Genomic DNA, 107,882 nt, shown 5'->3' on the forward strand with positions numbered 1-107,882 from the left:
AGAACCGAATGTTTCGCATTGCGTAGGCTGATCGGCGTGAACATGATTTAATGGCAAAAACGGGGGGAAATATTTATGCACACACACAATGTATTGACTTGTGGCAACTACTTAGTTGTCGAACATGAGCTCTTTGGCCGCTATCGTGACAGCATCGGGCTTTAAAATACAGCTTACAAAACAGCAGGCAAAGCAGCCAAAACATTCCAACAACATTCAAGCGGCTCCGACGACTTTTAATTAAAAGCAACATTTTCACAGGCCGCGGAACAAGCTTATTAACAGTTATCCGACCCAAACTAAAAACAAAAAGCAAAATACACAAAAAAAAAAAGGAAAAGGAAAAAGGAAAACAACGTCTGTCAATTGATAAACAAGTCAACTGTCACTTAGGCCCAGCATTGATAGCGACTCTGCGAAGCGGCCAACGTTAATCAGGCAAAGTGTCCGGCTCCGAGTTCGAATCCAGGAGTGGAGGGCAGTGGAGTGCAGTGGATGGCATTGGAGTCCTGCTCGAGGACCGGATCCAAGGCCCCGACTCCTGCTGAAAACTCCACTTGTTGCTGGCGGCTGATGGCGATAAGCAGCGACACATGTCACAAGATTTTTCTGCCTTTCTGCCCCGTCTCTTTCGATATTCGTTTTTCCTTATTTTTATTTTAATCAAAAGTGGAAATTAAACGCGGCTAATGAAGATTTTAATTGCGTGCAACGGCGGAGTTGTAGTTGCATGTGGGCTTCGTGGCCGTCTGGGCAGCATTACTCCGATATCTATAAAAATACATATGCAGAGAGTGCATGCAACACATAAACTTGCAACTTAGGATTTACATGATCAGCGTTTGTTGCAACACGCAATCAATGTGCGAAAGAGAGAGCTCCTAATCAACTTCAGCTAAGCCGCTTATGACAGTTCGTAATGGACAGTGGGTTTAAAGCAGAGACTAGCTGTGAAAAAGGCAGATACAGTGGGCAGTGTGATGTCAATACCGAACATAAAGTGATTGCAGATATTCAGTCGATTATGGGACTATAAGTCTGCCATTTGACAAAAATAACTCACTATTTCGACTGGTTGCTTACCCATCAAATATACATTTTGTGAGGATTGGGCTTCTAGTTTATTTTTTGTAATAATTTGAAAGAATTTTTTTTTTTAATAAAATAGGAAATATATTTTAACAAAATGTTTTTTAAACTCTAAGTCTTTTTAACTTCAGTCAAATCAACTAATAGTTTTTTTTTTCGATATGACGGAGGTAATTGAAGACCCCCCTTAGAAAAACTTATAAAAATATTTCAAAATTACTGCATAACAGAAAAGTACGACCCAGTCATCTTTATCAACTATTTGTACACTTTCACCGTTCACAGTTACATTCTGGCCACTTAACCCTATACACCACGACCAATCTGTTGATGCACATGCTATCAGCCAGTTAAAGAGCAATTGATTGCTCAGAAAACATACCCATCAAAATCCTTTGTCATGAACCCAATTTACATACACAGAGCGCTGACCTCCCGGCAATTTCCGCCCCCAACCAGAAAAAAGAAAAGAAAATGTGAAAAATGTCACGCTTCATTTGCTTTAACCGTTCAAACGGACACCTGACTAACAAGTAACCCCCTAAGGAGACCGAAAAAGAGATGGCAAGAAGCAAATGAAAGAGGTAGCTAGAAGCTATGGAAAAAGTCAACAGGGCACACAAATTCCATGAGAGACGTGAAAACAAATCGAATCGGACAGATCGATTAGGCATACAAATGTGCAATTAGAAGAGGAAAGTTCACTTTGTCCACTCGAGATGGATATGTGTGCTCCGATATATATATATATATATATAAACGGTGGATGTATGTGGGCTATATAGGTAGCTAGTAGCTACCCTTTGCCCAATTAGGCGTCACAAATTGTTAGATAGATGACAGGAATAGAAACAGGAAGCGGAAGCAAACAGCTAACGAGCCATGTAAAAGAGATGACAGCCAGGTTATCTATATCGCATTCCCTCAAAAGCCAAACTGACTCCAATTAATTGAATTAAATTTTGTGAGTAATTTTTTGTAATTTACGCGCCATTCGGTTAACCAATGTCTGACGCTGGCCACAAATTTCAATAATTACCGACAGTTTTTAATTATCCCACAGAACGGGAAATTCAGCAGAGTGAGGGCGGTTCATTGCCCAAAATAGTTTGAGCAGCATTTAATTATTATTTATGATTGTTTAGCGCATTTTTACTCAAATTGATTTATGCGGTTTTCTCGTGTCTGGTCAAGTTTATTAATTTGTTAAGGCCGGCAGCGATTTGACACATAAGCCCATGCAACACCCACTTTTGGACACATATGTGGGCCCATGTCATGTCGCCTGCCCATTACAATTACATATTAATTAATAACAATTTTCCATTCGGAGGCGGGTGTTAAACCATTTAAAGATGTAATCAACAAAAATTCGATTTCGTTTGGGCACATGAATTTATGGCATTTTACTTGTGGAAAGTGTTGAGTATAACAAGTACTAAGAAGACTTTTATAAATATTATTATTTAAATTTTATCAAGTATTATATTTGGAATTTTTAGACATTTTAAAGAAATTTAAAAACATTTTTCGAGCTCGAAATAGATTTGGAAAACTTACTAAGTAGTTTTTAATACAAAAAGTACAAAGCTTTGAACTTAAAAAAAAACTTGAAAGTCAAATCTGGTATATTCTATTAAGTGTTTAATAGACATTTGGGAAACACATAAAATCTTTAAAATATGTGCTATTTGTATTTTAGTGAGAAATTAGTCAACCAATTTAACATAAACAATTTTTGTATATTATTGTTTTTGTTTTTTATGTTGGCAATAAAATAAACTTTAAAAGTGCCCCGTTAACCTTTAAATATGTTGTTAAGCTATTAAAATATATAAAAACCGACGCATATCCGATATAATTTGAATATGTATCCCTCTTAATTTAAGTTAATTTAACTGGCCAGCCCCAAATGCAAACATTTCCTGCTTTCGCCAGTGCTTTTCTCCTTTCCCGTATTTATTCACTGACGGCAGTGCAAACAGCCAGACAGCAGAGCCAGGCCAATGAGCAACGCCTGCGTGAAAAATGCAAATCAATTCAATTAAAAAAGAACAAGAGCAACGATCAACGAGCAACAAGCAATGCAGCAACAATAGCCAGGACGCATAGCCGCAAGGTACAACATACGATCCGATACTATGGTCTCCCTCAGCTGAAGAAAAACCCCGACCATCGGGGTAAAAAGAAAAAAAACGAAACAAAACACGCTCCATAAAGATCCCAGACAACAACAACAAATACAGCAACGGCAACTACAACACATGCCACAAAAGTGTTGCAGTTACAAGAATTTTAATCAAGCGTTTAACACTAAACGCGCCACAAGTCGCAGAAGGCAAAAGGCGAAGGCGACTTTTGCGGCTGCGCAGACGCATAAACAATTTCAAATTGTTGTTGCTGCTGCTGTTGTTTTTGTTTTTTTTGCTGTTGTTGTGTCTGCCTTGCAGCCTTCATTGGCATTGTGTTGTTGCCGTGCCGCCGCCTGTTGTTGCTGTTGTGCATAAATTAACTTGCCGCTTGTCTAGGCCCGGCAGCAACATCAACATCTCCTGGCACAGCAAAAAAATATTTTTTAATTTTTGGGTACACGAATAGGATAGAGTTTCACTTATAAGAGGGAATACATAAGGAAAATAAGTAAAATGTAGCTATGTACACTAAAATGCCTGTCAAGTCGCAAGCTATATAAAAACTTCCATTTATTAAATAATAAGTAATATACCTTAGTAGACTTACTCATAGACAGTTTTCACTTTGTGTGTAGAATTATATTCGCAATTGTAAATTACATTGAATTAAAAGGAATAAATTGGCATTATTAGTTTGAAAATAATATGTATTGCTTTTGTCTAAATTTGCTGTAGATTCTTAAGACTTCCAAAAACACATTTACAAATATATTTCCCTTTTTAACATTCACTCTTTAATTATCAAAATATTATTCAGAGTTAAGAATACATTCCAGTCGGCTTAGAAAGCTGAAAATTATAGGTTTTTTCCCTGTGTGACGGCTTTAGTTTATCTTTGGTTTTTCTCCTTCTTATTCCTCTCCTTTCGTTTTGGACAAATTTAAATTTGCATGACAGACGCACATTGATCATATTGGCGGTTTAAGGGGGCAGCACGAGGGGGTTAAACATGCCACAACGAGCTCCAACTGTGCCAAAAGGAGTCTTTCAATTTCATTCGATTCAATGCGGTCTCTCTTGCTTTTTCAATTAACCAAACATGCGGAGCACTCAAAATGTCATTTGGTTTTGTCAAATGTTTTGTGTGCGTCTGTCTGCCTCTTTTTTCCCTCATGTCTGGGCAACAGACAAAAATTTAGGCCAGCAGCATGCGTGAAACTCCCATAAAAAATCATTCAATAAATCACAACAAATTAACATAAATCTTGTTCTGTCGTCGGCGCTTTTCAGCTAGAGCATTTCAGTGTCTGGAGCGGGGCAGCTCAAGTGTGGTTCCCTCCCATTTCCCCTTCCGAAAGCTCTGGTGCTACTCCTGATGTTGATGATGATGTCGATCGTAAATCGTGAAAATTTTGACAAATGCCCAAAAGCTTCCACGCACTCAAATGGGCAATAAAAAATTAAAAAGTAAATATACTGAAGCGGCGTTGCCATCGTCGGGCCACATAGATGTAGAAAAAAATCTTTATTGCATCTTTAACAGCAGCAAAAACACAAGGCAGAGCAACGAGATGAGTGTCAAAAATTTTTCTTATCGAAGATGGGAATACGCTAGTGATGATATAATAAATTTCTTCAGTGAATAAAGCTTATAATTTAAATATCCATTTTGTAATAGTACTAAATATTTAATTTCTAAAATTGATAGTGATTAAATCGCAACAAAATTTTGAATTTATCCAATAAGCTTATAATGCGTATATATATTTATGGATAATGTTTGATTCTATCAGAAAGTTTGTAAAATTTTTGTAATTGTTTTCTTTAAAAATAGTTTTAAAGTTTTAAACATTTAATGACAGTATAAAATTAATAAGAAACAAATTCTATGCCAGATGGGTTGTCTATTTACTAACCAAGTTAGTAATACACCATGGAAAAGGGTATTCGAGTCGTGTGTAACCTCATCTAAAATCTAACCAAAACAGATGCACAAATTCTTCGAGTCCCGCATCGCACACGCGTGCACTTCACATAGATGACACAAATGGCACACAAAATGTATCTTTTAAAACGCAAAATGAGCGCCATAAATGCGAAGCACACAACAATGTGCTGGGGATCGGAGGAGGAAGATTTAGAGTGGGACCCTAAGGGACCCACATGTCTGCAAAGTGTTAATGTGAATTTATGATGCATTACGCGCCATCGCCACTGGAGAGCCTCATATTCAAACTCATTCTACAACTCGTACACCTAAGTGTCGTCTGGCTGCAGTTTCGGCCAAGATAGATAGCTTCTTTCGCTTCGAGGTTCAATTTTTCTAGTGGCGTAATGAAAAACAGATTTGGGAAAGTTTTTACGATTTTTTTTTTTCATCCGTCTTTTTCGCTTTTTCGGTAGTTTTTATGATGGAAATTTTGGAGTGCAGTTTTATTATTGTAATAAACAGATGAGTGCTGAAAGATCAAAGTTTTGATATTTTGGCTATAATTGAAAAACATAAAATTGTTGAAAGGATGGTTGTATAGAATGATGTAAAGAAAATGTGTAAATGCTAATAAGATTTTTAAGCTCTTGGCCATTATTGTTTAATTAATTTCCTCTCAAACTCATTTGGCCTCAAACTTATTTTCCCATTTCCAAAAATTCACTCCACAGCTGACACTTATTGAACATCCAGCCCCTGACTAATTGAAACCAGAAATGGTTAACCCCAAAATCTCGCGGTTTTCCGCGTTCCCCTGAAAAAACCTCACACCTGAAGCCCATAACAAAGTTAATTAAATGCCTCTAATAAACTTTCAATTAAGACAAATACCCAAAAATACACCACACCACATATCAGGGTTGGATATGGGCCCAAAAATAGGAGGCGTCTTTGCGTGCGTGTGTGCAACAATGCCCATTAAAATGCAGTATTGTGGGGTGCGGCAGGTCGGTCATTTTTGAAGTCTCGGCGAAGACAATTTGCTCCAGTTCACAATTGTGGGCGGAAAAATTGGGAAAGGGATCGGAAAGGGATCGGAAAGGGGCGGACGGGCGTTGACAGCTGCGCCTGGTGGCCGCAAACTGTACGAAAGTCGTATAATTTATGCAGTTCCACAAGTTTAGACAACCATTTCACTCGGAATCGAAGAAGCGGGCGGAGGACTCACAGCAATGAGCATGACAAATTTTTGTACGGGGCGCTGGCTCCTTTTGAAGTTCCCTTTCGCGAAAAACTCCCCGAGTCACCTTCGCAGATGGATGTGGGATCTGGGATCTGGGATCCATGACTCTGCTAGCTGCTTAACCCATTCCACATTTCTGTTGGCGGCAGCTCGTAAATAAAATCGTAAATTGCCATTTTGTTTTATTGTCGTCCAGCCCGGTCGACAGACAGTTTTTATTTTTATTGAGCTCGTTTTGTTGCTGGAGGAGGCTACTCCGGGTTTTCGTTGGCTGGCTGCCTGGCTGCCTTTGCCTTGTGGGATGCAAAAGTTATCGTGGTTGCCACGACATGTCGTTAATGAGCCATAAAGGTGTGCGGCAGACCGGCCGCCAGGTATTGAAATCGAAAAAGCGGGGAGGTAGCTTCCCGACGGGCGAGATGAGGTGGTAAATGGGAATTGGGAAATGGAAATTGGGCACTGGGCACTGGGCACTGAAAGTGTTTCTCGATTTCCTCTTCTTGGGGATTTATGATCGGTGAAGTTCTTTATTTTGATCTGGCCATTCGGGAATGATTTATAGATAGGGGAATTGGTATAAACATTTCACTTCGTTTGTTCATGAACATTTATTGTGAGTGGTTAATGTCATTCAGAGAAGTGCTTTGCGTTAAAAAAAGCTTTGAGCAAGTGGCTTAGGAAATTCAGATAAGCTCTGCTAATTTTCAGTCCTTTACCTCTGAAAACGTGTTTCCTAGGAATGCATTGCGACACCCTCGTCCATTTGTTGATGTGTTAATGCTAATTCTGGTTCTTCCAGTTGAGATCTATGATATATGAAGTCCCAGCCAGATGCTTTATAGAGAATTACAAATTGCACGCACAGACAGCTCCACAAAGGGATCGGGAGGAGGGCAGTGCTTCACTTAATGATTAATGTAAGTCGCGTACAAGAGTCGGAGAGAAGATGACGATGGCACTGTGACGGAGCTTTTCTTTCCTGGAACGCAGCACAATGGCCATTGGCAATGTCATTGCCTGACTAGCTGACTGACTGACTGGCTGTCTGACGGACTGACTGCCCGACTCACTGGCTGAATGACAGTAAATAATCTATCAATAATTGAGAATGCCTCTTGGGTTGGCCCTGCCTTCATTGGCATCATCGCCAGTCCAAAGGGAGATGCTCGGTCTCGGGCTCGTGCTCGTCGTGCTATCGGATCCTCAAATGGAGCCCTTGGACCACACTTGGCGTCGTTGAAGGATTCCGCTCCGCGCCTTCTCCGATTATTCTCTTTATGGAGCCAAAGTCGCGGATAGGATGCCCTCTAGGCATGCGCCCCTGGGCACCGATTTCCTGCCATATCTCCTGGACCCTCTCGACTCCTCCGAAAGCATCGCTTTCATGGCTGACTGAGTTTGCGCTCGATTCGATTATTTATGTCATTTGCTTTGACATTTATCATTCCACGATTTCACGATTTTTTCTGCCCCACTCCCTATCTGTCTATAAATACACTGGAAAAAAGCATTATTCAAATTAACAAAATCTAACCACTTTTGGTCATTTTCTGGGAAATTAATTATTTTTGTTAAGCAGAGGGTTTTAAATATTCTGTTAAAACCTACTCTTAGCATACCAAATATACCAGAAAGGACTATATAAGGACTTTTAGCTTGAGAAATCAGAATCCTAGTTAGCTAAGTTATTCTTAATAAAAGTCTTATCCCTTTTTTCAGTGTTAATGCTCTTAAACTAAGTACGTCTTTTGTTGGGAAAAGTAAGATGACAATATTACAATTAAAATACTAAATAACAAAAAACAAATTTTAGATTATAAAGTCAAGTTATATAAATCTTTTTACAGTTTTAAAAACAACATCCAGAGGATACTAAGTAGATCTAATATTTGTTTTCAGTAACAACTATATTTTATTTATTGTAAATTTAATTTGATTCGATTTTCTGAGCGATTTTGCCAGTGTTTTCTGAGTTTTTCCTTCTATTGTCAAGGCCAGAAGATGATGACGGCGCTGTCCGATAGCCACTCACTCCATCGCCGCTTTTGGCTATTTATGGCCGCGCTACTTAACATAAATTTTATTGCTTTTGCTTTTTGCTCATTTGGGGCTAGGCTGTAGGACCTCAGAGCTCGGAACTCGGACCTATCTGTGGCTTACTCACCGGGACAACGGCCACGATAAATGCTCTAATCGAAAGCGAGCTCCTGCTGTCTATGAATTGATGAGGATTCATTTATTGTATGATTAGTTTTGCTTTTATGGAGTGTGTGTGCTCCTCTTTATTTATTTTTCTTTTTGTATTTTTTTGCTCCTTTTTAATGGAACTCAGTCGCCAGTTGCATTAGCTGGCAATATATAGAGCTTGCACACTTAAATGAAATTATTATTCATCGCTGCCTGCCCTACCCTGCCCTTCATATACGTGTAGTTAATTGAAAATTATTCAACAGCCAGGCAAATTTCAGCCACAGGCCATGAGCAGAAAACAGGTTAACTCGTTTACTTCGATGCCATGACTCATGGCGACCAGAAAATAAGGTCAGAGGTGCGGGAGGCACAGATGTCAATCACTCTGAATGCAGTTTGCAGCGATTTACCAGGAAATTATTGATGAAGGAGTCTTTTTGCCGAGGACTGGGACTCATGATGATGCCTCAAAACAAAACTAATGACTTCGATTCTGTCCCTTGAGCCTGCTGCCACTAAGCAATTTCCGAAAGTTGCCAAGTCAGACGAGGAGAGGCAACAATTAAGTGGGTCCACGTCCACTGTCAAATGCAAATGTTACTGCCCATCAGGCGGTTCTGGATTGGGTTTGGGTTTTGGGTTTGGGTTTGAGCCTTATGCGAAAACCTGCCGAGTCACAAATCGATGCGTAATTAATTGGCTTGAGCAAGTTTCGCATGCCGCATGCAATTAAAAATTCATATTCAAGTTCAATGTCTGGAAACTTAGACAACCGCTCTCTAAGTTGCTTTCAACAGAACGCCGCATGTGGTGAGGATAGCATATGGAGTGGATCGAAGCAAGGAGTATGTGGCCTGAGAGGAGTCACGGCACAAATTTTTGCCCATTCAGCAACATACACTGGAAAGAATATATATTATTTATTAACTTACATTTTTAATTAGATTTTAAGTGTACATACTTTTCAATTTCTCGATAAAACGTATCTCTCTTTGTACATATGAACTTGCAACCACCACAAAAAAGCATGCTTACTAGAACTGCAAACTATATAAGGTATTGCCAACATATACAATTTTACATGCAACTCTAGCACTAAAAATAGTGAAAACTATTTTTTATACAACTTTTTTAACTGTGTTTTATTTTTTGCTAGTAATTGTTTTAAAAAATTATATTGTTTTTTCGGAACAAAAAGGTTTAGCTATATATTTTTGTTTAGTTATTCCGAGGTCAATCATCAAAGGGTTTCAAAAAAAAAATATTTTATGTTTTCAAAGACTTTTTGGTGACTTAGAACTTAAGTTGGAGTTGGTACGGATTACACTCTCTTTAATTATACCTTATACCTAATGATGTTCATAACTTTGTTTAATTTTTTTCGATGTACATGAGTATGCATCCTTCGAATCTGGGGGACTTGTTTTGACCATTGCCATCCGTGTGGCTGGCCTGCCTTACATAGTTGCTGTGTGTGGGCTCCTCAAGGAGGAGGTTGTCGGTCGAAGGGGGTTAGGCATCTTGAAAATATATGGTCCGTTGATTACCGCTTGCTGTGATTTTTGATTATGCAGTTTCCGTTTCGTTTTTACTGGTTTTTCTTTCACCCATTCATTCTTTGCAGTTTTTTTCGTTTTGCATATGTAATTTTGTGGGCAACGCATTTCAAGGACTGTTAAATGAAGAGTTCTTGCAGTGCATAATTAGTTTGAAACGCAACTCGTAAAGAAAAGCTATTAATATAACCATTTCGTTAAGATTGAAAAACCAGTCAAGGAATTTTTGAGAACCAACTTTATATGCTTTGTAATTAGCAAATAAAACCCAACAAACTTAAGCGCTTCAAGTGTTAAGCCAAACCGTAACAACTTCATTTACGTTCTACATTAGCTCAAGGCAAACTTAATGAGTTAATCTGAACACAAAAATTTCAAAGGAATTCACGATTTAAAAAGCTATTCAAGTTCAATCAATTCAAAGCCGGTTCAGCAGATGTCCGGAATAAATAAAGATTAACTCCATAACAAACCAATCTCTTTCTTTAATAATCCGCCATGACTAAACAAAAATGCTTTTTAAAAAAAACTGGAACCTTGTTAGGCGATTAACCCCAAATAATGAAGTCAATTAACCAAAGTAGACAACTCAATGGGCACCCCAAAAGTCAAAGAAAAGAAGTATCGGAATAAATAAATTACAAGAGGGAAACTCTTTTTGGAGAGCAACAGGTTCGAACCATTTCCAACGCAAAAGTTTGAAACTCCGGCAATGACATCATTTGGCATCAGTGTCAACTTCATTGTTTTCCCCCTTTTATTTTCCCCTCCTAAGATGAAAACCCACCGTGTCCACAATCCCAGCAGAGTCCCATCAATTATGTGCCACATAGAATGGTCGAAAAAGGTAGCCAAATGAAATGAGCATTCGTTTGATAGATTTTGATGTATTGCCTGCAATTTGTTAGGCCCGGCAGAATGCTTTCGGATACGGGAAATTACCGACACGCTGTGAGCGGATCATACAAATTAATTAAGTACCGGGGAGATCGATTCAAAAAACTTTAGGGAGTCCATGTCAAAGATCGAAACCAAACACGATTCGGTTATTTAGGCCCGAACTGCTGTTTGTCTTTCGTTTTACACGGTTCGCCAGGCGTAAAATAAATATAAAAGAGCTAAGGTTGGTGTGTAATAAATAGTTTAGCTCGTGGACCGCATGTGGTTTGCCTTTAACCTTTTGTTACTTGTTTTTCTGTGAGTGGGTGTGTTTTTTGAGTTATTTGACCCACCGAACTGTGTACGTATTTGCATATAAAAGCTTTGGCAGTACTAATGGAACCGACACTAAAGGTGAATGCGTTGGGAAACTTATCAGAGGTTACACCGTACTAATTTGTCACACTCATTTTTTAAAATTCTGTAGTGAAAAAAAAATTCTGTTTGTCAATCGGGAAATCATACTCAGCAAGAAGCTCAAAAATAGGATGAGCAAACGTTAACCTTTTATTTGACAGAAAATGTTAATTAATTCAGCACAGTTTAAATTATAAATTATAAATTTTTATTAACGAATTATGTGTACTGCACTTGTGGACTGCAATTAATAGTGTTATTTGTTTTATTGCTAGCATTACTAAAGCGGCAAAGATTTATATTAAAAAGAAAATAAAAGTTTATATTGTTCCTCGTCAGATTTGCATTTTGTCGCTCAGTATTTACTTTTAATGATGTCTGTTTCGCTATCAATGCTTGTGTGCCAGCCATGACAAATCAAATTAGTTGTTGACTGAACCCAACGAAATATATAATTTCTTAATAAATAGTTGCTTAGCTGACCCAATTTGATAAGCGAGAAAACAAAGATTTCCATATTTTTGTTTTCTAAAGCGTGGCGTGGCTGGCGCTGGTTCTATTTATAGAGGTTGGAGTACAGAAGAGAGAAAAGGGGTGAGTCATATACATAGGGGTCCAAATTCCTTACGTTTTTAAGGGGCGTCGGTGGTGTAATGGTCAGCATAGTTGCCTTCCAAGCAGTTGATCCGGGTTCGATTCCCGGCCGACGCACAATTAAATTTTTTTTATAATATTTGTTTTTAATTTTTTTTAACGTAGTGACAATTTCTATACTCTTGCACAGGTTATTTCAATTTCAATCAGAAGTTTGCAACTCAGTGGAAGAGACAATTCCGACCCTATAACGTATATATTTACTCTTGATGAAAGTCAATTGTTTGTTGTTGTCTTTAAAACGTGGCTCTGATGGCCTTGTGGCTTCTGTGCTATCTTGCATTACGTTTTCTAAAACAGATTTTGTAAGCTCTAATTAACCCTATGCAAATGACTGTCTACGGTGTTCACTTTTGGTCATTAAAGTCGATTACACCCTAAGCTTATTTATTAATTTGCCTGGACAATTAAATACAACACCTGTTAGAATTTAAAGTCTTTTAATTAAGTAGTAGCTGTTTGTGTAGATTCCTTGGTCAAATGTTGGAAATCAAATATTTGCACTGAAAATTTAATTATGCTGACGTTGCTCCAGACCTCAACATGTACATATTTAAGCCTGTAATTTGGAGTCTACATTTAATATGAACGTCTTTGGCCAGGTCCAAGGTCAATGAACGTTGGCCTGAGTGGGGGCTTAAATGTACTAGAACATGGAGTAATTAGTATGCCGTTTGCGTATGGCAAAGCGTTTTGTTTGCACTAAATTCTCAATAACAGATTTTGGGAGTACTAAACACCTAATCAAAAATGTTAGTCGTTTGATAAATGCATTTACTTAGATCCTAATTTTTGTTTGTAATTAGCAAAGCTACTTAAACAATGTTTAAAAAAACGGGAAGCCAAGAAAGAACAAGATAACTATCCTTTAAAATGATGTTTATGGTGTTCGGATCCTTTTAAGACTTGCGTAACATATACTTTATTTTACATTTTTAGTGGCTTATTAATGATTTTATAAATTTTTTTCAAAACAAATATACAAACCTCCAAAAAATCCAAGAAATATTTTAAATTGATCATTCTATTGTATCGATTTATTTTTCTGTTCTTACTTTTTGGTAAAATATTAACAATACAAGTATAAAATGCAATTGATATAATTGTTAGTTTTAACAAATAATGAAAGCACACTATAATATTATTTCGCCCTACTATTATTTTTCGTTGGGGCACTATCTCCTTTTTATCCTCTTCCTTGGCAACTCATTTACTATTCATTTCGCTGCTGTCCTGTTCTTGACTTATGCGTATTACTGCAAATATCAATTAATGCTGAAAACGTGCGTGAAATATTCAATCCGATTTTTGCCTTGGACACGCACTGACCTTGGATTATAATCAAGCCCCATGCGGAGTAGTGTGGCAGATAAGAACTTGTAGACGGCTAACATAATTGATTTGCAGTCCGATTTATGTGTCTGCCAGCGGAAGGGAAAAGGGTCAAAAACACGCACACAATCTGAAAATTGTAGTTGCCCTCAGATAACCCTCAAGTATGGTGTATGTTGCTGGCTGACATACTTGCAACATTTGAATATGCAAAATGTGCGTCAGAGAATTGGTAAACACTTGAGGAATCATTACGTAAATAGCAAGCTGCCACAATTACTTAGAACACCCTCGTAAATCACGGTTCACCGAGATAACAATATTTGCAACACAGTATTTAATGTGGTAAGGCCATTATGGAGATTCCAGGACACTAAACTAATGATAATGCTCTTAATAAATATTTCTATACTAACTGGCAATCTATTCAATGAATTCTATCAAAAATTAATGGAATAAATAATAATAAGAAGTATCCAGAAAAACAATACATAAAAATACTTTTTCTTACCTGTATTAGGGAAAATTATTAAGTTCTTAGTAATATTTTTAAGTCTTTCATACACTAATGAATTGTTTCAAATCAGAATGTGTAGTCTTTTTCTATAGTCAGAATACTTTTTGCATTATATTGAATAAAAAAATATTATTCTACTGTTGCTGGCCTCCTTTTCCCTACCACTTAAAACAATATTTGGTTTGGTTCTCTCAGCTGCGCTTTACGTTTTTGGCATTTCAATGGCTGCCACGCCCCCGTTTCATTTGGCTCCCAGCACGTTTTGTTCCGTTTTGTTTATTTGGCATTCGCATATTTATGGCAGTTACTGTCTGTCCCTCCGCATTATGATGACCGTTCAGCTGCCGTTGTTATGCTTTTGCTGCTCAGTGTGGCTGATGTGCCTCTGAGTTCTGTTTGTGTTTGCTCTGCGGCATCTTCACAGCTGAGTGATTGCGGTCCAATATTTGTCTTTGTGCACCGCTGTGCCACCGGCAGCCAAGGGTTAAACGAGGTCAGGGGGCAATCGGTAGGTAGGCGCGACGGGTCTGTCAAAAAACGGTTTGAAAAACCGACCATTTGTAATTGTAATTTTTGCCACATATGCATAAACAAATTCTCGAAACAAAAGGGTTTCAAATAAAATACCAATTTATTGACTGCTCCAGAGAAAGGTTATTCTGGGAAATAATATTTTTATTGAGGTGAAACAAACTAAGGTTAAAATCATTGACAAAAGTGTAATTTTGTCTGTACCACACTATTAATCTTTGATCTATTGATTAATAAAACAAAATTAAGATGTATTTTAATATCAAAAGAAAACTAACTAACTAGCTAACTATAAGATAGTATCTTCTTTCCTTGCCAGCAATTACCTGATCCCATATTGTACCGACCCCACACACACTCCCCTAGATGATTCCCCCAGATCAATCGCTGTCATCTCATTCTATTTCCACATCCATTTAGCATCTGCTTCAATCTGCCGCTCAATCGCCGGCCAGCTCTCGCCGTATTAATGTCTCTGTTAAATTGCCAGCTAAAAGCCAACGAGCCGTGGAGTTTAATTAAAAAAGAACCTAGGCTCCCGCCTTCCAACAAACACACACACACAGCCGCATATCAATTACGCAGGCGATTAAGCCAAACAAACTGCCAACTGATTGGCGATGCATGCCAATGCCAAAACCAAAGACCTGAAAGGAGCCCACAAAGATGAGACTCTCAGACGTGCACTGATAAAAACAAAGGTCACTCGAGTATGTTTATGAAATAAATCCCAAAGTTTAAGTAATATTATTCAAACGGCTCCAAGAAACTTTAAATAGCATTTTGATATATTTTATTAAGATTTTCTAAAACCTAATTGATTAGCAAAATAAATCACCTCGAAATCACGATTACTGATCAGTACCAGAATTAAATAATCTTATGAGTTCTAAGAATTAGTCAATTTTAATACTACAGTGTACACCATCTGAAGCCTTGGATATTTTATTTGTTTTATTTTGCTTTGAACAAGCGTTAAATTTCTCTGTAAGATTGATTTTCTTCAAACTATTTAACCATTGATCATTATAGAGTCCTTCCTCACACTTTTCTGTGTACGAGGCGTTTGGTTTTCGTAACACACAAGTCGTGTCCGTCGATAGAAAAATGACCAGAACCCAAGCGACGGGGTCTAGACCGCGTTACGCACATGAATTGTCAACTGGTTAAAGGTAACTGGTTAAGAAAATTGCAGCCTTGATTGCATGCGACCGGCAGCAACACGCACATACATCCGATGGCCAGAAAGACGTCGAGGAGACAGAGTTTTAGGCCAAGTAGAGCCTCCAACGGGGCCTTAATTTGGCTTAAATGGCCGGCCAAATTGCATGGCTACCTCAACACTATGCAAATGCATTTTCCTCTTTCTGTGTCCGCGTGTAATAATTTTCCAATTTCATGCAATTTAATTTCCGTTGTCAGCGGCAGACCAAGTATTCTTCGTTATTTAGGCTTGAAATTTCACAGCGTCGCTAAATTGTCGGTGTTTTTTTGGCCGGTCATGGTGCTTGGTAATTGCATTTTGTTGTTAAATTCAAATTCTATAGTTAACCCGTTATTTGCTAGAGCCGTTATGGCGACAATTGGGTGAAGATACTAAGTATAGCTAAGACGAAAATATTAAAATTTCTAAACAGTTTACCATTAAGAAATCAGTTTTGAACCAATTAAAAAAAAAGATTTGACCAAAAAATAATGTCAAATTATTTTTTTAACTTATTATTTCTTAGAGTTACAAGTTTTGTAACTTATACATTTTCATAGTCATCATTGTATCTATAAATTTATCTGTTACTGCTAGATTTGGGTAAAAAAAAACAATACATTTTCACATTTTAATTTATTCACTAAATTTCTTTAAGTCTATATAAATAAATAAACTTAAAAGTTTTGTTATCCAACAAATTCTTTTATCCAATTAAGAGCCTAGAACAAGTCTAGCTTAAATAACTCTTGTAAAAAAATCAACACACCAGTCTCTTGAACAATGCCGAAAACACGACTAAAGAAATTGTTGTCAGCAAAGTAAAAAAAGAACTTGCATTGGACCAGGGAACATCCCATTGAATTCCGCACCTCCAAACTCACCCACCATAAAGTGGACATTTCATGGCTCCGCAACGGCGGCAACAACTTCGTTCTCACCTTGATCCCAATCAACCTTTGGTGACATCCGCAACCTCCTTGCAACTCCTTCGATCCGAACATGGTCTCCACATAGCGCTGAGTTTCTTGTCGCTTATTTTTATTCGGCCTGCTCCAGCGTCTTGGTCAACTAATTAGCGTGGATAGAGCACGAGGCGGCGATCCTCTTGGCCCGACTCTGCAATAGCTGCAAAATGTATGCGAACCGAGCGACAAATTTGCAGAAAATTGCTCATGTGGTGCACATTCTAATTCTATTAGCCCAAGCACCGCAAGGCAATTATGAAGGCCAAGTGGATGTTGCCGGTTGCAAGTTGCAAGTTGCAAGTTGCTCATAGCTTGATGCCTTTAATTTCCGCACGCACAGCTTGCAAATATTTTAGAGGTGCAGTGGACAAAAGGGGAGGGAACTGCAACGATTCCATGGACACTGGCCAGTGCGGTAAGCAACTGTCCGCTTTCGTTATTTACTACCCGAGAGACCCCCTTGGGGTCCCACAATTTTCCCCGTCCAACTTTGGCTTACGCGCGTATAAATAAATGAAAAAATAAAGATAGCCTCCCGTGTGGAGTAAACTACCCAATACCTATTACTCACAGTACCCACACAAAATATGTGACTTGTTTTTGGACCCCTAAAAGTATGCCAAAGCATCGACATAAATTTATCAAACAAATAAAAAATGTTCCAAGAATTTAATGCAAAACAATTAAAGCCGCTAGACTACATACCTTTCTTCAACTTAATCCACAGTAAACAAGAAAGAAAGCAAACTTCGGCAAGCCGAAGTTCATATACCCTTGCAGCTATTGCATGAATTAAATACTTTTGAAAACATTTAAATTATGATTTACTTCAGTATATACTGAAAAACAGTGAAGCTATGATGATTTGCAGCTCAATTATTAGATAGTTATTTTATATATTTTTATTAGTTCTATGGGAGCTATATGATATAGACGTCCGATTTTGATAAAATTTAAACCATAATTCTGAAATAATTAAACATTGCCATATGTCGAAGAACTAAACAAAAAATTAAAAAACAGAAAAGTTATAATTTTTTTTCATTTATTTTTCCGATTGTTCCTATGGGAGCTATATGCTATAGTCGTCCGATTTTGATGAAATTTAAAACGTAAATCGGAAATATTTAACCATTACTAAATGTCGAAGAACTAAACAAAAAATTAAAAAACAGAAAAGTTATAATTTTTTTTCATTTATTTCTCCGATTGTTCCTATGGGAGCTATATGATATAGTCGTCCGACTTTGATGAAATTTAAACCGTAAATCGAAAATATTTAACCATTACTAAATGTCGAAGAACTAAACAAAACATTAAAAAACAGAAAAATTATAATTTTTTTTCATTTATTTTTCCGATTGTTCCTATGGGAGCTATATGCTATAGTCGTCCGATTTTGATGAAATTTAAAACGTAAATCGGAAATATTTAACCATTACTAAATGTCGAAGAACTAAACAAAAAATTAAAAAACAGCAAAGTTATAATTTTTTTTCCTTTATTTTTCCGATTGTTCCTATGGGAGCTATATGCTATAGTCGTCCGATCCGGCTCGTTCCGACTTATATACTACCTGCAATAGACAACTTTTGGGAAAGTTTCATGCAGATAGCTTTAAAACTGAGAGACTAGTTTGCATATAAACGGACGGACAGACGGACAGACGGACAGACGGACGGACAGACGGACAGACGGACATGGCTAGATCGACTCGCCTAGTGATGCTGATCAAGAATATATATACTTTATAGGGTCGGAGATGTCTCCTTCACTGCGTTGCAAACTTCTGACTGAAATTATAATACCCTCTGCAAGGGTATAAAAACAGCTATGAGGGAAAAATTTGCATGCTTTATAAAGAACTGTTTCGCCTTGGCTACGACAAAAAAAATGGAATTCCACCAGCAATCAAAATGTGTGGGCAATATTAATATAAATATACATTTTGGGAAAATTTTAATTAAAATTGTTTATAAAGGCCAGCAACGTTGGAAGTTTTATGCACATATTAACTTTGGCATGCAATAACAAATATGCAGATTTTAATATAATGGCTCAACTTTGTCATCACTTTTTATTTAACTTGTTTAATATGAAAAGCATAATCAGTTGATAAAACTATTTGCATATCCATCATCTCAATTACAAATTCACATAGACGTACATCACATTGTTTGACAATTAATTGAGAGTGGGTAGAATTGTAGGTAATATTTGAATACCCTTAAAAAACTATTTGCAATTAATGTATATTTAAATTAAACAGATAAATTAAAATCTATAAAAACAATTTAAGATTTAAAAAAGAGAGACTATAAATTTTATAACTTTAATGAACAAAACTTATAAAGAATCGTTTATTCAGGAATATTTTTTTTAAACCTCTAAGTTAATTCACATCAATTTTAAAAACTATCTATTTAAGATTTGTAATTGTGAAATTTTGAGATATTTGTTGGTTTTTATTTGAAATATATTAATCTCAGATAATCGTGAGAATGTGAGAATTTAATTTTTTCGATTGAAAAAATGTCCTCTTTTTAACTCTTTTCGAAATGAACACCATTATGCAGATTTTATCATTTATTTAATCGAATCTAAAATGCTAATATTCTTCTTTGTGATTATTTAAATTAATGGTTCCAAGACAAATTCATAAGCTCTTTGAAAGAGTATTAAGTACATATACCATCAGTGGTTAACTTTGCGAACAAACTGTCTGTAAATGACGAGCTCAAGTCGGAGGGCATAGGCCAAACATAGCCTTTGCTGAATATGGGGGAATGGATGAGCCACGGAAAAGAGGCAGGGAAAATAACTCCGTACTATCTGAAATGCAGATGATTACGATATTTGCCAACTGGCAGAAACTTTTTTAATAAGTTTGTCAAAAGCAAAGTCTGGCTGGCAGAGGCTTTTTTCGCACAGAAAACTCGTCGTTTTCCGCCTGCTCGCTTGGCATTTGAAGCCGTTGAGCAAGTTTGTCTACAGGCGGTCTGTGTCGAACAGAAAACCCATTGACCTTTGACACCTACGCAACACCTACATGGAGGATGAAGAGGTTTCCACACAGTGTGGAAACACTGTCGGCGGTGCTGGGCAAACAAATTTAACCAATTACTCTCAAAGCAAATAAGCAATCATCATAAATATCATTTTATTTATCTTACGGCAGCCCATAAATGTTTAAGATTTTTGCAATTTATAGTAAGATAGCAGAGAATGTCTAATATATGGAAAGAAAGCAGTATGTAAATAAATACCATAAATGTGATAAGATAATAGTTGTTTACTTGTTCTATTTTTAGGCTTAACATTTATTTATTATTGCATAAGCTAAAATTCGGCTGGCGCTCTTTATAATCTCTTATCTTTTCTCTCTCTCTCTTCCCACTTTATTCCCCTTTCTCTGATTCTGTTGTGCTTCTCTTTGTTTTACTCGAGATATTTTCTCACGTGTTTCAAGCGGCGTCGGTGGTGTAATGGTCAGCATAGTTGCCTTCCAAGCAGTTGATCCGGGTTCGATTCCCGGCCGACGCACAAGTAATTTTTTTTCTAAGCACTCAATCTTTTATTTTCTAAACTTGCTAGGTTTGTTTTTTTTCAGACTATTCACTTTATTAGTTTTAAAAATGTATTATAAATTTTGACAAACTAATATTTTACATTCTAAAGATCACTTAATTTGAGAAACTTGAAACTCTAATTCGAAGATTTTCCACTCCCACGGCCTTTTCATAATTTCCCAATAAATTTATGGAAATTGCTCAAATCATTGGGAATCAAGGAATCACAACTTTTTGGTCTTCATTTCCGCTGCGATTTGACGTTTTGCATTCGAAATGTGATTGAGCGGCCAAATCAAAAGTTGGTCGCAACACAAATTGTCCATTAGACGGGACATCAGCGCGGTCATAATGGGCAGTTGGCTATTATCAATTCAAGGCGATTAAACGTTTATCGATTGACACAACATGGCTGGTGGTCCCCCAGCCGTTCTATGGCGTATATATGTATATCCCCATTCTCAATCCCAATCGCGATCCCCAGCGCGCTGTCAATGCTGTCAACATAATTAACGGCAAATGTCTGCGTCCGACTGGCAGCCAAAGTCTCAGGGCCATGACAAGAAGTTATGCGATGGATTGTGAGGATGATGATGATTTCGACGATGATGGTTGGTGGCCCATCGCTCCCGTTGTAATTTCCCCGCATAATTACACGAAATATGCAAATGAGCGAAGGCGTCGCCAGCGCTTGACTTTGACTTTGGGCACGGCTGCCTTCTTGGGAGTTATGCACAGTAGAAAAGCATGGTTACTTTTAGGAATAAGTCACACTGGACACTGTTTTAAAAAATTTCTTAAACGTTGGGCACAAAAGATCTGAAACTGTGAGCGCCCAATAAGTTACATTCAGAAATCTTAAATAAAAAGTCATGTCAATAAGCTCTATAACATATATTCTTTCATTCGTTTGGTTCTCAAATAAAGTAAATTTCTAGTATCATAAGCAGCATACGTTTTTCTTGTGTGAGAGTTATGTTCCAAGGTACTGCCACCACCATTGTTCGACTATTAATATGAAAGGTGATTACGCGCAATTAATGCATCAATGCAATGATAGTGAATATTGAATATATTGAATACTAATGATGTACACACACACACACTCCAGATAATTGCGGGCCATAAATTGCAAAGTCAGGGATGCGCAAGATGCCAAAAGGAGCAAGATTCAATGACTCGGGCTCCAGGGCAGCAAGCCCCAACTACTCGTGCGTCTAGTCGATGTCATTGGCTGCAGACATTCTCCAGACAGACATCCCGCCCTGTGGCCATATCTCATTGTCATAACGGACAGTGCTGACAGTAAATAATCCATCAATAATTGCATCCTCCAGTTGGCCGGGCTGACCAAGTTGGCTGCCACTCAGCTTCGAGTTTTTCCAGTTGGCCCGGCTGGCCCTCGGCGATTTCCACTCTCGGCCATGGCCAATGCTTTATGTCAATTGTGCTGACATTAATCATGGCAGTTTTGATTGCTCGATGTCGCGTTCTGCTTAAAATTGCCCACCCAAAGGTTTGACAACTAGAAAAATCTGCCACTAACTCTCTTTGGGTGTCCGCTGAAACTGGTTTCCTCCGTGGTGGATCTCATCTTGATTACAAGTAGTTGTCTATTCGATTTGAATTGATTAGAGACTGTGTGGAATGTTGCTTTATTAATCCAGTTCAGTAACCGCCTGGTAGAGTTCCGCAATTTCCATACTTTATGATATATCCTTATTAAAAATAGGTGAAAAGACCCAAAAATACGGCAAATAATATTTATATAGTTTCGCATATAATTAAAAAACAATGTAATAAATACTAAAGAACACATAATTGATGAAGGTATTCTTGCCTGAAAAACGAAAGTTATAATTATAAATTATAATCAACTAATATAAGTTATTCTCATAAGAAATTGTAAAATCGTTTAGAAAAAAATATTTTATATTTTATTTGCTTAGTTGTATACCTTTAAATCTCCTTAGGACACCACTAACTGTTGATATTGTTGGTATATTTAGCCCCATGTTCCCCGACTGGATTGAGATATACCCACAGAGACAGCCGCTGAAGTGGTTCGTTTATATTTGTTTATGTTAAATATTGGAGTGCATGTGGAAGCCACTAAAGGAGAAGAGTTGAGCGCCACTTCAAGCCATTTTCAGGTCAACTAATGGTGGCATTTTGGCCAAAAGCAAAGGTAACGGGTAGGTAAATGGTAAATGGCAAGAGGTAACAGGTAACAGAGGAGCAGTACATGCATCAGTGGCAGCAACAACAACAGCAAATAATGTGAAGAACTTTTTACTGGAAAAGTGGATTTTCTTTTGCGCCATTTTGCGGCATTTTACGTTTCTTTGGCTCGGTTTTCTGCTGCTTCTGCTCCGGCGTCTCCTTTAGCCTTCTGCTTCTACTCCTCCTGGCAGTTTGTTTGTTTGCTTTTGGCTTTGGCTTTGGCGAGTTATTTACGTTTTGCTTCACACAGCAACTTAACCCATGCCACCCCACCGCCAAACCGCTCGACTCAAAGTGGTGCTCGTGGCTGCGTCCAGGCGCAAAAGTGTTTGTAGCCGCCAGCAAGCTTATTTAGCCGCTCAAGAGCCTCTGCAGACTGTGGTGGTTCTTGGGATGGTTCTAGGAGGGCGGAGGTAAGAGGGGGCTTTAGGGGGGAATCTGGGTCAGGGTTCAGACTCAAAGATTGTACCTGACATAGAAATGTGGCGCCGGGGGTTAAGTGAAGGAAGCGAAGGAAGTGAAAGGATGTGGCGCTGTCAATCTGCTAATTTTTGAAAGTAGTTTGCGGTAACTGAAACCAAATCAAAGGTATACCATTCAAATGAAGTGGGTGAATAAAATTGGTTACTTACTGCCAGGCATAAGGCATCTGTTGTGAAAAAGAGCGGAAAGAAAGACTATATATAACTTTTACTTCTTTGAAGTTTTTTTATATTTAATATACATTGGATAATAATATTTACCTTTTAATTAATGTTTAGATTTTTAAATACATATGTATTCTACAAAAGAACACACCATAGATTTTATTTTTAAGTTCAAACAATTCAGCAAATATTTTTTATTTTATGTATTTTCTGAACTATGAATACATTGCTTTACTTTTAGAGGAATTCCCTAACATTCACTTCAAGCCAGGGGATTCCCACAATTCCCAAATGCCAAATCGCAGTAAGAATAGCGAACAATATTCAGTGACAACCGAACTACAACACCAGCAATCAAATCAGCCACTCAACTGTCGATTACTTAAGCCATTTTCAATCAACACGGCCAAAACCGAACCAAAACTGGCTAGCACACTTATACATATATATTTGGATGCATTTACAGGCACAAACGCAGATACTGGGCCATCGAATTACAAATCTCAAACGCACAATAAACGTAATTACATGCGTGTGAGAGTGAGAGGGGTAGAGGGAGAAAGAGTGAGGGAGAGGAAGCGGACCGCAGGCCAAAATAACGTGGGCCAAAAGGAAAACGAAGGCCGGGCGCCAAGGATTTATGCAATTTGGGCCCAACAACTAAGCATTTGCTGGGCTTCATCAATCAATCAGCAGTCAATACATATGCCCAACATGATTGAAGTCAATTGTGAGAAAAACAGCATTTTAGATAAGTGGAAAGGGAGGAGTTGGCAAATGCCAGGGGAAACCACATAACCGTGGGACCACATCCAATCAGCAATAAATTACTTACTTCAATAATAATCCAAAACGATTGTCGAAAAATGTTTTACGCTTAACATTAAATACAAAATTATAATTTTTTGAAATCTAATTTATTACTTACATTTGTAAAAATAGGTTTTTTTTTTAACAAAAATTATGAGTATCACAGTTTAATCAAAATTAATAAACAAAAGAGCTTATTTATTTGATTTCTCTAAAAAGGGCTGGGCACTTTAAATTTGGAAGCTTGTGACCGCCTGTTTTTAGACGTCATTTTAAATTTTGTCGTCAATAAACTTTTTATTGTTGTTTAACGAATGTTTGTATGTTTTTCATCATGCCACAAATATAATCATGTCAAAATAAGAAGAACCTCCCCTCAAAAATTAACTTAATAATAATAATTAACTTAAATATTTTTACACTGACATTGCCAAAAACCAGTGTGCTGAAATATTTTTTCCCGATTTTACACATTCGATTTGTGAGTGGGTGGCAATTTTGACAGCCCTTACCTATTGGCAGTCGTTTTCTCCTCCTTTCACAGGCGATTGTGAAACAAAAGTTTTGTTTTCATAAGATATTTACGCCCACATTCACACCACCACACATACACATACGCAATCAAGCAAACAAACGAACACCCATAAATTTATATAGACAAAGTTCGATGCATAACAAATATTGTATCTTATGAGTTTGTATGGCTGATATTTTGCTTGTTGACAATGCATGAATCGGATAAATACTTGCAAATTGTTTGTAGTAAATAAATCAAAATGTATCTGAGATATACAGACTTGTAATATATCTGCTGGGGGAGGTGTAAATTCCATGCTTCACTAATTCATAGGTTTTACGGTATGCTTTCGGTAAACATCTTTTGTATGGTTTTGTCACTTTGGGTTTTCGAATTTTGTAAACAGTTTGAGGGTTTAAAAAATCCACTACCTTAAATGATTTAAATTACTTAAAAAACTACATGAGAAATCATTTTAGTAATTTAAAATATTTAAGAGGCATTTTATACTTTGCTGAACCCCTAAACTGTTTTCAAAATCAAAAACTTTTAACTCTTTTGGTTACGGGTAGTACAAATTCCAACTGGTCTGCAATTTAAAATCTGTTTTTCAGCGTTAACTCTTCAAAAAGTTTGTCATTTAAAAGCTTACTTTAATGGTGAGTCGCTTTACAATTTATAAAAGTACTATGACTATTGTCTAACCACCAGTCAGAACTTGGTGAGTTCCCTTCCTCGATTGTTGCCGCTTTCAGTCATGAATAAGTTCTACCCGGAGTATGTTGGCGCAAAGTCTTTGCATTCGACTGCTGATCCCCCTCCTGCTACTGAAATCTACTTGCACCGTTCAGGAAAAATCACACAGGTACTTCTGGAGCACAAAGTTGCGACAGAGAACGTCGAAAGTGTTTGGCACCAAAAAAACACAGTATAAATCGCTGTTGATCAGTACGTGGAACTACACAGATGCCAACTTGCAGGCATGGAGTGTCTTGCAGCAGGGTCCGCAAAGGACCCGCCAGGCGGTGATCCAAGGATGCCTGGCCTGTCAACACCCGCGATGTGGCCACCTCCTGGCCGGAGGATCTGCTCCAGACTCCCAGGGCGACCTCACCCTAGAAGCAGCCATCATGGATGGCTCCAGTTTGGGCTACGGCGCAGTGGCCGGAATGAAGGGAGTTCGGAATGCCATCCTTGTAGCCGATGCCGTACTGCGGCACACAAAACATTCGCTGCTGGTGGGCAAGAGTGCTGCAAGATTTGCCCGGTCCATGGGCTACAAGGAGGATTATTCTGCGGGTATGCGCACCGAGTATGTCCTGAAAAAATGGCAATTGACCGGCTGCCAGCCGAACTTCTGGCGCGATGTTCACCCGCCGCCGATGAACAACTGTGGTCCATACTCTCCCCTGCCCCAGCACATGCTCCGCCAACCGATGCACCAGGAATATCCAATCGTCCCGGGTCACCACGATCAGCTGGCCTTCCTGGCACTGGACGCGGAGCGCAAGTTCCACGTGGCCAGCCATTCGAGTGGTGCCCGATTTCGGATCCCCGGACGGGTGGGTGATGCGACAGTGCCGGGAGCCGGAATCTATGCGGACAACGCGGTGGGAGCTGCGGTGGCCAGCGGGGATGGCGATGTCCTCATGCGCCACCTGCCCGCCTTTCTGGCCGTCGAAGCCCTGCGAGCGGGACAAAAGCCCGACAAGGCCGCCGAGTGGGTGGTGCAGCGCGTGCTAAAACACAATACCGAGTTCAACGGCGGCGTGGTGGTGGTCAATCGGCGGGGCATCTACGCTGCCGCCTGTGCCGGCATGGATGAGTTCCATTTCGTGGTCAGCGGGGGCAAGGGGTTCCTCAGCATGGCGCGGGTGGAGAAAGTCAAGTGCGTGGATCGGAATGAAATCGTGGACGGTGGCCCCAAGGGACTATTTCATCCAAATCCTGATAAGCTAAAGCTGCCAAGAGCAAGCGGAGTCGTCAGATAGATATAAGGGATAGAGGGTACTAAGGGTCTTAAAAGCGGGTTTTAAGTATAGCCTTATTAACAATGAAATAATGGGACAACAAACATTTAAAAGCAGTACAAAATAGCAAGGAAGGTAAAAGCAAAAAATTGAATTGCTTCTTAAAATTCCCTTAAATGTATTTCGTCAATTTGTACATTATTAAAAGGTTAAAAATGTTACAAAATCACGAAAAAAGAAGGAAGAAGAAAATGTATATAAGATCTATAAGCCATAAGTTGGACACGTCAAGGAAGGAACTCATCAAGACCAAACCTATTAATGTTTTTTTTACCTTTAACTCAACCTTTTTGGAAACATCTTGCAATTTTATTGTACCTTTATATTTACTTTTCTATGAACTTACTTACTTGGCTCACACTTATTTTTGTTTGAGTCACTTGCCTTTCTCTATTACCAAGGCTAAAAACTTTCTACTCGCCCCGAATAAGCTCCCAATTTTGGTGTAATGATTTCAGTTCTCCCGCTTTCTTACATTTTATTTTCCTTTACGCATTTTTATCCCCAATTCATCTGCTTTGCATATTTCTTTGTTATGTTTGTATTATTTTCTTTTTCTTTTCCATTTCGGGGGCTTTTCGCCCTCCCCTATTTTTTGGATTGTGAAACGTAATCCCCTTGTGTTGGTTGTAAGGGAAAATCTGTTGTAAATGTATGCAAATAAGTACAGCTGGGCTTTATTTGGCTGGCCAACAAAGTTTGACCTCAGCATTAAAGTGGTGCTGCAAAATTGTAGGTCTTTACTATGTAAGGCATCAGTATTATTAAGTTTAATTCGTTGATTTAATTGAAACTAAGGAAGTCAATGTCAAATGATACCGTTCAATTAAAAGCACAAATGTCTTACTTTTCCTATCTTTTGCACACTTAGATTAAAGGCCTGTGTGTCATAAAAATTTATTGCCATAACTCATACCGATCCAAGCCGATAAGTTTCAGATAAGCGCAGGGCAAATAAATTATCAAATGACCGCCGATGGGCAATAGAAAAGCCTTTCATAGACTTAAAAATTGCCAGCATATTTGATAAGAAATCATCAAAAAATAATAACAATACAAATCAAAACAAATGCTAATAAATAATTGTTAATTTTAAAAGTATAAAGTCACTGCAGGAAAAAAAAAGCGGAAAATAATAGTTTACATTTTACTCATTTGTCAGGCATAAGCCAGATAAGATACCTAATGGCCAAGCAAACAAAACGAACATGCCGTGATATAAGTCCAGCAAGAATCACTAATCTATAGGGAAACATCTTGAAATTGCTTGGCACAACAAGTACTGCATTGTAGTTTCGTTATCAGTCTGTTGACTGACTGATTAATGTGAACTTTCTCAAGTGTCGAAAAACAATTGTGGATTTGTTCGATTTTTTCTAAATTAGTTGCAGCTTAGTTTCAGTTCTGTTCGGTAGGGCAAAGGTGTTGGAGGTTCCCAAAAAATGTTGCAATCCGGCTTATTTTTAGTTTCGCTAGCTATATTGCTGGGATCTCAAGAAATTTCGGCAGAAATTTCCGCTGAAGTACGGAATGCAGCAGATCTGCCCAAATGCTATAGCTGCGAGGGTGTAAATTGCATGAGAACGACCCGTCAGAATGCCACCGTTAGTTGTTCAGATAAGTTGGACGTCTGCGTTACCATTTACGAGGACTGTAAGTTTTAGGTCTTTTCGAATTTTAAATATTAAATTAAGGAAAAACTATTTTAGTTGCTGTCAGTGAGCGGGGCTGCTTTTCAGAGATTTCTTTAGCTGGTCAGGCAAAGTGCGCGGCAAAGGACAACCAATGCCAAAAATGCAGTGGTCAGCTGTGCAATAACCAAGGACGCAGGGACTTCAAGTGCATTCAATGCATTGGCTCTGAAGTAAGTACAAAAAATTGCAATCGATTCAAAATTTTACACAGTCATTTTCACACGTAATGCTGACTTTTACAGTTTAAATGTGATGTATTTTAAAATACCCATTGTTTTGCTAAACTAAACTCATGTTTTTTGAAATTTTTCTTCTCACCAGTCGGCGTCCTGCAATAAGGGGGCCACCGGCTCATTAACCGCCTCCCAATGTGGCATTCCCACCTCCGCAAATTCCTATTGCTATGTCAAGGTCGTTGGCAATCAGAAAGATCAGCTGCAAAGGGGCTGTGCTCTGTCGGTCAAAGAGCAAGAATCCTGCAAGGAGGACTCGGAGTGCTCGCTTTGCATCCCGGACAACTCCAGCGATTCCGTGGCCTGCAATAATTTCGATTTAGATTTAAATTCCAAGTCGGGAGCCGACCAAGGTCAAAAGCTAATGAGCTTGGGCTTGGCTTGCATTGCCTTGCTCTTGCTTAAAGTGCTAAATTAATTTTTCTTTGGTTAAATATAAATAAAATGAAAAAATACCTATCCACAAAATGTTTTGTTTTTTTGGCTTATCGGCTTTTTGGATTGTGTATATTTTTTTCCATCAACCAACTAGCATGTGATTAATAACATTGAATAATAACATTGAATATATATATCAATCACATCGGAGTTCTTTCGCTGACAGTTTATTTTAGAGGGCACTTCAAGTGTGTTGTAGTATTGCGTGGGGGTAAACAAATAATTACACTTAAGAAAATAGTTTAGTTTTGCTCAGATATATTACAGAAAACTTAAACTAATTGCTGTTTTACTAACGAGGATGGATGAAAATCTATTGTCTGATCTTTAGTATGTGTTGTATTATATCTTTTCAGACGGAATTCAAATAAATTTTGCTAGGTCTGTTCTGCAATTTTTATACTTTTACCACAATCTAATTTTATTTTTTGTTATTTTACTATATTTGTAATGTGATTTTGTATTATTATCTCAACTTTCCAGTAGGGTTTACTCATCGAGGGGATGAGTAATTTGTTCTATCAATCGTTGTAGATATTCCACTGTCCTCTGCTGTCGGTTCTTCATAGAACACTCTCAAGTGTTTGGCCATTTTCACGGGCAATCACGCACCTGTACATACACACACACACACACACAATCACACACTGAAAGAAACCGCTGTTGAGGACCCTCCAGTGAAGCATTTGAAGTGGTCTGTGGTATAAAAGCCGATCGCATTGGCCAATTGCCCGACAGTCGACGCCCGAAAATGAAGGCCCAAACAATTGCTAACATGCTGAGTGCGGTGGTGCTGGTGGTTCTGGTGGGTCAGGCGGTGGGGAACACGGTGACCTCCTGCCACAGTTGCGAGGGAGCTAATTGCCAAAGGGTTCAACTGAGTAAAACGCAGTCCTGTGTGGATTCCTTGGACTATTGTGTGACCATCTACGATGAAGGTGGTTTGAGATAGCTAACTTGCTTAATCAATGTCTTAATAATTAATATTTTTCAAATATTCCAGCCAAGGTCCTTTTCAAGGGTTGCTCCTTGGAAATTCCCTATGAGTTGCGTTCGAAGTGCAATGATAATCGCTCTTGCTACAAGTGCAACACGAAAGAGTGCAATAATGTGGGGTCGGCCAAATATGCCTGCATTCAGTGTGATTCCAGCAAGGTAAGTACATAGTTTTTTCACAGCATACCATATCTAATCCATAAATTTGTAAACCTCTCAGGACTCCAATTGCGCTTCGAATGCAGCTCTTTTGGAGGCGACCCGCTGTTCTGCCCCTACTGCTGCAAACTCGTATTGCTACGTGAAATCCTCGGGTGGAATCATTACAAGGGGTTGCTCCACCACCGAAACCGACCAGCAGAGCTGTCTGAATGATGCCAACTGCCTGTTGTGCTCGTCTGGAGATATTAGGAACTGCAATGCTGCCAATATCGCCGAAGACAGCTCTAATGTTGGAAATCGATTCATTCGATTCCTTAGATAATTTGAACAATGTATTTAGAATCAAAATAAAATTTTAAAATATTACTAATATATGAATCTTAAAATGCACTCAAAATAAAACATTGGCAATAATACAGTACTTCTTCTAATATTTCAAACCTTTTTATTACCATAATGAATAGGTAGATTAAAGTAAAAAATAAACTTGATTCTGTTCATAAGATATGTTTATTCTTAGTGCTTTGTTAAATAAACAAATTCAATCTTGTGCCATTTAAAGAACTTCAGTGACCAATTCCTAAAGACACAAATACTCTTTAAGCTAGTTTGTGACTAGTGCATTAATTTATAAGGAAGTTGTTTTAACACCGAGAAATTAGGAAAAATACAAATAGTAATGTTCAGAGAAAAAAAAAGATTAACTGTGGTTCATTTCTGAAAAGTGTTTTATTGTAAAGAAACCTTTTTAAATTAATTTGTATCTAGAGGTTTGTTTAACTTTTGAAGATGAGTAGCTATCAATCTAGGCAGTATAATTTAACAATTCGTGGCTCGAAGAATTGGTTTTTTTTTTAATATCAAAAGCGATACCCAATGACAATCTTCGTTGAAGCAATTTACTTTTTTTGATGACACCGATTTTGATTGTTATTATACAACCTTCAATATTATCACTTCAAAACATCTAAATAACATTTGATCTAATTCATTGTCTAATCTAGGCAGATAGCCGGCTAATAACAAAAAATTCCATTAACGTTGTCAACTTGTTTGTTTACTTTTGACTCAGGAACTACTTTATTAAATACCCCACAAGAACTCAGAGGCACTTGAGGGCATTACGGCTTAAGAAACCCCACAAAGACAACAGAATTGTTTATGCAATTTTCGAAGAGAGGTGGACAATCACTTAACAATTTTGCTTACATACTTCACTCGACTATCTAAAAAGGAATATCTGAAATAAACTCCTGAGCGAGCAGAATTTATATAAAGCGATGGGTAGCGATTGACAACCTTTCAATGCTAAATGTTCCTTCTGCAATGTTAAACTTAAATTGTTCTCAACTTTTGATCGCACTACTGCTTTTGGCTAGCACCTGTGTGCTGGCATCGGAAAAATGCATTTATTGTCGGGGTATTAATTGCCAGAGAAGTACCTATGAGGCGGAAGAACAATGCTCAGATCGTATGGATGCCTGCGTGACTGTCTTTCATGAAGGGGTTATTGAGGCGCAAGGATGTCTGGACAGTCTTGAGGATGATTGGAGAGAAAAATGCCATGAAAATAATAAAGGACATGAAGTTGCCTGCGAGATGTGTGTATCCGAAAAGTGCAACAATTTGGGGTCCAAAAAAAGTAGCTGTCTTCAGTGTAATAATACAGAGGTAATTATAAGAACTAAAATTATCGTAAATTTTATTTTAACTGTTTTCTTAAAGGACGCACAGTGTGCTGAATCCCCTGAACTTCTGAAGGCTGTGCAATGTCCTATTGCCAGATCGGGCAGAAGTTTTTGCTATGCCAGTTTGGTAGGGAATCGGTTGGAAAGAGGATGTTCCCTGAGCCTTTCAGATCAAGTGAATTGTCTGTCCAATCCAAACTGTCACTTGTGCGATCCTTTGGAACAGCCCCACTGCAATGATCAACTTGTAAAAGCAGATGATTCCCCAACAACTGAAGATCCAAGTTCGAGTTCATCAACGGAATCAACACCAAGCTCAACAATAGCAACATATTCAACAACAAGTACCTCAACTAGTTCTTCAACCAGTTCTTCAACTAGTTCTTCAACTAGTTCTTCAACCAGTTCTTCAACTAGTTCTTCAACTAGTTCATCAACTGAAACTTCAACGACTGAGGAGATTCCAACCACAACGGGCAAACCCAATTCGGCTTTTGGCCTGCACGTTTCGTTCTTCCTGATCTTTGGTCAATTGGCCATTTGTGTTTATAACCATCTTAAATAGGCTTTCATATTTAGTTCCCACGACCTTCTCCAAAAACAATCTATGAACAACTATTATTAAACTAATTTTTATGAGATTACCATAAATTGTTTGTCGCCATTAATGGCAATCTTTTGGTTTTTATGGTTGAGCTCCAGAGTTCGGTGCGTAGCTTGTTATGTCAACGATTAGAGCCAGATAAGCTTTAAGTAAAAAGCCTATTTATATAATCATCATATTTATTAGTGACGATTAGGCAATCGTCAAATAAGATTTAATGCGATTCAAGGACTTATTTTGGTTTTTCGAGATAGTAAAGCAATGCTTGATTTGAAATCATGTTTGATTCCATGATGTATTTAATTGTTTTGAGGTAGTCAAGATTAAACAAGATTATTAACTAATTGGAATAACCCAATATCAATGAATAATCAGCACTTTAATATAAAGACAGCGATATTTTCGATTTTAGTTTAAATTGATCATATATTAAAGAGTGTTGATTCACCTATGACGTTGAACAAAAAAAAATTGGCTATGAATCATTTAATGTATTCATTTATTTAGTACTAGTTACTTAGAATTGATTTCATGAAATGATTTAATAGCTTGTTGAAAGTCGAACCAACACCAATAAAACGTTTAGAGATTAAGTTCTTACGAAAAGTCTTGTACCTCTATCTGGGCTTTACCAAAACCACTATGTGATTTACAACCACAAAACCATAAGGCTCCACCTATCTGACAAGTTAAACTATCGATTAACAGAATAAGGTATCGAATTTCGAAGCTTTAAGCCATTTTACCTTCTCGTATAGATGAGTGCAATTGAGTGCAGAGATAAAAGAAACTACGCAAAACTAAATGCAATTGCCAATAAGAATGCATAGTTAGACAAGCGAATCGATGGCCTCCATTTAGCCGCTTTTTATGGCTGAAATCCTCTAATCAGCCAACATATATATTGCCTGTCCATCGGAGGAGAACCCTATCGAATGTATAAACGTGTTCACGACTCCATTTTCGCCTGATTATTGTCGGCTTATCTGGATAGTTTTGTTGCTTTTTATGTTAATTCCATTCAATCGGCTATAAATAACGAAGCTTTATCGGCCATAGAGCTATGGCAACAGCGCCTACAATATAATCGCTTTGGACCCCTAATATAGAGCAATAATCAAACAGCCCCGATAGGACCCATCGGTCGATCGATAGCTCGAGCATGTCGCCGCCACACAGTCGAAAATCTATAAAAGGCCTCACTTCAGCCAGCTAAAACTTAGTTGCCTGAATTCATTTTTCTGGCTATTACGGAAATACGCGAGTGGTCGACCTGAAGTGGCCCTCAAAACGATCATGAAATCAACGGCTGCAGGAGTAGCCCTGCTACTTCTTGTGATAAATCAGTCAAGTGGTAGGTGTTTGTCTAAACCAAGGACGAAGGATAATCCAAAGTTAAAGTGATCGTGATAGTTCAAGTGCGAAAAATAAAAAAAAAAAATGAGTTAACCAACTGCAACAAAGTTACATAAACGAAACTATTTAAAGTCAATATCATATGAAGGAATCCGAATTCTAAGTTACTTAACTGAAAATTAACAAAAAAAGGATCACTGAATTTAATAAGATTTATATATAAACTATATATGAACAATCTAGAAATGAAAACGAAGTTGAAATGTACTTTGGAATATCCACTGAACAAAAAAGAAAAAAAAAGACGATTAACCTATCTAATCTATCGAAAGTATCTACTCGTGTTATTTCCCTTTTTACATTGAATAAAAGGAGTAAAAAAAGCCCGTCAATCGCGCCGACTTTTATGACTCATCTTTATGAGTTATATTAGACCTTTATCATATATCAATAAAAATTAACACTTCATGATGAGACATCAAGGCGGAACTTGTATTGATTATGAAAGGCTAGTCTTCTGTTTTTTTCAAAAGTCTATAGTTCATAATCATAGTGCTTTTCGTGTGTCCATCAGATTGCGAAACTCTTGCAAACTTAATCAGATTGTTCGACTTACTCGGAAATCCACATTTCTTGATTTATATGGATTAGGCCAACGAAGAGATTATAAGTTGAGTTTGGACTTTGAAAAATGGAAACTACACGTTATAAAAATCCATTAGAAAAATTAGAAAAGGTTTACTGAGTTATTAATGCTTATCAAGAATATAATATATTTTAAAGCGTCGGAGTACCTATTATTCACGACTTGAGTAAATTCAATTATTTTCGAATACATGGCATTTAAGAAATATTTAATTCTTGCCAGCCTTGACTATACCTTTACTTTGAGTTTTGGTTTTTTTCAAAGCTCACAAAATTTAATCAACCATTAGTTTCAAGCCTGTCAGTCTCAGATTAAAACCGAAAAAAGGTATGTTCAGTTTCTTTCTGAGAAAAACAGTTAAAAAAGAAGAATATTTAATTAAATGTTTTTATCGTTGTTTATATTAAGACAACAGAGCATTTATTTTTTTTTGAAATAGGGGAGGAGCGATTCTCGTTTAAGATATACCTTTCCACAGAAAATAGCCAACATCACCAATAGCTGACGACAGCATCGAAACTCCTCGATGATGAAGGATCGTCTTGAAGAGATATGTTATTTGCCCCAGTTATTAATGTCACATTAAACTTATTAAAAGTAGTGCATTTATTAATTACATAGTTGAGAAGGAGATTTTATAATAAGAAATTGACTAAACAATTGTAGACTCATTTGCGACGAAGGATATTTTTCTTTTTTTTTTGCCGAGTTAGTTTGAAAGCGCTTTCGATTTCATATTTCATCGTTACCCAAGGTAACTTTCCGTTTTGTAAAACCTCGTTAAATGGGATATTTGGTTTTTATAGCTTCGGAAAGAGCATCTGAAAAACATATGGTTACGAATTGTACTTAAGAACCATAACGTGCATAGAAAACCCGGAAATTGTAACTTTCCCTATTCTTTGTATTATAGCACGTTTCTTTATTGGCATTCGATTGGCCATTTTATGGCTCACCGGCACACCAAACCAATTATTAATTTACTAGCTGATTACGGGGAAAAAGATCGCGCGGTTGTGTTAACGGCAGCCATAGGACATCGGTGGTCATAAATAATGAGAAATTCGATTACCGGGTCATAAACACTTTCATACGTAACACGCCGCGTGCTGCCATTAATTACGAATTTATTAACGTATTTTTTTGGCGATTAGGTTGCCTTCTTCTGGAATTATGTCTTAATGCATAGGCATGCGATAAGTCTGAGGATTATTATGATATTCGATATTCGATTTAAAATCATTACCTGAATTCTTTGCAGATGCCTTTATCCACAACTGGCATTTGGGCCCCATCAATTGTTACGAGTGTTCCACCCTCGAAGAATGCTCTGCGGGATCCGGAGCCCTGAGAAAATGTCTAAGTAATGATGGCCAAAGTTGCGTTGCCATTTTCAACGCCAATGGAGCTGTGACTCAAAGAGGATGCAGCGATAGTTTGGCATCAGTTTGCAACGAAAACGGGGATAACTGCTACGAGTGCCGATCGCACGGATGTAATTCGTTGAAAACCAACGCGAACCTCATTCAGTGCGTTGTGTGCGATGCCCAAAGCGATGATAATTGTGTGTTCGACATCGAACTTGTGACCGAGAAGAGGAGATGCAACCAGCGCTGTCTCACAGCACTCTATCCCACCAATGACGAGGTTGGTGCTCCCTTGGAGTTGGTCCGTAGTTGCTTGGACGATCTGGATCTGGATGATCAGGAGGCTTGCGTCGAAGGATCGCTCGAAAATTGCGTAGCCTGCAATTCCGAGAATTGTAATACCGTGGACCTGGGTGTCCGCGGAAGCTGTAATTACTGCAAAGGAGACTGCTCTAGTCCGCAATCGAAAACCTGCCGGGCTGTTCCATCGGGAGACAACCAAGAGAGCTGCTTCATCGAGTTCGATGCCGCAGGAACCATCTACGAGATGGGCTGCCTGAGTCAATATAACGTCAGCGATGTCACCTTGATGGAAACCAACAAGCAATTGTGGTATTGCAGTGGCAACAATTGCAATGTGAAATCCGCTCTACCCAAACCTCAAAGTTGCACATTGTGCAGTTCTCGAACGGATGAAGATTGTGCAGTGGCTCCCGGGGATGTCATTACGAGCACACAGTGCGAAAGTCTAGTTAACACCGACTGCTATTCGAGGATCCTGGACAATGGACACACGGAGAGGGGTTGTCTGACTAGCTTGGAGGGCGAGGACTACCTGGAGTGTCTCAAGGATAGCAACAGCACCAAGTGCCTGAGGTGCACTGGGGCTAATTGCAACCAGCAGGTGGGCTTATGTTTTAGTTTTATATGAATTAATTTATATATAGTGGGAAGTTGAGGTAAATCTACATCGCGACTTTGTGCCAATTTATAAGAAGAGGAGCGAAGCATCAACGGACATGCTTGTTTACTAAATAACCAATCCGAATCTTCAACGTTGAACGGGTAACTACCAACAAGCAGCTAGAACCAGTTGGGAACTATTACTGCGTGTAACCATTAAACTTTGAAAAGCTGAGTAAGCTCTTTTATGGTTAGGAGATGGCGTTAGCCTGTTCTATACAAGGAGGTCAAGTATTTCACTTAATTGACCGAGGTTGAGTGTAACTTAATACTTAAGACACTATCCTATGCTTATTTAGATAAGGCAGTGGTGACGTAAAGAGAGTGCACGTCTTTAAATTCTAATGTTGGCCATGCAGTTCAACAGATGGCGCCACCCAGACATCGACTGTTTTGTAGGGAAATATTTATTTTGAAGTTTGTTGGCTGAGTTAAGGGAATTTAGTTGAGATTTCTGTTTCCTTCTACACGTATAAGTCCGATTTATGTCCAATCTAATTCAAGATCTTAATTTTAGCTCCAACCCAGCGAGCGCTTGAGCTGCCAAATCTGCGATTCCAGCGAGGATCCCACTTGCGAGGGAACGCCCACCGCCTCTGCTCTTTGCCTGCTGCACACCGCCAATCAGCAGTGTACGACAGCCATCGATATCTCGGGAAACACCCAACGTGGATGCAGTGCCTCCGTGGCGTGTGATCCCAGTAATCCCAGGAAGTGTCAGTTCTGTTCTGGAGCGGATTGTAACACCGCAAACCTGAAGAGAGTTGAGGATGGCCAGCCGGGTCTGTGGGGTCAACAGTTGCCCCTCAGCTGTCAGAGCTGCTCGGATGCCACCAGCTGTGCCGCATCCGACCTGTCGAATATCACCTGCTCCAGCGAATCGGAATACTGTGTGACAGTATTTAGTGCGGACGGATCGGTGACCGCCAAGGGTTGTAGCCAAGTGGTGGAGCAAACCTGGGCCACGTACTGCGATGCCAATGGCAAGAGCTGCCACAACTGCAACTCGAATGGTTGCAACAAGGCCAGGTCCCTGGATGCCTACAACGAATGCATCTACTGTGACCACGAAAACGAAGATTGTGCCAGTAATCCCGAAAAAGTTAAGTCCCGACGCCTTTGCAATGGCCAGTGCATGACTGCCTCTCGCAGGAGGTCCAGTGGGAGTATCGTCTACGACACCGTTCGAGGATGTTTGGATGATAAGGAGCCAGAGGATCAGGCGACCTGCGTTGCCGGAACCGACACAAATTGCATTGCCTGCTCTGGAGCCAATTGCAATGTAGATGATCTTGCGGAAACCCCTTTGTCCTGCTACAAGTGCTCTGGGGATGAGTGTGATGATCCTGTGGCCAGTCAATGCAGCCAGTACAGTCCCGAGGACCGTTGTTACATCCTCTTCAACTACGATGCGGATATCACGGGAATGGGTTGCAAGTCCGATCTGGATGATGAGTTTGTGGACGATAATTTCCACTCGCTTTTGTTCTGCAACTCCAGCAACTGCAATTTCTTCGACATCGTGCCGACACCAAAGCAGTGTATCGTTTGCGATTCGTCTGAAGATCCCAACTGTGCCACGGATCCCACGAAGATCACTCTGATAGGAAATTGTGGAGTCTTGCCCTATACAAGTTGTCAGACGCGTGTCAGAAGTAAGTGAACTTACCTTAAAACATTGCAAGCTAGCTCGAATTTCTTGTGATTTGAAACTAGATTGGTCTAGTCGTATTTTGAACTAATGATTGTACTATCTCCATTCTTTTTAGATGGCATCACCCAGCGCAGTTGTCTGAGCAGTTTGCCTCGTGAACAGTTAGAGGAATGCCTGGATGGTTTTGGAACCTGTGAGGTTTGTGATGGCGATCGGTGCAACGTTGAGATATACCCCGCGGATCGTCGTCGCTGTCAGCGCTGCAACTCCCTCACCGATCCCACCTGCGAGTCTGCCCCCGATGCGGCTGAGCCGTGTCCCTACTATCTGGAGAGCGAGGGATGCAGCGCCAAGCTGGTTGATGGCGTTACCTATCGTGGTTGCCAGCGCGAGTTCACCTGCGACGATTCGGACAAACAGCACTGCCGCCTGTGCTCCGGCAAGGACAACTGCAATGTGGCCGATCTGGCCAGCTCCTACATTGGATATCCGGGCAAGTGGTCCACTGGGCCGGTTAACTGCTACACCTGCGATGGCACTGAATGCCAGGGAACCAGTTTGGGCCCCTTGCGCAAGTGCACCGGAAATGATGCACAGAACTGTGCCACTGTGTTCGATGCCTCTGGTTCGGTCATCCACCGTGGTTGCTCAGACACGCTGTACGCCGACGAGGATCTCCTCCAATTCTGCGATGAAAACTCTGCCAACTGCAAGTTCTGTAAGTCGACGGGCTGCAACAACGCCAGGGAATTGAGTTCCTATGTGGACTGTCTGTTCTGCGATGGCAGCGACGAGGCCGAATGTGTCCGGAAAGTGGGTGACATCACTCGCACGTTGACCTGCCAGGGCAGTTGCTTCACTGGTCTGTATCCCCGCAATCGATCCGAGGTCAATCCCGTGTACGAACTGGCTCGTGGTTGCTTGGACGATCTCGAGTACGATGATCGGGAGGCGTGTGCGGCCGGCACCCTGGAAAACTGTGTCTCCTGCTCGGGTGCCACGTGCAACAAGGCTGATGTGCCGGAGAATCGGCTCAGCTGTAATGTCTGCCAGGACTCTGACTGCCAAACGATCGCCAGCGAGGTCTGTTTGGGCTATCGGTCCGACGAACAGTGCTACATCCATGTGGGCGACCTGAGCATCAAGGCCATGGGTTGTGCCACCGATCTAAAGGAAGACTTCCTGTCCACCAACCGCCGCGATCTGTATCTCTGCTCCGGCAACGATTGCAACACCAAGGATCAACTGATGAAAGGCGTTTCCTGTAAAGTCTGCGATTCCACTACCGATGATCGCTGTGTGAGCGGTGTTGGATTAACGGAAGTTGTCTGCCAGCACTACATCAATCCCGAATGCTACACCAATCTGGATGAGGGTAGGTCTTGATCATACTATTCGCATTACTTAAAATACTAATAATATGATCAATTGATCATTACCAGATGGTGTTTTGCACCGAGGTTGCCTAATGGATACGGATGACGATCTCTTCGATGAATGTACCGGTTCTGGCAGCTCCAACTGCACCATTTGCACCACGAACGCTTGCAACTCTGAGGTTTACCCCTCGGATTGGCTGACTTGTCTGCACTGTGATTCCGCCAGCGATGCGGACTGTGCCCTGAATCCCGCCAGCTATTCGAGCTATTGTCGCACCTATTCCAAGGACGATGTCTGCGCCACTTCCCTGACCAACGGACGCACTCGTCGTGGCTGCCAATCGGAGCTGAATTGCGATGTATCGCAGGCGGGCAGTTGCAGGACTTGCTCCGGGGCCGACTGCAACGATGTGGATCTGCAATCGGGCTATGTTGGCGAGCCAGGAAAGTGGACGGACCTCCCACTGAGCTGTCACGTTTGTGGGGATGCAGCCAGCTGTGCCTCCGTTGCCGGTGAAACCACCAAATGCGAGGGCAACAACAAGCAGACCTGCGCGACGGTATTCAATTCCGAGGGTCAGGCGGTGGCCAGGGGCTGCAGTGATGCGATCCAGGCCGCCCATGCGGACCACTGCGATGCGAACAAGGGCAACTGTGTGCAGTGCAAGTCGGATGGCTGCAATAACGCCCTGTCCCTAGACGCCTATGTGGATTGCTACTTCTGCGATGCCGAGGACGATGTGAACTGTGCATGGGTGAAGCCCGAGACGACCAGGAAGTGCCAGGGTCAGTGCATGACGGGATTGTATCCGCGCAGCTCCTCCTGGGACTCGGCTCTGCTGCCCACTCGCGGTTGCTTGGACGACCTGAACGAAGCGGAGCGAACTTCTTGCGCCGCGGGCACCCATGCCAATTGCACTGCCTGCACAGGATCCCTGTGCAACGGCGACGACGTCATCGCGAACCCCCTTGAGTGCTATACGTGCAAGGATCCCCTGTGCGAGGACCCGGCCATAGCAAAGTGTGTGGCCTACAGGGAGGAGGATCAGTGCTACTTGGCCTACGACAATGCCGACGTGGTGGCCATGGGTTGTGCCAGTGACTTTGAGACGCAGGTCATCAAGGAGCTGGTGGCCCAGCAGCGATTGCTCCTGTGTTCGGGGCAGAAGTGCAACGAATACACCCTCACTCCCGATCCCAACACCTGTCTGCACTGCTCCTCCGCGGAGGATCCGCGCTGTGCCACCAATCCCAACCAGCTGCTCACCACCGACATCTGCGCCAAGTTGCCCTACACGCAGTGTATGACCCAGATCGACAGCAGGGGCAACACCATTCGCGGCTGTCTGTCCAGTTTGGCTGGCGGAGATTTCTACGAGTGCCTGACCGGTGATGGCGAGCTCTGTGACACCTGCACCGGTGATCGTTGCAATGGCCTGTCCGTGTTCCCGGCAGATCGCCGGAAGTGCTACCAGTGTGACTCGTCCAGTGATCCCAATTGTGCCACATCCCCAGCAAGTCTCACCAGCACAGTGTGCCCCGTTTACACGCAGGACGAGTCCTGTGTGACCACCTTGTCCGATGGCATCACGCACAGGGGTTGCAGTTCGTCGCTGACCTGCGCGGATCCCACGGATGCCAACACCTGCCGCGTTTGCAGTAACGCAGATGGCTGCAACACCGTGAACCTGGAGAGGATTGGCGAGGACGGCATGCCAGGCACATGGCAAGACGTGCCCGTCAAGTGTCTTACGTGCTCTGGAGCAGGATGTGCCTCTGGCGGAGGCACCCTAACCGAATGCTCGGGCTATGACAATTGCGTGACCGTGTTCGACGCAACCGGAGCAGTTAGCCAAAGGGGCTGCTCGGAGCCGGTATTCGAGAGCTCCAATTACTGCGACGAGAATCCCGGATCCTGTCCACGCTGCAACTCGAATGGCTGCAACACTGCCGACTCGTCGGCATCCTATGTGGAGTGCATCGTTTGCGATTCCAGCAAGGACTCGAAGTGTGTCAGTAATCCCACGCAGATCACAAAAACGCGACAGTGCCATGAGCGATGTGTCTCCGCTTTCCTGCCCCTCTTCGGAGAGACTGAGGATCCCAGCTATGCGCTGATCCGCAACTGTTACGATGATCTGGAGAAGGAGGATCGTGATGCGTGCACAGCGGGCAGCAAGCGGTTCTGTGCCACTTGCGAGGGTGCCAAATGCAACTCCGAGGACTTGCTGGCCAGTCGGCAGAGCTGTTTCGTCTGCCAGGGCGACGAGTGCCAGAAGCCGGTGGCCAGCAGTTGCGCCAACTACAGGGAGAACGACGAGTGTTACATTCAGTTCGATGAGGAGCGATCGGTGTCTTCGCTGGGCTGCCTGAGCGAACTGAGCCACGAGGACATCTACCTGCTGAGGCGCTCCAAGCGACTGTTGACCTGCAGCGATAGCAACTGCAATACCATCGAGTCCGTGCCGGATACCCAGAGTTGCACCTTGTGCAGTTCACGTACGGAGGCCAATTGCGCCATCAGTCCATCGAGTGTGACCAGCTCCACCAACTGCGGACTGGGCGGCTTCCCCGAGTGCTACTCCCGTGTCCTTGACGACGGCAGCACCGAGAGGGGTTGCACCTCCAGCCTGGAGGACGATGAGTTCCTCTCGTGCTACAACGGCACCTCCGCCACGTGCAGCTCCTGCCAGGGAAGTGGCTGCAACCAGCAGGTGTACCCCAGCAACCGTCGCACCTGCCACGTGTGCAACTCCGAGACGGATGCCAACTGTGCCGCCAATCCCAGCAGCCTCAGTGTGTGCTATCTGTACGATGAAGAGGACCAATGTGTGACCAACCTGCGCAATGGAGTGACCTACAGGAACTGCGCCTCCTCGCTGAGCTGCGAGGCGGACGCCAAGACCTGTGTCTACTGCGAGGGTGATGGCTGCAATCAAGTCGACCTGGCCGCCAAGGCGGACAACAACTTTGGCAAGTGGCAGGACCTGCCACTGGAGTGTCTCACCTGCGAGGGTGCCGGCTGCCAGGAGAAGGAGATTCCCGCGCTCAAGTGCCAGAGCAACAACGAACAGGATTGTCTGACTGTGTTCGGATCGGATGGCGTGGTCACCAGACGTGGCTGCCAGGATGACATCGAGGCGGACACCGCCATCGCCACGTACTGCGGCTCCAATGCGGCCAGCTGCCCCAGTTGCAAGTCCAACGGCTGCAACAATGCCACGGCTCTGAGCCAGTACAACACTTGCATCTACTGCGACTCCTACAAGGATGCCGCCTGCCTGTGGGATCCCACGAGCACCAGCCACAGGACTCGCCAGTGCCAAGGTCAGTGCATGACTGCCCTGTACGGCAGCTCTGAGTCGGGACTTGATCTCATACGCACCTGCCTGGACGACAAGGAGCCGTCCGATCAACTGGCCTGCGCCAGTGGCAGCGACGCCAGTTGCACCGCCTGCAGCGGCAACTCCTGCAACGTGCAGAGTGTGCCCGAGGATCGCCTGAGCTGCTACACCTGCGAGGGCGACGAATGCGAGGATCCGCAGCCCCGGACCTGTGCCATCTACAAGCCCGAGGACAGCTGCTTCCTGTGGGTGGACGAGGACAACGACCTGAAGCAGCTCGGCTGCCTCAGCTCGTTCCGCAACCAGGACCTGGAGGCCATCATCAAGACGAAGCGCATTGCCGTCTGCAATGGCACCAACTGCAACGTCCCCCAGCTGCAGTCGCCGGTTCGCTGTGCCGTCTGCGACTCCCGCGAGGATCCCTCCTGCGCCACCGATGCCCAATCCGTGGGCAACATCACCACCTGCAGCCAGTTGCCACACACCGGATGTTACACTAAACTGGATAATGGTGAGTAAGGGATTTTAAATCGAAAGACAAGACAAAGAGTGTTCAATCTACTGAGTGAAGAAGATTATGTATCGGTATTACGTAAAATGGTCTCCTATGAGAGTAAGGACATTAATAAGTTGTTTTTACTAACGGTAAAGGTACACTAACAAAAAATATATAGTCAATACAAATATATCATACTTAATTTAAATGTTTCACTTTGATATTCATCAACACATTAAGTTCAATGCATATTAAATGTCATGATAAAATACTAAAATATTTGAATTAATGTAGAAAATATTGGTTTGCTTTATATGCATTGCGTTTAAGTTACTTAACTTGAAAAGGTTTAGATATTTAAATATATTTCGACGAAAACCAAATTAAATATTAAAAAACATTCAATATTTTCATGTTCCAATTTAATATCTTAAAATCTTTAAGATATTTAAATATATTTCAAAAATAATCAAATTTAATATTGAAACAAATTAAAAATTTTCTTGTTTCAAATAATTAAAAGCATGGACTCATTGCAAGTCTAATATTTTCCAAATTCAAATAATTAAATATAGAAATCATTGAATTTAATGTTTGTTGATTTTATATTTAATTTAAATATGAATTGTGTTGTTTTGTATTCAAAATCCAAATGGTTATTAGTACTATTATTCAAATATTTTTATATTACCTTATTAAAGACTTTTTAATTTTTTTTTTAGTTCTGCCATCGATTTAGTTTCTTGAATATAAAAAACTGCGCTCCTTGATTGTATAAGTGCTTTTTGGGGGTACCTTAGTGTCTTTTTTGATTTTAATATATTTTTTCCACAACTAAACTCTATAATATCTTTGCCTTTAGATGGTTCCACCAACCGTGGTTGCCTGTACGACCTGGGCCAGTCTGAATTTGCCGCCTGTTTGCTAGGAAACGATGCCAACTGCTCGGTTTGTTCCGTCGATGGCTGTAATCGTGAGGTAATTAGACAAAATATATTATATTATAATTTATTAATATGCAAAATTTGTCACCTCCACTAGATCTTCCCTGCTGATCGTCAACAGTGCTACACGTGCACCTCCGCTGATGATGCCAGCTGTGAGTCGGATCCCTCGTACAAGTTGGCCTGTCCGTGGGTCAGCGAAACTGAGACCTGCAAGACCATGCTCTCCGGAAACGTGACCACCCGTGGGTGCAGCAGCAGCAGCAGCGTGGAGTGCGATTTGAGTGATTTCCGCAACTGCCGCAGTTGCTCCGGCAGCGAGTGCAACGCCATCGATCTGGCCAACCGGATGGACGATGGTCAGCACGGTTTGTACCAGGATCTGCCGCTGAAGTGTCACTCCTGTGTGGGCGAACACTGCCTGAGTTCGCTGGGACCTGCGGTCACATGTTCTCTGAACAAGGAGCAGGACTGTAAGACTGTCTTCGAGGCGGACGGTGTGACTGTGCGGAGGAGAGGTTGCTCGGACGATGTGGATGACTACGAGGATCGCTATTGCCGACAGAATCCCGCCTTGTGCTACACCTGCAAGTCGAATGAGTGCAATGATGCTTGGTCCACGGCGGAGTATGTGAGCTGTACCTTCTGCAACTCGGCCAACAAGGAGGCCTGCATCACAGATCTCACGCAGTCCGACTTGGCCAAGCGCAGCTGCAAGGGCCAGTGTATGGTGGCTCTGAGTGGAGAGGACCTGGTGCGATCCTGCCTGGACGACAAGGAGCTGTACGATCGCTCCGATTGCAGCAGCGACGAGAGCGGCACGAACTGTGCCACCTGCTCCGGAGCGAACTGCAACACCTTCTTCTACCCGGCGGATCGACTCAGTTGCCACAGCTGCGCGGATGCCACTTGTTCGAGCAGCAAGTCGCAGGTCTGTTTGGCCTACAGATCGGACGACTACTGTTTTGCAAAGTACGCGGCCGACGGCAGAGTGGAGCTGATGGGCTGTGCCAGTGGTCAGAACGGCTCCAGCCTGGATGAATGGCAGGACGCCAATCAACTGTACGCCTGCCAGGGCAGCGAGTGTAACGAGCTCAGCCGACTGCCCAGCGAGGGCGTGTGCCTGTCCTGTGATTCCAGCAAGTCGCTGGAGTGCGCCCAGGATCCCGAGAGTGTGATTGCCAGCATCACCTGCCACGCCCCAAATTCCGATTGCATCACCCGACTGGAGGATGGCCACACCATCCGCGGATGCAAGAGCTCGCTTAGCGTCTCCGACAGTGGCAGCTGTGTGGCCAACGGCACCTGCGCCGTGTGCTCCGGTGCCAAGTGCAACGCCGAGATCTTCCCCAATAACCGACGACGCTGCCACATCTGCAACTCCACGGCGGACTCCAACTGTGCCAAGCAGCCGAACAGCCTGGCCGTGTGTCCCATTTACGCGGCGAACGACGGCTGTGTGACCGCCTACAACAATGGACTCCTGCGACGCGGATGCAGCAGTGAGCTGGAGTGTGAGATCGACAACGAGGACCACTGCCAGAAGTGCTCCACGGATGGCTGCAACACGGTCGAACTCACCGGCTCGGCGGGCGGACTTTCGGGAATCGGCCTCGGACTCACCATCCTACTCGCCTGGCTGATCAGCTCCACGCAGCGCCTGTAGGCCATGTGCAACCGTCTTCCAGTTCCACATCCCCCATCTATTTAAGTAGATTTATATAGACTACGCTTATGTAATTAGATTGTTTTCGTTTCGACCAATCGCACGATCTACCAACGATTTGTAAATAAACCAAACGACAATTTCAAACGAATTTTGGGGTTTATACCTTGGGACTTTCACCAGTTTTCTTATTTCGATACAGACATCAGTTTTATTATGTGCAAAAGACACAAACTTGAGTTCTCTGAAAAAAAAAGTTTTTATCTTTGCTGCGATCTCTAAATAAATTAAAAACAACATTCAAGCATAATTATCAAGATATCCAAAAAGTCATTAATTGATTAAGAACATAAGATTTTTTTTATTACATTATTATTATTCTTATGATTATTTTTTTTTCAGTGCCAGGTTGAAAATTTCATAAAAAATGGCATACAAAAATAAATAAAAAATGTCTTAATTCAAATTATAATAATACAAAATATATTTCCTTTGCTGGTATTGCATCACTAGATTTTTGTGCAAAAATGTCATTTAATTTATTTAAACGAGTCTTAAGCTATGATTTTTTTAATAAGAGGTAAGAAGCCTTAAGCTTTAAACCGCTGACGGAAGATGGAAGTTGTGTTTGGCTCCCCTACCAAAATGTATTTGTCTTTTTCATTTTTAAAACATGGGTGGCACGTTTGACATGGAATGACCCATTGTATTATTCTTATTAAAACTGGTTTTTTTTCACTCACATTTAATGGATGTGCTTTTATTCATAAAATACTTAAAAATGGACTTAAGTATTCTAATAACGATCCTTAATATTTCAAAAATTCCACATGCTGTCTTATTTAAATAAAAAAAGCGTACTGTTCAAGAATTTGGGTGTATCACAATTTTAAGCTTTAAGCAATTCTACTAATTGAAAAACTGTTTAAAAAATGATTTCTAAATTATAAAATCTATACAGTGATAAAGGTTCAAATAAAACTAAAGTTCAGGAAATAAAAAAAACATATTTCAGTATATATTATTTTAAAATTCACATACTTTCTTGTCAGCTTCCCTGTCCACACTTGTTTGGTATGGTTTGAAAGCCTTAACGCCTGTCTAGCTTCGAACTCCTTCGGTTTCTACACCTTTTCTTCGCTGAGAAATGCCAGACATCTTTTTCCCCGTTTCCGCCTCACACTTTCCACGTCAATTTTTCGCTCGAATAAAGTTGAAAAGTGAAATTGCCTCTCCCCCCGAAAAACCAAAAAACAATGGAAGGGAAAAGTTGCCAAGAAATTGCAAAGCGCAGCCATTGGAAATAAAATGCAAATGCAGAAGGCAATGCGTTGTGTGTTGCTTTGGTGGAGTTTAAAGCAAATTGAAATTTGCTCGGCATAACAAAGAAACGCAGAACTTAATCCAGACTCGTGCTGCGAAATTGAGTTTAGTCGCCCAAAAACTGCCATCAAGATTAGGATCCAATGAAAAAAGTGGCCGCAAGTCCATTTGATTTGCTTTTAATTGCCGGCGCTTTGGTCGGGCCAGCGATAAGCAACTGCATTTAAGATTTATAGCGAGCAATTAAATGGTTGACAACGATTTAATGGCAAATTACACAATAACCGCAAGACATGTAGGCGGGCTCTGAAAAGATTCGAATAGAGAGCGGAAAACGGAGGGAGACATGAGTAATGTGAAATAAATGAACTTATTGATGGCTCAGTTTTTCATCGAACGATGTTGCTATTTTTTCTATTATTGTTTAAGACACCTAAAAACTCTTCAATTGCAGTCTTGCCATTTATACAATGCTTGAACCATATTTTTAGACTTTTAGCTTGGTATAAATTAAAGATTTTTCATAATTCTATTTCCTTGTAAGTTTTACTAAAATGTCTGTGGTTTTTGTATATTTTTTAATTATGGAAATGAAACGTTAATAGAAGGATAAAGTTTTACAACGAATTACATATAGGGATTAGCTTGTAACCAGGGCTTGAAATCTCTTTTAAAAGTCTTAAGGTAAACAAGTAAAAATAAGCTACGTCGTATTTAGAAATTTCTCCATCGGACTTCGGGACAAATAATATATAATATTGGACATTTCAAAACATATATATACATTTATTTCTATATGTAAAGTTTTTCCAAGTTACAAAGAAAGGACTCTTTCGGAGTTTATTGTTTTACAAGTCTCCAAAAACCTAAAAAATCAGTTTTTTTTTTACCAAAACGCTGAGAAGTAATACTCCAATGATGAAATGTCAAACATCGCTAAATTCGTCATTAAATTGCCTATCAAATGGCATTCGCAGTAAAAATTTTTTAAGATTTTCAAATTTCTGAAAAAAATGAAGACCCTTGCCAAAAATGCAAAAATTGGTCGTAAAATTAATTGTTGTTTCTGCACCATAACAAAATTTATTTTTCTAAACCGATTGTGGATGGGTAGTGTAGGTCGCCAACTACAAAAAACAGTCACTCTTATGACTATACGTCTAATTTTGGCCAAGTTACAAAAAAATGACTCCTTCGGATTTTATTTTTTTACAAGTCTTTTTTTTTTGTAAGCTGTAAAGCACGTTAAGTATTTGGTTACTCATATATTATAGTCGTCTAGATTAATTTTATTATTTCGGCTTTTACCTTTTTATGTTCATAAGAACTAGTAGACTTCCGTTTTTTTAACTTTTATGAATTACAGCTTCCAGGGCCAAATGTCGGTGGTGAATTTATTGATTACACGTATTCATCGATCAATTTGTAAAGGCAACCTGTTGTTGTTGGTGCTATCGCCTTGCAGCTGTCACAACAAACTGCCCGTTAACCCAAACTGCAAGTTGACCAATTTATTTCGCCGCGTTTATCACGTCGCCTAACTCGCTTTTCCCCTTTACCAACAATTTGGGTTTGCTGACAGCGACAGCCGCTTTTAAAATCTATTAGTTTGCCAACTGCCGGACAACAAGAAAATTAACAACAACCACGGCACGAAGCCTGTTTTCCGCTGAAAGAGCAAACAAAATTTAATAAACCGCTTGCCGACTTCCAGGGCTCTGTGAGTTATGTGCCACGAAATAAATTATTTTCGGTTTTGTCATTTGATTAAAATGTTTGAGCGCCCGGCCAACGGAAAATTAATTGCAGCCCTGTTTCTTCGTGGGTGGAAAGTGTCAATATTGGTCTATTTATAATTTTCAACTTAAATCTAACATGAAGTTAAAAGTTGGTTCAAATCAAAAGTTACATTTTTTTTTAATTAGATCCTGTCTTTCAGCCATTACAATGCGTTAGTACAGCTGTTCATTAAAAGTTGAACAGAACATTGAACATGGAAAAACAACACTACCAAAATATTTTGAGTCCGAAATATAATAAAAGCGAAACAAATTCAAGGCACACTTTGTAATTGTTTTCAATTAGCTGGCTTCTAATATAATAGTGTTACTGTATTTTAAATATGGAAACTAAAATTTGTTTGTTGAATTTAATTATTACAAAGAAAACAAACGGTCGACTTTAAGTATTATCTCCCCCTTTTATTTTCAAGGGAGTTCATTTAATTTCCGCAGCACCTCGTTTCTGCCCCAACTGTCGCTTCAATTTACTCGAGGAGATTGCAACATATGTGACAGAAACAGAGGAGCAGACACATACATGGAAAAAGACAGTGCAACATTCGGGAATCCCACTCGTCATCTTCAGCGTTTCTGGATGTCTGAGGTGCGTACGTGTCTCTGGCGTTTTATTAGGTTTCGCTGGACTCGCTTCGTGTCCGAAGGAAATTAAAATATTTCAAGCGGCAAATTCAATTTAATTTTAGCAGCAAGTAAGGAAAATATTTATGGAAGAGGAATTAATATAGCCGCAACTTTAAAAAGAGATAATACCTTGGTGATTTTTGGGATAAATACTGGAGAGGAAAAGGATAAATAAAAAAAAATTATTTACTAAACTTAATAAAGAAAACTTATTTCACTTTAACAAAGTATTCATTTGTATTTAAATTACTACTTTTAGACTATAGTTAATCAAAGCAACAATACTTTAAATGGAGTAAAAACGAATGTCATTTAAGACAAATCCAGACAATTGAATTCGATTTGCCGCAAAAACATATAGATATTTGCATGCGAGATTATTTTTTTTCATGGAGCCGCGGCATTATTTAAATTGAATTTTTACAAAATTAAGTTGATTGTGTAGCAAAGAGAGAGAGAAACACTCTGGAAATTTATATTCTATGTTGGCCTCTGGGCTTATGCGATATTTATTTATGGCCGCCAACTTGTTTGTTGTCCCTACGCCCTGTTTCCTTCCCCTAGCCCCGCCTTCCCCTTTTTTCCCGGAATCCCTAACAGCATCGGGCTTATATTTTATTTATTTTTCTACGGAAACAATTGAACAATTGATTCGCGTGCATTCGAATTTGTTACAGGGATTTAAGCTGAATGATTTATGGTTACGTGGATTCGTTACAGTTTTTGCATCGGTTTTTTCTCAGGGAGTACAATTAAATTATTTGGTAAAGGTTTGTTTAAATCGTACAAAATACAACTTTATTACATTTTTAATGATATGATTACCATTAGCACCAACTTCCATTTGTTTCGGTCTATTAACATCTTTAACTTAAACAAATCACGCATACGCAATGCTCTCCAAAAAATGTACATTGCGCTTGGCAAACGTTTAACATTTTTTGGCTCATGGCGTCTAGTTGGCACCATTTGGTCAGTGCCGAAAAGGAGCAAAGCTGAATAAAAACGAAAAGGACAGGCCACAATTTATTAAACGTTACCTTAAATACCCTTGAATGCTTGTAAAACAAAAACAAATAAAAATGCTTAATATACTGAATTACATTATAATAATTACAAAGATTTTTTTGTTATTCCTTTATAAAAAAGTTTTCGACATATGTCTTCACTGTTAAAAGGCTGTAAATTGAGTTTATACTTACATATATATATGTTTAGCTTATAAGTTATTCTAGTTATTAAATCAAAACTAAGAAGGTCCAAGGTACCTTCTGCTACTCTGTAAAAATATATAGAAAAATGCTTAAAATATATACAAATAAATTAAGCAATCACATGCAATAAAAACGGACTGAACGCAATGCGGAGTGGAATTTTGTGTGGCGCCGACCAGGGTTGCCAGGCGCCACAGCGACGGGGCCAACAACCCTGTCGCATCATCGTTTTCCATTAAATCCGTTTCTTTTGCCCCTTTTTTTTTGGCGAGAGTTAGATAAATGTAAATAGGAAATGGAATGCATGACTTGCGCTTAAGAAAATGTCTACATTTTTTGTGACTATATTTTTTTTCTTTTCTGATGGTGACCCGGTCAGTGGTTCAGAACTATAAATTATTTTACAAATCGAGGTTTTGGGAAGAGGTGTGAAAAATTGTGTTAGTTGGACAGGCGACCCCTGGGATTTCATTTTTTTTTGTTTTTTTTTTAACGGCTTTAAGAGTAACGCAGTCCTTTTGTCACGTAAACGGTTCCAGCTTGAGTGAGCAATATTCTCTAGACTTTCTTCCTGCAATAAATGCTGTTGCACCTGAGCCTTAGGACATGTAATGCATTTGCATTACCGCTTAATTAACCATCACGTACTTCCTGACCCCCAACTGGTGTCACCTGCTGCAAATATTTGGCATGTGGCGCCAAGTCTGCATTCCACTTAATTAGCATTTCCTGCATAAATATCAATTTATGCACACAGTCAAAAAATGAACGTGTTTATTTGTCTTGCATTAGATTTTCTTACATTGAAAATTATTCATGTTTTCTCTTTATTACGGATTTATTTTTAGAAATATTTATTGAAATTTGAGTTTATACAATTTTTTAAAATTTAACTATTTTATTATTATTTGACTGTTAGCTTTAGTTTTGCGACCTTTACACTTAGAAGTTTAGTCAAGTTTATCAACATTATTATATTGACTTTTATATTTTGCTAAGCGTTCTTACAATTTAATAAAATCCATAGGACGCGCCACTCTTAGTTTAGCTCATGCGTTTAGTTCCTAATTTATGTTGGCAAATGATAAAGAAAATGGCAAACGATTACATGGGGTCGCATTTTTAGATTTCATCGGCACGATAATGGCCAAGTGGGGACTCCAAGTGACTGCAACTATCCGCTAACTATGTATGTATTTTCGGTTAGGGCGACGATTTATTGAACCTGCCGACTTATCAACGACAGCAGAACAGAGCCAAATCGAGCAACCCTCGCACTAAGTCAGTTGGTCAAGGCATCCACCCCCAAAAAAGATCCTGGGGGAAGTTAAGCGTAAACGATGCTGACACTGACACAGATACATATACAGAACAGAGAGCACAACTAAAACTAAGGGGGCGGAAGGATAAATTCTGGGAGGGGATACGTTGACTGGTGCCAATTTTCTGTTGATTACAACACTCGACTGTCTTTGACCCCGCACCTTGGGCCAACCCAAACCCCCCTTTGGAATCGCTTGACAAGGGTCAAGTGAAAGTTTTTTGGGCAACTAAAGCTAAACTGTTTGGTCTCCTCGGCTCATCCTCTGTCCACTGCTCTACTTTGTTTATTTTTCAGTTGAATTTGTTAAGCTGTCGCCAAAGGGAAACGAAGGTGTAAAATACAGCAGCAAGGAAATTGTTTTAACCTGATTTATTTACAGCAAGACCGGATGGAAATGTCTGAATTACAAACCTAAGGAAATCGAACTACCTGTCAGTGACATTTCTGATATTACACGGGGAAATCCAGAAACCTGATTTTAAGCAAGGGTAGGTATTGAAAACAAAAAAACAATGTAATTGGTGTTGTATAGACTAATCATTTTCAGACATAAAATAGTTTAAATTATAGCTTACTCGTTGCTTACTCGTTGTGATTGCATTGAATTTGTAGTCCATGTGCATATCTACGAGCAACTTTAATTCGTGCAACTACCATAAACTGAGCTCTACGAGCCCATTCAACTTTAGTGAGAGATATATCATATCTTGCCAAAAATGGTCCACAAAACCCAAAGCTCTGCACTAAATCTTCCACACACAGCGGTCTGAACGAGAGGGGGCCTCCGGAAATGGAGACAGACTACTGCCCCCATCAGGTTTTTGGCATCGCTGCCAAAATCATACATCAATTTGGGGACATTCGTCAGTGCCAGGCCACAAATGTGACATCGACCAGGGGCAGAGGTTTGAGTTTGCCACGCGGAATACTTCACCACATCCACATCCACATCCAAAGCCAGACGAGAAAGGGGAGTGGGGCAGATAGAGGTACATAGCTGCAACATTGTCAAAACAATTAATCATTGATGAAGAAAATGCGCATGGAACCAGCAAATGGCCGCTTGACTGCCTTATTTGTACCGAAATGTCAGGGCCCAGACACCGGAGTACAGAATTTCATGGCCTGCATCGTGAATTATGTAGGGGACAAGACCACAAATTAGACAAATTTTCGCATGATTATTTCAATTAGTTGTTGGACAACTAAATGAATTTCAATAGGGCCAACGCCTCGGGACTCTTGTAAACTGAATAATCAAAATAGCTGCTTAGAGAGAAATTCAATTAAATTCAAACAATTCAAGCAATGAAGCCTTCAATATAATTAATATTTGACCAGGATGGGAATGTACGCCATCATTTAAATTAAAGGACTTTTACCAATTAATTCGGATGAAAAGGGCATTGCTAAACTGTATAGTTTAACTTAGTTTGTATAGTACGCCTTGCCAACAATATCATTGTCAAATTACACAACGACAAATCTGAAAATAGAAACCGTTCTAAGCAATTTGGCCAGAGCTACCAAGCAATGTATATTTACTTCAATTTCCTTAGCCTTCACATAATTTTTTTTATATTTTTGATCAACAAATTTATACATTTTCTTTTAAATGTTGATGAAGTTTTTTAATTTTGCAAGAGCATCGGATATATTAATTTTATGTTGGCTATGAATTGCTCGTTATATTGGATAATGAATTACTTCAGTTACCATGTGGTCAGGCCGCAATTATTTAAAACCCGCTTGTTAAGATATATGCATAACTATCTTGGACATAATTTATAATCACAACTTTGGCTTTTCCCAGTTGCTATTAATTTTTTAAAGCTTTGAAAATGGATCATTGCTTTCACTGTCGGTGCTGGTAGGTACAGAACTCAGAAAATAAAAAAATACTTTAATTTTTTTATTGCTTTATATGGCTTAGTGGTCTTATTAAATTTCTTTAACATGTATTATTTTTTCTTTTTTTTAGACTTTGACTTGTTTCAATTTCGATCTCTTTGTCCTCCGACTTCTACGGCGGCATTAAAATTTACTGAAGATTTTTTTAATTGGGGTGTACACTGGTTTAATTATATTTGTACCCCTTATTAAAATATGAATGCAAATATACAGCATAAACCCTTTAACTACACTAGTTATTTGTTTAAAAAGTTATATTTAAAAGTATTAAAGATACAATATTTTTGACTGCCAATCTCATTAATCTTCTGAGCTAATTAGAACACATATACACATATTTATAAAAAAATGTTAACCGGTTGGAGTTTCCATTGATGACCCGCTTTTATGGGTTATTGCTCATTTCGGGTCATTTTATTATTCAATTTATACGTCATTTAAATATGTCAACAAACAAGATTTTATGGTACCGATTTATTTATTTTCTTTTTTCCCCCGTTTCGTGTAATAACGGGTCAGTTTTGTTGCCTTGTTTACGACTCCATTCCAATAGAATTAATGAGTCGTTATGGGAGCATAAAATATGCAATCGATTGGAACGAGGGCAAGTTCCCGATCTAGAGCCAAATATCTGAATCACCTGTCGCCGGCATACAAATTGAATTTTTTATATTATGTTTTTTCTCAAGTTTGGGAATGGGAACGGTCGATGTCTGAGGGTTACAAGAGCATTTAAAAATTCCATTTAATGTTCCCATACCTATTCCGATTCTCAAGTGCTTGGACCTCCTCGGGTTTTTATGTTTGCTGTTCATGATGGTCAAACAAGCTCTTAAAGTGCCTAAGCGTGTAACTCCTTTGATGCCCATCTCTGGTCAAATGGAAGTCACCAAATGGGCATTGCTAATTGGATTTGCTGTGTGCAGGTGGACAGACTTTAAAGGTCGATAATTAGTCTTGAACAAAAATTACAACATATACAAAAAAAATTATACGTTTTAGTTCTAGGGCTTCTTACTCTTTAAAAGTTTTTAAAGATATTATTTACTAAAATATCGGTCAAACCAAATAACAGATTTATTTTTCAAAGATATTTGAGAACACTGTTCTTAACTATAAGTTTTTAGTATACTAAAAACGTTGTTTTTTTTTCTTAATACAAGTAACTTGTGCCCTGTCGGGATCGTATTACCCTGTAATTAATCCATTATGGGGCCTTGCGTGAGAAGTGTTCATTGCATGCCGCTCGAGAGTCGCATGCAAATTATTGCAACTATGTTAAGCATGCCCAAAAAATCATTACACATTTTTATGTTGTTTTTTTTCCCTTTCGGTTTTTGTATAGCTTTTTCAACAAGTACAAGTTATAATCGGCATTTGAGCAAAAAATTGAATCGCGTGCTAGAGTTGCAACGTGGAACTTGAGACCCTGGCTGTTGCATGCCGTTAAAAGTTTTTCTTTGCGTGAGTCTTGATGCGATTCTGGTGATTTCCCTGCCAAGGTGTGGAAACTCTTGATCAGATATTCGTGTCTACTTCTGCGGCCTTCCCTTGGCCACTTGGCCCCTTCACCCATTCACAGACCACTGGACAGACGAAAAAACTCAGCTCGGTTTCGTTTTCCATTCGCGAATCCTTTGGGTTAACCGGAAAATGAGAGGTAGCAGTCTGAATGGCCGCAATGAAAAGCGAGTGTGGCGCGCAAATGGAATAACTAATTAAATTTTCAACTGCAAGTGAACAGGATTGCCGTATTCCAGGATAGTTGAGTTCCAGCTTCCCAGCCGGCTAACTGCTGGCTTAATTAACTTGGCAGATAAAATTTTATGGCAACAGAGCAACGTGCATAGCAAAACATAATCTATTCGCTGTAATAGCCATTCATGGCCGGATTGGTTGAGTGGCCGAATGGTCGTCGTTGCCCTAATGGTTGTCTATGCAAATATGTTGCAATATCAACTTCTATATCCACCCGCACCTCCCACCAATTTTATTATTGCGGTAGCTGTTTCAGGTTCTCAAAATTTTTCATTTCTTGTTTTTTTTTTTTTAGCAGCACCTTTCCCAGCCGCCCGCATAAATCAAAAGTGAAATTTTTTACACGCACCCAACTGTCTGTGAAAAATTTTCCATTTACATGTGTGCGCGATGTTCGGACGGAAAGCTGGGGTCAAGTCATGTCAGCCAGCCAACGACTGCCCAACAATTTTTTAATTGTTTTTTGTGGTTGGCTGCGGGGAGCTGTAGATCCTTAAAGCTACAAAAAATTAAGAAATACAGTATGTTTAATAGAAAATTCGTTGATTTATACGTACCATGAAACCGCTTGGATAGTGAATGCGACTTGAATCCAAATACACTAAATTGTTTATTTACGCTAATGACGTTATCTTATTTAGTTTGATTTTTTTTTTGTGCAACTTGAATAACAAAATTAAAATCGCTAACCATTCTCTTTTGAATTTGCTTTTGTTTTTCTTTGTGTTATTGGTTTTAAAAAAATAAGATATAAAATGTAACCGCAAATGCCATAGTTTTGCGAAGTAAATTTAAATATTGATAAATGGTTGATTTCGAAAAATAATATTTATACTTTTTTATTTTTTGATAGTCATATTTTTTCTTCCATTATTTTCAGCACTTGCTTCTTGGTTTTTACACGATTCATACATTAAAATCGGTATTCAGAAAACGACCTTGTGTTAATGCAATCAACAAATGCCTAATAGAATAAACAGCTACTAAATGTATAGCATTTTTTTCAATTAATAAGACAATAGCAATTTTAAGTAATATTTTTTTGGGTGTCAATTCCATATTTTTATTGAAGTTTAATGTAAGCATGTAATGTCACAAAAATATATGAACCTTAGTATGTTGTTGTAATTGAGTATTTGGGAATTCGTGCATTTGGGAATTCGTGTATCTAAGAATCTGAGCATTTTGGAATCCGAGTATTTGGAAATCCGAGTATCCGTGTGATTGGGAATCCGTGTATTTGGGGAATCCGTGTATTTGGGAATCGGTGTATTTGGGAATTCGTGTATTTGAGTACCTAATCATTTGGGAATCTGGAAATCCGGGTATTTGGGAATCCGTGTATTTGGGAATCCGTGTATTTGGGAATCCGTGTATTTGGGAATCCGTGTATTTGGGAATCCGTGTATTTGGGATTCCGTGTATCTCGGATTTCGTGTACTTGAGAATCTAAGCATTTGGGAATCCGAGTAAATAAAATCCAAAATTTGCGATGGTCAGGACTTCTTTGACGCGCTCAAGGAACCATGGCGATGGAAATCCACGAATTGCACGTCCCGGAAGGATTCCTTGAGGACGTTTTCTTTCGCGACCATCTTTTAAATAGGAATTTATACATGGACAGTTTTATGCGTTCCTCTTAATTTGCTGACGGTTTTTCTGGCAGTATTTTCGACTGTTTCCGTTGGGGCAGACGCAGGCGTAAAAATTTCCGCAGCTCTGTCTTCAGAGGACATTGGCAAAAGAGTACTGCAATCCAGATTTCATTACCGAGTCCTTACTCTTATATTATTACTCACCTGTCCGATCAGACCAAAACACGACCAACAATTTGGAATTTTACCTACACCAAGATACGAAACCGGAGACAAAAAATATACAACTATCCCATTTCGATCTGGTGTTCTGGAAGGTTGAAGGCTAACTGAGGATTTTGGGGTTCAGTAGGTACAACAAGGTATTTGACAGATGTTGAGCACTAGTACAAAGCCTGCTTAAGGAAAGAAAATTCTAATTCAATGGCACTTCATCGATGTAATAATCAGGGACCGCAATAACAAAAAGCTTTGTTCGAAAAATTACAACATAATGATTATTTTTAAGTTTTATTTTCTTTGTTCAGAAATAATGATAATTAATGAAAAAAAAAATTAAAAATCAAATAAATCATTATTTTTTATAAAAAAAATAAAAAAATCGTTTAATATGATTTTATATAACGCTAAGGGTGTAATTTATTATTTTTTTTATTTTTGCTAAGTTGGTATTTCTAGAGTTGTTTTACATGTTTATGAAAAAATATCGGTAAAACTCTGCAAACAGAAGAAGTAGTTTCATTATTTTGATAAAAATAAAAATCATATGTACTGTTTATTATTTATTTTAGTTTTTGATTATTTTTATTTTTTTATTATTTTTTTGATAATCACTAAAGTTTATTTGTTACATTTTCTATGCAGTTTTTTAACGTTTTTTTTTTAACTCAACATCTCTTTCTGATTAATTGGCTCATCATAATCACTTTTTATACAGCAAACATGGGGCCGGCCATCTGGTTTCATAATCGATTCATATTCCCTCAATTTATCACTTGTCGCCCCTTCTTGCCAACTTTTCGCCATGTAAAGGCCGGCAGTAATTGCCCAAGCATGAGCTTGGGCTTGTTTAATGAGCGCTTAGTAGTTGGCAACATCTAATGTGCATATTACAATGCCAATTAACATATTTTGCCATCGTGTTGAACAGAGCCAATCTGCCAGAGCCAGGTCTTCAGGATGGGGACAGGTGGGTCCCGACAATCAGTCGCAGAGTCACTCTGTTGGTGGTCACGTTTTCCGGAGTGGGCCTTGCATAATTGCGTCGCCAAGTGCAGGTCCCTTCCTCAGGCTCGTAAATAACCCCACTCCCATTTAACATAGATGTGCTCACACATGCAACTTGTTCGGGCTTTTTTCCGTATTTTTCATTCGGTTTTGTCTAGCCGGGCATTATGCAAATGGCACTTTGTTTTAACTGCGTGCACTGCGGTTGGGCAATGGATCTGACTCTGCCTTTGATGGCTGCCCACCAGTGATGCTAACGATCTATTAAAATAAAAGCGAAAAATCAACATACAAAACACGCAGAGGAATTCAATTAAAAGTCTGTGGAAAGTAGGAATATTTTCAACTTATTTTTGTTTCCATGGATGAGTTTAAATTAATTCAGTATTCCATTACGTATTATCTAAAGGTTCTTCAATTAACAGGTAAATGGAAAGTAACATCAAATGTTTAATTTTTGTATGTCTTTATAACTATGTATTATATTGTTCTCTTCATATTTAAATTATGTTTTTACTTTCAACATATTTTTTTTGTCCATCATTAAAAAAAAGTTATTTTTTTTAAATGTTACTAAAAAAAAGCAAATATAAGCCTCTAGACAATTTAATTGTTTTAGAAATTTATTTAAATTTGATAAAATGAAATGTTCGAAAATTGTAGGAGGGTTTTCCATCTAGGTAAAAAACTAAATGGAGACGACAAAAACAATTCGACATTTATTTTTAAAAGTCTACTATGGTTTTGACAACCAAAAGTTTGTATTTGTACAAAAAGTGTCTAGCAATTTGCCAAATTGGTAAACAAATAAAACTCTATATTTACGCTGGCCCTCCTAGTGTAAATAAGATAATTTATAAACAAAGTTCATAAACAAGTTGGATGCTTAAAAAATTAAATTCTCAAAAAACAATAATTTTGGACCCTGTTCAATTATAACCTAAGGCAAAAGTACATAAAATTGTGAAGAATTGTATATGTTTAAAAAAGACCTTTGCATCTCTAGTGCCCAGAGTCCGACGAGCTGACATTAGTTCGTCATCATCATCATCATCTGCAAGCCCACATCCAAACTCAACTGCAACTCGATGTAACCCCACTCGAGCTGCATCTGCCTCCAACGTTACGCGGACAATTAATATGCCAAGTGTTATGTGTGCGCATACTAATGACTCTTCCAACTCCTGACTCCCCCATGCCCTCCACCGTGTTTCCCTTATTCAGGGCAGGCCCTCGACCATCCATCAATTGCCGGCCAGCCGAATGGCGCAGGCGCAACGGCGCCGCCTCTTCAACCTTACAAGTTGTTTTTAATGATCCAGTGGGATGTGGCTACTTAAGCCTATGACCAATATGACTCACGACTGGGATGGACACGTGCGGATGCCACAATTTGACTGCAACGTTAGTCTGTCTCAGTTCCAAGGGAAGCCCAGCCTGACAGCTTTATGTCTTTGGTGAGGCCATTTTCGTTTTTTTTTACGATTGCAGTTCGCTGGCTTTGTTTTCTTTGGGTAGCTGAAAATGTGACTTCGACTGAAATCAAGTTCGATAAGATCTACCAGGAGTTCTAAAAATAAGTTTCTTAATATTAAATAAAAAAGTATTAAAAGTACTAAATTATGGACTAACAAAAAAAAGGTTTAACTGTGTTAAAATTTTTATTTTTATTTTCCTAACAAATCAAAAATAGGGGCTATGAAGTAAATCTAATGCAGTCAAAATACTTGTCAACTGTAAATATATTGATTATTTCTGGCTTCCGAAATTGTTTTTATTTTTATAGATGTGAATGTCTGAAAAAAGAAATTATATTAGAAGGAAATCATCATCTAGATTCGAGTTTCTAGAAGTATGACTTTAAATACACAATAAATGAATGTTCTTTAAATATGAAAAAAGTTAAAACTTTAATCAATATTCCGTATGTTATTATTTTTATTGAACTTATCACCCTATATAAACACGCTGTCCCAAAGACCATGAGTCGACCGAATTGGCAAAGCCAACCACGTAAACGGTGTAAATGTAAACAGTGCCACAGATTTATTGTTGTCACCGGCATTGTTGCTGTTGTTATTGTCAGCTGTTATAGCTGTCGACACACAAACGGCACCAATCGGCCCACAAACCGCCAAAAAAAAAGCCCCAATAATATAAATCAAAAGAAAGTAAAATTACGATGCGTCGTCGAGCGATCGATTGTGTAGAAACGGAGCAAAAAATTCATTTCAATAAGTATTGAAGCGAGAAAAAAACTTTCGCTACTTCAGTGGCGCAAAAAAAGGCAACAAACACACTCTTCTTTCGTGGATGAGTGGCTCCGATATTGTTTTGTTTTGCTTGCCAGCCAACCGAGTGAAGTATCATGGTCAAGCGGTGGATAGTGTGGATGCCCTGAGGCGCCCACGCATGCGCAGAATACAAATGCAAATTAAAACGGGAGTGCGACGGTGCACAGAGAGAAAATTGTGCTAAAAATGGGTGAACCTTCTTAATAAGATTGATTATACAATTTATTTATATAAAAAATGCTGACCAAACTAGTACAGAATTCACCAAAAAGACATTAATAATAAGAAAATTACTTAGATAATTATTTAAAGCAATTTACTTTTGTAACGTAAGTCAATCAAAACTAGATTCTTCTTAAGGAAAAAATAGAGTATTTACTAGTCATACTTTTTGAAAACAACGAATAAATTTAATGCAAAATTTTTGGCAATATAGATTCTTCCATTTGATTTAGGTCTTTTCTTTTCGATTGAAGTCATTCTTTAAAAAGAAATGGGTTAACAAAACCAATTTGACCTCATTTAATATTCCATACTTGCCCCTGAAAATTGAATAATTAAAGCTTATTTTCTCAAACATGAGATAGGTTTAATATTTATATGCATGGTTGTAACAAATAAATCACTGTTTTTTTCTGTGTGGATTGGATTGGCAAAGTGGACGTGCCACCGGCCAGAACCACTTTTTTTTGGGTGAAATGCCGCTTTCAAATGCTGGCCAAGCGGCTGGCCGATCAGTTTGCCGAGAGCCACGCGAGTCGGTGGTGTCGCTGTGGAGAAAGCCGGAAAAAGTCTAGAGAAATGAGTCGAGCCTGGTTGTGTCTGCTGATCTGCCTGGCTTTAAGCTGCGGCCTCCATCAGGCTGCAGCCCAGGATCAGGCCGCAACTCAGCCGGCAGCAAATCCGCTGCTGAAACAATCCCAGAACACCTTCATCCAGTGGGTTCTGTCGCTTCTGCCACAACGTCCCGGAAGCTCTGACTCGGAGAATGCCACTCTGGCCACCTTGAGCAGTAGTTCCACGATGCCGGAGGCCTCCTCCACCACCTCAACCACCACGCCGGCTCCGTCGTCGAGCACCACCACCACGAGGAGGGCCACCACCCCGGCACCACCCACTCTGAATCCGCCGAGGAATTGCAGTGACTGCCTCTGCGGAATAGCCAATATACAGAAGAGAATCGTGGGCGGTCAGGAAACGGAGGTCCATCAGTATCCCTGGGTGGCCATGTTGCTGTACGGCGGAAGGTTCTACTGCGCCGCCTCCTTGCTGAACGATCAGTTCCTTTTAACTGCCTCGCATTGCGTCTACGGATTCCGGAAGGAAAGAATTTCGGTGAGACTGCTCGAACACGACCGCAAGATGTCGCACATGCAAAAGATCGACCGCAAGGTGGCCGAGGTGATCACGCATCCCAAGTACAATGCCCGGAACTACGACAACGATATTGCCATCATCAAGTTGGACGAGCCGGTGGAGTTCAACGAGATACTGCATCCCGTCTGTATGCCAACGCCGGGCAGGAGTTTCAAGGGCGAACATGGGATAGTCACTGGTTGGGGAGCACTCAAAGTTGGCGGACCCACATCCGATACACTTCAGGTAAGTCCAAGGTGATACACTAGCGCAAAAAGTTAGTTTCAAAATTAGTTATATTAACATACAAAATTTGATGTACTCATTTACATTTTAAATAATTATAAAGCTTGTATAAAGATAAATTTTTAATTGAAGACAACACATTAGGGTCCGGCCATACTTTTTGTAATCATCGAGGCACAAGTGGGGCCGCAGCATGATGATTATTCCTGTAAAATGTACTTATTTTTTTGTTTTACAAATTGACTACTTGAAATGGAGAGGGTCGAAAATCAGAAAAATATGTTTTGAGCTAAAACTAAATCATAAGCAAGTCACAGGTTGCATAGCTCTTAGTAATCAGCTTAAAATTAATTTAAGTTTCACTTAGCTACTAAATTGGTAGTCATTTTTTGGGAATATCTCACGCTCAGCAAACTAAATGTATAGATATTGGAAAGAACTTGCTCAATTTAAGGAGTAATGAAATGAAAATTGCCTGTCATATGTTTTTAGGAAAGCATTACTTTTAAAATTAAATAGGGCTATAGGCCAGCTACTTGAGCTTAAGACATTTTTGTTTATGCTCGAGATGTTAAAAAAGACTTTTTAATATCAAGAAATTTAGCTCTCACTAAAAAAAGTGTTAATTTATTTCTCAAATCTTCAAAAAGGTGATTATGATTTTAAAACGGAAAGTATACGTGGGATTAAACAAGTTAAAACAGTATAATACATTTTAGGTTAGGAAACTAATAAATAAGAACGGACTATAAGTTTGACCTGTTATAAACAACTAAATTTAAAAATACATTGTTTGAGAAAGTAAACTTAACAATTTACTTAATTAAATTTAATTTTAAATCAATCTATTTTCCATATATCACTCTCTTGCAGGAGGTTCAAGTGCCGATTTTATCGCAAGATGAGTGCAGGAAGAGTCGCTATGGGAACAAGATCACGGATAATATGTTATGTGGCGGTTACGACGAGGGCGGCAAGGACTCTTGTCAGGGCGACAGCGGAGGTCCTTTGCACATTGTGGCAAGTGGAACGCGAGAGCATCAAATCGCCGGCGTGGTTTCGTGGGGCGAGGGTTGTGCTAAGGCCGGTTATCCTGGTGTCTATGCCAGAGTCAATCGCTATGGAACCTGGATCAAGAACCTCACCAAACAGGCTTGTCTTTGCCAGCAGGAGACCAAAAAGATCAAGTAGCGACACTCCAGCTATTTCTGTATCTTTTAATAGTTGAATACTCTTGCTGGGTAGGTAACAAATCACAGAGAATAAGTGCGAATTTTATGGGAACTTTAGCAACGTCTTAATTTTCTTTAGATCCTGATTTCATATCTCTCATTCAATGTGATATTTCTTAAAGTCTCGGTGTAAGTTGAAACCATTAAAACAACTATTTTGGCTTGGGCTAAAAAATAATACATTTAGTTACATTTATTACAAAAAGTTCCTTTAAGATTTGCTCTTATATGTTCTCAATTATATATCTTCTAAATTCCAAAGTGCAATAGCATAGATTGAAAGATAAGTTTTCATTACAAAAAAGCTTATTATTTCCCGAATTATATATGCATTATCCCAAGAATCAAACTGTTTTCGCTGAAAATAACTTTGCACATTCTAGGGGTATATGTCTCAGACCTCTTAAGTAATACAGTAAAGTGTTTCTGAGCCTTTTGCAAGAGTATGCCAACTTCGGCCTAGCCGAAGATCCTATTCTCAAGCTGTTTTATATTTATTGATTAAAAGAAAAGTTTCCACAAAGTGCGCTAACCTTTCTGGGGAGCCGGTTTCTTCTGGGGATTCTGGTCTAGCCTGTTCTTCGGCTGGCTGGGAGTTCTGGCTAACATCGGTTCCACTTCTTGCCGGTTGTGGCCAGGATGCATTTGGTTAGTTGGCAATTGCCAGTTGGCCAGGTTAGTTCACCATGTGTAATTTGTATCTTCTGCTTATTGCTGCAATAGCGCTGGGCGATTTGGCCTGGGCCACGCCCTCTTTGCGTTCCGCCTCCGAGCCAGAGAAGATTTTGGACTCTCTGGCTCAACTCAGGCAGAGTAGCTTTCTGGATTGGATCCAGTCGATTCTGGGGCCCGAGGTTCCTTCGGAGTGGAGTTCTCCGGCCAAGAGGGAGTGTGCCGAATGCTCCTGCGGCAATATTAATACCCGTCATAGGATCGTCGGAGGTCAGGAGACGGAGGTCCATGAGTATCCCTGGATGATAATGCTCATGTGGTTCGGTAATTTCTACTGCGGCGCCTCTTTGGTTAACGATCAATACGCCCTAACCGCTGCCCATTGTGTGAATGGCTTCTACCACCGATTGATCACCGTTCGCTTGCTGGAGCACAATCGTCAGGATAGCAATGTGAAGATCGTGGATCGCCGGGTGGCCAGGGTGCTCATTCATCCGAGTTACAGCACCAGGAACTTCGATAGTGACATTGCCCTGATTCGGTTCAACGAGCCCGTTCGTCTTGGCATAGATATGCACCCCGTCTGTCTACCCATTCCCAGCGAGACTTATGCGGGTCAGACAGCCGTGGTCACCGGATGGGGAGCTCTCAGTGAAGGGGGTCCCATTTCGGATACCCTACAAGAAGTGGAGGTACCCATTCTCAGCCAGGAGGAGTGTCGCAATAGCAACTATGGCGAGTCCAAGATCACCGACAACATGATTTGCGCTGGTTATGTGGAGCAGGGTGGCAAGGATTCTTGTCAGGGTGACAGCGGTGGCCCCATGCATGTCCATGGATCTGGAGAGGCTTACCACCTGGCGGGCATTGTGTCCTGGGGCGAAGGATGTGCCAAGCCAAATGCCCCGGGTGTCTACACACGAGTGAGCAACTTCAACGATTGGATTGCGGAGAATACCAGGGATGCCTGTTCCTGTTCCCAGCCAGAAGGTGCCGCAGAACCCGTTTCCCCCATGAACACCACCGAGCAGGGAGAACAGGAGAACACCACTGCCGATGGGTCGGCAGAAGCTGATCCCGAGGTTGAGGAGGCCAACAAGTTGGTTTAAGTCGATGACTTACTCTCCGCAAAAAATGCATCGCTAATAAAGGCTTTTGGCCACTAAAATGTAAACTATCCAACGGTTTTATTAGGGGACTAAATGGGTTTTCTCTATTTAAATTAGTCTGATATGGCTAGAACCACGAACATTTCAGATAGATCAAGTTAATACTTTCGGAGCAATTGCTTTATTAGGTAATTTTTTCAGGTCTTGACTTTGAGCCTTCATGAGTGTTTATACTTAAATAAAAGTACTAAAAATTATTGAATAGCTCATAATACTGCGCTTACCTTATTTTGAATTCACAAAAATTTAAAAATAAATTCGACAATTTCAGCCTAAAGCGAATCAAAGCATAGAGAATGGTATTCGTATATGTTTAATCAGCATTAACAGCTAATTCGAATGATCAAATAGATTCCAGTTAAGAGCACCTATTGTTGTGTAAATCTGTATATTGTATTTATTACAAATTATTTAAATCTTTTATTTTTATTTAATTAATTTTATGACTTAAAATTTGAAAAATAAACTTGTGTTTACTCTAATTTTTCAATATAGCATTCACCGTTTTTTGACCAGCTTCTAATCGAGGTGATGTCGAGAGGTGTTAACAATAGGTGCAACGCAAATTTACAATTTCCATTGTCTGGCCATAAAACGGAAGATATATCTGAGAATGGGCAGCCATGGACTAATCTGTGTACCCCGTGGGCATGGCCTTTTGGTGAAGGATAATGAATGATCTGGTCCCAGCGATCACCACTTACATGCCGATTTCTCTGAGGTGTTTTACCGCATATCGCCTGCTTATTGTTCCAGTTTTCGGCTTGTTAGCTCCTCCACTCACTCTTGCCTCAATTTCCGCCTGTAATCTGCTTGTTTTCAAGTCTACCCTCCGGGCACTTTGCAATTTTTGCTACACGAAATTGCCACTAAATCAAAAAATGCTCATGCAAACAGCAACAACCGCAGACACCTACACTCGATTTCAGACGAGTCTGGCGGGGGGTTTTTGGTATTTGGTCTGCCGTGCGTGCCTGTCCCATTGGGATTATACCAAGCCCAGACCAGGGCCAGAACATTGATAAATAACTAAATAACAGAATGAGCAGCTTGCAAAAGGTGCTAATACTTTAAAGGCAGCTAAAAGTTAAAAAAGGCGAGATGTTGGAAGCCACCTGACAGCGAATTATTTCATACCCTAACAAAGTTATTAAGTTATACATTTATAAACTCCTTTAATTGGTACAAAAATTGGTACTCTTTTTTCTGGCTACATTTATAAACTTCTTTAATTAATAAAAAAAAAAATTTAGTCACTCTTTTTTCTGGGTACTCTTACCAAGTCTCACTTCTAAACATCATGGTTGTCATACCCTCTCGAAGCGTATTAAAAAGGCACCAAAAATTATATTCATCCTCGAGCGTCGTTTAAATTTTTGCAGCTATATTGGCTTTTGTGGTAGAAATATTTTTTTCTCTCACAATTTCTTTTGGCCAGGCGCAAATTTGCTGCAATTGAGCAGAGTTCTGGTTTATTTTGTTTTCATTTTATTTTTTTTTTTCGCTCTTGTTTTGACCAGCCGCAGGTTAGAAAAGTTTATTGGGCCGTGAAATTGTTTGATTGAATATTAGTGAGCGGTGCCGCGTTTGAATTGCCATGCATCCCCCTTCCCAAAACCGAAAGCTGACGGACACTAATGGCATATTAAAACGTATATTGAGAATTTTGAGGCATACAACAGTCGAACATTGATCAGAAAACCGAAAGTTAGTGGGGGAAAATAAATCATCCAAAAAGTAAGCGTTCTTTAGGCGATTCCAGCCGCATGGAGGGCATTTGCCACAACATTGGTCAGACCCAAAACACAGAGCAGAGAAGACACCAGCACTTTCTCAGTCAAAATCAGGGCCATATTGGCAATATTTGCAGCGGGCTATCAAAATTCCCAGTTTTAAAATTGTAATACTAAAGACAGCAAGTTCTAAAGCTTACCTCCAAAAACGTTATTGTAATACTAAGGGTTTTTTGCGCCAAAATCACACTTAGACCAATGCATGTGATCAGACCCATAATGGTGATCAGGGTCAAGGCCTCCACAAGACGCACTGCCACTGGCATCTTTCGCTTGGAGCTTCGGATTTCACTCTCACAAACAATGGACTAAACGGTTTGGGTTTTAATTTGCAACTAATTTTTTAAAATTATTTGTGGGTGCTCTTGACGTTAGCCAAATAAAATTTACATAATGATACTAAAGTCGAAGCATATAAGGGAATTTTCTGGACAACTGCTCCAATACACCTATGAGTACATTTTGAACAAAGATACATTTGATTGAAGATACATTTTAGTATCTCATTTCTAGAAATATGGATGCGAATAATGGAAAATAAAATATATTCTTTTTAATTCTCTTGTAACTGATTATTTTTTTTTAAATAAAACAAATTTTATAAAATGCAATACAACATTAAATTAGTTATTACTTTCATAAAATTTACTTAATAATTTAAAAAACAAAGTTGTAGTTTTGTTTTTGCTATTCTCTCCCACCAAATTGTTGGTTTGCCGATATTATTTAAACTCTATCGGTGAAATAAAATTAGTACAAATTATTATTATTCTTTTGATCCCATTCAGATATGTCTTTTATTCCAGCATTCATAAGCCGCCCATACAAATTATAGTTTTTCAATCATTTTTTTTCGTACGCGACATTTTCCAATTACGCTATGCAAATGCAATTTGTCTGGACTGCGTGCAATTTAGGTTCTCCCATAAAGCCCTGCCACGCCCCCATTTATTGGAGGAGACCCAGTGATGGGCGCTATGTTGTCTGGGCTGGCATAGATTGCTTTGAATTATGGCACTAAATGGCTAGACATGTTACATAATTCATTTAGTCGGCACGGGGACAAATTCCATGATATGGAACATGTGGCTCGCTCCATTTTTCACTGCCTCTCTTCCGAACAATGGAGTACTGGATTTATTTATTATTTCACTAGTCTATATTGCGATATGGCCAATTCAATTAGCGGCAACTGGGACAAAAAAATTAATTGATTTCCATGTGCACATTTAAAACTCAATTGTGTTGACTCTCGACGTAAGTTGGTTTTTATGAAAATATTTTCTTGCTGTCTAGCGGAATTATCTGTTCGTATTTTCAGCTTCACAAGAATCCCAGAATAAATATTTGCACACGTTGTCTGAGTAGACAGAAGGCAGAGTAAGCGAAAAGTTTTGTCGCAAATCCTTGGCGAAGACAGTGCCTCAGGGTGAGCCTTCGAAAAGGCAAAGACGAAATTAAAATAAAGTAAAATAAAATATAGCTACTTGTTGTGAGGGTCGAGTAAGGATTTCTGGCTTACACAATATGCATACAAGAAATTGTATTTGCTTTTAGGTCTCGTCGTGTCAGAAGTCAGAAAGCTTTATTAAACTTTGCTGTAAGCATGACTAAAAAAATATATTAATAAATACAAATTAACATTAAAATATTCATTAAAGGTGGCTAAAGGAATGATGAAAAATTCTTTTAAGCTTCACATGAAAAATATAAAGTAAAGAAAAAAAAAACAGAGGGAAATCAAAAATGAAGACCGGAAAAGCCACCTGTTATTTAAATACGATATATCAAAACACGTTCGCTGTGATACTGAGTGCATGCTACCAATGTCATTCAATGGAAATAAACTGTCGTCAGCTTGCCAGGAAGTTCCATCGAATTTGAACGCTTCAATAAATCATTTTTACAATGCAGGAAAGTTTTAATATTTGTAAAAAAAAATGTCTGCTGGTCACGGCTTTAGCATAAGGAAGTTGAAAAGTAGATTTACTTTATAACTTTAAAGGCATTTCTGTTCTTAAACATTCAGAGGCATTCTCCTTTGAGGTTTCCAGACAGCAATGAAATAATTTCTAATTCAGCTAACGAAAATGGTTCGAAAAGCTCATTATGATTCCCAGCGAGAACTGAAGAACAATTTTCCCAATGTCCTTCGACTTAAATTTTACCAGCTGCCCCTCCTATTAGCCCATCCATCGTGTCTGGCCCCATTGTAAGTCTTTGTAACTGTCTCTGTTGTTTTTATTCCTTTGATTTCATTATTATTTTTATTGCCTCGGACTTTTTGTGTCCAACTGACTGAGTTCGAGGCATCGAGCCAAAGCAAAAGGCGCATTTTAATTTTATTATTTCTGTTTGGTTTCGTTTCGTGCCCGAACCAAAAAAAAAAAGAGAATTCTATGGCATTCCCATAAAAAAGGGTATTCAAGCCAGGGCATTCACTGATTGTGAACTTTTTTTCTTCGGCTTGTTTTCGTTTCTAGATTTTTTTGGCGTTTTTGGCACATTTTCAAGGCAGCCATAGACACACGCCCCACTTGCTACATTTTTTATACAATTTCTGTTTTTGTTTCCAGTTTTCATTGCCCTCTTTGCATTCTCTGCCTTCTTATTAAGAATTAATAATCTTTTTTTGCCATAAGCTAGCTACAAATTTGGCATTTTATATTTTTTACGATTTCTTTTCGCAGGCAGCAGGCAAAGGGTGAGGCACTTGAGGTCTCGCCGCTCATGAATCATGGTTATGCCGGCTATAATTTAGTTTTAATAGCATTTTCGGTGACATTTATGCTGTCAGCGCGTCATCCAATTTTATTAATGTCCAAATGAGCCTCGCTATATGTGTTACGACTGTATGATATCATTATGAAAAGATTTAATGTCTTGGCTGGTCTTTGCTCTAAATTAAGTTATGTGCTTCTGATTGTTATAGGGGGAGAAGAAGCTTTTGACCATCTCAATTAATAAAGATTTTAGAAATTATATATATAGTTTACCAAGAAAAGAAAATAATAATTTTTATAAGCATTAAAATATATATTAAATAAATTTAAAATATTTTAAAAAGTGTCTTAAATGTGCCCAATTTTTCTATTGGATTGACCAAATAAATATGTTAATAATTACATCAACATGTTTTAAGTTTATTATAAGTAACTTTATAATTTGGAAAACATTGTTACATTAAAATATTTTAATGTTTAATTTTACTATGGTGTTTTTCTCTGGGTTTAATATAAAAAATATATTTCCAGATTTTGATGAAGTTTATGGGCACCAAAAAGAATCCTGCTATGTTACCATATTATTACAAGTTAGGTTTTGTTTACACCCACTTAAAGCCCTGTTTTTTTATTATTATCCATTTTCCTTTCTCATTTTCCATTTTCCATTTCCCAAGTCCGATGCAGGAACTCCGTTTTAATGAGTCCCCGCAAGGCAAACTGCAGCAACTGCGGCCAACGCGAACCTAATCATCTCTGGCTCACTTAAGTAATAAAGCAATTTACCGCCTTTCAATATCCCTTAACCATTTTTTATCTTTTTATCCGTTCTGGGCCTGGTGCCTAGTGCCTGGTGCCCAGTGCCTAGTGCCTCCTTCCAAGGAATCATACCCCTGGGCTGGGCAACTCCCACACAAATTATTTTCCCGCTGGTTTCCACTTTGTCGTTACTTCTTGTTCATCTCCTCCTCGATTCCCTCATTTTATTGTTGGCCAAAGGAGGCTCCTCGGAGCTTTGGACTTGTCGCCTCACGTTGCCGCTTGCTTTTTATATCCCCGGAGGAGCTGAAGCTGAAGCTGAGGTGGAGCCAAAGGATCAGGAGTCGGCGGAGGTGCTGCAGATTGGTCAGACGCCTGCGGTGTTGCAGGACCCGTTTGATTTTAGTGCCGGATTGGCAGAGAATGCCAGCCAGAAACAGAGGGCAGACATTGTCCTGCTTCTGGTTCTTGTGTGTAATGATTTTATTACACGATTTTCTATCGAATTTTATTACCTTGGTGCATGACGTTGCGCCAGGATTGCGGCATGTCCTCTATGCCCTTTTAGCCCTTGCGGCCATCCGAATGGAATTTACGCACTCATAAAATTTAGCCCCCTTTGAATTGTGTGGGAATTTTTCGAATGGCCAAGTAGCGAGATGCTCCCTTTCTCCCTGCCCATCATATTTCAATATCGTAAAACGTTTATCCAATTAATTTCTCTGGCCAATATTTATGATCGCTTCGTGCAGGCAGTCCCATGAATATTTACATAGATATACTATACATGTTGGACCTTATCAATTACTTACATATTTGCTCTGGCATAGTTATGCGTTCGAGTTGGTTATAGAATTGTATTTGTGAATATTGAAAGAAATGGGTTTTTTTTGGTAGTTAGGCAATTAATGGGCTACATAGTTATAGCACAACTATGTTATAAATGTTTAACACGTCTATATATAAACGAAATGAAGTGCTTTTTTAAGAACATCAAAAGTGTAGATTAATTATTTTTTAAAATCAGTTTTATTGTGGTAACACATTTTTTAATTGTTGTTGTGAATTGGCTCATGTTCCTCAACGATTCTACCCTATGCGATCAATAACAACAAGCTGTAATTCATCCATCGGGTTGAGTAAACAATTGCCGGCTTGTGATCTACATTGATCTTGAAAATCTATCCAGCAAATGTATGGATGCACGCTTCAATGGGTTTCAGTTCCCCCTCCATCCTCATATAAAGCTGACCCAATCGAGCTTGATTTCCAATTACGATTATGCTGCTGGCACTTTTGCTAATGAGCCTCCCATATCCACCGATTATACTCCCCCAAAATAAAACTGGGTAAACGGCATTACCGCTTAGCTTTTAGTTTTCCTTTGTATGGAAGCTTTGGTTTGTTTTTCCGTTGCGATGGTTTCAGTGTCAATGTCATGTTGGCCATGATGTTGCATGCAATGTTTCAAATGGCTGCATGCCAAAACTAATGGGCTTCCCCACGATGACGATGATTTTGCCGGTTTGCTCACCCAAAGCCAGATACTCGTACCATATGTAGTTATATTCCGAACAGCAGATTTACATTAATATGTGGGTCGTGTTCACTCAGATTTGAAATTATGGCTTCGTTTCCATATTTTCATTCCCATTTTTGGATTTGGCAATGCATTATTTTGTGGCTGGGAGGAGGAGGTGAGCTCAGGGTTCAAACAAAGCTCTCATTAAATGTTTGTAATGGGTGTGAGAAATATTTTATAATGGTTTTTTTGTTGTGTGATAAACTAGATGGGTTAGTGCTTCCTTTTCGCATTTATTTATAGAGCAACATTTGTTTGGCCTTCGACATGCACTGGGAGAATTTTGATGGACACATTTTTTAAATTGTTATTTTTATTATTCCTACTTAAATGGTTTACTTTGAAACTGTTTAGTACATATGTTATGTAAATAAGTGTTTGTACTTTGGTTTAAATAAAACGTTAAATTTTGATCTTTAATTCAAAATATATTTATGTATCTAATGTATACAATTAATTATATAAAACTATTATACTTTTCATTATTTTCTTTCAGCTGAAAAGTAGACATGAATTGCGTTCTTGTTATAGCTATACATTTTTTCCAGTTTACCATTTGCCAATTCGCTTGAACAGCAGCAATGTCAGTGTTGCCTCAAAATGAAAATCTCATTAAGTGACATGCATACGTGCGGGAAATAGATTCAGCTTTGGATTTGGAATCGCTAGTGGATATAGCCGAGATCTGTGCTCGGTGCTCTCCGCGCTCTGTACACTCGGCTTTGGGATTTCAGACTTAACTCTCGATCTCCGCCCTCGTCGGGCGCCCAATGACGTCAGTTGAGCGAGCTTCTGAACCGCATCTGATATCTGAATATGTACCTAACAAGCCACCTACCTACGTACCCATCTAACCGTCTATCTATGTATCTTTGTATCTCTGTATCTGGCCAGTTCATAGTTAAATGATTCTGTTCGCGTTCAGATATTTGCGTTGAGCTTCAGTTTTCGTGCGAACGCCGAGGCGGGTAAATGTGCGCAGTCGAAGATCGAAAGGACCTTAAGATGGGGCCCAAACTCTTGTGCCTGGCTGTACTCGCCTTCCACCTGGCCGATGCCGTGGTGCAACACCGATCCTTGGAGGACGCTCGCCTGGAGCGCCAGAGATTGGTGCACAGGTACATAAAGGTCCTCAACAAGGAGGAGGGAGCCATTCGACTGGTGGGCGGAGATAACGAATACGAAGGTAAGAATTAACCTATTCAACTACTCCTAGACAAAGGACATGGACACAAAATTTATTTGTATTCATGTTAACACCCAAAAAGATGGGTACAATAAAAAATAATCATTATTTTCCTTTGGTTACATTTTCTAAAATTCTACACCTTTTATATTTATTATTCCCTTTTTTGATGTCTATCTTTATTTTCTATTGGCTAAATTAATTGCTTGTACATGAATTTGGATTTCCGTTTCTGAAAGACTCATCATCCACTGGTTCAGCTCGTGTTTGGATACTATAGCGACATAAAGATTTTGAGTAGATCTGATTTAAAAACAGCTTCATTTTTTAATGCAATACAAATTTTATGTTTACAAGCTTAAAAATATTGTAGCTAAGGAGCAAGATGTAAAAGGAATAAGCCATTGTTTTTGAAAAAATTGGCTTACAAATTGTGAACTCAAAAAAGTATGAATACACTCCAAAACCGTAAAAATCTCATTAAGTGTTTTGAAGATTTTTGTATTTACCTTGGAATTGGCAATAGTTTTTTTATTCCAAATAATTTATTATTTTCAAATTATCCTTTCAGGCAACATTGAGGTCCTGCACAATGGCAAATGGGGAGCTGTTTGCGATGACGAGTGGGATGCCGTTGAAGGTGACATTGTGTGCCGACAGCTGGGTTTCCCCGGAATGAGGAGGTACACCAGAAGCGGCTTCTTTGGACCCGCTCGTCGTCGCTTCTGGATGGACAACCTCTTCTGCGAAGGTCACGAGCAGGAGCTAGTGAATTGCCATTTCGAGGGATGGGGCGAGAACGATTGTGAGCCCGGGGAGGCGGCTGGCGTGGTGTGCTATCCGCCGGAAAATGCCCAGATCCCTGCACCATCGCCCATCCTCAGGGATGAAGACCTGCCCAAGTATCCAATTCGATCACGTTCCCGTTTATATGTGAGATTGCGTGGCGGCAGGTCTAGAATTGAGGGCCGAGTGGAGGTCAGCTTGGATGGCGGTCGATGGGGCAGTGTGTGCGCCGATGGCTGGTCGCTTTTGGAGGCCAATGTCGTGTGTCGACAACTCGGCTTGGGCTACGCCAGTGAGGCCTTCCAAACGGACTTCTTCGGCGGCTCCAATGTATCAAGACCCGTGCTGAGTGGCAGCGAATGCTATGGCAACGAAACGGAACTGGCCGACTGCCTGCATCACGATGCCAGTCAGGGGATAGTCAGCTGTCATGGCAACCGGCAACACGTGGCCGCCGTGATCTGTGACTATTTCGCCCCCGATCTGGTGATGGACTACCTGGAAATCGAGCAGACAGCCCATCTGGAGGACCGACCCATGCTGCTGATGCAGTGCGCCATGGAGGAGAACTGTGTGGCCAACGAGGCGTATCAAATCCAGCGGGATGATCCCCACTGGCGGTACCGATCTAGGCGGCTGCTCAAGTTCACAGCAGCTGCCATCAACGCGGGCAACGCCGATTTCCGGCCATTTAAGGAGAAGAGCCAGTGGGAGTGGCACATGTGCCATATGTAAGTACACAGAAAAAAAACGTTGTTATCCAAATCATTTTAAAATTATAAATATTCGGTTTTACTTTTAAAATAATAGTTTCAGCATTTTATCATAAAACTATTTGATCAATAACTTAAATAACAAGAACAGCAAGCAAAAAGTTTTTTATAGGTAAAACCCACGTATTCAAAAACAAAATTGTTCAAATTTGTTCTAAACAAATAATATTTACTATAATACTATGCTGACTTTTCACAAAGAAGTATAATACAAACTACATTTTAAGGAATGATTTTTGGTTAATCTAGACCAATACGCACATTAAAAATATTTAATCTGTATTTGTTTGTCGATTTTAAGTTTAGTAAAATTTAAAACTGTAACAATGAATTGCCGTGCTTGGGGTTTTTTGTTTTTTTTTTAATATTTTGTACTAATATAAGGATAAATCCGATTGTACATTGAGTGAATTGAAAAAGGAAATATTTTTTTCTCTCAGGCACTTCCACAGCATGGAGGTTTTTGCTACCTTTGACATCTTCGATTTGCGAGGACATAAAGTGGCCCAAGGACACAAGGCCTCCTTTTGCCTGGAGGACAGCAATTGCCTGCCTGGAGTTTCGAAGAAATACAGTTGTGCCAATTACGGAGATCAGGGTAAAATTAATGACACGATACATTTGCGTATTTATTTCAAAACCCATAATTACAGGCATATCCATTAACTGCTCGGACGTGTATCTCTACAATCTGGACTGCCAATGGGTGGATGTAACAGACCTGAGTCCCGGCTCGTATGTTCTCAAGATAGCCATTAATCCAGAGTTCAAGGTGGCCGAAATGAACTATGATAATAACGCTGCCATCTGCGATCTGATATACACTGAAAACTTTGCCAGGGTGCAAAACTGCCAGCTGGGAAGACCTTGAAGGGTGGAAGGTTAGGATTAAGTGGGCGGTGGACTGGAACCAAATCAAAAAGTGCCAAATACTATGAATAACCAAAGGGAGCTTGTACATTTCCTACGTTTCTATCTGTTTAACCTTAACTCGTATGCGAATTAATTAAAAGTGCACATCCTAAAGGTCTTGATCTGAACTTGAAAGGCAGTGGGCTGTAAATATGTCACCGACATTGAGACACCAAGATTTTCGGAACCAGCCAAGCATTTATCAAGTGTCGATGGCAGGGGACTTGTTGAAGTGTTGAAGTGAAACTACTAGTAATATAAATCAAAGCAAGCTAAAGATCTGTGCTACATTAAACTACGGTGAGTGATGCAAGTGTTAAAAAGAATTTATTTAAAGAATTTTCAAGGTTTTAGTATGAAAAATGTAATACAAATATTAAAACAAATTTTAAAGTAAGTAACTATCTAAAATTTGGTATGGTAAATTTGTGTTTTAAGCAAAACAGAAAATATCGAAATCTCTCTATTTCTCGTTTTATTAAAACTTTACCCTTTAAGATATTTTCAACAATCTTAGGGGGCATTTGGTTATTGATTACTTAGCTCTTATTTCAAGAAGCTTTGACAAGCAACTAACCCCACTCATCAATATACTAGGACGTCGACCTCCCAATGATTTAACCCCTTCTGTTCTGAGTCAAAAATGTGAATACATTTGCTGTTAAACTAAGTTGCGAATGCATAACAACAACAAACAACTAAAAGGATTTCCTCTTAAGACATTTCCTCGGATTGATTGATTGGGGGAAGAGCTCTTAACTTTGTACATTGAATAACCCCAGAAATTTAATTAACATAAGCGGTTTATGCGGGTTTTGGAGTGGGAAAAAACAAAAAGCTTTTAATTTGTATTTCGTTTGGAGATTAACAAATCAATCAAGGTGCGAAGCAGGAAGATTTCCATCACCGACTCGAAGAGGTGTTGGACTGTTAGATTGGAACTGGGCAATAAATTTCTGGAACGCACTCAACTATCATCAAATCAGTCAAAGTCCGGCCAAGGGAAGCAAAAAATAAATGATAACCGGGAGAAGGCAGTCAAGTGTTAGAGTTCTTCGTGCTATCAGACACGTGCACACCCACGAACCCCCCGTATTACCCATCTAAACACCCAACCACCCATGCAGATCAAAAAGAGCGAGGGAGACAAACAAGCATATAAATAATTGAAATGTTCACTCACTGACCCCGGTAAATCACACTAAAAAAAGTAAACCTTTTATAATTAAAATTCACTAAATTCATAATATGAAAAAAAAAAAACGTTTGAGTAAATCAAATAAATAAATTTCAGAAATATTTTTGATACGAAATTTCTTAAAAAAGTAAGTTTCAGGAATAATGACACTAAGGTCGAGGTTAGTCTTTTTGCCAATATAGTGCTTTTACTTAATTTACTTATGGACAAGGTATATCTTTAAGGTCATTATTCCTAAAATTTTGAAAATTTTGGTTTAACACATCAAAAATAGAAAAAATAATATATTAAAACTTTTTTCGTATTTTATTTCTATAAAACTGTGTTATGACTTCCAAAATCGCTATTCAAAAACACAGTATGTTTCTAAGGTGCATTATTTATATTAGGCATTTTTCTCAGTGCACACTTCTCCGTTCGCTTTCTCTAGAGACTTGTAGTTTGGCAAAATTGCAGCACTTCTGCGGGTGGTTTGGTTTCAGTAGAGTGGGTGGTGCGGATGACCCTTAGTCCCAGGCATTAAGCAATCAAACGTTTGATTTTCATTTATCGTGTAATCAAGCGTAAAAATAGCTTCGTGACCAAAGTGACTCATCATCATCATCCTGTCATGTGTGCACGTGTGCGAGTGCGAGTTCGAGATCCTTTGGTCCTGCTGACCACTTATGGCTGGTGTTGATGACATTACGACCGTTTGATTGCCTCACATGCAAGCGACCATCCATCATAGTGGACGAAAAATCTTCCGTCTGGCCTGAAAAATCGCTCCTGATAAGAGTCGACGGTCTAAGCCATCTCCACAGCATTTTAATTGGGATATAACTTGGGGATTTTCACTCCAATGTGTGAGGCAATCCCAGTGCTGGCAATTAACCCATTAGTGCACACTCATTCTATTACCTATTGGCTTTTAACCTTTTCCGCTTCATTGGAATATTCAAAAAGCTGTGCATCGAATTAATTGTAATTAAAAATTAAAACGAATTTAAAATTTTTAATTATGCAATTTGCTTTTCATAATAATTAAAACAAATGTAGCCCCCTTTCCAAACAAATGCCAATGAATGCGCACACAAATGAGCCAACAAGCTACCCGTCTCTTTTTGTCGCCATCGCCCCTCTCTCTTGCGCCATCAATGTGTCGCACAAACCATGAAAATGATAACAAGCCAAATGTGCGCTGAATTTCGCGTGGAAACCCTGGAAAATGGATGGAAATGGGAGTGGGTGGTGCTATCATCAGCTTGCCACACGGGCGCTCTATTCTCGTGTGTGCGGTGAAAGGTGTTTTAAAGGGTGGCTGCCTGGCGTCTAATGAGTTTATTCCCAATTAGCCGCGTTTAAAATTCAGAATCTTTGCCAACATGTCGGTGGCAAAACAAGCAATAACCATATAACATAAATAACGCCATAAAAACTGATATTTTAAAAATAAAATTTTACGATATATAGTATATCAATTCAAATTCCACCGAGCATTATTAAAACAAATTACCGATTAAAAAATTTTGAGGAACTTTGAAATAAAAAGCAAAAAGTGATTTTTATGTTCATGTAGTAAAAAGGAATTTTAAATTTTTATTTTAAAACCAAAATGAATAAGAAACATTTTTCAAGATCTCTTGCGCTTAAAGTTTGTATTTTTAATTTAATTTACCTAATAGAAAGACAATACACTCATAAGTATCTCTGCTGACTTACTCACTTCAATCAAGACCAATTTTTCTTGGATAATTCCCACACCTTTTGCTATAAAAACCACAAAACTTGTACTATTAAATGTGGTTAAACTCTCCACAAGAGAATAAGTGTAAAATCCTGTCGCCAAGGACCAACTTAAACCAAATTTACACTCATAGAAAATTGCTTTAAAAACTGTCATAAGACTGCAAATGGCAAAGGACGATTGCTGGCCAAATGCAATATACAAATGCAATATGGAAGCGAATGTGTGTTCCTTAAACGCTGCACTTTGCCAACAACAATTTCATTTGTCGTCAGTTGCGGAGTTGCGGAGGTCTGAATTCCTAAAGTCCGAGGACATCGATTCTCGATTGTTGTTGGTCCTGTAGCCAGGACTTTGCCATATGTGTGTCACTTTGACCCACTGCACCAGCCAACCACCCCCTTAGCACACCATGGCCATGTCGTTTTAGTGAAATTGCACAAAATTGTTTTCCGTTTCGTTTCATTGGGTTCGGTTCGCTTCTTTCATTGGAAATGTGCATTTAAAATTTATTGCAGTCACAAGCACAAAATTAACTGCATATGGGGAGGAGTGCTGACAATTGAAATAACAATTTGCTGGGAATGAAGTCGCCCAGGATTTCGAATGAAATTGCAAGCTGACCAACATTTTGAAAACATTTGCCTGCCGGCCAGAGAATTCCGAATGTAAATGGGCATGTCTTCTTCGTGGACGTATGCAATTATCGTGTTTCGAAAATCAAGTGAAAGTAAAGCCCTTTCTGGGTATCCCTCGTCACCATCATTAGCATCTAATTCATCTGGCTCAGTGGAAGTGTGAAAAATGTGGAAATTCCTTCGCCTCACATGCCCTTCTCAAATCCTTTATCTGGGAAGACTTTCCGCCTTTGATTCCTTGCCGTTGGCAAGTTTCCTGTTCTGACTCTTGATTACACAGCAGAAAACCACTGACATCCGCACCACTTGACGTATACGTATTTAAGCTCACACCAAAGTCAAACGCATTGAAATGTGACTACCAGTCACATTCGCAGTCACAGTTCACTCCCACTCACGCGAAGGCAAACAGCACCGCAGGGACCCATATATCAAAAATCAACAGCTGCAGAGATGAGGAAAAAGTAAAAAATAAAATATATTCGTGGAGGCGCGCCCTACTCACATGTGACAAAAGATAAACACAAGAAGAAACATTCTAAAATCAAAAAAAAAAAAAAAAAAACAAAATTCCGGAGGGTGGGTGCAAAAAAACTTTCATGCTGGCGACATTTAAACATGGCAGAGAAGCCGATAAGAATGCAAATGAAACGACAAAGCAGCGCAGTCGGCAGAGGTAAGGAGTGTGGAGATAGGGAGGAAAAGGGCCGGGAAAATGGGGCGAAAAAAGCGGGCTGGCTTACAACCCCCTAAGGCAGCAGCTGGCATATGAGCGGAGCAATCTTAATTGCAGTTCAAAGGGCAAGCGAACTGCAAAAAAATACAGGAAATAAAAATCTGGAGGCGAAAAATGGAAATTGAGATACAAAATGGCAAATAAACAACCGTTGAGATTACATATGGCTGGCAAACAAATTTAAAGCTTAAAAAACTGAAATTAAACATATCCTATCATACATATTTGGTAACGAAATTCCAGTGCCAGTTGCTTAATTTATAAGTTAAAATTTGTATCTCATAAAAGTTAAAATTTTTAAAAAACTTGATAGATATTTATGCCAATTATTTTTCTATATGTTGAATTATTTGTATTATTTATACACAGAAGTAAGCTAGCAACCTATTCACACCAAATTGCCAGATCAAACGTACTAAAAAAAAGCCTAAACCATAGGTAATACATTCTGTTCAGATACCTCCATAATCAACCACAATTCACCCAACCAACCAGCATAAAGAAGACAACAAAAGTCAACCGCTAAACGGATAGCAGATACAAATCCATCCGTATACAAGTTACACCCGCTTAAGATACAATTTTCGCATTGTTAGAGATACACAGCTGACAACAAAAAAAAAAAAAAAACAAAAAATGCGGGTAAAATGTGACCAAAATGCCGAAAAAGGGCGCTGAAAAGGGGCGGGGGCAGTCGGAAAGGAAGAGTCAAACAAGCGAAATGACAAACTCTGCTGGAGACCCACCTTAACCCATGAAATACCCCCCGTGCGCCTTGTAAAACCCTTGCCGTTGACAAAAAGTTTTTAACACGCATACGCCGCGTTGCCAGCGACGCGAAGTTTGCGGCATTTCATTGCATACTTTCTGGCGCTCTGGCACTGCGGTTGTGTGGGTGCGGAGGTGCTGCTTGTTATTTTTGCGCTCTTATGAATTATTCGAATTTTATGCGACAAATCACCTGCGAAATATAAATTCCTAGCACCGTCGCCCGTGCCCCGGGGGCTTGGTTTGGGTTTTTGCCTGGATCTTTCCACTTTGAAATCCCCGAGCACGTCCTGGATGGCAAGTGCCACGTTACACCGTTAATCGTTCGTTAATCTGTCGTAAAATTTTCGAAACGACTTCAGGTTAAGTGGATGTAACTGGCAATTGCCTTGCGACTGACAAACTTTTTAATCGAAAAAAGATGTGACCCCCCACTTGGAAAAACCACCCACGTTGTTTTGTAATTAAGTGCGGGGCGTGCTGTGCTTTGAGTGACACTGTGGTGGGGTGGAAATCTTTAAATAGCAGACAACGTTCGCCAGGGCAAATGCAGAACTCTTTGTAACCGAACACCGCAGATATTCCTAAAAGCCGGTTCTCTTCCCAGAACTCAAAACTGAGATTCTTTCGATTCTTTCAGCTGCCTCCCGGTTTTCTTTGTAGACTGTCAAAGGCTTTGCCCCCAAAAAAATTAATTGCAGACAGCAAATGTTGTGTGTAAGTCAAAGATAAACGTTCTCCTCTTATGCAACACCTTTTCTTCGATGGTGTGAGATATCACAAACAATTGTACAAGCTCCACATTTGTCAAGCGTTCAGCAAAAAATTTAGCATGAGCACACAAAAAAGTATTTTTGTGTAAATAAAATTTGTTTAAAAAATGTTTTGGTTCTCACTTTGTTTTTGCTGTCTAACTAATGGTATGTGAATAAAATTTCATTAAAGAAAGTTTTGAATTTATATGTATCCTTAAATATGTATTATTTTATGTATCTTTAAAAATGTAAATAATTAATTCACTTATAAAAAAATACTTTTTATAACTGAGTTGCCTTTACGTTTCTGAGAAACTTTTAATCTAACAAATTTCTTTCTGTGCACAAAAATTAACAAAGAAATACGAACATCACGCCAGGAGAAGCACCATCTTCTTAGGTCTTTAGTTCGTCTGGCATGTGTGGATATAGTTGTCGTCATTTTAAGCAACTCAAAACAGAAAGAATGGGGAATGGGGAAAGACTTCGAGTACATGCAACTTGAACGGAAAAAATGTTCAACTGTCTCGTCATCATCCACCGAGCATACCTCGTACGTTATTCCATTTGAATTTTGATTGTCTGCGTAAGCCATGCAGCATATATATAGTGCCAGAGTACAAAGTATGTCTATGTCTATGGCTCTGACTTCTTGCCAAGCTGTCACATTTGATACGCCCCTGAGAAATCTCTGAAGTTGGGGAGCGAAACAAGTCTGAGGCCCTGGCGATAGCGATGGCGATGAAGTTGATGATGAAGGCGATGGCAACTAGCAGAAATTATTTCTTTGGTCTTGCAAGCAGATTTTGGTGGGGGCACTGAGAAAATACAAATTTATAGGTAAGTGCTGAGCAAAAATATTGCTTCTGTATATTAAACTGATTCGGATAAGTTAGATATCGATAGGGAATTGGTTTCATGATTTTTTTAAAAAACAGTTTTAAGACAGTTATTTTCCTATAATTTTTGTTTAAAAAGCAATATAAAAAATAGAATTGTCATAGTAAATGTACACATAATAATATTGTTTTACTAATAATGTCTTATATAGGTGGTAATTTTACCGAAAAATTCAAACTGTTTACTTATAACTTCAAATTCCTCCTTCATTTATATTTTTCCGTGCTTGCCCAACACATAAAAGAATTAATGTTCACTTGAATACAAAACGCAAACATAATTAAACTTGCCATGACCATTTTACTATGAATGTGTCTTCTCTCCGCTATCCCCGAATTTGCATACAAGAATCGCAATATCTGTATCTCAGGTCTCGTGTCTGTGTGGCAGTACGAAAATAAAACCAAATTTGTCACATCGCCCAGACAGGGAAATAAAAGAAGTGGTGGAAAAAGGAGACCGAGCCATAGGCAGGTCGTCATAATTCGCGACTAATGAAACACGCAAGACTTCATTGCCTGGTCCCGCTGAATTCCCCTATATAACCCATACCATCTGACCTGCTGTCTTTGACATTTATGGCCGACAAAACAGAACTTTTATAGCGCTGAAATTAGTGGCGAATTGTTTCTGTATGGCAAGTTTGTCTGCGGACTACCGTAATGCCCGAATATTGAGTCATAAAAACGAGGCTTGATTGGAAGGCGACGTGGGCGCAGAAGTTGCAGGAGTCTGTGGGATAAGTGCAACTAATTTGAGATACAGTCGCAACTGTAGTTTATCTGCTGGCCTGTTTTAATGGCCAACTAATTGCATGCATCTGTGGGAGTGTCTGTGGATAAGAACGTGGGGATGTGGGGATGGAATGGAATCGAGGATGGGGTTGGGGTTGGGGTCACTGAGACTCCACTCCAATCTTCGGCCAATTTTCGCACTTAATTATGAGCAACTTCAACTGCCAGGCGAAACAAAACAAACATTAACAAACAATAACAGAAACTTGCACTGAAACAAAATGAATGAGTCTTAAAATTAACAAGAAAAAATTTAAAAACGGTGTAAAAATAAATTAAATTTTCTAAAAAGTTATACCAATACTATACTATATCAAAAATGTTTAAATCAAAAAAAAATTCTCTTACTTTTATGGCTCATTGTACAAGGTTTATTTTTTTTAATCCCAGTCAAAAACAATAATTCTTCTTACGAAAAAGCTTTTCCAAATTAAACTAAATAACAGTATATCTGATGTGAAAAAAGCCGTTAAAATCTTTGTAAAATCTAATTTTGTGGTTTAATTCAATTAATAAGAAATATTTTGTATATAACGATGCGTTCCGTGTACGAATAAAGGCCCCTTCTCGAAATGTCTGGCCAAACAATAAACGTAAATAAACTTGGCATATATGAAATAATTTCTAGCCCGCGGCAACGTCGGCGCCTGCTTTAAAATGCATTTTCAATTTGGTTCGAAAAGACAGAAGGACTGAGAACTGTGGGTGGACAGCCTGGGTTTGTCGTCCTTTGTAAACTAATTTGCTTGGAAAATGGCAAACTCTCGCATATATTGTGTACAACCCATCTCATATTGGCGGAAAAGTGGGAAAAAAAAGGAGAGCGCTTTGAGGCCTCTTTGCATAACAAATACACGGACACCAGCCCGAACACTGAGTGCAAAATGTATGCAAACAATGTGAAAAATTCAAAAACAAGTAAGGAAACGTGGGGAGCGAACGAATAAGAGGCGAAAAAAAACTGTGGGCCGCAGCAATCAACAAGCAAATAACGAAAAAAACACTGAAAAATGGAAAATGAAAAACAATTGCTCATTGTCTGAGCAATTATACACGCATTGCTGCGCTGTAGCAGTGGCAGCGCCAAATAAAAGGGACTCCAACCACCGGCAAAGGACTTGAAAAGGATATTGCACAGACACAGAGGGACGCTTTCGAAGCGACTTCCTTCCTTCCTTTTTGGCACATATGCGCCACAGCCAGCTGAAAAGGCTCTGACCAAACAAGTATTTTAATGAAAATGAACCAAATGGGTTGAGAAAAAGGCAATAGTTATGGGACTGTAAAGAAGTATAACACTCAGGCGATTTTACACTTTCTCCAAAACGATAAATATGCACAGAAATGTACTGTATATAACGTATTAAATTATAAAATAAAGTTTCCCTCGAGAAAATCTTTAACTTTGTACTTAAAATGTAACAGATTTGATTCATTACTAAACATCCAAATTGGTTTGCAAATCCATTCTGATAAAATATTAGCTTTGCAAGTATTAGCTAGTCCAGTGAAAAACAAAAATCCGATTAAGCGACCCCAAATAAAAATCTGGCAGAAAAATTAAAGTTTAAATAGACAAACGTCTCGAAAACTACAGCTACCTAACTAGCGTATTACTCATTACAATTCCTACACTCTAAATTGTCGGTTCAATACTTATAGATTCTGCTAAATTTTAAATCTATAACACATATATTCCCAGTATTAAACCTTTCCTCCTCATAATATTTAAAAACCTCCAGTATTTTCCCTAATCTGGTTAGCACAAAAAAGGAATCTCCATCCTATTTCATATCTCAAATAGCCCCGTAAAAATGTCTATTCTGCAATCATATAACATTTCAACAGACAAAGGAAGCCAAACGGAATCAAGTCAAAAGGGAAAAATAAGTATTTACCAGAAAGCAACAAAAAATTAACATTTCTTTGTCAATTTGGGGCCACTTCCCGTTCGGCAATATCTCCTGGCCTTCTTTCATAACTGGGCCAGCATTTTTTACTGACTCATTAAAATGTGGCAGTCAATTTGACAAAAAGAACCTCGAGTAATAACAGCATCCCCATTGGGATGGGATCTGTAGGGAGCACGAACAGATCCATTTGAAAAGGGAATAAAAAGTATTATGGGCGCTAAACTCATTTATAATTATAATGGACCTTTTACGAACGGTTCCTTTTGGCAACAGCTTTTTTTTTCGCCACACAGAGCCAACATCATAAAAGACAAATGAGCCGCAACCAAAAAGCAGCCCAGAAAGCAGCAGAAAAAAAAATGAACAAAAGGGCAATAAGGCATTATGGGAAGAGGAGCCACTGTCATTGTCTTGTGTGGTCAAAATCAGCTTGTATTGTATTCCTTTTCAAGTCATCTAATATTTTATGTATTTTCTGCAATGCAATGACCGTCGAGTTCGGGGGCTGAGTTGGAACGGCGAGGAAATGGCTACTTTTCTAAGCTTTTAATAATATCCTTTTTATGTCCACTAAATGAAGGATATAAAGTCAACACTTTGTACAATAAGGCCAGCCAAGAGGGGAGACCGAAAGCTTTGCACATCTTCAACGCCTTTTTATGCACTTAGCGAAAATTATTATTGTTGATTAACCTTAGCTTTTAACAACATATGATATACATTACAAATTAATAATACTTTTCATAAATTACCCATTTTTTAAAACTTTTTTTCAAGAAAACATTTCTGTGTCAACCTCCGAGCAATGATTATTATTTAAAATAAGCAAAGTACGCATTGGCAGACTTTTAACATATTATTTTCTCTGTGTAGCACCTCCTTCTGACGATTTTTTGTCCTAGCCGTTGGCATTAAAACTTCGGACATCGTCTTGGTCCAGCCAGGATTGCTTCTTAGTCGCCTTCTATTCTTTGGCCAAGTTTTGTTCGCTTAGTTTGCATAAGTTTGCCTGCCAGGCGCTTCCGGTTAATGTGGTCGACAGAGGCAACATCCACAACAACATCGGCAACTTCACCGCGACGAACAACAAATAAGGAAATGGATCTGGCCAAAGCCAAAGTAGACATTTATATGGGCAAATCTTTGTGTGATTTCCGCTTCATTGGCGAAAGCTTTCTGGCGCCAAAGGGCCGTGTCACCCTCCTCATCCCCGTTCGCATCCCTGTGTCCTGCCTCCCACTTAATGTGTCCATCAATCTTTCGCTTAGTCCAACTTTAACTTGTTATTTGGCTACTTTAAGTCGGGCCAAAGCCAAATAAAATCAATCAATTGAAAGTAACAACAGAAATGGATTCAATAAAGTGAAGAGCTTCCATTTCCCTTATCCCTTTTTTTCCTTGTGGACGGAGAATGAGATCGATTTGGTCACGAGTCAGCAGTTTTTGTAATCGAAAGTTAGGTTAACGATAAGGCGCGAACCTTAAGGAAATGACCAGGAATATCCGCAATTTCATTTTGTCTTTTTACTTACTCTTGTTACATTTGGCTACCAATTATAGCACTCTAAATAAATCAAAATTGACTGCTCTTTTTTATAATTTATTAATGTCCTTAAGAAATGTTTCCACAAATTTATTAATTTGTAGCGGGATATGCATTTTTTGTTGTTTTTGGTATTTATAAAGAACACCCAATTTAAATTAGTATTGTATACAAGCTTGAGAATTTTATTTTATTTAACTGATACAAAAATCTAGACAAACTTTATAAATATTTTAATAAATTATAAGCGTTTTTTAAGCGTAATCTTTTTCTAATGCCTTCTTCAACTTGTAACGTTTAATCTCTAATTTTGGGAAAGTTTCATTCCACTTTTATCATCACCCATCACATTCATTTCATGTTAAAATATTCTTCGATATTTTTCTACCCTCAACTTGGCGAATATCCACCAACCACGACCACTAGGGGAAAAAATTTCAATAAGCAATTAGATGGCAATTACTTGCAACAACTTTGGCTTGACTTTTGTTGAAGGGCGAAAGCAATTACTTGAAATTTATATGTGACTGCGGTGGCTGTTCCTGAAGAGAACTCGAACTCCCTCAGCCAGAAGAGCCCGAGAAACATAATTGAAACGCTCAAGAGAAACCGATTGGCATCGAGTGGGAGTTTGGATAAACCTCCAACTTTCGGATGGATGGACAACTTGGTTGCCAGGCTAGTTGGCCACAAGAACCGCAGGAACAACAACAATGTATTATACATTAAGTTTGTGCCAGAGCACCGGCTAGTACACAAGGAAAAAATATTTTAAAGAGAACTTTGTGATATTTCAACATTTTATACGAATAAATGAATCCAATCAAAATGTGGCTGCAAGGATAAAAAATCTAATTACATTAAGAAAATTAAACCGTTTCAAAAATATATTAAAACGTTTAAATGTATAAACAAAAGGATTTCGGGTTTTAAGTGATTTGGAATCCTTAGATAAATACAAATTTGTAATGTTAAGTTAATGCAGTAAACATAAAAAACTGCTTTAAAGCAATAGTTAGGACTATTTTTTTAAGTTGAAAAGATATTTCTGAGTGTACTATGAATGAGTTGAATGAGTTGAATAAGGGGCGGAAAAACTAATTGAGTTACATATTTGGTGCTGACATGCGGAGCAAAGTTTCTTTCTGTTCGGCTTGGTGGCACAACCAAAACTTTACATTGTTTAATTTCGACAAATGTAGGAACACTCGAAAGCGATTGCAACCCCAGACACTAATCTTTTGTTTGTCGCCGCCCCAGCCTTCCTTTCTTTTGTGGCAATACCAATCCGAATCCCAAGTAGTTTGCCTGTGTCCCAACATCTCTTAATCTCTGCTGCTTGTTTCAGAAAAACTTTCATTTGCACTACATACTTATACCCATATCCCATAACCAAAAATGGGGAAAAGCGAGGGTAAGTTCTGCTCTTTTCTCGTTTTCCTTCCGGCGGCGCCATCTTTAACTTTCATTAGTAACGAGTATGTGTAAATCTGCTTTTCGAGTCTTGCCACTAGGTTGTTTTATTTCTTTCTGCCGGCACAAAGTTATAAGTTTTTGTAATTGAGCTGAAGTCTGAAGGAGAACGGGACGTATTCGTAATATATGATGACATTACATTATCATTTGTCAGCTTACGAAAAACTTGCAAGCCAGTAAGAGAGTGATAGTGTGGCGAATGTCTCTGCAAGTTAATGTCCTTTAAATGGCACAACTTTAATTATAACAAGCAATCTAAGTGGGTATTACATAGCCGCAGTTTGTGAAATTAAACTATGCAAAAAACAGTATATATAACGATTAATTTAGAGTAGATTTTGCCCTGAGAGAGATAAATTTAAAATAAAATTAAATTATAACTACTAAAATACATTAAAGATGTATTACTAAAATGCAAAAACACTATGATTCTTTGTATAAAAATCAATAATTGAATTTTTGAAATTAAAAATTTGTATATAGTAAGGTAGAAATTTTGAATTGAATTTTCATTATAAACTTTGATAATTAAGCATCCCTTGCTAATCCAAAACCATTTCGGCTTGTTACCTAAAATTCCTAATTAAAAAATTCAAAATCCAATCACATGCAAAGTATAATTCAAAAGTCAGACCGCTGAATTAGTGCCCAAGCAGATTGTAACAGACACCGTTTTGCACATCTTTATTATCATCCTCGTCTAGAGTCTTTGTACTCGTCCTCCCAACTCATTAGTATGCAACATTGTGTCCGCTTACATTAATTGGGCGTTGCATCTGATTTGAATACGGGTAATCCAGGCAGTAAGATTGGAAAAAAAGGAAAACCCCAGAAGGAGTGGAAAATATTTAGCCAGGCTAACCAAACTAACCGCAAGCAGCTGTCCGCCTGATGAACAGCGCTTTTAATTGCCGACTTCGTTTTATTTCCCCCTGTTGACTTATGGAAATTGGCAGAGCCGACTACTTATATTGGTTAATGCCAAACACGCTCGCTGCATAATAACGAGCGGCTCATCAAGGATGCAGGGTGGAGTGGTGGAATGTGGGGAACTGGGCGAGTGGAGCATGTGTCTATTTATTTTAATTAAGCACAGGTAAACCGTGTTCAACGTGGGCTCTCAGGCGTGTGAGTTCTGTTTTGCTTTTGCGACACTTTGTTGCCATTTTTTGGAATATTTTGCCTTGTTACAGGATTGCGCGTTGGGTAAGGAAAACGACAAAGTGCGTAACACTAACGAATCACTAATTAATAAATTACGGAAATTCGCTGTTGCTGGCACAATTATGCTGGTTTATTAAGTAAGGCTCTGGGGTTTGTTAAGGACTTATTCCTTAGCTGCATAAAAACAATACGAAACTTGTGAGGGTTTCGTTAAGAGTATGTAACTCCTAAAGTTTGATTTTTCTTTTGGTAGAAATACCAAATACAAGTAATTTGTATCTTGCTGATTAGATGGCTTAATAGTTAATTTGTTGCCATGTTTAATAGAAAACTTTAAAAGATATAGTTAATTTAATTAATCTCAATCTAAAATATTTGTTTTTCGTTTGATTTTATGCACACCAGCCTATAAAACATTGTCTTGTGCTCTTTCAGAATATACAAATAATTTAACAAACTTAAGGCCCTGTTTATTAAAGCGACTTCAACTCAAATGTACTTTTAATTTGACCAAGTGGTGGCTGAAAACGGTGCCCAAATTTAAATAATATATTTTTGGTCCCATTTGAATTTGCATTTTCATCTTTTTAAATGCAATAATATAGCAATAAAACCATCAACTCTTGACACTTGGCAGCCATTTTCATTTCTGCAGGCAAATGATGTCATTAAAGGCACATGCTTATGGCATTTTGAAAGGCATTACGCCATGTAGAACGCAACAGCTGCGCTATGACAACGCAAACGCGTGTCTCCATCTCAGTCTCAGTGTGTGTATATTTGAGTGTGTGTGCGTATCCGTTGAGATTTTCCGCCAAACATTTTACGTGCAAATATTTTAAGCCTTTGCTGGATACATGTGAAAACCAGGGAGAGAAGCAGTCAAATCTTCACCCTCCGGCATTATTAGGCGCATATTTGTTCGGCAAGTGTAAGCACACCATATAAACATATATCTCTGGCACATTCCAGTATATTTGTATATATGTTTTCACATATGTGGGTCGTCAGCTGGGGCAACGGCATCCCTATACCCAAAACACTCATCCCCGATTCGACTTTTCCTTGCTGAAGCAAAAAAACGTGACTGCGTCATCTTCGGCGACTTATTAAATATTTTCTTTGGTTGTTCTCCCCTCTCTGTTCCATAATTTTTGTATATTTTGGCTTTGGCGACTTTAACTCACATTTAATTGCCGCAACTTTTCAGTTAGACTTTTCCTAATTAATTAAAAAACTTTGCCGAAGCAAAGTGCCAACTCACCTAGCTCGACTACCTTACCTCTGCCTGCTTTTGCTTTCTATCCAAAAAAACATTTTCGAGAATTGTTGCCCTGTTTTGGTGGCAAAAACTGTCCCAAAGTAAAAGTCATGCTACGTTGGAGTTGCCCTAAGTCAAATAAAAGATTTGCGGTTGCCAATGAATTCCTGCCCAAAAGAAGCCGCAAAAGGTGACTTTGATTGGATGGTCGTGGGGCCAGTAATGGGTTAAGGGGCGAGGGAATTTCATGTCTCATTTGCGGGACAGTTGAAAATGCGGCTAACCAAACCGGCATAGCTGAAAATGAAAGACTTAGTCCTGAACGATGAGGAATTATTTATGCATTTATACGCTTTTTGGTCTTCTTTGAAAGGAATTTTGAAGTTTAAATTCAAATTTAAAATGATTTATTTACAGCATCAACATGTTTATACAATAATTAGTTTATTTTATTTGGTTCCTACATCTTTAAGCGAAATGGCAAACTTACAACAACACACATTTATTCTATCAAAATAAACTCTTGTATACTGCTGAAACAGTTTTACTTTAATCTTTTTCTAGCACACCTGTATTTTTCTTTAACTGAACCTTACATTTTATCCTCACAGCAGGAGTAAACTGTATACTATTTGTGTATCTTATGTGGCCAGGACAAAAGAGGGAATTAGTTAACATGCAAAAATAATCACAGACACAAGAGAAGCTTTACAAACATATTCCTTTTTTCTTGCCAAAGTTTATCTCGTCTATACATATGCAGTTTTAAAACTTTGGATTGTCTGGAGATGTAAAAGTTTCATTTGTTTTGCTTTTTTTTATTTTTTTCCCTTCCCAGTTGTAACGTACACACTTAGGCGTACGATACAATTTTTGAATAATAATATGTTAAGTTATAGGCATAAGCGTCGGACCGTGAATATTAAATATTAAGTTAGTAGTATGTAAGTTATAGGTGTAAGTGACACATAATGAATAATAGATATTAAGTTGAAACTGAATATTAAGCCGTAGTTAAGCTAAGTTCCGAACCCGAGTGGCAACGCCAGCAGGTATTTAGTGAGTACAGAAAATACTAGAAATTAAGAAATATACTAGAAATCCCGAAAGCGGGAAAAAGGGAGCGTGGGGAAGGTGGTCACACACCGATCGAGCAGGAGGTCTCTTGTGTCGGAATGGTAAGACGGGGCGGACGTGTCTCCCGCAGTAATTTTCCGTGTAATTCGAGTAACGCCTCGACCGCGCGACGACAAACGAATAAAGGGCTCTCGTGCCGGAAAAGTAGAACGGAGCGGACGCGCCTCCCTTAACTCGCTTGACGGATAATTCGAGTAACGCCTCGACCGCGCGAAGGCACGCGGTTAATGAAGAAGTGAACTAGTGAGTGTGTTTGAGGTTAGTGTATGCAAAATTCCTATCCGTCAGGCAAAGACGGTGTAGCGGACTCATAGGAAGACAGTAGATAAATGGAAAGATAATAATAATAATAATAAAAATATAATAATAAAACAAAGTAAATTCCATGATCGTGATTCTTTTTATTTATAGTAGCCTAGCTCCCTTCCTCGTAGTGCATGTGACCTGTACGTGGACATCCGTCCCGTCCGGTCTGGTATTCTAACCTCACTCCCCGTAGTATTTGGGACCTGTACGTGGACACCCGGCCCGTCTGGTCCAGTATCTTGGTTCCCCACATCGTAGCATTTGAGACCCGACGTGGACACCCATCCCGTTCGGTCTAGTATCTTAGATTCCTCCCTCCCTCGTAGTGCATGGGGCCTGTACGTGGACATCCGTCCCGTCCGGTCTAGTATCTTAACCTCACTCCCCGTAGTATTTGGGACCTGTACGTGGACACCCGGCCCGTCTGGTCCAGTATCTTGGTTCCCCATATCGTAGCATTTGAGACCCGACGTGGACACCCATCCCGTTCGGTCTAGTACCTTAGACCCCCCTCCTCGTAGTGCATGTGACCTGTACGTGGACACCCGGCCCGTCTGGTCTAGTACCCTAGTTTTCCTCCTCGTAGCGCATGCAACCGGTACGTGGACACCCGGCCCGTCTGGTCTAGTACAATAGCTTTCCTCTTCATAGTGCATGTGACCTGCGCGCGGACATCATTCCCGACTGGTCAATCGTACCGCCATCCTTTCTCCTCCAATCCCCCCTCGTGTCCGACAAATCCTATCCGGCTTGGCCTCGCCCGAAGGTCCAGCCCGGTGGATTTTTGGCATCCGATACATCGAGAACGACTTGCGCGCGACGCAACACTACCCGGCATCCCCATACTCGCGAAACCGTTCGTCTGGCTTGGCCTCGCCCCAAGGTCCAGCCCGGTGAATTTTTGGCCTGTGACACGCGGAAAGCGACTTACGTGTCCCAATCGCGGAAGTGACCAGCGAGACCATCCGGCGTCCCCATACTCGCGAAAACTGTTCGCCTGGCTTGGCCTCGCCCTAAGGTCCAGCCCGTGGAATTTTTAATCCAGGAGCAAGGTACGGCGTGACCAACTCAGACACCAACTCTCTCTCTCCTGGCGTCTATGAGAACCTTCGGTGTGACTCCCCAAACGACTCATTCACTCGTTGAATGATACTCTCTAGTCCGGTGTTTCGGTGATTTACAAATTTCTTGTAAAGGACTCCTGGATCTGACTGAGATCTGTACCCCGGCCAGAGAGCATCCTTACAAGTGGCGCCCGAGCAGGGACACCGAGACTAGCTAGAGAATCACCCAAGTGGCTTAAAGACCCACTGAAGAAAAGCAAGGGTAGAGTCACCCGAACCGATCTCCGGAAGGATCTAGAAGACTTGAGAAGGAAGTTCACGCCAAACTAAATCGAAGAGGATAACCAATGATGAGTAACCCTAAGGAATCTGACGGTGAGTACGAAGAAGCCGATTTTGTTAAGAATCCAGGTATAGGAGTCCGCTGGATATACGCTCGCCGAAAAGACGAACTCAGCGCTCTCGCCCTGGAGTTTGGTTTTGAAACCGACGGAACCGTCGAGGAGACCAGGAAGGCATTCGCCAACCTCGTCAACACAGGGTCGTTTCCACAAAGGGTGTGGGACCGACTGGCTCAGTTGCAGGTGCAATATAGTAGCCGGGCCCCAAGTCCGAACCCTCCAGGCAGGAACGGTGAGACGGGACAGTTCGCAGAATCCCTCACCATTCCCATGACGGCCGGAGCCACATCGATCGGGACACCAGCCCGCCATCGAGGGATCCACCCAGGATCGATGCACGGGACCTGGATGCCACCGGTAGATGTCCGCTTACCCGCCGACCTACAAGCACAAGACACACGGAGCAGCACGGCTCCAACTCAACATCTGCTCCCCGAGAAGATGCACAAATGGAATTTACGGTTCGATGGGAGTTCAGATCCGTTGACTCTCATCGCCGCGCTCGAGGAAAAGATGACGACTTACAGGATAAATCCAGAGGAGGTGCCCCGCGTTATGTCCGAGATCTTGGAGGGCCCAGCGGCACGATGGTTTCGCACGAGCCACCTACAATCGGCCTCATGGGGAACTTTCAGGAGGGAATTCCTCGACTTCTTCCTACCACCTCGATATTTCGAGCGGTTGGAAGATGAGATACGGACCCACGTGCAGCGGAGAGGAGAGCCTTTCAAGACCTACTTGATCGAGCTCAGAACCAAGATGCAGCAAGCCGGTTATCGAGAAGAGGAAGAATTGTACCGAGCATATGAAAACATGGCTCCGGAATACCGACTGTATATTAAACGCAGCGAATTCGCGACTTTGACACAATTGACTCATATGGCCACAGAATATGAGAGTGTCAAACAACTCGAGACGACTCGACGCGAGCCAAAAGTAACCACGGACCGGAACCAAGAAGAACCTCAACTTCGCCGATCGCCGAACCCATTCCGGAATCCGGTGAATTCAACGCAGACAGGACACGTGACCCATCAGATGATCGGTCAAGGAACCTCTCGAGTAGACATAAGGCGGGCTCGTAATCGCTGTGGAGAGAACGGACACCTCCAAAGGAACTGCCCCAACCCACGTCGGGATTTCTGTTGGGACTGTGGGCGACCAGGAGTTTTAACGATAGAATGTTGCCGCCGAAATGCGTCGGGAAACGGAGAACGTCTCCGCCGGAACCCGGGTGCGGCGGAGACGAACGGAGCAGCAACCCGACCCCAGTAAAACCCCCGTTGAGATTACACGGCGGGCTCATCACAGCAGCGATAGAAGTCGGAGGACAACGTGTGGACGCCACCATTGATACAGGGGCATCAAGGAGTTTCGTCAGTGAAAGTTTTACTCGACTGGCCGCGCGGGCAGACGAGTTACAGGATGTTGTCACTAGAATAGCGTTGGCCGATCGGTCATGTCTGAATGTGACAAAGCTCTGGCGAACCTCGGTTACGTTAGCCGGCACTACGGTGCTCTTACCCATGTTAGTAATGCCCACCATGTTAGATCGTGTAATACTTGGAATGGACTTCCTCAAAGTAGCGGGAACTCAGGTGCGATGTGGTCGAGCTACACTCGACTTGCAAAACGAAGCCCAAGCGGCTGGAGACCCTTTCTTACAGCCAGTACTTATAAAGGCGCGGGGCAACCAGGAGAAAACGGTACACCCTGTTGCGGTTGGTGCCCATTTTGGAACTGCCAGGCCAGAAGAAGCAGAGATACCCAGTCCTATTCCCACGCGAACTATAACCCCGAACATCAATGCCGGTGCGCCCACTAGGACGGAGACGGTAGAAGACGAAGAACAGCGACAGAGCACATTGTTGAGTCCGGCGCAACAAAGCTTCATCGATCGGGAACTGGCCTTATTCGAGAAACTGCACGGGGTGTCTCACGTCGCCGAGCACACCATCGTCATGCGCGACGACAAGCCCGTAAAACAAAGATATTATCCCCGGAACCCCGCGATGCAACATGTCATCGATGCCCAAGTAGACGAACTGCTCCGTGACGGGGCCATCGAACCCTCCAGAAGCCCACACAGCGCTCCCATCGTATTGGTCAAGAAGAAAACTGGCGATTGGCGCATGTGTATAGATTACCGTCAGTTAAACGCACACTCAGTGCCCGACGCCTACCCAGTCCCGAGAATCAATCACATTTTGGAAAAATTACGCCACGCCCGATATATCTCCACGTTGGACTTGAAGCACGGCTATTGGCAAATTCCCATGGCTAGGGATAGTCGCCAATATACAGCGTTCACGGTCCCTGGGAGAGGATTGTATCAATGGAAGGTCATGCCCTTCGGGTTGCATTCTGCCAGCGCCACGTTTCAACGCGCTCTGGATAGTGTAATCGGCGTGGAAATGGAACCGGTCGCCTTCGCTTACCTAGATGATATTATTATCATAAGCGCGACAGAAGACCAGCACTTTACTCATCTCTCGGAAGTTTTCCGCAGATTGCGGGCCGCGAATTTAAGGATAAATCCAAAGAAGTGTTGCTTCTTCAAGCAGAAACTCGTCTACCTCGGCCACGTCATCAGCAGTGACGGAATTCAGACTGATCCCGAGAAGGTGTCTGCGATCAACGGGTTGAAGGCCCCCTCTAACTTAAAGGAACTCCGCCAATGGATCGGGATGGCCTCGTGGTATCGGCGATTTGTCCCTAGCTTCGCGACTATCGTGCAACCGATGACCGCGCTACTAAAGAAAGGACGAAAATGGACTTGGGGACCAGAACAGCAAGCCGCCTTGGAAGAAATTAAAAGATGCCTGACTACGGCTCCCGTATTAGGCTGTCCGGATTTCGACCAGAAGTTCATTTTGCAAACAGACGCGAGTGACGTCGGCTTGGGCGTAGTTTTATCACAGGGCTCCGAAAGTCAAGAGAAGGTCATCGCATACGCTAGCCGCCGATTAACCCCCGCGGAACAAAATTACACTACCACGGAGAAAGAGTGTCTGGCCATAATCTGGGCAATCAGGAAGATGCGGTGCTACCTGGAAGGGTACCGATTCGAGGTCGTTACTGACCATCTAGCTCTCAAGTGGCTAAATTCTATTGAGAGCCCTTCTGGCCGAATAGCGCGTTGGGCGCTAGAATTGCAGCAATTCCAATTCGACGTACGCTATCGACGAGGTAAATTGAACGTCGTGGCCGACGCACTTTCTCGACAGCCTTGTGAGATACTGCAGGGTGCTGTCGAACTCGAGGACCACTGCGACTGGATCAAAAAGATGAAGGAGCAAATACAGGAGGAACCCGAGAAATTCGCTGACTACATGATCGAAAACGACCAGCTCTACAGGAACATGGGTTACCGAGCTGACGATGAGGACTACTTCCCGTGGAAGCTTTGCGTGCCAACCTCCCGTAGAAACCGCGTCTTACGTGAATGTCACGATTCCCCGACCGCAGGACACTTGGGAGTCCGAAAAACAATTACGCGTCTGACCCAGAGGTATTTCTGGCCCGGTATGTATCGCGACGCGAAACGCCATGTTCGCCATTGTGAATCTTGTCAAAAGTTTAAGACGGAACAAACTAAAGCGGCAGGTAAGATGCTAACCCGGGTCGTCAGCGAACCTTTCGACATTCTCTGCGCGGATTTTGTAGGCCCGCTACCCCGGTCAAAACAAGGAAATACCATGCTTCTGGTGTTCCACGATGTATTTTCGAAATGGGTAGAACTGATACCACTCCGGAAAGCCACCGCAGCTCAAGTGCAGAAAGCGTTTCGGGAACGTATACTTGCACGAGTGGGCATTCCCCGGAAGTTCGTGTGCGACAATGGAACCCAGTTCACAAGCCGGGTCCTGAAAGACTACCTCACCAAGCTCGGCGTAGAAGTCCAGTACACGGCTCCGTATTGTCCACAAGAGAATCCCACAGAAAGGACCAACCGCACTGTGAAGACGCTGATATCCCAGCTGTCGGAAGGCGACCAGAGTTCGTGGGATAATATGCTGCCAGAGATATCCCTCGCGATCAATAGCAGTGTATCGGATTCGACGGGGTATAGTCCCGCGTTCCTAACTCAAGGACGGGAACCACGCTTGCCTGCGATGCTGTATGATGAACTGACCCCCGGATCGGCGGTCGTGCATACAGGTCCTGAAGACAAGGCGTCTCACCTCAAAGGCATCTTCGACATCGTACGAGCGAATCTTCAGCGAGCGTCTCAAGACCAGGCGAGACACTATAACCTACGAAGGCGAGAATGGAGACCCACACTCGGCGGTCAAGTTTGGCTGCGTCAGCATCCCTTATCGAAAGCAGCCGAGGGATTCGCCGCCAAACTTGCTCCCAAGTATGACGGCCCTTATACCGTTACAAAATTCACATCTCCGAACTTGGTACGCCTGCAACGTCCCGGAGATCGACGGCGACGCATCGCCAACATATCCCAGCTCAAACCGTACTACGCAGAAGCCCCTCCGGATAGGATCGACGATAGTATTGTCGGATCGAACGACCCTATGCAGTAAGCGGCATACAGCCGCAGAATAGTATAACAACTAGTCTAGTAAACATTGTATAACCACTGTATAACCACTGTATAACCACCGAATAACCATTGTGTAACCAGTCGAGTAACTATTGTATAACCATTATAACAGATTAAGGCCGAGTCCTTTGTTAGCTACACCGTCAGGTAGGGAGTTCGAAGAGGTGGGGCAATATCAATAAGTTAAGTTTACCATTTCAGATGGATGAAGTAATTGTGTTGTCGGACGACTCCAACGACACGGAGGTCTTCCACATGGAGACGAGTCATCATGACGGAGGCGACGAAGCGATGGAAAGGGAGTTCCTCACGTCGGACGGCGAAACAGACGGTAGCTCGGTGGAGACAGACGACTGTTCCCAGGCTCCGGAAGGATCCCGGTTCGCAGGACTCCGCGGAGGCTTGTGGAGCCCCCGACCCGACGGGTCGCGACAATATCATCATCCGACGTCGCCCCAGTCCGCTCCCTACCGCCTGGAAGACGACGCCAGTGACCAGGATTCGGAGATGTTCAGCAGGCCCCCACGTTCCAGGGAAAGCTCACCGGGTGGGTCCAGCGGTTACCCCAACGGACGACGACCAGGGGAGCCGTACTATACGGAGTCCCGACGGCCCACCTCGGAGGAGGAGTACCCGTGGACCCGACGCGATCCTCGGTCAGGCCATCCGGGTTACCCAAGGCCCAGTCCTCCGCGATTCCCGGACGTGGAACATTCGTACCATCATACGTCCGAAGACCAGGTCTGCCGGTATGCGGGACACGTCTCGTTCATGCGCATCGACGTCCGCTCGGTGGTAGTCAAAGTCCCGGGGTTACCAGCAGAGGGACCCTACGTCGACGAACCGCCATCCCCGCCTCTGTCCCCGGCGTTGGAAAACAGCAGAGCGATGGATCCCGACGTTGACGTCGAGAAGGCAGTCGGCGAGAGGATAGGACAACCGAGGACCCCGCCCCGACGTACTGTAGTGCCCCCCGTGTCGGTTTCTCTAGGGGTTCAGACATCCCCAGTCGTGGAGCGGGTCAAGGAGACGAAAATGTCTAGCCAGAGTACCCAGACCTCTCCAGCTAACCAAGTTCGGGTACAGGAGGTAGAACCCGTACAGGAAGCGGGACTCCCCGAACCTAGGGTCATAACATCAGACTCCCCGGATCCCGTATACCTGGCGGGATTCGAACTGATCTCTGACAGCGAGGACGACGAAGGGGAAAGGCCATTATTCCGCCGGTGTTTCCAGACGTCGCCGCAGCAGGATCTGCGGGGCGTGGACACCTCGGCCAGATCTCGGCCAGATTATCCCTATCGAGGCGACGCTGGACAGCGGTGGAACGGGGCCGTAGATCCCCAGCACTTCCCCAGCTGTGCTCATCCAATCGACCAGCTGACCGAGTGGGAAGATCGCTTGTTGGACCAGGTCCTAATGGATATTTCGGAGATCGATTCGACCGAATCCGCCGCTAGGGATACCCCACCGAATGCCACGACGACGGACGGCGTAGAAGCCGTGTCGAATTCCGCACTGGAGTTGACGGAACCCGCAGGAAGGGAGGTCGACCTCTGCCCATTGCCGGAGGGCTGGATTGGTGGTAGCGGTTTACGTTACCTACCCAGACGTATCGTCCAGGAGATCCAGAGGAAGGTAGCGACCCGGGCCGGCCGCGGACGCCGAGTCCGCATAGCCATAGGAGGCGACGGACTCCGCTTCATCGTCACCATCAAGAGCGACGGGCGCCTCTTTATCGCGCCGCGGGAAGAAAGGGGGGGGTGTAACGTACACACTTAGGCGTACGATACAATTTTTGAATAATAATATGTTAAGTTATAGGCATAAGCGTCGGACCGTGAATATTAAATATTAAGTTAGTAGTATGTAAGTTATAGGTGTAAGTGACACATAATGAATAATAGATATTAAGTTGAAACTGAATATTAAGCCGTAGTTAAGCTAAGTTCCGAACCCGAGTGGCAACGCCAGCAGGTATTTAGTGAGTACAGAAAATACTAGAAATTAAGAAATATACTAGAAATCCCGAAAGCGGGAAAAAGGGAGCGTGGGGAAGGTGGTCACACACCGATCGAGCAGGAGGTCTCTTGTGTCGGAATGGTAAGACGGGGCGGACGTGTCTCCCGCAGTAATTTTCCGTGTAATTCGAGTAACGCCTCGACCGCGCGACGACAAACGAATAAAGGGCTCTCGTGCCGGAAAAGTAGAACGGAGCGGACGCGCCTCCCTTAACTCGCTTGACGGATAATTCGAGTAACGCCTCGACCGCGCGAAGGCACGCGGTTAATGAAGAAGTGAACTAGTGAGTGTGTTTGAGGTTAGTGTATGCAAAATTCCTATCCGTCAGGCAAAGACGGTGTAGCGGACTCATAGGAAGACAGTAGATAAATGGAAAGATAATAATAATAATAATAAAAATATAATAATAAAACAAAGTAAATTCCATGATCGTGATTCTTTTTATTTATAGTAGCCTAGCTCCCTTCCTCGTAGTGCATGTGACCTGTACGTGGACATCCGTCCCGTCCGGTCTGGTATTCTAACCTCACTCCCCGTAGTATTTGGGACCTGTACGTGGACACCCGGCCCGTCTGGTCCAGTATCTTGGTTCCCCACATCGTAGCATTTGAGACCCGACGTGGACACCCATCCCGTTCGGTCTAGTATCTTAGATTCCTCCCTCCCTCGTAGTGCATGGGGCCTGTACGTGGACATCCGTCCCGTCCGGTCTAGTATCTTAACCTCACTCCCCGTAGTATTTGGGACCTGTACGTGGACACCCGGCCCGTCTGGTCCAGTATCTTGGTTCCCCATATCGTAGCATTTGAGACCCGACGTGGACACCCATCCCGTTCGGTCTAGTACCTTAGACCCCCCTCCTCGTAGTGCATGTGACCTGTACGTGGACACCCGGCCCGTCTGGTCTAGTACCCTAGTTTTCCTCCTCGTAGCGCATGCAACCGGTACGTGGACACCCGGCCCGTCTGGTCTAGTACAATAGCTTTCCTCTTCATAGTGCATGTGACCTGCGCGCGGACATCATTCCCGACTGGTCAATCGTACCGCCATCCTTTCTCCTCCAATCCCCCCTCGTGTCCGACAAATCCTATCCGGCTTGGCCTCGCCCGAAGGTCCAGCCCGGTGGATTTTTGGCATCCGATACATCGAGAACGACTTGCGCGCGACGCAACACTACCCGGCATCCCCATACTCGCGAAACCGTTCGTCTGGCTTGGCCTCGCCCCAAGGTCCAGCCCGGTGAATTTTTGGCCTGTGACACGCGGAAAGCGACTTACGTGTCCCAATCGCGGAAGTGACCAGCGAGACCATCCGGCGTCCCCATACTCGCGAAAACTGTTCGCCTGGCTTGGCCTCGCCCTAAGGTCCAGCCCGTGGAATTTTTAATCCAGGAGCAAGGTACGGCGTGACCAACTCAGACACCAACTCTCTCTCTCCTGGCGTCTATGAGAACCTTCGGTGTGACTCCCCAAACGACTCATTCACTCGTTGAATGATACTCTCTAGTCCGGTGTTTCGGTGATTTACAAATTTCTTGTAAAGGACTCCTGGATCTGACTGAGATCTGTACCCCGGCCAGAGAGCATCCTTACACAGTCTAGCAAATATTACTTAACAGACATATCAAAGCTGATGGGATTTCGTTCTTCTTTTCATTGAGTTCTTTGTTTTTAATGTGTAGTTGCTAAGCGGCAGCAGAAACAGATCAAATTTGTCGGAATGCTGGAAGTGCTGTTTGTTTTGTTTCAGCGCTGACTGTGATTGTTGTCAAAGCTTTGAATACACTTGAATAACTCGGAGCTAAAAAATATCATATACACATTTTGTTATAAGAAACATTAAATAATGTGTCAAAAAGGGAAAACGACAACCATATTTTTTATATATATTTATGTGATAACATTTTTTAGGAAACCACACTTTTCTTCATATTATAGCCACGTCAAAATCTTGTTTATGGCTTAAAATTAAAATACTAATAATTCTTAATTATTTTCTAAGTCGCTTAATTTACATGTGTTCAAATATTTTTCACAGTGTGTTAAAGGGTGGGAGAGTTTCTGAGTAGATAGATGGAGTATATGTGTTTATCTTGTCGCCATCTGCTTTGCTACTGCTTTGTTCTGTTTAATTTTCTGCTTGCTTTTGCTTCCTGCAGCTGTTTGTCCTTTTCTCTGCCCTCCTTCACCCTCCACCCACCACCCCATCTGTCCACCCCCTTGTCTGTCCTTGCATTGTTTTCATTAATGTTATTATTCAACATTTCTGTGTTTACGTCATCCCATACGACGGTAGTTTCTAATTTGTATGCATAATTTACAGCCACACCGAGTTCGAGTGAATGGATATACGTGGCTGGTCTGGGAGGACAATTGGAGCGGGAAACAATTTCCAATTGTCAACAGGCTTGTATGTGAGCCGGAAAATGCATCTGTGAGTCTATCTGAGAATTGATGAGTTAATGCCTAAGTAAGTCGCTGACAAGTGGGAATTTCTAATCAAAAGAACGAGGGATATCGATTAATTGGAGCTTAAGCACTAAGAGCCGCTTGCAATTAGTGTTAACGTATTTAGTTATTTACTCAATAACAATCTGTAATGGAATAAAAATACTATTTGCCAAATATTAACAAAGTTTCAATGATACATGAGTTGAAGTATATCTTAAAATATTTTTGTTCATAAACTACACATTTTTCGTAAGGTCAAACATCTTAAAAATACACATCTAGCGAATAATAAGCGCTGTTAAAAATAAAATCTAGGAAATTCCTTAGCTTGAACAGAAAATGTCTTTCCTTACAAAACTTTCAATAAAGATTGATAGGTTAAAAATTCTTCACAAAGTGGTAAATTTTATTTCCTTACCTTCATAAAAAACAAATTTTGTATAAGATTGAACCGTAGCCTTCGGTGTCTGCAAATTGAAATAGTTTTGCACGATTGCCTGTCAGAATATAAAGGAACCTACGGAACAGGCAGAGGAGTAAGGAAAGAGTAACCAAAAAGTAAAGAAAACTGCATACCAAAATATCCTCCAATGCTTTCCTTCGCCAAAGTAAACAATATTTGGCCAAACTTTTAATTAAAGAAAATAGAAAAGAGAGCAAAATAGGGGGAAAATTGCGCCACGTATTGTTATCGTTTGGAATTGCGCAACTGCAACTGCAATCAATCTAAATGTCGAGCTGTCAATAAAATTGTCAGCCGAGTTGCTGCAGAGGGTCCAGCATCCTGTCAGCCAAGGAAAACACGTTTGCATACCTTCTTTCAGCTGACTGCACTGGCAACCTTTTCCTGCAATTGGCATGGGCTAAGGGGCGGGCAGGGATGGACAGGGATGGGTTAAGGCCACGCTGGTTAGCCAACTTTCAAACGAGAGCTAGTCGTGTGAAACAAAAGCGGGGCCATGCGACCTGCAGCTTGATTTGGTAACACATATTTGACACATGTCCGGGCAACAATGCCCCAGCAAGGAGGTCAAACTGAGACTTTAAATTTTGAATAAGAACTGTATAAGGTACAATAAGTTTAAAAACAATTGGGAGTGAGCTAAAAAAATTAATGATATTTTACAGGACTTTTGAATATAGCTGTTTTAAATATTTTGGAACTATAAATACCATTGAGTACTGTAAATAAACAATTTAGGCGACAAACATTTTTCCAAGCTTTGTATTATTTAAAAAAAAATTATCTTCTTGCAAGGATTTTCTTCGCAAAATATATAATTTAGCTTTATAGTAACTTAATAAAGAAACCAAAACCAATTATTCCTTTTTTTTTAAGTTGTCAATTATTTTCACAAAAAAGGTCTTACAGCCCAATGCTCTAGTAAAGAACTAAACAGATGCATTAAATTTTTGATAAGATATATTTAAAGCATCTGTTTGGTCTCCTTAAGTTTAAAAATAAATGGGAGTTGGCTAAGACTAAACCATATGAAATTGCTGAATAAAATCTTAAAAACCTCAGTGTGAAATTTTAGTATATGCACTTATTCCAGAATTACTATATTAGTTAAATTAAACTGTGTCTTGACAGTTTTGTTTTCTTTATTTACAAAAAAAAAAAAAAATGACAATACATTTCAGTAAAATTTTTTTTTTTAAATTTAAAGTTAAATATTTAGTTGAAACCAATATTAACGTTCTTAATATTTACAACAACTTATTTATTGCGGACTCTGAATATTAGCTTCTTTTTAACGGCTTATTATTACGTGTGATCTTTCCTTATTTGCTAATAAAGCACAAATCCATATATTTTACTCCCCTCGATCTTTCTCAGTTGCAGAAACATGCACATTTAGCTGCCTTGGTTGCCGCTTCTCTCAATTCACTTCAATACGCTTGACATTTTTATTAAAAGCTTTAAGTTGTTACTGCAGCGAATGTTCACGCACACATGCTTGCACATAAATGTCAGGCAGCCAGAAAGGATATTTGCTGCAATGGCAACGGCTGCTGGCAACTTATTGGCTGCAGGACACACAAACGCATTTCTCTTTTCCTGTCTAATGCAACAATGTAATAATGCCAGTCCATACTATGGCAACTTTAAGTTTCCCCGTCAGTTCTAAGTCATTTTTCTATCCCGCTGGGATTTCCTTATGACACTAAAACTGGAATGCAAGCTGGCATCATTTATTTCGCAGGATTCCCAGAAGCAGAAGCAGAAGTAGAAATTGCATTGCGTGACATTTTATGAAAACTCATTTGACAAATGATTGCGAGCAATTGAATCGGCTGGGGGGATGCACTTAAAGCGATTCGCGATTTGGGCTAATGACAATACACAGCCCGGTCGTCGCTCCCTCAATAACTCGGCATGTGCCCCATTTAAATATGCCAAACACATGTCGTATGCGCAATATTCGCAATGCTAGTTTGTCTGCGGGAATTTTCGCTTTCGCACACATAATTTTCGTGCATAATTTGGAAGGATTTCAACTGGGTCGGATCCTGCGGCAAACAGATTTGAAATGCACAAAACGTTTATGTGATGGGTATGTGAATGCCTGGCACCCCTGTTCACCCCGTTTCAATGCACCTACCCACACTTTCCCATATGTACCCATGTATCTTCTTTACACTAAGAGAAATTATGTTCTTTCAAAATATGCAAAAACTATAAGTATGTAAGTATAAACATATTGGGGCATATTGGTGGGCATTCTGATTTAAAATTAAATTATTAAAAGGTTTAATCATAGTAGGTTGTTGGCAAAGACCATTGCATTCCAAAACAATTCCGAACTCAATAGTTACTTTAAATCACTCATGAGCTTGCCTTATTTTTAAGGTAATACATTTTTTAATTTTATGATTTTATAAAATTTTTCAATTGCATTGCATTAATAGTAGCGCGATTGCTAAAAAGGAATAGCTATCTTTCAAAACGAGCTAAGATTCGATCAATAATTTGCCACAGAATCACTCATTACACATTGATGCTTTAAAAATAATTCAGATATTCAAATAATTTTTTATGCAATGAAAAAAAGGAAATCCTAAAAAACAGTTGGATATCCAGATTTTAATGGGTGGTATATTGCGTACTGTTTAGACACAACTTTCTATGTAAACCTGGTGATATTATATGTCTTATGATATAGCTTTGATATAAGATCAAACTTACATGATATATATAGTTTTTGTTTATAAAATCTTCATTTGTTTTCTCTGAGTGTACACACACAGCCGATGCTTGTTCATAATGGGCATAAACATTCTCGCATCCGTTGCCGTTGATTTGGTCGCCTTTGCTTTGTCTTCCAGCTGTTGTACGTTAGATATTTTGACTATGCCGCTGCGAATTGTTGTTGTTCTACTATAGTCGACGTTGTTGTTGTCGTCGCTTCCCGCATTGCATTTGTCGGATGTGGCAGGACCTGCTGCTATTCCTGCCGCTGCTGCCATGGCCTGATAATGACGGCCCGGGTATGGAGCTTAATTTAAGTTTGTATTAATAATGGAATTGAATTTCGTCTCCATTGCAGAAATTCTAGTTCCCCACATATGTATTGCAGTTGCTCGGGGCCTTCCTTTTCCAGTTTCCCTTGTTTTAATTCGCAATGAATAATGAATGTGAAATAAAATTGGGTGCTCAATACGATTGGTTTTCATTTCTGTGCCTTTCAAAATCAGTTGTTAAGTTACCACAATAAATAGTTTAATTATGGTAAATTGCTAACTGAAATAATTACAATTGCTAAACATTTGAAGAAAATGATATTTAAGGCCTTGTTGACAAGAAGTTGTTCCCTCTTGCTATTTCTTGGGATTTGCCTAAAATTAAAAACATATCTTAGTAACAGAACACACTCTCACAATTTGTGGGCGTTCCGCTTTAAAATAAACTTGCGCTATGTAGGAATTACTAGAATCTGCATGGCTATAAAAATGTTTGAAAATGTTTAGTTTTTTCCCATTACACATGAGTGTAAGCCCTTGAAAATAATTGAAAAACATAACAGAGTGTATTTTATTTTAGTATATCTAAAAGATAAATTGTATTTAAAATCATTAATTAATTCAAAGCTAAGAACTGTCGCCTAGCAGACGGAAAATCATCATTGTACTCCTATTAAATGAAATAATTATATAAAACTAAACTTTAGTAGCATTTGAGTAAGTTGCAATTATTATACCGCAAAGTCGCTTGCCAAACACATTATAAACCAAAACCAATCAATTCAATGGTCTTGTGGCAAGTAGGGAGATCAGGAGGTTCGGAACGAGTGGTGGGAGGGCATACCAATCACAATGACAACTGTTTTGCAAACAACAAATGGTCAACATGCAATCGGGCAAACATTTGCAAAGGCAGCCCAAGGCAGTCAAACAACAATTACCATATAAAATTCGAAATGATTAAGCAACAACCACAGCGACAACAACAAAGGCGGCCAGGAAAATGAAAACGGAATGAGGTTTTATTGTACACGTTCATGTAGATACATAATAAAATGTGCGGAACCTCTAGTGATGCTGACAGCATAATCAGCGTATAATTTGCAGAAAATTAAAATATGAATTTGCATGACCCAACCACATCACAGGAAAGCACGCGATGGTTTTTACCGCAGAATGTGGCAAATTTCCAAGTGAAACAGTTAAAAAATATTTATACCCTTGCAGAGGGTATTATAATTTCAGTCAGAAGTTTGCAACGCAGTGAAGGAGACGTTTCCG

The 107,882-nt window shown here is 40.4% G+C and overlaps 9 protein-coding genes, 1 long non-coding RNA gene and 2 other non-coding genes across 12 annotated transcripts; 10 read left to right on the plus strand and 2 right to left on the minus strand.

The window, feature by feature from the left end:
- Positions 1-12,075: 12,075 nt before the first annotated feature.
- Positions 12,076-12,147, plus strand: Trnag-ucc. The gene has a single exon. It is a non-coding gene; the product is annotated as a tRNA-Gly (tRNA).
- Positions 12,148-20,113: 7,966 nt separating this feature from the next.
- On the plus strand, positions 20,114-20,185 carry Trnag-ucc. The gene has a single exon. It is a non-coding gene; the product is annotated as a tRNA-Gly (tRNA).
- A 5,002-nt stretch (positions 20,186-25,187) lies between these two features.
- On the plus strand, positions 25,188-26,408 carry LOC108143639 (L-asparaginase-like protein GD25160). Its single transcript, XM_017268152.2, has one exon. It carries the CDS (start codon positions 25,188-25,190, stop codon positions 26,397-26,399), a length of 1,212 nt encoding a protein of 403 aa, XP_017123641.1. The 3' UTR covers positions 26,400-26,408.
- Positions 26,409-27,820: 1,412 nt separating this feature from the next.
- Positions 27,821-28,833, plus strand: LOC108143660. The gene is made up of 3 exons (XM_017268171.2): positions 27,821-28,091; positions 28,148-28,302; positions 28,454-28,833. Exons 1-3 carry the CDS (start codon positions 27,881-27,883, stop codon positions 28,781-28,783), a joined length of 696 nt encoding a protein of 231 aa, XP_017123660.1. The 5' UTR covers positions 27,821-27,880; the 3' UTR covers positions 28,784-28,833.
- Positions 28,834-29,523: 690 nt separating this feature from the next.
- On the plus strand, positions 29,524-30,382 carry LOC108143653. Its single transcript, XM_017268165.2, has 3 exons — positions 29,524-29,741; positions 29,807-29,958; positions 30,020-30,382. The coding sequence occupies exons 1-3, from the start codon at positions 29,555-29,557 to the stop codon at positions 30,281-30,283; spliced, it is 603 nt and encodes a 200-aa protein (XP_017123654.1). The 5' UTR covers positions 29,524-29,554; the 3' UTR covers positions 30,284-30,382.
- An 899-nt stretch (positions 30,383-31,281) lies between these two features.
- LOC108143662 (putative protein TPRXL) lies at positions 31,282-32,299 on the plus strand. The gene is made up of 2 exons (XM_017268174.2): positions 31,282-31,632; positions 31,687-32,299. The coding sequence occupies exons 1-2, from the start codon at positions 31,288-31,290 to the stop codon at positions 32,212-32,214; spliced, it is 873 nt and encodes a 290-aa protein (XP_017123663.1). The 5' UTR covers positions 31,282-31,287; the 3' UTR covers positions 32,215-32,299.
- A 1,180-nt stretch (positions 32,300-33,479) lies between these two features.
- LOC108143680 lies at positions 33,480-46,219 on the plus strand. The gene is made up of 7 exons (XM_017268190.2): positions 33,480-33,607; positions 35,517-36,526; positions 37,103-38,240; positions 38,355-39,614; positions 39,682-43,473; positions 44,321-44,436; positions 44,500-46,219. The coding sequence occupies exons 1-7, from the start codon at positions 33,550-33,552 to the stop codon at positions 46,066-46,068; spliced, it is 8,943 nt and encodes a 2,980-aa protein (XP_017123679.1). The 5' UTR covers positions 33,480-33,549; the 3' UTR covers positions 46,069-46,219.
- A 10,827-nt stretch (positions 46,220-57,046) lies between these two features.
- LOC108143664 lies at positions 57,047-57,951 on the minus strand. The gene is made up of 2 exons (XR_001774340.2): positions 57,821-57,951; positions 57,047-57,770 (listed from the first exon to the last, which is right to left on the minus strand). It is a non-coding gene; the product is annotated as an uncharacterized LOC108143664 (long non-coding RNA).
- Positions 57,952-61,875: 3,924 nt separating this feature from the next.
- LOC108143649 (trypsin-1) lies at positions 61,876-64,494 on the plus strand. Its single transcript, XM_017268161.2, has 2 exons — positions 61,876-62,739; positions 63,613-64,494. The coding sequence occupies exons 1-2, from the start codon at positions 61,939-61,941 to the stop codon at positions 63,928-63,930; spliced, it is 1,119 nt and encodes a 372-aa protein (XP_017123650.1). The 5' UTR covers positions 61,876-61,938; the 3' UTR covers positions 63,931-64,494.
- A 153-nt stretch (positions 64,495-64,647) lies between these two features.
- Positions 64,648-65,774, plus strand: LOC108143654 (trypsin-1). Its single transcript, XM_017268166.2, has one exon. It carries the CDS (start codon positions 64,658-64,660, stop codon positions 65,750-65,752), a length of 1,095 nt encoding a protein of 364 aa, XP_017123655.1. The 5' UTR covers positions 64,648-64,657; the 3' UTR covers positions 65,753-65,774.
- A 1,676-nt stretch (positions 65,775-67,450) lies between these two features.
- Positions 67,451-68,032, minus strand: LOC108143666. Its single transcript, XM_017268177.2, has 2 exons — positions 67,746-68,032; positions 67,451-67,686 (listed from the first exon to the last, which is right to left on the minus strand). Exons 1-2 carry the CDS (start codon positions 67,869-67,871, stop codon positions 67,561-67,563), a joined length of 252 nt encoding a protein of 83 aa, XP_017123666.1. The 5' UTR covers positions 67,872-68,032; the 3' UTR covers positions 67,451-67,560.
- Positions 68,033-73,610: 5,578 nt separating this feature from the next.
- LOC108143650 (lysyl oxidase homolog 3B) lies at positions 73,611-76,444 on the plus strand. Its single transcript, XM_017268162.1, has 4 exons — positions 73,611-73,855; positions 74,427-75,372; positions 75,855-76,012; positions 76,068-76,444. Exons 1-4 carry the CDS (start codon positions 73,642-73,644, stop codon positions 76,283-76,285), a joined length of 1,536 nt encoding a protein of 511 aa, XP_017123651.1. The 5' UTR covers positions 73,611-73,641; the 3' UTR covers positions 76,286-76,444.
- The last annotated feature ends 31,438 nt before the right edge of the window (positions 76,445-107,882 follow it).

This window comes from Drosophila elegans, unplaced genomic scaffold, assembly GCF_018152505.1.
Source record: "Drosophila elegans isolate 14027-0461.03 unplaced genomic scaffold, ASM1815250v1 contig_520, whole genome shotgun sequence".
NCBI lineage: Eukaryota > Metazoa > Arthropoda > Insecta > Diptera > Drosophilidae > Drosophila > Drosophila elegans.

Excerpts from the sequence above, each read along its gene's own strand:
- LOC108143639 (XM_017268152.2), top strand. The coding sequence starts at position 25,188 with ATGTTGGCGCAAAGTCTTTGCATTCGACTGCTGATCCCCCTCCTGCTA.
- LOC108143660 (XM_017268171.2), top strand. The coding sequence starts at position 27,881 with ATGTTGCAATCCGGCTTATTTTTAGTTTCGCTAGCTATATTGCTGGGA. Across the intron at positions 28,092-28,147 it reads CGTTACCATTTACGAGGACT|TTGCTGTCAGTGAGCGGGGC; the intron begins GTAAGTTTTAGG and ends AAACTATTTTAG. Across the intron at positions 28,303-28,453 it reads TTCAATGCATTGGCTCTGAA|TCGGCGTCCTGCAATAAGGG; the intron begins GTAAGTACAAAA and ends TCTTCTCACCAG.
- LOC108143653 (XM_017268165.2), top strand. The coding sequence starts at position 29,555 with ATGAAGGCCCAAACAATTGCTAACATGCTGAGTGCGGTGGTGCTGGTG. Across the intron at positions 29,742-29,806 it reads TGTGACCATCTACGATGAAG|CCAAGGTCCTTTTCAAGGGT; the intron begins GTGGTTTGAGAT and ends CAAATATTCCAG. Across the intron at positions 29,959-30,019 it reads TTCAGTGTGATTCCAGCAAG|GACTCCAATTGCGCTTCGAA; the intron begins GTAAGTACATAG and ends TAAACCTCTCAG.
- LOC108143662 (XM_017268174.2), top strand. The coding sequence starts at position 31,288 with ATGTTAAACTTAAATTGTTCTCAACTTTTGATCGCACTACTGCTTTTG. Across the intron at positions 31,633-31,686 it reads TTCAGTGTAATAATACAGAG|GACGCACAGTGTGCTGAATC; the intron begins GTAATTATAAGA and ends GTTTTCTTAAAG.
- LOC108143680 (XM_017268190.2), top strand. The coding sequence starts at position 33,550 with ATGAAATCAACGGCTGCAGGAGTAGCCCTGCTACTTCTTGTGATAAAT. Across the intron at positions 36,527-37,102 it reads GGGCTAATTGCAACCAGCAG|CTCCAACCCAGCGAGCGCTT; the intron begins GTGGGCTTATGT and ends TCTTAATTTTAG. Across the intron at positions 39,615-39,681 it reads CTACACCAATCTGGATGAGG|ATGGTGTTTTGCACCGAGGT; the intron begins GTAGGTCTTGAT and ends GATCATTACCAG.
- LOC108143649 (XM_017268161.2), top strand. The coding sequence starts at position 61,939 with ATGAGTCGAGCCTGGTTGTGTCTGCTGATCTGCCTGGCTTTAAGCTGC. Across the intron at positions 62,740-63,612 it reads CCACATCCGATACACTTCAG|GAGGTTCAAGTGCCGATTTT; the intron begins GTAAGTCCAAGG and ends ACTCTCTTGCAG.
- LOC108143654 (XM_017268166.2), top strand. The coding sequence starts at position 64,658 with ATGTGTAATTTGTATCTTCTGCTTATTGCTGCAATAGCGCTGGGCGAT.
- LOC108143666 (XM_017268177.2), bottom strand. The coding sequence starts at position 67,871 with ATGCCAGTGGCAGTGCGTCTTGTGGAGGCCTTGACCCTGATCACCATT. Across the intron at positions 67,687-67,745 it reads TTACAATAACGTTTTTGGAG|CCCGCTGCAAATATTGCCAA; the intron begins GTAAGCTTTAGA and ends GAATTTTGATAG.
- LOC108143650 (XM_017268162.1), top strand. The coding sequence starts at position 73,642 with ATGTGCGCAGTCGAAGATCGAAAGGACCTTAAGATGGGGCCCAAACTC. Across the intron at positions 73,856-74,426 it reads CGGAGATAACGAATACGAAG|GCAACATTGAGGTCCTGCAC; the intron begins GTAAGAATTAAC and ends TTATCCTTTCAG. Across the intron at positions 76,013-76,067 it reads TGCCAATTACGGAGATCAGG|GCATATCCATTAACTGCTCG; the intron begins GTAAAATTAATG and ends CCATAATTACAG.